This window comes from Pristis pectinata, chromosome 34 (genome assembly GCF_009764475.1).
Source record: "Pristis pectinata isolate sPriPec2 chromosome 34, sPriPec2.1.pri, whole genome shotgun sequence".
NCBI lineage: Eukaryota > Metazoa > Chordata > Chondrichthyes > Rhinopristiformes > Pristidae > Pristis > Pristis pectinata.
The window spans coordinates 13,773,288-13,917,466 of NC_067438.1; the positions used below are offsets into that span (position 1 = coordinate 13,773,288).

General features: G+C 44.6%; 3 protein-coding genes and 3 non-coding genes across 7 annotated transcripts in view; 2 read left to right on the plus strand and 4 right to left on the minus strand.

The window, feature by feature from the left end:
• The window catches only part of LOC127586163 (U1 spliceosomal RNA), a 164-nt gene extending 8 nt beyond the window's left edge, over window positions 1-156 (minus strand). Inside the window, exon 1 of the small nuclear RNA XR_007958663.1 lies at window positions 1-156. This exon is cut by the window's left edge and continues 8 nt beyond it. This is a non-coding gene — a small nuclear RNA (U1 spliceosomal RNA).
• Window positions 157-4,440: 4,284 nt separating this feature from the next.
• On the minus strand, window positions 4,441-4,604 carry LOC127586164 (U1 spliceosomal RNA). Its single transcript, XR_007958664.1, has one exon. It is a non-coding gene; the product is annotated as a U1 spliceosomal RNA (small nuclear RNA).
• Window positions 4,605-13,945: 9,341 nt separating this feature from the next.
• Window positions 13,946-41,186, minus strand: LOC127586093 (E3 ubiquitin-protein ligase TRIM39-like). The gene is made up of 6 exons (XM_052043903.1): window positions 40,307-41,186; window positions 37,559-37,654; window positions 28,118-28,348; window positions 25,254-25,276; window positions 21,823-21,941; window positions 13,946-19,656 (listed from the first exon to the last, which is right to left on the minus strand). The coding sequence occupies exons 1-6, from the start codon at window positions 40,718-40,720 to the stop codon at window positions 19,133-19,135; spliced, it is 1,407 nt and encodes a 468-aa protein (XP_051899863.1). The 5' UTR covers window positions 40,721-41,186; the 3' UTR covers window positions 13,946-19,132.
• An 11,299-nt stretch (window positions 41,187-52,485) lies between these two features.
• LOC127585941 (zinc-binding protein A33-like) lies at window positions 52,486-82,562 on the minus strand. 2 transcript variants are annotated; one of them, XM_052043697.1, is made up of 7 exons: window positions 82,445-82,562; window positions 76,648-77,101; window positions 73,246-73,341; window positions 69,407-69,640; window positions 62,223-62,245; window positions 59,202-59,317; window positions 52,486-53,980 (listed from the first exon to the last, which is right to left on the minus strand). In XM_052043697.1, the coding sequence occupies exons 2-7, from the start codon at window positions 77,059-77,061 to the stop codon at window positions 53,436-53,438; spliced, it is 1,428 nt and encodes a 475-aa protein (XP_051899657.1). In that variant the 5' UTR covers window positions 77,062-77,101; window positions 82,445-82,562; the 3' UTR covers window positions 52,486-53,435. The 2 variants fall into 2 exon arrangements, with proteins under 2 accessions (XP_051899657.1, XP_051899656.1); XM_052043696.1 differs by lacking the exon at window positions 82,445-82,562 and adding an exon at window positions 82,060-82,204.
• On the plus strand, window positions 67,732-67,813 carry trnal-aag (transfer RNA leucine (anticodon AAG)). Its single transcript has one exon. It is a non-coding gene; the product is annotated as a tRNA-Leu (tRNA).
• On the plus strand, window positions 82,223-97,188 carry LOC127585942 (E3 ubiquitin-protein ligase TRIM39-like). Its single transcript, XM_052043698.1, has 7 exons — window positions 82,223-82,352; window positions 82,487-83,019; window positions 84,918-85,013; window positions 90,038-90,271; window positions 90,365-90,387; window positions 90,465-90,583; window positions 95,302-97,188. Exons 2-7 carry the CDS (start codon window positions 82,618-82,620, stop codon window positions 95,850-95,852), a joined length of 1,425 nt encoding a protein of 474 aa, XP_051899658.1. The 5' UTR covers window positions 82,223-82,352; window positions 82,487-82,617; the 3' UTR covers window positions 95,853-97,188.
• Window positions 97,189-144,179: the final 46,991 nt, after the last annotated feature.

Consider the following 144,179-nt stretch of genomic DNA (forward strand, 5'->3'; position numbering starts at 1 on the left):
AGCGCGAACGCAGTCCCCCACTACCACAAATTATGCAGTCGAGTATCCCGCATTTGGGGACATCGCAGGCGTCAGCACACCCGAAGTGCAATGGGATAGCCTCGTCCTGGAACCTCGGCCCTCCTGATCACCGACGGTTCCCTGCCAGGTAAGTATGCTTTATCTGCCCCCCGCTCACCCAGCCAACCACATGCATCACTCCTTAACATCAACACGAGCCGCATTGTTAAACCGTACATTGTTTCTACTTACTTACCAATGGTTCTATGGAAACACATAGCTCCATGCTTTGCCTTTTCTCTCTTACTAAACGTGTTACTTTTCATCTTTGCATGCTTTCTTTTCGCCCTCCTTATCTGCATATCTTCCTAAAATGGAAGCAGCTTCGCTGGCCGCCGACCTGCAATGCCGAAGCTCCCCGCTAGGTGTCACACCGCCCCAGGGTTTCATTCACAGATCGCGAGCGTGGGGCTGGGACACGGTCCGGGGCTCCCGTCTGCTCTGAGCCTCTGCAGTCCCGCCTTGTCCTGTTCGACCGGGACTCACAGACCAGCCTCAGCCAGCGCTCTCTTGAGCTCAGCTCACACAGGGCCAGGGCTCTGCAGGCCATCATCCAAGCAAGGACTTGGAGTGTGTGAGAGCTCTGATGTTGGATCAGTGTGATGAGCTTTCATTGAGGAAACGTGCTGTTGTGTAACTCGGAAACCATGCACAATTACACCCAGAATTAAAGTAAAAACCCCGATATGATTCCATTCAATCTAAAACTGCGGCATTAAATCTGAATAAAGACCGTGGCATGACTTGGCCGTGCCAGAGGGGAAAACCATATGAAAAGACATGAGGGTAAACAGGTAATGACCAACAGGATCCAATGGATCAACACATGGTTGCCAAGTCGTACACATCCCTTTTGGATCGGGAGTGTGTGACTAGTGGCCTGCTGCTGGGATGACTGATGGGCTCCTGGTTCTTCACAGTCTGAATCAATGTTTGGGAATGAGGGGATCAAGTGCACTATCTCCAAGTTTGGTGATGATCTGAAGCTCACAGTCCACGTACGCACAGAGGACATGCTGATTACTCAGACGAGAGCACAGTCGTTTGCATTGGTGGGAACGGTAATGAGGTAAGCTCACTCATCTGCCAAAATTTTTCCTTCGGGATGCTGATGGAGATGGGGATCACAATGATTTCGCTAAGTTCCAGTCGGAACCGAAAACCTGTCAAGTACAGATGGTTTGGGGATTTAGAGCATATTGTTTCATTACTAACGGTGAAAATTTTACATAATAAATGACTGCTCCTTACCCATCTTCAAACGTGGATGAGATAACTTCGGAATATCCATGAGTGCAAACGTGATCCGAAGCAGGGCAGACACAGTGCATAGAACAACCGTTAGTGCAGTGACAACACCCGGAGCAACGATCCAACATGTTACTCCTGGACTCCAAGGTGACAGAAATAGTTTCTACCTACCCCATCGGTTACCGTAAGTGACCTTGGAAACTTCCATCAATCACCCCCTTCAGCTTCTCATTTTAGAGCAGCAACCTTGGTTTATGTAATGTCTCCTGGTGTGTTAACCCATGAAATTAGGGAATGTTTTGGCAATCTATGTTGCAGTCATTACAACATATTCTTCCCGTGATGTGGGCCCACAACTGTGGTCTAACCAGGGCTTTGTAAGTCTCTGACATAACTTCTACCCCCTTGTAACCCACTCCTCTGGATTTAAAGGTGGAATTCCATTAACCTTCCCGTTGTTGTTGGTCACTGCCTGTGACCTTGCAGTCATGTAGATGGACCCCTAGGTCAGAGTCCACTACTTCACTGTCCAGGGAGCATTCTGTTTCATTCTTAGGACAAACGTCTCACGGGTAAGTCAACTGAAATCCATTTGTCCCACATTTTACCAACAAGAGCTTATCAATATCTCTTTATAATTTAATATCACCATCCACACTCGTTGAAGTGTCACTTATCTGTGCATGAATTTTTTTTCCCCTCTCAATCGGTGCGGTGAACAGTTGCAGTCACCACACACGTCCCTGTGGGGCACCGAGTCACATTCTGCTCGTTATTCCCACACAACACCCCTGTCACTGGACCAGTCTCCAGTAACTCAGTAACTTGCCTTCACTTCCCTGATCTTCAGCTTTAATTAGCAGCATCCCATGGTGGAACTTCTCAAAAGCCTTCAGTGAATTGTGATGAACGACACCCTTCAGCATTCCCCTGTGCAGTCCTTAAGTTACCTCTTCAAATACTTCAATCAAATTCATCAGTTATTTCTCACCTTTACAGATCCACATCGGCTTCCTCAGAGCAAGTAAAACATTTCAGGGTACTCAGACAATTGGACCTAATTTCTCAACAAAACGGGATTAGTCCGCGTGGTGCCCACTGGTCAGTGTGGACTGGGTGGGCCGAATGGCCTGTTTTCCTGCTGGGCGACTACATGAATATTTTGCACAGCGCTCTATCATTCCCTGAGATCCCCCTCTCTCCTCTTCCTGAAACAGCAGAATAAAACTTGCAAATTTCCCAATGAGCTGAATGGTTCTTGAATTGAGAGAAGTTTGGAAAAATAGAATTAGGACATCTTCAGAGTCCTCATCCAATTCCTTTACAACCCTGGGATGTAAACCATCGGGTCCGGGGGTGGGGGTGGGGGGTGGGTGCTGGTTTGCTGAGCTATTGTGCCATTATTTTCTTTATTGCTGTGATTTTTGGGATGTCTTGAATGCTGCTCTTTTCCTGTGGGTTTGCACGGGATGCCTTAGGATATATGTCAAAGAAACGGGAATTCATGTCAATCAGGTTCAGAGGGCTGCAGGCCAAACACGAGCAGATGGGACTAGCTCACTGGGCAACACAGCCGGGATGGATATTGGGCCCAACGGATTGTTTCCCTACTGTAAGACAATATAATTCACATTCAGTAAAGCAGATTTTCCAAAGGAGCCCTTCTGATCTGTGACCTATAAGTTACTGTTTTCCAGCTGTATTTGGCAGTACTATAACCAACCTCATCTCCATAGTGTGTCTTCTACCACATCTTAACCAAATACTCTCTGAAGTGCAAGTAACCCGGTCCTACCCAGCTTCTAACCAAATATTAGAGAGAGCCAAGGTGTTAAATTCTTTTAGTTGAACTTGCAATTCCTCATGAGGTGTGTGTTAGTGTTCAGAGATAGACAGCCGACTCTGCTGTGACATAGGCTTTAGCATCACATTCCTTTCTTCATCATCACTTCTGTTGTATTTTAATGAACAATTTGTGGCTAGTTACGCTATTTGTTTCTGAATCCAAAGTAACTGCATTTTTGCATCGTCACTATTGTCTCTCATCATTTCTTCCCGCCCGCTGGCTTTCTATTTCTTTGTCATTCCCAACTCAATACCGCCCTCTCGTGGAAAACACACACACACGCCCGCGTGCATCTCAGTTTTAAATCGGTGTTACTGCCCCACTTATCGTCTCCACCAACACTCAAGTCCAATCTGTTCAGGAGACGCCCATCCTGATAGTGAAGTCCTTTGCAATCCCAATACTGGTGCCAGGGTCAGTCCCAAGAAATGGAAAACTTCTTTCCCACATCAGCCCTTTCGCCACGTGTCTGCCCTGTTCACCCGTTTGTTGCTCCGGCAATTCGCGAGTCGCCCGGGTAATAACTCTGAAACTCAGGCCTTGTGCGATAATTGAACACCAACTCTGGTCACAATATGGGCCGGAGCAACAACATTTCAACTCCTTCCAAATTCCTTTTCGTTTTAATTAGGACGTTCCGTTACCAGAAAGCAAACATGCCCAACCACTTGCGCAAAGAATACGATCTACTCCCTGAATTAGAGAATCCCCTAGTAGCCGCTATATTTCCAACATGTTGCCCCTCTTCGGACAGTCCTGCCTCCCGATTCCGAGCGCAGGGTGTGTTTGTCCCACTGCAATCCTTCCTCTCCTCGTCACAAGCAGCAAGCTGGTGCTAGAGGTTGGGGACGGAACGAGGCAAGTACCTCAGCTTTAGATTTCTACCGTGCCCTCACGCCTGTTACAAATTCACTTTTCACACATTCGTAGAGTTAAACAGCAGGTAAACTGGCTCTTTGGCTCAATTGCTCCAGGCCAACGGTAATCTCATTTGCCTGCTTTTGACTGGTATCCCTCTCAACCTCCCCTATCCAAGTACCATGTTTCCATTAACAGCTATAATATCAGAATTCTGACAGCCTAAAAAAAACAACTCGAAAAGCTTTTTCTTGAAGACGTGATTAAAGCTGTCAGCACATCTTGCCGTCGTGAAACAATGACACGTCGTGTTATAGCGAGGACACGAGTGAACAAATTAGACATAGTGCATGTAGTTAAGATATTACAGTACCGAACACGGAGCACTGCAAACGCTCAATTAGTTCTGTCCTTATATTAATGACCAGGGGAGAGCGCGAACGCAGTCCCCCACTACCACAAATTATGCAGTCGAGTATCCCGCATTTGGGGACATCGCAGGCGTCAGCACACCCGAAGTGCAATGGGATAGCCTCGTCCTGGAACCTCGGCCCTCCTGATCACCGACGGTTCCCTGCCAGGTAAGTATGCTTTACCTGCCTCCCGCTCACCCAGCCAACCACATGCATCACTCCTTAATATCAACACGAGCCGCATTGTCAAACCGTACATTGTTTGTACTTACCCACAAAAGAGTCTAGACAAACATATAGCTTCATACTTTGCCTTTTCTCTCCTTTTAAACTGGTGTTACTTTTCATCTTTTCATGCTTTCTTTTCGCCCTCCTTATCTACATATCTTCCTAAAATGGAAGCAGCTTCGCTGGCCGCCGACCTGCAATGCCGAAGCTCCCCGCTAGGTGTCACACCGCCCCAGGGTTTCATTCACACATCTGCAGTGTCCTCATCCAATTCCTTTACAACCCTGGGATGTAGACCATCGGGTCGGGGTGGTGGGGGGGGGGCGCGGGTTTGCTGAGCTTTTGTGCCATTATTTTCTTTATTGCTGTGATGTTACTTACACAAGATTTTTGGGATGTCTGGAATGCTGTTCTTTTCCTGTGGATTTGCACGGGATGCCTTAGGATATGTGTCAAAGAAACGGGAATTCATGTCAATCAGTCCGTCCTGTTTCTTTCAGAATCGGGGGAGTTACGGCAGAGGAGAGGAGGGATCTCTGTTCCCAGAGATGTGGGGAGGATGACAGAGACAAACTGTTATTGATTTTTGTTCACTGACCAATTCCTGCTAAACTTTGTTAATTATATTACCACAGTAATCTCTGTTCCTACTATTGTCGTTATTTTTGTGTTGATTTTGATATTGCCCACAAGTTATATTTGTGGGTTCCCTGTTGTAGCTCTTACAATTTGTTTGATCAGCTTTTGCCTTATTTTGCATCTCTCAGTCGCCGGGATCTGCAGTAGCTTTCACTTTCACTTCTAGTCATCCCTTGGCAACCAAGATACTTGTCCCGTAGAGGGGTAGTTTCACACAGAATTCCTTTCTGAACTCCTGCTCTGCCTGTTGGTTTAACAGGTTAATTAGTTTTCTCATCGGAGCTCTGTAGCCGTTCGACTTTTCTCCCTTCCAAACACTACTGTGAATTGTGACCTCTGTTACATAAATGGTCTTCTATCATTTCACTATTAACTAAATCGGTCTCATTACCTGTTACCTAATCCAGTGCAAACCCAGAAATCCAGTGAAGTTTCTCTCAGGATTCTCCGCTGGGCATGTCTGTGCAGGACGAGAATGGAAGCAGGAATTTACACCAGTTCCCCAACACTTATAGTGTGGGATCTGCCTGCAGATTCTGTGCCAGATCAAAGGAGGTGCAGGGAGAGCTTCCTCACTGAATGCAGGCGAAAGGGTGTAAAGTATTAATCATGTTAGATCAGACTGGGATAGGTCGGGGCAAAGCAGGGCAGGGTGAGAGTTGTCTTGAGGATCACCAAGGATCTGACTAGTTTTCCTCTCCAAGCTCTCATTGCAAAGATTGCCACAGAAGTGTATTTTACCCAGGGCACCCAGTCATCCACTTTGCCCTGCAGAGGGCAGTAGGGAGGCCCGCAGACTGCTGGTTGCAAATTCTACCCCATTCTTGTAAATAACTATTCTGAACACTCTCTGGATATTCATTACCTTTCACTCATGAGATACCACTCATGAGATTTATTCAAATCTGTGAAAATTATAATTCCCCCTTTAAAACCACCACACCTTTGCTACATAAGTGCGTAAGTTTCTGAATTTATACATTCTGCCATTTCACAGCTGATACCATGGGGCCTAAACACAGCTTCGAGAGTGATGAATCCTTCCACTCAATTCTACTCTCAAAGCCTCCATTGCCTGTTTACTTCTCATTATATTCTCCCCGTTCATGACTTGATTTCAACCTGAATTCCCATTAATCCCCAAGGCTGTTCTTCCAGCTCTACCATCTTTCCTGTCTTTCCCATGGACTGTATGGTCCGGCAAACTTACCTCCCCATCCTGACCCTCTTTCAGCCGTCCCACAGTGAACCAAAGGCTTGAATGTGTGTTTGTAATTCATTGAGATTGTTCCTTTCACTTTTATGTGTTTGCCTGAAGAACATTTGAGCCACACACTATAACCGGCCTTTCCACTCTTCTGTTTTACTCAGCTACTTCATCCATCTCTCCCCTAATTTAGTTATTTAACATGCCTCAATGTTTCCTTCAACTCTCATTACCAAATGATGAGTCAGCTGGCGAGGCAGGACACCTGGTACGGTAGTGTAGCGGTTAGCGTAACGCTTTACAGTGTAACTGATTCTCTGTTGTTGTGTGTCTACCATCCGTTAATTCAGGTGAGTTCTACCTGGTCACCTCTGGCCCGGATGTTGGCCACAGCTATCATGACCACCAAACTCCTCGGCCGGACACGGGGCAGCCAACAAGGAGAGTTTGCAAGCTACCTTAGAGGCCTGGCAGTATTGTTCCTACTGCACTTTGAAACAGCGGTCAGAATAGCCATGGAGAAGGATATAATCAATTCCATGTGAAAAAAAGATATTTAACTGAATGATGGAATATAAGGAGGCCATTCAGGCCATCGGGTCCACGCTGGTGCTGGACCAGAAGAAAGGACAATTTGTATGTGATAAGAACAGATATGGCCACGATAAATTGGGTTGGATCTTGAAGGGCCAAACAGTAATTGAACAATAGAAGCCTTTTACAATGTACGTCCCACAGTCAATGGTCAGGTTCCGACTCATCACCATGTCTGCTTTTTCATGTGTTCTGAATGCCCTTTGCCCTCTTTCTCTGACTCACCATTATCAATCGCCCCCTGATGGAGAGTCTCTGTACACATTCTGTTCATTTCTTCAGATTTTTAGCATCATAAGCAGATACATTATGCCCTTGGCCTCTTCTACCTATCGCCTCTCAGTTTATTACATCTTCTCCCCTTTCCCCCACCCGCTACCTTCCCCCTCTCACCTGGACTCACCTATCCCCTGATCTCATCTATCCCCTGCCTTCGTGTGCTTCCACCCCTCTCCCCCCACCTTTCTGGCTTCTGCCCTCTTCCTCTCCAGTCCTGACGAAGGGTCTCGGCCCAAAACTTCTTTTTTTAAACAAAATAAACTTTATTCATAGTAAAAGACAAACTATATACAACTACAAAACAGTGACACCTTTACATTCTTGTACAGATCATTTATTAGTGTTACCTTTTTATATAGAAAACAGCACTGATGCCACACACGTGGCTCCCTGGAAGCTACCTGGTCCCGTATTTACAATATTTAGGGGCTTTCTCTCCCGTCCCCGCCCCTCCCTCTTCAGTGGCAGAAGAACCCTGAACTGTAGTCCTTCCCCACCGAGCCTTTGCGTTGGCTGCACCCAGCTTCAGTGTGTCCCTCAGCACGTACTCCTGCAGCCTGGAATGTGCCAGCCGGCAGCATTCCCCTACGGACATCTCGCAGTGCTGGAAGACCAACAAGTTTCGGGCAGACCAAAGAGCATGTTTCACCAAGTTTTATTTTACAAAATAAACTTTATTCATAATAAAAGACAAACTGTATATAATTTCAAAACAGTGCAAACCTTTACATTCTTGTACAAATCATTCATTAATGTTACCTTTTTATATAGAAAACAGCACCGATGCCACACGTGTGGCTCCCTGGAAGCTACCCGGTCTCGTATTTACAATATTTGATGAACTTCCAGCAGCAGTTGATGTCCGTCCTGAGCTGCCTGACCTGCTGAGTTCCTCCAGGCACGGTAGCATAGGAGTTAGCGTAATGCTTTACAGTGACAGCGACCCGGGTTCAATTCCGGCCGCTGTCTGTAAGGAGTTTGTACATTCTCCCTGTGTCTGTGTGGGTTTCCTCCGGGTGCTCTGGTTTCCCACCACATTCGAAAGACGTACGGGTTAGGAAGTTGTGGGCATGCTATGTTGGCATCGGAAGCGTGGTGACACTTGCAGGCTGCCCCCAGAACACTCTACACAAAAGATGCATTTCACTGTGTGTTTCGACATACATGTGACTAATAAAGATATCTTATCTCTACTGCTCCAGATTCCAGCATCTGCTGAATTTCTTGTGTCTACATCATGGAAGCAACTCGTTCGACCCACCTTGTCCACGCCGACTATCATCTACCGATTTACTTTAATCCTACATTAATCCCATTTGGTATTCTCACCACATTCTCATGAGCTCCCCCCAGTTTCTGCCACTCACCTAGACAAGACTCAGCTATATAATTCACCCTGGCCAATTATCTTAACGACTCACCAGTCTTTGGGATGTGGGACGAAACCAGAGCACCCAGTGGAAACCCAAATGGTCACAGGGAGAATGTGCAAACTCCACCGGAGATCGGATTGAACCTGAGTCTCTGCAGTTATGAGGCAGCATCTCTGTTGGCTGCTCCACAGTGCCGCTTCATTGCTATTTCCTGTCAAGTACGTTATTGGATGTCATAAAGGGGTAAGGGATGAATGAGTGTTGCACTTAAAGGACAAAAAGTGAACAGGCACCTAAATGTGAAAGTAACAATTTCAGTGAACTATTTGCCTCAAAACATACAACAGCTCAGAATATGAAGCATTTACTCAGTCATAAAACAATAAGGATGACACACAAAATGAATTAGGTGGGGGTTTGGATTCAGTGATTTTTAACCAACATATGGGTTGTTTTTAATTGCAAGGATTACTCAATTTCTGTGGTTTTATTTCAGCCCGGTGAACAGATTCGAGTAATGTGAAGCAAGTTGGACGGGTAAATGGCAGGGTACTGAGAGGGGCTTAGCGTGCTTGTCCGAGATTTCCAGAAGAGGTAGATTAGATGCGAAACAGGCACAAGGGCATTTCTCTTTTATTATTGAGGAACATAACGAGGCTGTAGGAAGGAGAGAAGACCTGCCAGTGGAAGAACAGAGGGATCTTGGGGTCCTCGTCCATCGATCCCTCAAGGTTGCCACACACGTCGATAGGGTTGTTAAGAAGGCTTATGGAGGGTTGGCCTTCATTAGTCAGTGTATTGAGTTCAAGAGCCGCGAGGTGATATTGCAGCTCGACAGAACTCTGGTCAGTCCACACTTGGGGTATTGCGTTCACTTCTGGTCGCCTTGTTATAGAAAGGATGTGGAAGCTTTAGAGAGGGTGCAGAGGAGATTTACCACGATGTTGCCTGGATTGGAGAGCATGTACTTTGAGAGTTTGAGCAAGCTGGGGCTTTTCTCTTTGGAGAGAAGGAGGATGAGAGCTAACTTGTACAAGATGATAAGAGGCATAGATCGAGTGGACAGTCAGAGACTTTTTCCCAGGGCGACAATGGCTAACACAAGGCGACATCATTTTAAGGTAATTGGAGGAAGGTATAAGGGGGATGTCAAGAGTATTTTTTTATATACAGAGAGTGGCAGGTGCGTGAAATGCACTGCCGGCAGAGATTGTGGGGGCAGATACATTAGGGACATTTAAGAGACTCTTACACAGACACATGAATGATAGAAAAATAGGGAGCTATATGGGATGGAAGGGTTAAATAGATCTTAGAGCAGGATAAAATGCCGGCACAACATTGTGGACAGAATCGCCTGTACTGTGCTGTAGTGTTCTGTGTTCTAACCTCGATATCTTGCATTTTCCTGGGGAAAATTTGATTGTATAGAGATTCTAGTTCAATTATTCCGTTCTGGGTGGAACAGGCGGTACAAAATGATGTGGTATCGTGCAGCAATACAGTGAACGGCGGTGTTGTATTCGGTCTCCAGCTCTAGGCCCAGTGCTGCTCAGTTTCGTGGGTTGAAAAATGAACAGAGCTAAGTACTTAAACGCCTTCTTCACCTACTGTCTGAACGTACTCTGGGTCATTCCGTAGATACACGTGTTGGCGCAGGAGCTGCTGTGTATGAGTAAGACCCCCACCTCGTTTGCAACTTGGATGGGGTTTCTAAGATCCCCATCAGTGGAGTTGACTGTGATTCGAGTGCAGGTGAAGGTTATTGTCCCCGTCGACCACAGCAGTATTTAAGTGCCGGACACGGTGAAGAGTAAGACGATGGACTTGCGTCGATTCTCCGTCTCGCTGTCCTTGCCATCCTGTCCCTTCAGGCACCGGCGGACCCTGCTGGCTGCTAGGATGTTCCTGACCGTCAGCTCATTCAGGACCAGGATTAGAGCGAAGTGACGTAAGGAGAGAGAAAAACTACACATCCAGGAGAAAGCCAACCACCAGTTTAGCAAGGGAATGGGAACATGAATGATAGGTCAGAGGTTGGTGCATTTAGTGTACAAGGAGATGCAGCGTTCAGAAAGCTATGAGGAAGGATAGGCTGTTGAAAGGGCAAAACTGCAGTTGGATGGGCTGTAGTGTGTCTACTTTAATGCGAGAAGTATCAGGAACAAGGGTTTGAACTTAGAGCATGGGTAAGTACATGGAACTACAACGTTTGGCCATTACAGAGCCTTGGCTGTCACAAGGGCAGGAAAGGCTGCTGAATATTCTGGGGTTTAGATGTTTCAAAAGGGACAGGGACGGAGGTAAAAGAGGTGGGGGAGTGGCTTTGCTAATCAGGGACAGTATCACAGCTGTAGAAAAGGAGGATGTCCTGGAGGGATCGTCCACTGAGTCAGTGTGGATGGAAGTCAGAAACCGGAAGGGAGCGATCCCTCTGTTGGGAGTATTATACAGACCCCCCCCAATAGCAGCAGAGACACTGAGGACCAGATCAGGAGGCAGATTTTGGACAGGTGCAAAAATAACATGGTTTTTGTCACGGGTGAGTTCAACTTTCCTAATGTTCATTGGCACCTCCTTAGTGTAAAGGGAATAGATGGGACAGAGTTCGGTGTGTCCAGAAAGGATTCCTGACAGAATGTGGACCGGCCGTCCAGAGGAGAGGCCATTCTGCTCCTGGTACTAGGCAATGAGCCAAATCATAGCCTTGGAGAGGGACAGGAGCAGACGATATGGGAAAGTATTTAATTGGGGGGGGGGTGGAATTATGATGGAATAATATTAGGCAGGAACTTGGGAATGTAAATTGGGAACAGATGTCCTTGGGGAAGTGCACAACGGAAATGTGATGGTTGTTCAGGGAGTACTTGCAGAGGTTTGTTCCATTGAGGCAGGGTAAAGATGGCAGAGTGAAGGAACCATGGTTGACAAGAGACAAAGAATATCTTGTCAAGAGGAAGAAATAAATCTACCTAACGTTCAGAAAGCAAGCAAGGATCAGACAGGGCTCTGGAGAGTTATAAGGTAGCCAGGAAGGAGCTTAAGAATCGACTTAGAAGAGCTAGAAGAGGGCATGAGAAGGCCTTGGCGAGTAGGATTGAAAACTCCAAGGCGTTCCACACATACGTAAAGAATAGGAGGATGGCTGGAATGAGGGTAGGACCAACTGGGGATAAAAGAGGAAACGTGCCTGGATTTGGAAGAGGTATGGGAGGTCCTTAATGAATAATTTGCTTCAGTATTCACCAGAGAGAGAGAGCTTGACATTTGTGAGGATGGCGTATGACAGGCTGATGCGCTAGGACATGTCAACATGAGGAAAGAGGATGTGCTGGAACTTTTGAAAAGCATTAGGATAGATAAGTCACCAGTGTTGGACGGGATATATGCAAGGTTATTACGCCGATGGGAAGAGATTGCTGCACCTTTGACAATGATCTTTGCATCCTCATTGGCCACAGGAGTAGCACCAGATGATTGGAGGGTGGCAAATGTTGTTCCTTTGTTCAAGAAAGAGAGTAGGGGGTAACCCTGGGAATTACAGGCCAGTGAGTCTTACTTCAGGGGTGGGCAAATTACTGGAGACAGGATTACAAATTTCTTATAGTCAGGATTTATGGGCATTTGGAGAAGCATATACTGATTAGGGACAGTCAGCACGGCTTTATGAAGGGCATCTAAGCCCCTTGCACTAAAGCAATCCCAGTCAGTATCAGGAAAGTTAATATCCTCCCTAACTATAATCCTATTGTTCTTACACCTTTCTGTAGTTTGCTTAGATATCTGTTCCTCTAACTCCCACTGACTACTTGGAGGCCTATCGTACAACCTCTGCACAACATTAAACACAGGAAACATTCAAATCATTGAAATCAGTGAAAAAAAAGACATAAGGAGTTCAAAAAACTACATCAAATATACATTTCTAACAATGGACATGACCACAAAGAGTTAACAGCTTTCTGCCCTCAGCATAACCATGACTAATATTAAACACAAACAGTCGATATTTCTTAGAAGTGTACTTTCACACAAGGAATGACCAGGCAAATACCGAGAAGCACTTCCATACAAATTGAATCAGAATACAACTTAATTTACAAAATTATGCACCTTCCAAGGAGAACTTTAAACTTTTGAAACAAGTGAGAAGTTTGGTCAGGCCACATTTGGGGTCTTGTGTGCTGTTCTGGCTGTCACACTAGAGGAAGGATGTGGAGCTTTTGGAGTTCGTGCAGAAGATGTGCACCAGAGTGTTGCTTGGATTGGTGTGTATTAGATGCTGGCAGAGGTTGGAAAACTTGGATGTTTTCTCTGGAGTGATGGAACCTGAGGGGCAACCTGATAGAAGTGTTTGAAATTAATAGAGGCAGAAATGGGAGATAGTCAGTCTTTTCTCCCCAGGGTGGAAATGTCAAATACTAGGGGGCCAGCTTTTATGTAAGTTTAAAGGCAAGTTTAATAGAGATTTGAGTGGCAAACGCCATCTGTAAATTCACCGATGACACCACTGTTGTCAGCAGAATCTGAGGTGGCGATGAGGCGGCGTACAGGAGTGAGGTAGGTTGGCTGGTTGAGTGGTGTTGCAACAACAACCTCGCACTCAATGTCAGCGAGACCAAGGAATTGATTGTGGACGTCAGGAAGGGGAAATCAGGAGAACACACACCAGTGTTCATTGAGGGGTCAGCGGTGGAAACGGTGAGCAGCTTCAAGTTCCTGGGCATCAACATCTCAGGGGATCTAACTAGGACCCAGCCCATTGATGCAATCAAGACGGCGGCACATGTGTGGCTCTACTTTATTAGGAGTTTGAGTAGATTTGGCATGTCACCAAAGGCTCTTGCAAATTTCTATTAATGTACAGTGGAGAGCATTCTGACTGGTTGCATCACTGCCTGGTATGGAGGCTCTAATGTGCGGGATCGAAAGAGGCTGCAGAGAGCTGTAGACTCAGCCAGCTCCATCACGGGCACAACCCTCCCCACTGCTGAGGACATCTTCAGCAGGCGGCACCTCAAAAATGTGGCATTCACCATCAAGGGTCCTCACCATCTGGGACATGCCCTCTTCACTTTACTACCATCGGGGAGGAGGTACAGGAGCCTGAAGGCCCACACCCAACAATTCAGGAACAGCTTCTTCCCCTCTGCCATTTGATTTCTGAACGGTCCATGAACCCAAGAACACCACCTCATTATTCCTCTTTTGCTCTATTTATTTATTTTTGTAACTTACAGTGATTTATGTCTTGCACTGTACTGCTGCCGCAAAACAAATTTCACAACATACATCAGTGATAATAAACCTGATTACAATTCAACTTTTTACACAGAGAATGAAACACGATGCCAGGGGAGGTGTTAAAAGAAATGCAGCATCAATGTTTAATAGGCATTTAGACAGACATACGAACAGCAGGGAACAGAGGGATACAGACCATGTGCAAGCAGATAGGACTAGTTCAGATTGGCATCCTGGTTGGCATAGACATGGTGGACTGAAGGGCCTGTTCCTGTGCCGTACTGTTCTATGTTCTACGGGTGCTGTAAGTTACTGATTGGCACATATCCCTGCTCTGATATGTGACATTATGTTACATTCTCTGATTCATTCATTCATTCAGCACTCCAATAAATAGTGCATCCACCTTGCACACTCCCATATTATCGAGTGTTCTCGTCAGCAGTCCACAGGTACTACACACTTAAATTACCAGGATCTTGTCACATCCATAATCATCAAGCATCCTTGGTAATGGGACATGTGCAATAGTCAATGTCATAGGTACTATACACTGTTAATCTTACACCACCCAGTGTCCTCAGTAGCAGGTTACATGTGCGCGCGCACACACACACACACACACACACACAGGTTGTTATGGATGCATTGTGAATCTGTGGTCTCTACATGGACTAAAATTAACCACAGGTGGTAAATGAAGCACATCACCTCTATGTCTGTTCAATTTTCAAACCATAAGGTGATTCTCAACTTGATTATGCCAACTACGCAAATTGGCTGTGGATCAAACACCACAGGACCCAATAGATACAAATATAACAATCCTTTATTTGATTCATGCATGCATGCAGAAGTAGCTCTGACTAGGCTCCCATATTTTAGATCTTTTATGTCACCAGGTTCCTATCCCATCCAGCTAGGCTCATTTCACCCTTACCTCCTGGTTTACACGACTATAGCATCACCAATATTACGTACTAACTGCGATATTTCAAGCAGCCAGCACTGAACTAATTAACCATTTGCATGGCCAAACGATCCATTTTGCTTAAATGGAAGGATCCAATACCCCTTACTACTCTTTAATGGTTCTCTCAAACTATATCATGTTTAAACTTGCAAAAAATTAGAAGTGGTACTGTTGATCCTTCGTTTAAATTTGAAGATATTTGGAGTCCATTTATTGAATACTTTCATATGATATAGATCCTTTTTCAATAACTTTTCCAGTTATTGGAATGGAGTTGACCACATAATATTGCTCTGTTTCTATTGAGAAATTTCAGTCCAGTTTTTTTTCTTTTTTTTCCAAATTTTCTTTTTAGTTTGGTTTGATATATTATTTACAATTTTTTCATTGATTTGGGGATTTTTTTCTATATACACAATAAATCTTTTTCTTTCCTTTTATATTATATTCATCTACTAAGAGATCGTGAGATCTAAAGATTTTTTAATATATTTTATTATTCTTTATGATTATCTATGCCATGACTGTTCTCTTGATCTCTTTGTATTACATGTACAAACATCGATGTTATATATTAATCTGTATTAATTTGGAAACTAATAAAAAGATTGAAAAAGAATTAACCATTTGCTGGATTTGTTACCTTTGATCATATATGCCAAAATTTCTTAAGTTAAATTTAATGTACATAATTAAAAGTGAAGCTTAATCAATTGGCTGTTTTACACACTCAAATCATCCTACGCAAACCTAATTAACAAAGAATAATAAGAGGAGCTGGTACATATGATTAGCATGCTCCTAATGGCTACTTCTGTACTTAACTATATCTGACAGTCCCTAACAGTTCTTAAGGCAGCAACCAGGTCTGGATGGCATTCTGAGGGAAGTCAAGGACTGAACATTACCTTCTAAACCTTCTCGAGAACTGGAGGAGTGAAGCAATAGACAGAGTCAGTGAAGGAAATGCAGTGGATGTGTTATTCATGGACTTCCAAAAGGCGCTTAATAAAGTGCCACATTATAAGCTTCTCATCAAGATTCACGGCCTTGAAATAAATGAGGCAACAGCAGCATGGATAGGAAATTGGCTTAGTAAAACAATACCAAAAGTAGTAATTAAAGGCTGTTTACAATTAAGTTCCCCAGGGATCCATACCAGAACCAATGCTTTCTTAATTTATTTAACGACTTGGAATTGGCTGTGCATAGTACAATTCACGCATTTGTAGATGATACAAAAGTTGGCAAAGTAATGAACTGTGAGGAGGATCACAACAGATCAAAAACTCAGCCAGACTGGTGGAGTGGGTTTATAAATGTAACTTAGCACTGAGAAATGTAATCAATTATATTTCTGTAGGAAGATTGGGAAGAGGCAATATCAACCAGGAATAATTCTAACAGGGGCACAGAAACAGAGAGATCTGAGGACACAGCACACAATTCACCTAAGATAGATTGGGAAAGTAACTTAAAAAAAAGCAGACAGAATCATGGATAAAGCAAAAGTACAAACAAAATCTTCAAATGCTGGAAATCTGAAATAAAACCAGAAAGTGCTGGAGACACTGAGCAGCTTTCTTTGGGTCTCACTTTTTCTTTCTGTCTCTCTTTTTCCTTCCATTTTTATTTGAACTGGCTATCTCTACTCATCATCTATCTGTGATCTTGTATCAATTGCTCTCCCTTCATTAGAATGGTTCACCTGCTGCTCACGTCCACAGCCAAACATTAGCAACACCTTACACAGGCAAAGAAGCAAAATCTGATCCTAACTGTTACTCTAACTGCGACATTAACTCATTTGGTCTCATCCTATTACTGCCATTCACTTTATTATACCCATTCCCCTCCACTTCTCTGCAATTAAAACTAACACGTGTTGTCTCTTTCCTAATTCTGACAGAGGATCTTGGACTTGAAACATTCACCGTGTTTCTTTAGTCACAAATCCTCCCTGACCTGCTGAGTGTTTCAAGCATTTTCTGTTTTTATGATCAAATCCTGGGCCTTTACTTATAGAGTATCAGAGTAAGGAAGTCACAATGAATTGTTATAAAATACTGATTAGGCTGTGACTGAAGTCTTGCATCCAGTTCTTGGCACCACATTACAGGAAAGATGTAAAGACTTCGGAGAAGAGTCAGAACAGATTTATCAAAGTGATTCCATTTGCAAGGAACTTTAGTTAAATGGACAGACAGATGAAGCTATGGCTGCTCCCTTTGGAACAGAAGAGGTTGCAAGGTGATTTGATAGAGGATTTCATGATTTGATGGTAAACACAGCAAATAAAGTTCAATTGTTCCCATTGGTGGCGAAGTCAGGAACCCGATGACACTGAATGAAGGCGATTGGCGAAGGAACCTAAAGTGACAAGGGGAGAAACTGGTCTACACAGCTAGCGGTTAGTGCCTGGAATTCACTGCCAGTGATAGTAGCGGTGGAAGATTTTATTGTAGCATTCAGGAGGGAACAGGAATAAGCACTGATAGGAGAATTTGCTGGGCTGTGGAGGGAGGGTGCACAGTACCTCTGGCTCTGAGATAAAGCTGTTATTGACCTGATTGCCTTCCTGTATTCTTTCAAGGGAGACCCACTACAGAAGCACAGGAGAGATACAGCGCTCAACTACAAGTTCAATAAATAGAACCAATCCAGTGACATAGCAGCATCTTCTTCAATCACAAGTCTAAGAAGCTGGTTGATTGTTTGTGTATCTCTTATCTTGGCAACAGGATGTTCCTGGGAGAATGCCTCCTTTCTAGGTGAATGTAGTCCTTTGGTGGCAGCACTCCATTCATGGAGAATGAGGACCACGACTCTCTATCGGAAAATGTATTGAATTCAAGTAACCTTTACGTTCTCTTTGTTCTCTATTCTCCCACACTGCTCACCTCAATGGCCTGTTGCTGTATAACAGAATTATTGTCTGTTAATGTGTATCCTGTAATTAGCACCTGATTTTGACTTTAAAGCAAAAAGAATGTTTTAATATACAAGCCATAATTATGAAAAAGGACAACAATATCAAAATCATCCAAGTTGAAGAAAAATTGAAAAACAGGCTCGCAACGCAACTTTTTAACGGGCTTAAAAGCCTTTAGATTTCGTGACCCTTTGTTTCTCAGTAACAGTCATGAGATAGATTAATACGACCACTTTTATTTTGGCTGGTGGATATGAAGAATCAATTTCTCACTGGAAATATTCAAAGATTTTATGGTCAAATCATATTTAAAAAGTAACAATTCATGTAAGCAATTATCAATTAAATTTAAGCTAACTGGAACAGAGTGAGAATGCTCACTTTTAAATGCAATCAACTGAAAGTGTGCGCTTTTTTGCAAAATTGAAAGTAATGAATTCAAAGAATATTATGCAAGTTATTGATAAATTTTCTCACAGTTTGTGTATGGTGTATGCAACATTCCTATTTCAGTTTCATTACAGTTTTTTAATGTTATTTGCAGAAAACGCACAGATATTTTGATTGACAAGTGAAATAGTTTCTAGGCAAAATTCTTACTTAATTTTGTGCTGTAAGCACCTAATTGGATAAAAGCAGTAAACATTAAAAAGAAATTAGTTCTCAGATTTATTTTCTTATTTTAAAATTTAAAGACTTATTTTGATATTAATGTGTTAAACTGTGAGGAGGATTATAACATGTTGCAATGCCACATAGATAGGTTGGCAGAATAGACACAGAAGTTACAAGGGAAATATGAAGTGTGAAGAGACACAACTGGACAGAAAAGACAGAATGTGGTCTCAATTGCAGAGTGTTTAGGAACAGAGAGCTGAATATCAGACTCTCTGACTAGCCTGTAAAGTCTTCTTAGAATTAACAGCATTCCAGGATTTAATGCACAATTAAGTACAGAAAAATAGAAGCAAATGAAGATGTACGAGTTACTCTATATTAATTTTTGAAAAGCTAGGTTGTAAGGCTAATTTAAAAGTAGAAAACGTGATACAGGGGGTTAGGGCAGGAATTTCAAAAGGTTAGGGTCTTGGCATCTAAAAATGTAATTAAACATTGCTTACAATAGCTCACAGTGAGAGACAATGTGGGAGTCTGAAAGCTACAAAACATTGCTTATCGCTGAAGCAGTTTTAAGTGACTACCCATTAAATCTGACTGTTATTAGCTAAATAAACCTATATGTTTAAGTGGAATATTTGCAATGGATCACCATCACAACCTGTTAAAAAGAAAGGGTAGAGTTTCTCAGTGAATTTGTCCTTGAAAGTGTACAGATGTGACATGTCATCAGCGTTGTACAGTGATAACTGGCCTGCTTCATAGTCCAGGTAAACTCCCAGCCTCTGGGGTTTGACTTTCACAGAGAGAGCAGTACGAGGTGAACTCATGGTGGTGTACTCCTCCCCCAGACGCCACAAGACCCAGACACCAGCTTTAGGCTCTGGTGCGAATTCCTTTTGTCTTGGCACCGACTGTTTCACCACTCCCACGCTCCACATGCCGTTCTTCCCTACCTCCACTTCCCAGTAGTGCGTCCCTGCATTGAAGCTCTCCACAGCCAAGACGGCATGCCACTGCATGAATCGCTCCATTTTATCAGGGACCTTCTGCTTAACTCCAAGACTCACAGCTGTCAGATTATTGGACAGGACGAGTCTCGGATGCGCAGTATTCGGATTCAGCGTCATACTAAACGGGACTAAATGGAGAAAAAAATGTCAGAGTACTCATCAAGAGAACTGATGCACATTGACAGTCAAACATTTTGACATATTCAGTGGTTGTTCAGTGTAAATGGGTCAAACAGACTCTGTCTCAGACAATGCATGCACAGTAAATGCAAGTGTTTTAAAAAACTGCAGATGCTGGAAATCTGAAATAGAAACAGAAAATGCTGGAAGAACACATTGACCTCCTTTTCAGACCTGACCTGGAATGATAACTGTTTTCTCTCTCCACAGATGCTGCCTGACCTGCTGAGTGTTTCCGGCATTTTCGTTTTTAATGCATGCCTCCCAGTGCACAGTGGGATTTTATAAGATATTAGCACCGATTCCCTTCTGTAATTCAATAATACTGGAATCATCACAAACACTTCCATTTTGTTCTCTTTCTGGCCACCTTTCCCTGGCTGGTCTCGAAAGCACTTCCCAGTGCTTGGACGGGATGGCAGTTGGGGCAGTGGTATGCTCGTCCTGCAGGGTGTGGGAGATCAGGGAAACTTCCAGTGTCGCTGAGGACTACACCTGTGGAAAGTGTGTCCAGGTGTAGCTCCTCACTGGCCGCGTCAAGGAAATGGAGCTGGACGCACTTAAAATCATTCGGGATGCTGAGAGCATCAAAGATGAGAGTTTTAGTGAGGCGGTCTACACCTGAGGTGCAGACTGCAGGTAGTTGGGTGACCATCAGGAAAGATGGGGGGGGTGGGGTAGGCAGATGTGCAGGAATCCCCTGTGGCCATTCCCCTCAAAAACAAGTATACTGTTTTGGATACTGTTGGGGTAGGGGGAGAATCAGAATCAGGTTTATTATCACTAACGCATATTGTGAAATTTGTTGTTTTGCAGCAGCAGTACAGTGCAAGACATAAAAATTACTGCAAGTTACAAAAATAAGTAAATAGTGTGAGGGAGGAATAATGAGGGAGTGTTCATGGGTTCATGGACCGTTCAGAAATCTGATGGCGGAGGGGTAGAAGCTGTTCCTGAATCATTGAGTGTGGGTCTTCAGGCTCCTGTACCTCCTCCCCGATGGTAGTAACAAGAAGAGGGCATGTCCCAGATGGTGAGGTCCTTAGTAATGGATGCTGCCTTCTTGAGGCACCGCCTCTTGAAGATTTCCTCGATGGCAGGGAGGTTTGTGCCTGCTCAGGAGAAAGCAGCAGCCAGTTCTGTGGCACAAGGACTACTGGTTCTGAGGCTTAGCGGGGAAGAGTGAAGGCAGACAGGGCTATAGTGAAAAGAGACTCGATAGTCAGGGGGCAGACTGGAGATTCTGTGGGACTCCCAGTTGGTGTGTTGCCTTACTGGTGCCAGGGCTAAGGATGTCTCGGAGTGGTTGCAGAATATTCCCAAGGGGGAGGGTGAGCAGCCAGGAGTCGTTGTCCGCAATGACACAAATGTCATATGTAGAGAAAGGGATGAGGTCCTGTGGAGTGAATATAGGGTGTTAGGAAAGAGGTTAAAAAGCAGGACCTCGAGGAAGCAACCTCTGGATTACTCCCAGTGTCACGAGGATGTTGCCTCAATTAGAGTATGTGCTAAAGAGAGAGGTTGGACAGACTTGGATTGTTTTCTCTGTAGAGTTGGAGGCTGAGAGATAACGATCCAAGCATGTAAAGTTATAAGAGGCATAGACAGAGTAGACAGCGAGTCTTTCTCCCCAGGATGGAAATGTCAAATATTAAAGGACGTAGCTTTAAGGTGAGAGGGGGAAAAGTTTTACATAGCAATTTGTCTTACACTCACAGTGAGTGGTGGGTGCCTGGAGTGTGCCGCCAGAGGAGATGGTGGAAGCAAATATGATAGCAACACTTTAGGGGCATTTAGACAGACACATGAACAGGTAGGGAATGGAGGGATATAGACCACATGCAAGCAGATGGGATTAGTTTGGATTGGCATCATGGTTGGCACAGACATTATGGGCCGAAGGGCCTGTGCCTGTACTGTTCTTTGTTTTGTGTTCTATGTCTAACTTGTTAACCCAGGCCCCAGGATTACCAGTCCCATTACATATCTGCTGTACCACTACTGAACCTATGGCATGGCCTGTCCCAATTCTGCCCACTTTTTGATAATTCCACCAAAACCTCTTCCATATTTCAACACCATAATCCCTTATCAATACTGGAAGCTACTTTTACCTGGATGAATCATCTTCAGCATCCGTTTCCACATGCTGTACTGAAAAGGGCCACTAAAATCACCTTGGCTGAGATCAATGGAAACTCTCTTGGGTTTGTTGAACTGCAAATTTGCACACCTGCATTTGAAATAAAGAAAAAAAAATCACTGAGATGCAAAAAGGTGGAATGTTGAACCTCAAAAAGACTACTCAGGGCTCCAGTAAAATGGCACTAGATCTCCATTTTCTTCCCTCGAAAGCATTGTATGTATGTTTACAGACTCTGCAGAGAACTCTCAGACATTGCAGCAGCATGAATTAAGGGAGAAATGTTCACATTGGGAAAGTGTTAAGGAAAATGCACATAAAATAACACCTCTCATTGCCAGTGTTTCCCAAAGTGTTCCATTAAGGTAATTTTGCAGTGAGGTAAAACTGCAGTAGATGATTTGGAAATGTGAATAATAAAAAGAGAAAATGCTGTAAATACATGGCAGGCCAGATGTCAAGGGTTTATTGCAATGGACTGTTATTAGATAGGTAGTGTAGCGGTTAGCATAACGCTATTACAGCGCCAGCGACCCGGGTTCAATTCCGGCCACTGTCCCTGACTCACGAAAATCTGATTTAACTCAAACTCTGCCATACATTTTTAAAGCACGTTTTAATCTGGTAATAGCAATAATTAAATGTTTCATGGTATTCATTAATGACTGAATACAGTATATATTCCATTTATTTTAATTATGGGTAGCATTTAGGTGATTATGCTACCAGTGCCTGCGTGGGTTTCCTCCGGGTGCTCCGGTTTCCTCTCACATTCCAAAGATGTACGGGTTAGGAAGTTGTGGGCATGCTGTGTTGGTGCCGGAAGCATGGCGACACTCGCGAGCTGCCCCCAGAATACTCTACGCAAAAGATGCATTTCACTGTGTGCTTCAATGTACATGTGACTAGTAAAGATACCTTATCTTATTTTAACTGTTGAGCATTTTAAACATTTCCTGTTCATATTCAGATTTCCAGCAACCTCAGTATTTTACTGCCATATTTAAATGCATGTCTGACAAACAACTCTGTGATACAGGGCGGCACAGTGGCACTTCAGGCGATGCATCTGTCTCACAGCGCCACTGTAGATGGTGCGCCTGTCTCACAGCGCCACTGTAGATGGTGCGCCTGTCTCACAGCGCCACTGTAGATGGTGCGCCTGTCTCACAGCGCCACTGTAGATGGTGCGTCTGTCTCACAGCGCCACTGTAGATGGTGCGTCTGTCTCACAGCACCAGCAATCTGGGTTCAAACTGACCCTGGTGCCATCTGTCTAGAGTTTGCATGTTTTGCATGTGTTTCTTCCAGGCTCTTTGGTTTCCTCCCACATTCCAAAGATGTACTGATTGGATGGGCCAACTGGCCACTGTAAATTGTCCCCAGTGTGGGTGGGTGTTTGGAGAATTAGGGGAGGGTTAATGGTCATCTGTGAGAGAATAGGTCACGGGGAATTAGGAGAGGCAATGGGATTGATGTGAATGTACTGAGAGCTGGCATAGACTAGATGGGCTGAATGATCACAGTAGTCACAAGGAATTATGCAAAATATGAGTAATATGAAAGACCAAATACGTTGTTGATTGGGGGATAGATATTGGCCACAGGATATCAGGGAAGAATTTCCATTTGGCATTTAAAATATTCTGTATAGTCTACCCTAGAAGGCAAAGGTAGAGCTGAATCAAAAAGGCAGCACAGCCGACAGTGTAGCTCCCCTTCATGAGTGTGTCTCATCTCTTTTACACTCGACATTGATTTTATTATCCACTGCTGATGGCTTAACAGCCCAACTACCTTCCCCTGGGTAAATGGATATTCCTACCCGAAGTAAGGCATGCTATAGTAAGGAAGTGGGGCATTGGAGAAGGTTCAGAAAAGACTTATGAAAATGTTTCTTGGGATACACTGATTAGAGAGGTTGGGACTACAGGGGCTCCCCGCCATGTGAGGGGAAAGCTTTTTTTTAAAAAGATCCAGAGAGTGGTAGATGCCTGGAATGGGTTAGTAGTGGAAGAAGGCAGCTTGGTGGAGTTTGAGAGGCTTTTAGATAGATACATGAATATGAAGGGAATGGAGGGACATGGATAATACATAGGAAGAGGACATTTAGGATAAATTGGCATCAAGATCGGCACAACATTGTGGGCTAAATGGCCTGTCAGTGCTGTACTATTCTGTGTTCTATGATTACCAGTGACCTGACTCACGAAAATCTGATTTAACTCAAACTCTGCCATACATTTTTAAAGCACTTTTTAATCCGGTAATAGCAATAATTAAATGTTTCATGGTATTCATTAATGACTGAATACAGTATGTATTCCATTAATTTTATTTATGGGTAGCATTTGGGTGATTATGCTATGAAATGACAGAATTACAGGAAGTGTATGTAAAGCTGTAGAAAATCGATACTTCTGACTTTCGGAGAATTTGGCTCACGGACAATTCTCAGGAATGGAACGACACGCCAGAGGAACTCAACGGGTCGAGCAGCATCTGTGGGAGGAACGGAACTGTCAACGTTTCATGTCAGCAGAGTTTCGACCTGAAACGTTCAAAATTCCTTTCCTCCCACGGATGCTGCTCGACCCGCTGAGTTCCTCCAGCAGATTATTTGCTGCTCCAGATTCCAGCATCTGAAGTCTCTTGTCTCTGAATGGAGTCCTTCTGTAATGCGGGCACTGGTCGTATTTTCTTTGAAGGCGGCTGCAGCGGGGAGATTCAATGGAAGTATGTGAAATGATGAGGGGTTAATTGCAAATGGCTGTTCATATTGACGGAGGGGTTGAAGACTAGAGGTCATAGGCATAAACTTAAGTGCAAGAAAGACATGAAAAACTTTTTAAACTTCTTTTGCAGATGGCACGTTGTTGGAATCTAGAACTGACGTGATGCAAGGAGCTTCTATTTTGGCCTTCAAAATGGCATTGGATAAACATATGCTGGAAGAAAATTTGCAAAGCTACTGTGAAACAGCCAGTAGGTGGAACTAGTGAGTTGCTTTGGTAGCGAGACAGCACAGGCATGATGAGCCAAATGGCCTCCTTCTGTGCTGTAACCATTCTATGGAATATTGAACACAAAAACAGAACATGCTGGAACCAATCAGCAGGTCAAGCAGCATCCAAAGAGAGAGATAAGCAGAGAATTTTCCCTAATCTGTTCAGTTCTGACGAAGGATCATTGACCTGAACTGTTGACCCTGTTTCCCTCTCTTAGGTTGCTGCTTGATCTACTGAATTCTTCAAGCAGTTCCTGGTTTTGTTTTGGATCTCCAGCACCTGCAGCATTTTGCTATAATGAGCCAAGTATTCATTCACTTTGTACATCCTGCCAAATACAACAATGTAAATGACCATTAATTGTCACTGGAAAATGGTCAAACAAAGCACATACCTGCCAAGAACAGATTTAAGATCCTGAAAGAGAAAAGAAAACAAAATGTCTTACAAAGATCTGTCAAATACTTAAACAGTGAGAAAACTGCTTCACCAATTTAACTGCTCTAAAACTGAGGTTTAACTTTCAGCTGGGACACCGAATTTAGACACAGAATATGCTTCAATGCTGAACTCGTTATAAGAAATTGAACAGTAGCTTTCTCATCTGAGCCCTGTCAACACACAGCACAGATGCGTGCCATCTCTGGAATTCTCACTCCAGTGAGTGGTGGAAGCTGGATCATTAGAAGTGTTTAAGGTGGAGGTGAATAAATAATTGATAGATTGAAGAATAGAGGGGGAATGGAGAAATGGCACAGAAGAGGAGTTGATGTCAGCATAGATCAGCCACGATCATATTGAAGGGTCTGATGACCTATTCCTGCTCCTATTTTCTTGTGTGTTCAATAAACTCATTGTTTTAATACATAATTCCTCCTTTATATTATCCAACACATTTTACTTAACTGGACCAACCTACCCTCTCTTCTGGTTTATCGGATATAACAATTAGGCCTCTTCATGGTGGCTTTTGACAGAGTAAATGTGAACACACGAATTTCAGTGGCAGGTGGATTAGTGACGGAGTGTCATTAGATTTAAGGTCATGGAAAGAAGTTTGAAAATGAAAATTAATCTACAGATGCTGGAAACGTATAAAAAATAAAAACAGAAAACGATGGAAGCACTCAGCAAGTCAGGCAGCATCTGTGGGGAGAGAAACGGTTAATGTTTCATCAGAAATAGGAAAGAGAGAAAACAAGCTGGTTCTACATGGCAGAGGAGGTGGGGAAGGGATGAGTGGAAAAAAAGGAACATCTCTGACGGGGTGAGACCAGGAGACATAATTAAATAGCAGCTTGGATCAGATTATGCTTCTTTGTATGTGTCATGAGTTACTAATGGCAAAGCTGTGGGACATGTGCAACTGGCCATATTATACAAAAATAAAGAAAAACTGAGCCAACATGATAGAAAGAAGCGACCAGTTCTGATGCAGAAAGAAAAAAAGAGAGTTTCCTGAAGTTGGAGAATTCGATATTGAATCCGGAAGGCTACAATGTTCCCAGATGGAAGATGAGGTGCTGTTCCTCAAACAAGCATTGGGCCTTGTAATAGGGCAGAAGGCCACAGACAGAAAGATCAGAGTGGGAATGGGATGGAGGATTAATCCGCTCCTGCAGATTGAACACAGGGGGCTCGGCAAAGCGATCACTCAATCTGCATTTGGTTTCTCCAGTGTCGAGGAGACCAACCGAATGCAGTACACTAGATTGGAAGAAGTGCAAGTGAATCACTGCTTCACCTGGAAAGAGTGTGTTTCTGAATGGAGGGAAGGGAAGAAGGGAAAAGGCTGGAGTTGTAACCTCTGCAGTTGCAAGGGGGAAGTGCAGTATGACAGGAGGTGGTAGGTGGAGACTGAAGAGTTTTTATAAAAAGTATCATAGGGAAGAAATGGAATTTTAAAAAGTATCATAGGGAAGAAATGGAATTTTAATGCAGCATGTTGTTTTAATCTAGGACATACTGCTTGAAAGGAGTGGTGGGATCCAATTCAATGCAAACTTTCAAAGCAGCATTAGATATGTACCTGAGAGAATTGTACAATCAGAGAAGGGAGCAAGTGGATAGAACTTAGTAAAGAACACAGAAGAGTGTAGCACAGGAACAGGCCCTTCAGCCCACAATGTCTATGCCGAACACAATGCCAAATTAAACTGGAGGTATCTAGGTGGGAATAGAATTGGAATAAATGGTCTCTATCTATACTGTAAGATTCCAACTTTGATCAACCAGCCCGCATGGTGGGAACTGGATAACTTCAGCTTGGTCACCAGCTTTCTATACACCTGACTTTAATCCTTTTTAGTGTTTAAGGCTGAAGGAAAATTGGACAAGCTCATGTCAGGCAGCATCTGTGGAGAGAAACACAGTTAATGTTTCAGGTTAATAACGTTAGCTCTGTTCCTTTCTTCACTAATGCTGCCTGACCTGCTAAGTATTTCCAGCATTTTTTGTTCCAATTTCTGATTTCCAGAACCTGCAGTATTTTTTTGCTTCTCAAAGAAAAATGGACGGTGTGCACGGCGTAAACAGAAAAGCAAAATGGGCTAAAATTGGAGCTCAGACATCCATGAGGAAATGATTCTGCAGTACAATAAAACTCCAATTATTCATGATCCCACTATTTTGAAATCCTGATGCTTCAGCAGCTGGTTCACTGGGCACTGATTCCCACATTCCTTTAAACATATCAGAACCCCAGTTCAAATGCTCCCATTAAACATAGTGAGGCCCAGGTTCCTATGCTCCCTTTAAAAACACTGGGACCCAGGTTACTGGGCTCCCTTTAAAAAAGACTGGGACCCAGGTTCCTGGGCTCCCTTTAAAAACACTAGGACTCAGGTTCCTGGGCTCCCTTTAAAAACACTGGGACCCAGGTTCCTGGGCTCCCTTTAAGCACTATAGGGCCCAGCTCCTATGGTCCCTTTCTCTCAATGGGACCCAGATCCTCACTCTCCCTTTAAACTCACCAGGGCCCCAGTTCCCACATTCCATTGAAACTCACCTGGTTCTGTTTCCAGTGTCCCATTTAAACTTACCTTGTTCACTGGAAAATTGACTATTCTATTCTGTAACATTTATAAACAGTGAATTAAAAAAAGTGTGTTGGAGTATTAGTAGGAACAACGTCCAATAGTCTGGAAAATCTGCTTGTCTGGCTTGATAAAAGTTCTGAATGGGCTGGGTTAATGGAGTTTTACTGCACATAGGATTTCTGAACATAATTTGTAAATAGCACCTAACAGTAGGAAATACCTGCAGAAATTCTGCGTCTTCTAGATTCATTTTTCCTTGCACGTCCGTGAGTACTTGTTTGAAAGAAGTGTGCTGGTCAGAGATCTTCTTCAGGTTTTCCTCCTTTTGTTGCAATATGGTGTTTTCCTTTTGCTCCAGTTTTGTCTTTAGGTTCTTTTCCTCCTGATGCAGAAACTGGTGCAGTTGCTCAAACTTGGATGCAATGTTCTTCTGCAGCTTTGCCGATTGTTTCTGACGGAATAAACAACAGACTCATTTATATGCAAGGGTTGAAATCCAGAGGGCAGGACAGTGTCTGATGCAATGAGTGCCCATAGTGGACTGCAGGAAAATGGAGATGCACAAGAGACCAGAAATAGAATAGTATACAGATGTACATGGAGCTTGAAGAGATTTCTAATGCCAGGTGGCATTAGAACACAAAGGGGTTTGGACTCAAGTGTGTCGAAATTCATCTGGGTCTGAAATACTTCATGAATTAGATGCCTGTTATTTACAGCATTATAGTTCCATTCCAGTCAATGGAATTCAAACACAGTTTGCATCATAATCCCTCAAATTCAAATAAGCAATGTATTGCCATGACCTCCTTTCAAATCTGGGAAAATTTATCGGAAGTTGCAAAGGGGAACAAAGGGAAAGTCTGTGATAGTGTAGCCAAGACAAGGTGGATGGCACAGATTGGTGTCAACTGGGATTATGGGGGAGTGGGGGCTGGTGGAAAGGTGATGAAGGGAAAGCCAGTAAATGGCACCCTAGTGGTCTGGAGGAGGTGTAAAAAGCAGGAGAACAGCGGAGAAAGAACAAATACCTACTGGATGAGTGGATGGACAATGTTATACTTTTGTTCTAAACAAAGAAGGGGGATAAACCCAACCATTGTAAGCCAGTTAGAGGTAAAAGTCCCAAACATAATTAATTGACACTTGAAAACTAGGAAAACCACCAATGTTTTACTGAATGCAAATTTGCTTAACCCATCCAGGGAGAGGAATCCATTTGCCTTGCCTAGGACTGTCTAGACCCGCAGTAATGCACTGCACTGCTAACTGCCATCTGAAGTGGTAGAGCAAGCCAGTCACTTCATTGCTGATTAAGGATGGGTACGAAGTGGCCACCAACCTGATTTCACAGCCTCATGAAGCAATGGAGAGGATGAGTGATTCAAGTGCTGTGAGACAGGTGAATGCTGGTTATTAAAGGAGATGTTGGTGTCCTCACAATGCAGATCCCGTACAGCAGTTGGAGTAAACGTGCTAGAACTGCACAAGACATTGATAATTTCACAGCTGGAGTACTGTACAAGGTTTCAGTCCCTTGTTTAAGGAAGGATATAGTAGATGTGAAGGCAGTGCAGAAGAGGTGAACTGGATTGATTCCACATTTGAAGGAAGATTATTCAGGAAAATTAAGCAGATTCAGCCCATAGAATTTTGAAGAATGAAAGGAGATTTAAGCAAATAAGATTCAGAGGGGAGTTGCTGACAGGATATTTCCTCTCGTGGGGATCATCTAGAACAGGGGGTATAGATTCAATCGAAGGGGGTCACCAAATGAAGAAGGGAATGAGGATGATTTTTTTCCCTCAAAGGGTTGTGAACCTTTGGAATTCTGTCGTCTGGAGAACAGTAGATTCTCCTCTTGTATGATGGGGATGAACTCTGGATCTCACAATCTAGTCTTTGCGGCCCTCGCACTTTATTTTCTACCTGCACTGCACTTTCTCTGTAAGTGCAGCACTGTATTCTGCATTCTGCTATTGCTTTTCCCTTTGTACTATCTCAATGTGCTGATGGGATGAAATGATCTGTATGGATGGCTCGCAAAACAAGGTTTTTCACGGTAGCTCAGTACATGTGACAATAATAAACCAATTAGATTCTGTGCCATTAAATACATTCAAGGCTGGGATAGATGGATTTATGTATTATAGGGGAGCCAAAAATTATAGTCAGCAGCTCTGGTTCCCTCCCACATCCCCATGATGTCTGGGTTGCTAGGTTGATTGGCCCCTGTAATCTTTCCTCAGAGATAGATAAGTGGTAGAATATAGGGGAGCTGATGAGAATATAGGAAGAGTAAAATGGGATAAGGGTAAGTGGATAGTTGACAGTGGGTGTGCAATCAGTGGACCGAGGGGTCTGTTTCTATGCTGCATCTCTCCATGACTCTAGTTACAACTCTATTCTACAACAAATAATTTCAAAGCTGGGAGATAACATGAAACTTGGCCATGCAGTAAAGAGTGAAAAAATTCCATTCGTTATCAGCTCATGAACAGATTTTGATATTGGGCCAACAAATAGCAAAAAGATTTAATGCCAAGAGGGTTAATTAGGAAGGAAAATTAGGTGAGAACATATAAAGTAAATAGTACAATGTTACAGGAAGCACAGGAATAGAAGGGGATAGGAGATTATGCAGGTAAATATTTGAAAGTAACCTGAGAAGTTGACGTGACTGCAACCAAGCTGTACTGGAGCCTATTTGCAAGTTGTGCTGATTCTCTACAGCGAGTTTGTAAGGCTGAATTTTTACAAATTATTATTGTATACAGGAGTATCCTGGATAATTTTAGGGACCACAGTTTAGGAAGAATGTCCAAGTCTTTGTAGGGAGCAGGGGAGATTAATGACAGTGAAATCAGGGATACAAGATTAAATTTCATGGTGTAGCAATGGGCTGCACACTGAGCTAGGAATAACGACACGTAGTCGGTGGGTTGAACTCAAGACTGGTTTATTCGAATCTTGCCGCGCTGGCTTTTAAGCAGTTAGTTCCCGCGCTCAACGTGCAGCGATGATGTCAGAGGTGCGTCAACCAAACCTCTTCCCGTGCGCGGGCTTTCTCCCCTCGCTGTTGAAGAAGGCCCAGCGCCATTTTGTGGCTGGCCTATCTGCCGACGCGCGCACTGACTTCAGAGCCGGTTTGCTTGCGTCAAAGGTGGTTCGCCACATAAACCCCCCCCCCCCAGAACCGGCAATAGACCCCACAAAGTCCACAGCCTGGATCAGTCGCTGTTTAGGTGGTCTGCCTCTGCGCCGTGGAGCCTGAACCTCGACCGGCTGCACCAAGTCCACGTGGGCCGGTTTGAGCTGGTCCACCATGAAAACCTCCTCTTTCCCCCCTATGTCTAGAAAGTACATGGACCTGTTGTTCCTGAGTACCTTGAATGGCCCCTCGTACGGCCGCTGTAGCGGTGTCCGGTATGTGCCTCTTCGTACAAATACAAACTTACAGTCCTGCAGGTCTTTGGGTATGCAGGTGGGGATCTCTCCGTGCCGTAAAGTCGGTACAGGGGCCAGGGTGCCGAGCCTCTCACGTAGTCTGTCCAGGACTGCCACGGGTTCTTCCTTTTGCCCCCTTGGGGCTGGTATGAGCTCTCCTGGGATGACCAGGGGTGCGCCGTACACCAGCTCAGCTGACGAGGTGTGCAGGTCCTCTTTGGGTGCTGTGCGGATTCCGAGCAGGACCCGGGGAGCTCGTCCACCCAGTTAGGCACTTTCAGGCGGGCCATGAGAACCGATTTCAAGTGACGGTGGAAACGTTCCACTAATCCATTTGACTGTTGATGGTAGGCAGTAGTGTGGTGTAACCGTGCTCCCAACAGGTTGGCCGCGGCCAACCACAGGCTGGAGGTGAACTGGGCGCCTCTGTCGGAGGTAATGTGGGCCAGTACCCCAAAGCGTGCTACCCAGGTTGCAATCAGCGCTCAGGCGCAGGAATTGGTGGAGGTGTCAGTGAGCGGGGCTGCCTCTGGCCATCTCGTGAACCGGTCTACCATAGTTAGGAGGTACCGCACTCCCCTCGACACTGGCAGGGGCCCCACGATATCCACATGAACATGGTCGAACCTCCTGAGGGTGGGTTCGAACTGCTGCAGCGGGGCTTTGGTGTGCCGCTGTATCTTGACTGCTTGACACTGCACTCACGTTTTGGCCCATTCACTGACCTGTCTGCGAAGGCTGTGCCACACGAACCTGCTGGAGACCATCTGGACAGTTGTCCTGATGGATGGGTGCGCCAAACCGTGTATGGAGTTGAAAGCTTGCCACCGCCAGACTACCAGGACGATGGGGCAGGGTTGGCCAGTAGCCACATCACACAGGAGGGTCCTCCCACCTGGGCCTACTAGGAAGTCCTGCAGCTGCAAAACCGAGACTGCGGCCCTGTAGCTGGGCAACTCGTCGTCTGCCTGCTGCGCCTCCGCTAGTGCTGTATAGTCCACCCCCTGGGACAGGGCCTGGATCGCTGGTCTGTAGATTGCGTCCACCACGATGTTGTCCTTTCCAGAGACATGCTAGATGTCTGTCGTGTACTTGGAGACGTAGGACAGATGTCACTGCTGGCGGGTCGACCAGGGATCTGACACCTTCGTGAACGCGAAGGTCAACGGTTTGTGATCCATGAACGTGGTGAACAGCCTGCCCTCTAAGAAATACCTGAAATGTCAGTTGGCCAGATATTGTGCTAACAGCTCCGGGTCGAAAACACTGTACTTGAGTTCGGGATGCCGCAGGTGCCTGCTGAAGAATGCCAGGGTTTGCCAGTGCCCCTCGATGAGTTGCTCCAGCACCCCACCGGCTGCCGTGTTGGATGCGTCCACTGTGAGGGCAGTTGGAACATCCGTTCTGGGGTGCACCAGCATCGCGGCATCTGCCAAGGCTTCCTTGGCTTTGACAAAAGTGGCCATAGCCTCTTCGTCCCAAGTAATGTCCTTGCCTTTTCCCAACATCAGGGTGAACAAAGGGCACATGACACGGTCTGCTGAGGGGAGGAAACGGCGGTAGAAGTTGACCATACCCACGAACTCCTGCGAGCCTTTGACTGTGTTGGGCCGGGCAAAGTGGCAGATCGCTTCTACCTTGGTAGGCAGTGGTGTCGCCCCATCTTTGGTAAACCTGTGGCCCAGGAAGTTGATGGTGTCGGGTCCGAACTGGCATTTGGCCGGGTTGATCGTAAGGCCAAAATCACTCAGCGGGAGTAGAGCTGGCGGAGGTGAGACAGATGCTCCTGACGATTTCTGCTGGCTATGAGGATGTCGTCCAAATAGATGAACGCGAAGTCCAGTTCGCATCCCACCGCATCCATTAGCCACTGGACATTCGGGGGAACTCGAACGGGCTGAATGGGGTAATGAGTGCTGTCTTGGGGATGTCTTCAGGGTGTACAGGGATTTGATGGTATCCCCGGACGAGGTCCACCTTGGAAAAGATGCTTGCCCCATGCAGCTTTGCTGCAGAGTCGTGTATGTGCTGCACAGGGTAGCGGTCTGGGGTTGTAGCCTCGTTCAGTCGACAGTAGCCGCCGTGTGGTCTCCAGCCCCCAGCTGCTTTGGGCACCATGTGTAAGGGGGAAGCCCATGGGCTGTCTGACCTCTGTGCAATCCCCAATTCCTCCATCCCCTTGAACTCCTCCTTTGCCAGGCGGAGCTTGTCCGGGGAAGCCGTCATGGGCGGGCTTGGAGGGGTGGTCCCTTGGTCGGAATGTAGTGCGTGTCTAGGTATGGCTGCCGTGAACTGCGATGCCAGAACCGATGAGGTCTGCCAGGATTCTGGTGAATCCGTTGCCCGACGGCGTGACGGAGTCCAGGTGTGGAGCTGGCAACTTGGCTTAGCCCAAAGAGAACGTCTGGAAAGTCTTGACATGGACCAGCCTTCTCCCGTGCAAGCTGACCAGTAGGCCGTGTGCTCGCAAGAAGTCCGCCCCCAGGAGTGGTTGGGCCATGGCAGCCAGTGTGAAGTCCCACGTGAATCGGCTGGCACCGAACTGCAGCTGCACTGTGCGGGTGCCGTAGGTGCGTATTGTGCTGCCGTTTGTGGCCCTCAGGGTGGGTCCCAGCTCCCTGTTGTGGGCGTGGTACCCCGTCGGAGGTAAGATGCTGATTTCCGCTCCGGTGTCGACCAAGAAGCAGCATGCCGACTGTTTGTCCCAGACGTACAAGAGGCTGTCCTGGTGGCCAGCCACCATAGCCATTAGCGGCAGCTGGCCTTGGCGTTTCCCAAGAACTCACAGGGCGGGCGACACTAGCGGGCTTCTGCACCCCACCGCTGGTGGTAGAAACACCACTGTACAGTGGCCTCCTCACTCCTGCCTCCGGGTTGTGTGCGCACCGTTGCCGGGCCTGGTCTGTCCTGGCGTTGGGTACGTGGCTTGGTAATCTGGCTGACGGACGCCCCGCTTTCCTTTTTGGCCTTCCACAGCACATCTGCCCAGGCCGCTACCTTCCGGGGGTCACTGAAATCTGCGTCGGCCAGTAGCAGATGTATGTCCTCGGGCAGTCGCTCTAGGAATGCCTGCTCGAACATGAGGCAGGGCTTGTGTCCGTCAGCCAGGGCCAGCATCTCGTTCATTAATGCTGACGGCGGCCGGTCCCCCAAACCATCCAGGTGCAGCAAGCAGGCACCACGCTCCCGTCGTGAGAGGCCGAAGGTCCGTATGAGCAGTGCTTTGAATGTTGCGTACTTGCCTTCCTCCGGGGGCGACTGTATGAAATCCTCAACCTGGGCGGCTGTCTCCTGGTCAAGGGAGCTCACCATGTAATAGTAACGTGTGGAATCAGAAGATATCTGCAGAATCTGGAACTGGGCGTCTGCTTGGTCAAACCACAGGCGTGGTCACAGCGTTCAGAAGGGTGGCAGTTTCAGCGAAACTGCGTGAACGGACGAAGAGTCGATCATCTTCGGTCCAAATCCCATTTGGACCTTCGGAGTCACCAATGTAGCGATGGGCTGTGCACTGAGCTAGGAATAATGACATGTAGCCGGTGGGTTGAACTCCTGACTGGTTTATTCGAATCTTGCCGCGCTGGCTTTTAAGCAGTTGTTCCTGTGCTCGACGCGCGGCGATGACATCAGAGGTGCACCAACCGAACCTCTTCCCGGACTCGGGCTTTCTCCCCTCGTTGTTCAAGAAGGTGGCCCAGCGCCATTTAGTGGCTGGCCTGTCTGCCAACGCGCACACCGACTTCAGAGCCGGTTCGCTTGGTGGAAGGTGGGTCGCTACAATGGCATTATTAGTGAACCAAACAGTTCTCTTTACAGTAGAGGAGGTTTGTGTGAAATTTGATAAAGGTTTTGAAAATGTTTAAAGGTTTTTGGTTGCACACGAGGGCAGGTTAACGTTATTCGGCAAAGCAGCCAGAAAGAGCAATGAATGAAAATTAGCAGTGAGTTCTTATATTCCAGAATGTTTTCCCAAAATCGAGGTGCAAAATGATCCAACAATAAAAGGTACAGGATTAATATTTGAAAAGGAACATTTGCGTAGCCTAAATTGAAAGGAGGCAGCATCGTGGTGCTGCCTCACAGCTGCAGTAACTGGCTCCAAACACAGGGGCTGCCTGTGTTTGCATATTCTCCCTGTGATTGTATGGGTTTCTGCTGGGTGCTCAGGTTTCTTCCCACATTCCAATGATATGCTGGAACGTTAATTACTTCTTGTTGTAGGTAGGTGGCAAAGGAATCAAAGGGGGAGCTTATGAAAATCCCCCCCCCCCAAATAAAAAATCTGACATGTAAATCTGAAATAAAAACAGAAAATGCTGGAAACACTCAGCAGGTCAGGCAGCATCTGCGGAGAGAGAAACATTGAGTGTTTCAGGTCAAAGACTTTTTGTAAGAACAGCGAAAGGGAGGAGACAAGTGGGTGGCACAGTAGCATTGGTGTCTCATAGCTCTGGAGACCCAGGTTCAATCCTGACATTCTCCCTGCGATCGAGTGGGATTCCCCCAGTGCTCCAGTTTCCTCCCACAATCCCAAAGATGAGCAGGTTGCTAGGTAACTTGCCCCTAGGGTGTAGGTGACTTGTAGGTGCACTGTAACTTGCACCTAGGGTGTGAGTGAGTGGTCAGATATGGGGAGAGTTGTTGGGAATGTGCAGAGAATAGAGGGAGAGTAGTATAAATGGGTGTTTGATGGATAGCATGGGAATAGTGGGCCCAAGGGCCTGTTTCTGTGATGACTGACTCCAGGATTCTGTTAGGGTAATTTGCAGAGATGTTGGGAAGGATGGATAGGAGAAATGGAATATTCCTGATAGGTCGAGGCCAGAGTTGTTGTAGGGATCAGACATTGATGAAGTAACCTGACTGGTGATTTGATGGTGAGACTTAGAGAGATAACATGAACAAGGACACTCAACATCTATGCGATGAGGGGAAATAAAAAGAAAGGAATGTAAAAATTGAAAAGCAAAACTGTACAGAGTAATAAGAAAGTCAGACTGTGCTAATGAAGAGAGACAAACAGAACCACTATTACAGATGGAAGCCTTGGGCAGCCAGATCTGGCTGGTCTTGATATAAACAGAATGACCGAGTTACCTGAAGCTGTTGAACTTGATACTAAGCCCAGAAGGCTGCAACATGCCTAGATAGAAGCTGTTGCTCAAGCTTGCATTGGACCTCAATACAGCAGTGCAGAAGACCACAAATCGTCGGGTCAAAGAGGAGGTGGCTGGAGTATTAACGGGTCAAGTGACAGGAAGCTCTGCGTTGGCCTTGTGGACTGAGTGTGGGTGCTTCTCAGTGTGGCCATTCAACTGTGGTTGTGTCTCCAATGTAGTGGAGCCCACATTGTGAACACCGAATACAGTGCATGAGATTGGAAGAAATGCAAGCGGGTGGCTGCTTCAATTGGAAAAACCACTTGGGTCCGTGGATGCTGGGAAGGGAAGAAAAGAGATGTTCTGTATCTCATGCAGAGAGCTGTCATGAACAAAGACTCGCCACCTGTGGGATGAGGGCAGCTAGACTGTTGATGTTCATGTTAGAGAGAATAAGTTGTTGAGCTACGGGGAAATGGAAGTGAGGGAGTGGGACCAATGAGATTGCCCTGTTGGCAGGTGACAGGCTTAGTGGCCTCCTTCTGGGTCATAATAGGTAAGTGAAGAGGAAACAGAATTGAAGAATAAGCTCTTACAAAAAGCCAGCAATGGCACAATGAGCCAAATGGTCACCTCTGATGCATCAATCCATGATTGAGCTCTTACGCAGTTTACATAATGACTGTCCATTGTCACTGTGGGCATGTGAATGGAGGACATAAATAGGTTACACAAGAGATTCTGCAGATACTGCAATCTGGAGCAACACACACACACACACACACACACACACACACACACACACACACACAAACACACACACACAAAGTGTTGGAGGAATTCAGCTGTTCAGGCAACATATATGGAGGGAAATAAACAGTCAACGTTTCGGGTCGAGACCATCAGGACTGCAATAGGTTACAATGGATTAAATGTAAAATGGGCTGGAAGGCAAGTCAAGCTGACAAAGAAAAATAAATATTTACCCGGTTCTAGACTGAGTCAATAATCTCTCATGCATGACACTGGAAAACACAGCACCAGTTTCACATTAAATATTTGGCTTCCCATTTTAGTTTCATCTTGGTGTGGGACTTTTAAACGGCTTTTCTTACCTTCAGTTCCTTTATATCTGCTTCTTCTTTATCCTGACTTTTACAAATCTCTTGCAATTGTTCATTGAGGGACTCTATTTCTTTTCGCAGAACTCCCTGGAACAAGAGATATTTGGAAAAAAAGTCACCAAGGGCTTCTGAGAGACTGAATATTTTAATAGTCTGTTTTCCATGATCCCAAAGGTCATTCCCAATCATACTGTGGTGCAGACAGTAGAACTGCTGCCTCGTAGCTCTTGTGACCCAGTTTCAATCCTGACTTTTGGATTTGTCTGCGGGGAGTTCTTGTGAGGGGATGGTATTTCCCCAAGTTTCCTTCCGCATCCCAAATAGTGTTCTGGTTGGTGGGTTAACTGGACGTTGCAAATTGCCCCTTGTATATAGGCAAGTGGTTGAATCTGGGGGGAGTTGATGAGAATGTGGGGAGAGCAGATTATGAGGAAAATGAATGGGGAACGGGATTGCCCTCTGAGCTGGGATAGACTCAGTAGGCTGAAAAAGCCTCTTCCTATGTTGTAAGGGAATATGGAATTCCCATTGTTAATTAGAACAACATGATCAGAAAATTGGTGAAGAGAAAGGATCGGGACGATCTAAGAACATGTGCAGTTGCAAACATGGCTCCTTGAGTCCAGTCTGCCATTCAGTGAGATCTGGACCATTCTGCTCTTGGTTTCAGCACCACTTTCCCTTCTTGATTCCCATAATCTTTGCCTCTTGATAAAACAAAAGTCTCTCTTCAACATATTCAATAGACTTTCCTCCATTACTCTCTGTAGTCGAGAATTCCAAAGATTCATAATCCTCAGAGAGGAAGCTCCTACTTCTCTCCATCTGGAATGGACAATGGCTCATCTAGAAGCAATGTCCCCTGGTTATAGATTCCTCCACCAGGAGAACCATCTTTTCAACATTTGCCTTGCAAATCCCTCTCATAACCTTATGCATTTCAATAAGGTCACCTTTAATTCTTCTGAGCACCAAGAATTACAGGTCCAGCCAAGTCAACTATTACTCATAGGGCAAACACTTTCTTGCAGTAATCAAACAAATATTATCTGAACTGCCTTCAACTGCAAGTATATTTCCTCCTTACAAGTGACCACAAATACTGTCAACAGTACTCCAGGTGTGGTCTTATTACAGCTGATGGGCTTGTGAGAAATAATAAGTTGCAGGCTGACAGGGAAATAAGGAGAGAGGGAATGAGACTGAGCTGGGAATCTGTGTAGACCCAATGGATTGAATGGAATCTTTTTGTGTCAAAGTAGTAAGACTTCCCTACCAAACCATTGCAATAAACACTAATATTCCATTTGCCTTCTCAGCTACTTGTTTGCAAATTTATGTACTTTATGTACAAGGACACCTGGATCCCCCTGTATAACAGTCTCGCTCCTTCTGAACAATATTATGGTTTTCTATTTATCTGACCAAAGTAAGTGCTCTCATTTTACCCTCCATCATTCTACATCAGTCAACATTTTGTTCACTTTCTGAATCTATTTGTTACCTGTCAGAGAAACAGCTAACATTCCAATGAAGAGTACCAGACCTGAAGCATTAACTGTTTCTATTACTATAGATTTCTATACAAATTTCTACAGATGCAAAGTGGAGAGCATTCTGACTGGTTGCATCACTGCCTGAAATGGAGCCTCCAATGCATAGAATCACAGGCATTGTAAACTTAGTCAGCTCCATCACGGGCACAGCCCTCCCCAACATCGAGGACATCTCCAAGAGGTGGGGCTTCAAGAAGGCAGCATCCATCACTAAGGACCCTCACCATCTGGGATATGCCCTGTTCTCGTTACTACCATCAGGGAGGAGGTACAGGAGCCTGAAGACCCACACTCAATGATTCAGGAACAGCTTCTTCTCCACCGCCATCAGATTTCTGAATGGTCCATGAACACTACCTCATTATTCCTTTTCTTTTTGCACTATTTATTTATATATAGTAATTTTATGTCTTGTACTGTACTGCTCCACAAAACAACAAATGTCATGTCATATAACTCAGTGATAATAAATCTGATTCTGAAAGTTTTTCACTGTACCTCGGTACATGTTTCAATAATCCACCAATATACCAGTCACTCCACAGGACCCAGCTTTTGCTCGGGACAATTTTCCTTTCGCAGCTTCAAATCAAGTCGAGCTTATTGTCAGATGCACAGTATAGTGAGGTACAGCTACAACTTGCAGCAACATCACAGGCAAGCAAGTTCTTCCTTGTACCTGTACCTCACCTTACGTGTGAATATGACAATAAACTCGACTTGCCTTATGTCTAACAATGTAGAAAAATTGCTCCTCAGGAAGTGTTGCAGCGTTAAATGCACCGGATCAATACAGACTTTACCTTCAGTTGGACACATCTATGAAGCCTTTGGACAGTCTATAGAACCTGCCCCACAAGTCCAGCGACTCAAATTCAAACCTGACCTCTGCTGGTTTGAAACAAACCTGACCTCTGCTGGTTTGAAACAAACCTGACCTCTGCTGGTTTGAAACAAACCTGACCTCTGCTGGATTTTATGTACGTGGGATTTGCACTGCCACCTACCCCATCCTACGCTACCCTACCCTCCCACGGGGAAAGTTGACGGGAGTGTGGGGAGAATAAAATGGGATCAGTACAAGAGTAATATAAAGGGGTCGGTGGGGACTTGGTGGGCCAGTGGTCCCGTTTCCGTGGGGTCTGACTCCGAGAGAAGTTTGACCGTGAGCGCGGCGCCCTACCCTGTAGAGTTCAGCGGCTTCCCCAACGGGACTGGTAGAGTGACCCTGGTGATCTCGGGACGTCGCGCACACCACGCAGATCGGTCTCTGATCATCGCTGCAGAACACCTTTAGCCTTTCGTCGTGCTCCTTGCAGCGGAGCTCCGGCTGCAACGATGCCTCATCCAGCCTCAGCTTCATAACATTCTCCACAATGTTGGACACGAAGCAATTCGGTCTGAGTGTCTTCTGGGGCAGCTGAGTCCGGCACTGCGGGCAAGTGCTCGTCCCTCTCTCGGACCCCCAGTGCCGTAAGATGCAGGCCCGGCAGAAGTTGTGACCGCAGTCTATTGTCACCGGCTCGACGAAGAACTCCAGACATATGGGACACATCGCTTCATCTTTCATCGACTTGAGCACATCTAAACTCGCCATTTTGACGGCCGTCTCCGGGCTCTGGTTTCACTTTCGTTGCATTGGGAAGTCACCTGATTCCGTATGCGATTCTTTGCGTGTCTGAAAAAAGTCACCGCCCTCAGAGAGAAAAATAAACTCATCTAAGTCTCAAATGGGCAATCGCTTATTTTTAAACAGTGATTCCTAGTCACTCCTTGTTCCTAAGGGGAGACTGTGGGTTGAGGGGTAGGGGGAGACAGAAGTCCCGGTGGATGAGGGGGAAGACAGAGGTCCTGTGCGTTGAGGGGGTGGGGGAGACAAGAGGTCCCGGGGGTTGAGGTGGAGGGGAGGCATTGTACACGCCGAGCGATGATGACGGCAGAGCCAGAAGTTTTCACTCCCACAGGATGAATCGCCTCCTCCTGGAAGACGTTCGTGCACTAGGACCCAGCAGCCCACCGTCAGTGCACTGGGCGTCGCCACTCACATATCAGGAAGCGGGCGGACAAATATGTTTGTCTTGGTTCGGGAGGCACGGCCGGCACTGTAGGCTTCCGGCAGTGCACGTCCTGAGACCGGTGGGCGACCTGGGGCAGACGTCGACGAGAGTGAGAGTGCGACATAGATACGGGGGGGAGGAGACATTGGGTGGCGGGGTATCAGGGGAGGGAGGGGGATCAAGGAGGTGTTGAGGGGAAGATTACCTGTGTTCCCTTACTTGTGTGTATGTGCGAGCCTACATTGGTAATTGGTTTATTATTGTCTCATGTACCGAGATGCAGTGAAAATCTTTTGTGTGCCATCCCGACAGATCATTTCCGCACAGGTACAACGAAATTAGTAAACTGGTTTATTATTGTCACGTGTACCGAGGTACAGTGAAGAACTTTGTCTTACATGCCATCCACACAGATCATTTCTTCACATCAGTACATTGAGGCAGTTCCGAGGAAAAGCAATAGCAGAATGCAGTACAAAAGGAAAACAGTGTTTATACCTATGGGTAAGTGCAAGGTCACGTATACAGTGGCGTGCAAAAGTTTGGGCAGCTCTGGTCACAATTTCTGTTGCTGTGAATAGCTAAGTGGGTAAAAGATTACCTGATTTCCAAAAGGCATAAAGTTAAAGATGACACATTGCTTTAATATCTTATGCAAGATTACTTTTTTATTTCCATCTTTTACAGTTTCAAAATAACAAAAAAGGAAAAGGGCCTGAAGCAAAAGTTTGGGCCCCCTGCATGGTCAGTACTTAGTAACACCCCCTTTGGCGAGTATCACAGCTTGTAAACACTTTCTGTAGCTAGCTGAGAGTCTAGGGCTTCTGGTTCTGTGCGATTCTTGGGATATCTTGCATGCACTGCTCTTTTGAGGTCTATCCATAGATTTTTGATGATGTTTAGATTGGGGGACTGTGAGGCCCATGGCAAAACCTTCAGCTTGTGTCTCTTGAGGTAGTCCATTGTGGATTTTGAGGTGTGCTTAGGATCGTTATCCTGTTGTAGAAGCCATCCTCTGTTCATCTTCAGCTTTTTTACAGACGGTGTGATGTTTGCTTCCAGAATTTGCTGGTATTTAATTGAATTCATTCTTCCCTCTACCTGTAAAGTGTTCCCTGTACCACTGGCTGCAACACAAGCCCAAAGCGTGATCGATTCACCCCCGTGCTTAACAGTTGGAGAAATGTTCTTTACATGAAATTCTGCACCCTTTTTTCTCCAAACTTTCCTGGTTTGTCACCACAAAATTCAGTGTCAGAAGTTTGCAAAGGAACATCTAAACAAGCCTGATGCATTTTGGAAACAAGTCCTGTGGACTGATTAAGTTAAAATAGAACTTCTTGGCCTCAGTGAGCAAAGGTATGTTTGGAGAAAAAAGGGTGCAGAATTTCATGAAAAGAACACCTCTCCAACTGTTAAGCACGGGGGTGAATCGATCATGCTTTGGGCTTGTGTTGCAGCCAGTGGCATGGGGAACACTTCACTGTTAGAGGGAAGAATTAATTCAATTAAATACCAGCAAATTCTGGAAGCAAACATCACACCTTCTGTAAAAAAGCTGAAGATGAAAAGAGGATGGCTTCTACAACAGGATAACGACATTAAACGCACCTCAAAATCCACAATGGACTACCTCAAGAGGCACAAGCTGAAGGTTTTGCCATGGCCCTCACAGTCCCCCAACCTAAACATCATTGAAAATCTGTGGATAGACCTCAAGAGCAGTGCATGCAAGACGGCCCAAGAATCTCACAGAACTAGAAGCCTTTTGCAAGGAAGAATGGGTGAAAATCCCCCAAACAAGAACTGAAAGACTCTTAGCTGGCTACAGAAAGCATTTACAAGCTGTGATACTCGCCAATGGGGGTGTTACTAAGTACTGACCATGCAGGGAGCCCAAACTTTTGCTTCGGGCCCTTTTCCTTGTTTGTTATTTTGAAACTGTAAAAGATGGAAATAAAAAAAGTAATCTTGCATAAAATATTAAAGCAATGTGTCATCTTTAACTTTATGCCTTCTTGAAATCAGGTCATCTTTTACTTGCTTAACTATTCACAGTTACAGAAATTCTGACCGGGGTGCCCAAACTCTTGCATGCCACTGTATATGTGTGCATTCACTGTGTGTGTGTGTGTGTGTGTGTGTGTGTGTGAGAGAGAGAGAGAGGGACCATGTATGCACACGTGCGCGTGTGTGTGTTTGCAGAGCCCACGTACATCTGTGTACTTATTTTCCACAGTAGAGCCTGGTCTCCAGTATTCTTGTGCTTCCTGGCCAATTAAGTAAGACCCTGCTTTGTCCAGACCATGTGGTAGCTGGTGAGCAGCGGGCAGCCAACATTAACGGAATCCATCCATCGGAGACAACTTCAACCCAGAAGGTAATGTTGTCCCCAGCCTCACCAACCCCGCGAACCCCCCCCAACCAACTGTAAGGTGCTCTTGTCACAGAGACTGACACTGCCCTGTGGTCTCTGCACAACAACTAGAACTCCCACTCCACCTCCCCTCTTTTGTCCACCTATCACTCCTCTGCTTTTCCCTCCTATCTATTTTCCTATCTTCAGTCCTGAAGAAGGGTCCTGACCTGAAACGTTGACTGCCTGTTCTTCTCCACGGATGCTGCCTGGCCTGCTGAGTTCCTCCAGCATCATCGTGTTTTTCAAATAGAACTCTTAGTGTTTCCCTTGGCCTCACCCCCTATCCTTCCACTACCTTCTGATCTGTCTTCCTCTACCTTTTGTTATTATTCATTTCTCGTTAACTGGGCATCTCTGGCAAGACCAGCACTTATCGTTCAACCCTGGTTGCCTTTGGGAAGATGTGAGGCCTAATGCAGGCCTTTATAATTTCAAAGACATTTCCGTATATTTAAATTTTATAACGCAGGACATATCACAACTCCTGCCTCATTACCTCACCAATTTACATCAACTTAAGCAAGCCATCCAAGATTTTTCTTTTTACCCAGTATCCAGCCCCTCAGAGTGCAATGGCAAAAGGCCCTTAAACCACACGTTTCCCCACAGAATCTCTGCAGTGGCTGCACTGAGCTTTGTTCAGTATATCCATCAGCATGTACCCCTGGACCTTAGAGTGCGCCGGTCTGTCACATTTGATCTTCGTGCATCTGAATGGCTTGCTGGTCTATTTCAGAGGGCGGTTGAAAGTCAGGTGTGAATCTGGGGTCACAAAAAAGTAGGGACAGATTTCTACCCCTGTAGGACAATTGATGAACTAAGTGGGTCTTTATAACAATCTAGTAGTTTCATGTCGCCATCACTGAAAAATGATATTTTAAACCTCAGATTATTTAATTAACTGAATTGTTATATTCCACCACTGTTGTTGTCAAGGGCAGGCACAGTAGTGTAGTGGTTAGCATAACGCTATTACAGCACCAGCGACCCAGGTTCAATTCCGGCCACCGTCTGTAAGGAGTTTGTATGTTCTCCCTGTGTCTGCGTGGGTTTCCTCCGGGTGTTCCGGTTTCCTCCCACATTCCAAAGATGTAAGGGTTAGGAAGCTGTGGGCATGCTATGTTGCTGCCGGAAGCCTGGCGATACTTGCGGGCTGCCCCCCAGGATACTCTACACAAAAAGATACATTTCACTGTGTTTCGATGTACATGTGACCAATAAAGATATCTTAGGGATTATTCTAGAGTTATGAAATTATAGGGCTATTCTCTTTGTAGCGACACAGGATAAGAGGAGACTTGATAGAGGTTTTTTTTACAAAATAAACTTTATTCATAATAAAAGACAAACTATATACAATTACAAAACAGTGCAAACCTTTACATTCTTGTACAAATCATTCATTAGTGTTACCTTTTTATATAGAAAACAGCACCGATGCCACACGTGGCTCCCTGGAAGCTACCTGGTCCCGTATTTACAATATTTAGGGGCTTTCTCCCTGACCCCTCCCCTCCCTCTCCAGTGGCAGAAGAACCCTAAACTGTAGTCCTTCCCCACTGAGCCTTTGCGTTGGCTGCTCCCAGCTTCAGTGCATCCCTAAGCACATACTCCTGCAGCCTGGAATGTGTCAGCCGGCATCATTCCCCTACAGACATCTCGCAGTGCTGGAAGACCAACAAGTTTCGGGCAGACCAAAGGGCGTCTTTCACCGAGTTGATGACCTTCCAGCAGCAGTTGATGTCCGTCTCTGTGTGTGTCCCCGGGAACAGCCCGTAGATCAGAGAATCCTCTGTTACACTGCTGCCGGGCATGAACCGTGACAAGGACCCTTGCATCTTTCACCACACCCTCCTTGCAAACCTACAGCCCGCAAAGAGGTGGGCGACCATCTCATCCCCAGCGCAGTCCTCCTGGGGGAAACGCGCACTGAGAGTGAGGTTCCAACCATACAGGAAGGATCTGACTGGGAGGGCCCCTCTCACCGCCAGCGAGGCGAGGTCTTGGTGCTTGTTGGTGAGTTCTGGCGATAAGACATTCTGCCAGATGGTCTGGACAGTCTGCTCAGGGAACCATCCCACAGTATCCATTGAGTCCTTCTCCTGCACTGCCTGATGGACTTGTGGTCAAAGGTATTGGTCTGGAAGAACTTTTCCATGAAGGACAGGTAGCGTGGCAGCGTCCAGCTGACTGGGACGCCGTGTGGCCATGGGGCCAAGCCTATCCTGATAGAGATGTATAAGATTATGAGGGGCATCGATAGTGTGGACAGCCATCACCTTCTCCCCAGGGCAGCAATGGCCAATACCAGAGGACGTCAGTTTAAGGTCAGAAGAGGAAAGTTTCGGGAAGATGTCAGAGATAGGTTTTTTACACAGAGAGTGGTGGGTGCCTGGAACACACTGCCAGGGTTGGTGGTAGAAGCTGATACAATGGGGAAATTTAAGACTCTTAGATTGGCACATGGAAGTAAGAAAAATGGAGGGTTATGGGCCGTGTAGGAGGGAAGGGTTAGAGTGATCAGGGATTAGGTCAGCACAACATTGTGGGCAGAAGGGCCCGCACTGTGTTGTACTGTTCTATGTTTTATAGATGGCAGACTTTAATTAAAATGAGAACGAGTCTTCAGGAAATATCACAACTTAACTTCAACTGATACTTTAAGGCTATTGAAACCAATCATTCTGTGTGGGACATACTGATTCTGTTGCATTGAAACTATGCAGAGGAAGACAATAGATGAATGTTTATGTTAATTGGTGGTCATTGAAAACTTCAGAATGAGATCAGGGAAGCTATTGTGGTCATCTACTGTATTAGCACATTGTTAAAGGTGTATCCCTGCCACTTAATGCAGATAAGATAAGATATCTTTTATTAGTCACATGTACATAGAAACACGCAGTGAAATACAACTCTTGCATAAATTGTTCTGGGGGCAGCCCGCAAGTGTCGCCACACTTCTGGCGCCAACATAACACGCCCACAACTTCCTAACCTGTACGTCTTTGGAATGTGGGAGGAAACCCACGCAGACATATGGAGAACGTACAAACTCCTTACAGACAGCAGCCGGAATTGAACCCGGGTCGCTGGCACTGGTAATAGCATTATGCTAACCGCTACACTACCGTGCCTGCACAGTTCAGGACAGGTCTGTTCTGTCACTTACTATTCTGGCTGGTTGTATATTCAGGGAGCCGTCCCTCAACATTGTAACAAAAGAGGAACCATATATTTTGAGTGCCTGCGTATTTTCTTAAAAGTTTACACTACTCAATATAACGACCACGGATGTTAACGTTTTTTGCACTGATTCTTCCTTTGTATATTTTTTATGAATAAAGTCTATTTTTGAAATAAAGAATATTTTGGGTGTTTGGAGTTTGTGCTCAGAAGCTCTCGGACCAGCCAGCAGTATTGAAAGGCGTTCTGCTAGTTGGGAAGTGTTAACCATTGTAAATATGTAATTTTGCAAAGTTACCTGTCTATATTCAAACTGTTAACATTAAGTAGGTGATTATAACTATTGAAATTGCAGTTAATCATTTATTGTTCTCTTTGTGTTCAAGAAGTATAAAATATTGTGTCAGGAGAGGAGAACTAGATTCTCTCTGGAAGATCTGCTGTGTTGAACAAGGACTTTTATATCTCCCAGTTACAGCTTCTGTGTGGCTCAGTTTGATCAGTCACAACAGTTGTAATGGGATTTGATCTCACATCTCACAACTGTTAGTTCTGCTTCTGGATTAAAATGTAACCACTGTACCTGGAGATGCCTCTGAATATCATCTTATCCATGAGATCTTGTCCCATTTTGATTAATCTGTTGACTAACCAAATTTCTTCTTGAGTCACAAGAGACTGCAGACGTTGGAATTTGGAGCAACACACAAAACGCTGGAGGAACTCAGTGGGTCAGGCAGCATCTGGGGAGTGAAATGGACGGTCAATTTTGGGTCAAGACCCTTCATCTGGAGTGAAAGATGAAAGAAAAGCTTCTGATGTTATTCCCACTCTCCGCACCCCCATCTGCCTATCACCCTCCCTTCACCCGGATCTACCTATCACCTGCCATTTCTTTCTCCACCCCTTCCCTCCATCTCTTCGTACTGGCTTTCCGTGCAGATGATGGGTCTCAACCCAAAATGTCAACTGTCCATTTCCCTTCATAGATGCTTTCTGACCTGCTGAGTTCCTCCAACATTTTCTGTGTTTCTTCTTGAGTCTTGTTTGTTGGTAGTGGGGTACTTGCTCATAAGTTATTGTCTCTTCACCTTTATCAATTCACCTGTTATACACATCTCCCCTCAAAAATCATCAACTGTGTCCAGTTCCCATATCCTCGCAACTAAGTCCATGTGTTGTAAATTAAAAATAAAAACAGAAAATGCTGGAACTTCACAGCAAGTGAGGCAGCAGCTGTGAAGAGGGAAAAAGAGTTCATGTTTCAGGTCGATGATCTTTCATGATCTAGGTAAAGTTAGAAATCAAAAAAAGAGTGCAGAAAATATTTACAAGGATGTTGCCAGGACTACAGGGCCTGAGTCATAGGGAGAGGTTGGCCAGGCTTTATTCCTTGGAATGTAGGAGAATGAGGGCCGACCTTATAGAAATGTTTAAAATTATGAGAGGCATAGATAAGGTGGACGGTAACAGTCTTTTCCCCAGGGTAGGGGAGTCCATAACTAGGCGGCATGGGTTTATGGTGAGTGGGGAAAGATTTAAAAGGGACCTGAGGGGCAACTTTTTCACACAGAAGGTGATGAGTATATGGAACGAGCTGCCAGAGGAAGTGGGTGAGGCAGGTACAACAGGATCATTGAAGAAGCACTTGGATAAGTACATGGAGGGGTGGGGCTTGGAGGGATATGGGCCGAACGCAGTAAATTGGGATTAGCTGGGTGGACAACATGATCGGCATGGACTGGTTGGGCCGAAGGGCCTGTATCGGTGCCTGATTGCTCTATGACCCGATCACTCTTAGAGCAATAAGGCACACATACAGATGTTTTAACTTGCAGAGGGATGGAGATCAAAAGGGACTGAATGGCACAAATGAAGCAGGTTGAGAGAGGGTGGTCTCGGCCTGTTAACCTTGGCGGATCTGCCCAGAGGAGATATAAACAGGTAATGGATAATAAGAGAGGAGAGAAAGAAAGAGCAAAGTTTGTGGTAAGGTTTCGACCTCCTCAATTTCCTGCCCATTTAGCTGTGGAGTTGTACAGTACAGAAATGAACTTTTTTGCCCATTTATGCTAATTCCATCTGCCTGTATTAGGACCGTATCCTACTATGCCTCGTCTATTTAAATATATGTCTAAATACCTCTAAAATGTGGTGATTGCATCTGGTTCCACCGCCTCCTCTGGTAGTGCATTCCAAATATGAGCCACTCTCTGTGTAACAACAGTTACCCCTCCAATCCCCTTTAAACCCTTCCTCTCAAGTTACTGTGATATCCTATAGCACTGTCCTTCCCTGTATCTTTGCTCATACGCTGATCCTTCAGTGACTCGCCACTGCCATCTATTGGGTGATACTGCACTTGCTTCAGTTCCATTCTTAACCCTCCAATGACAGGTAGAAAACACATGCATTGGCATTGCTTCAGTTGCCCTCAGGAATTCTACCATATATGCTGTTCCTCGCTGACTTTATCCAAATTAATGGCTTTAGTTTGACACATACACTATGACTTCCATTTCAGCCTCAGCTCCTCCTCTCTTGACCCATCTGATGTTCCGAAATAATCAGGTCATTTGTTCAACATCCAGCATTGGATGAGCAGAAATTCATTCCAACTGAATATTGGAAAGACTCCAACCCCGTGATTAGTCCCAATACCACCCACTATTCCATCACTCAGCCTCTCCCTGAAATTGGGCCAAACTCTTTGTGGCCTTGGCATCATATTTGATGTTCTGTTGGTTTTCATGCTTCATATTTACCAGTACTTATGGCCACCGATTTCCATTGTACATCCACACCCAATGCTGCCCCTTCCTCGCCGTATCTGATGATGAAACCCTCTGAGACCGACAGGTCCCTGTAATGTGTTGTAGAACAGAGGGGCCTAGGGGTACAAGTATATAGTTCCAGGGAATTGGCAACACAAGTAGACAGGGTGGTGAAGAAGGCTAATGGCACCAAGTGCCTTCATCGGACAGCGCATTGAGTACAGGAGTTGGGACGTCATGTTACAGCTGTTGAAGACATTGGTGAAACCACACCTGGAATATTGCATGCAGTCCCGGTCGTCACCCTATTGCAAGGATGTGATTAATTTAGAGACGGTGCAGAAAAGATTCACAGAGATGTTGCCAAGACTGGAGTGCTTAAGTTATAGGGAGAGACTGGATAGGCTGAAACTCTTTTCTCTGGGGCGTAGGAGGCTGAGGGGTGACCTTAGAATCACAGTCTTTTTCCCAGGGGAAAGATTTCACGCAGATCTGAGGGGGCAAGTTTTTCACTCAGAGGGTGTGGGTACATGGAACAGGCTACCAGAGGGAATGGTAGAGGCAGGTACAATTATGTCATTTAAAAGACATTTGGACAAGTCCATGGATAGGAAAGGTTGAAAGGAATATGGGCCAAATGCAGGCAAGTGGGGCTGGCTCAGGAAAACACCTTTTTCGGCATGGATGAGTTGGGCCAAGGAGCCTGTTCCTCTGCTGTCTAACACAATAACTCTATTCCAATGTGCTCCTGGTCAGTGTGGCATGTTTGAAGCGACTTCAAATGCTCAGCAATCAGGCGGTGTCACATATATTTTCTGGAACTCATGAAGGGTTGACGAAGAATAGGACCTGAAGCTGTTGTACTCTGATGCGTTTGACCCATTGTTGGTCTCCAAATACAAATGGGTGTCAATGTTCAGTATGGACTGGTTGGGCCCAAGGACCTGTTCCCATGCCGTCTCTCTCTATGATTCCATTACAGTCAGAACTGCGGATATGTACCTCACCTTCTATACATACCTATATACCTCACGCTGCCTTGGTGAAGCAGCCAGCATAATCAAAGACCCCACCACCCGGGCCATTCTCTCTTCTCTCCTCTCCCATCAGGCAGAAGATACAGGAGCCTGAGGGCACATACCACCAGGCTCAAGGACAGCTTCTATCCCACTGTGATAAGACTATTCAACGGGTTCCCTTATATGATGAAATGGACTCTTGACCTCACAATCTACCTTGTTATAACCTTGCACCTTATTGTCTACCTGCACTGCACTTCCCTGTAGCTGTGACACTTTACTCTGTATTCTGTTATTGTTTTTACCCTGTACTACCTCAATGTACTGTGCAATGAATTGATCTGTACAAACGGTATGCAAGACAAGTTTTTCACTGTACCTCAGTACAAGTGACAATTATAAACCAATACCAATACTTCAGTGCAAGGCCTGAAGCCATGCTACACCACAGCATTTGAATTTGGTAACATTTAGTTCTTACTGTAGAGGCTGCAGCTACATGACAGCATCTGACAGTAGTGGATGGGGTGTCCATTAAGTGGGCTTCTATGTCTTGTATGATATCACGCTTCCCGAGTGTTGTTGAAGCTGAACACATGCGGGCAAGTGGAGAGTATTGCAAGCCTACAAATGTCCTCGCAATCTTACTGTCTTTCTTTGATTTTGGTGGATATTAATCAGTCTGGAGAATGCAGACAAGGTAAAGCTGGGAATAATAGATCTGTACTGGACAGGGTAGCACAAAAGTGTGACAAGACAAACTGAGGAAAAGAAGTGGTATCAGAGGATGATTAGAGTTACAGAAAATCATTGAAAATACTTGTGACCTCAGGAAATACAGGGGCTAAAGGAAGGGAGTTTCCAGGACTCCCTGGCCGGCTGGAGGGCATAGCTTAAGGTGAGAGGGGGAACGTTTAAAGAAGATTTGGAAGGCATTTTTTTATATACACAGAGAGTGTTGGGTGCCTGGAACACACTGCCAGCGGAGGTAGTGGAAGCAGATATGATAGCAATGTTAAAGAGGCTTTTAGACAGGCACATGAACAGGCAGGGCATTGAGGGGATATAAATCACGTGTGGACAGCTGTGTAGTTTAAATTAGCATCATGGTTGGCACAGACATTGTGGGCCGAAGGGCTTGTTCCTGTGCTGTATTGTTCTCTGGGGAGAACTGATAGAAGGTTACAAAATTATGAGAGGCATAGATAGGGTAGACAGTCAGAATCTTGTTCCAAGGGTAGAAATGTCAAGTACCAGACGATATGCATTAAAAATGAGATGGGATAGATTTAAAGGAAATGTGCAGGGCAAGATTTTGTAGACAGGTAGTGATACGTGCCTGGAACAGGATGCCAGGGGCAGTGTTGAAAGCAGATATGAAATTGGGATTTAAGAGGCTGTTAGATAGGCACACAGACATGCAGTGATTGAAAGAACATGGGCACGCACGGTAGTGTAGCGGTTAGCGTAACACTATTACAGCACCAGCAACCCGGGTTCAATTCCGGCCACCGTCTGTAAGGAGTTTGTACGTTCTCCCCGTGTCTGCGTGGGTTACCTCCGGTTTCCTCCCACATTCCAAAGACGTACGGGGTTAGGAGATCGTGGGCGTGCTATGTTGGCACCGGAAGCGTGGTGACACTTGCGGGCTGCCCCCAGAACACTTCTACACAAAAGATGCATTTCACTGTGTGTTTCGATGTACATGCGACTAATAAAGATATCTTATCACGTGCAGACAGAAATGATTTAACTTGCCATCATGTTCAGCACAGATATTGTGGGCTGAACTCCTGTTGCCGTGCTGTACTGTCTACGGTCTATGAAAGGCTGAGCAGCAGGAGATAGGAGGTTTCAGAATGGCAGCCATAATGGGGAAATGGATGGATGCAGAGGGACACATTACATGATATTTGGCAGGAAAACTTTATTTAACTTTACAAGAACCATTCTCCACACATACTCCCCCACCCCCCAAACGGCATAGTACAAACAATTCTGCTCACAGCAACTTCAGATTGGATTGTGGATCCAGTAACTTTCCCTTACACAGTTGTTAAAAGCTGCCTCAGTTTGCCTCACAGAAGGCCTTTTAAGGTGATTAACAATACTCTTAAAACAACAAAAGTGCTTCACAGCTCAAAGCAAAGCTTTGCCACAGCAGCAATTGCAATAAGAGCTGCAATAAATGGGACCCACGCCTGTCTCCATCATGTCTTCAACCAGTGCAGGGATGAGTCACACCATCATTCAATGGCAAGGCGTCTTGCACCTTTTCATACTGGTGAATTCTGCAGCTGCTCGGTGAATTCCAATACGATTGAGGCTCACCAGTTCGACATAACGCATCGTGGACACCGTTTAGGAGGTTCTTTGCCTTGGAGAAGCTCTTGCCAGCAGCGACACTGAAGCGAGGTGCCTAGGATGGGCCTCGGGATTCAATCTCATGTTGCACCCGAAGCCCCAATTGTTCTATAGTGTGGCAGTGACTGTGCCCCCCATCACCCCCAAAGCTCACAAAATTCACAGGCTACCCCTCCAACAACCAGCATCAGATGCCCCAACTCTACAAATCTCCCTGCAATCCTATCAGGAGGGGAGCAACAACAGCTGACGTGATACAAACTGCTAGAGGGACTTAGCCGGTCAAGCAGCGTCTGTGAAGGCAAAGAAACGATCTAAGCACCTGTTGGACAACGGTCTTCAGCTCATTGTCACCAGCATTTTTAATGCTTAATGCCAAGGGTCAGAAGTCAAGGGGAAAAATCTCGGGTTTCGTTTATCCGTCTTAGAATTCCATTGGGAGGAGTTGCTCCTTAAGAACAGCCCCACGGACACCTTTCCAGGCACGTCAATGTCAGTGCGGCATGTGGTTACGCAGCCTGAGTGGCTCACAGCTGCCTTCCTTCTTGTTGTGGGGGTTGAAGAGCGGGAAGAGTTTCTGTGTGAACTTGTCCCGCAAGGTGTAGAGGTGGCACAGGCTGTTGGCATCATAGAAGGAGAGCTGCCCCTCCTCATAGCTCAGGTAGACGCGGATGGCGCGGGGCTTGTGGCGGAGAGGGAGGCTCCGGGCTCCTGGCCCGCCGAGGTTGACCAGCGTACCGTCGGTCAGCTCCAGCACCCAGTAGCCTCCCTGCGCCGTGAGCGGCCCGGTGATCAGCCGGTCGGCCGACTCGCTGACCACCCCGAGGACACAGGCGCGGTTGTCTCCGAGCTCCACGTCCCAGTAGTGACGCCCCGACTGGAAGCTGCTGCCGGCCAGGACGCACAGCCAGTAGTTGAAGCGCTGGGGGCCCAGCGCGCAGTCCCGCCGCTTCTCGCCGTCTATCACGCTGCAGAGGTCCTCAGACAGGACAAGGCGGGGGTGGGCTGTCCTGGCGTCCAGCTTCAGGACCTCACGGGCTGAAAGGCACAGGAGCTTGGTCAGTGGACTTCGTCCGCTGCTGCGGAGCGCACAGAGGTTACACCCGCCCCCACCTCGTTACCAGAGACCCTCACTCGCCGACGACGCAGAAAGTGCGTCGCTCTGGGGCTTCACGCCATTACTCGAGACCCTCATTGTCCCACCACTGCAGAGCTCACCAAATGTAACGCCGGAACAGCCCCTCCCACTCCATACCCGAGACCCTCGCTGTCCACCACTGCAAGATTACTTTGTGTAACTAACAGGATGCTGGAGGAACTCAGCGGGTCAGGCAGCACCTGTGGGGGGAAATGGACAGTCAATGTTTCGGGTCGAGAAACTTCATCTGGAGGATTGAGGGGTGACAGCCAGTACAAAAAGATGAAGGGGGGGGTGAAGCAAGTGCTGGCAAGCGACAGGTGGATCCAAGTGGTGGGGGTGACAGGCCGATGGGGGAGGGGTGGAAATAATGACTGGGAAGTGATAGGCGAAGTAAACAGAGGGCTGCAGATGATGGGGTCTGATAGGAGAGGAAGGTGGAGCACGGAACCAAATAAGGGAGGTGGGGGGTGCAGATGGGAACAGTGGGGGGAGGGGACCCAGTGGGAGGAGTGTGTGTGTCATTGGCAGATGGAGTCGGTGGGGGAGAATAGGGGGGAACTGGGTAGATCAGGAGACAGAAAAGGGAGAGAGGGGGATTAGTTTACCTGAAATCGGACAATTCAATGTTCATACCGTTGGTTTGTGGACTACCCAGGCGGAATATGAGGAGCTGTTCCTCTAATTTGCATTTAGCCTCATCCTGGCAATGGGGAGGCGGAGGACAGACAGGTAGGTGTGGGAATGGGGAGGGGAATTAAAATGGCTGGCAACCGGGTGCTCCATGTCGGAGGCTGATTCCATTACCCGAGACCCTCACTGTCCATCACTGCAGAGCACCAAGTGTGTGTAACACTAAGATACCTCTCCACTATCAGAAATCTTCATTGCCATTGCTACAGAACATTGAGCATGTGTAACACAGAGACTCCTCGCTGACTATAGAAGCTCACAATTCATTAGTGAAGAGCTCAGACTGGGACACACCCTCAGAATGCGGTAGCGTCATTGCAACGCAAGAGACCATTCAATCCACCGATTTGTTGCCAGTTCTTTTCTGGGTAATCATAGAGTCAGAGAGCAGTACAGCACAAATACAGGCCCTTCGGCCCAACTAGTCCATGCCAACCACGCTTTCCATCTAGTTAGTCCCAATTTCCTGCGTTCAGCCCATATCCCCCTTAGCACCTCCCCTCCAGATATCTATCCAAGTGCTTCTTAAATGATACTATTGTACCTGCCTCAACCACTTCCTCTGGCAGCTCATTAGATATACTCACCACCCTCTGCAAGAAAAAGTTGCCCTGCAGGTCCCTTTTAAATCTTTCCCCTCTCACCCTAAAGCTATGCCCCCTAGTTTTGGACTCTCCTACTCTGGGGAGAAGACTGTTTCAACTTATCTATGCCCCTCATGATTTTAAAAACTATATAAGGTCACCCCTCATTCTCCTACATTCCAAAGAATTATGACCTAGCTTGGCCAACCTCTCCCTATAACTCAGGTCCTCTAGTCCTGGCAACATCCTCGTAAATCTTTTCTGTACTCTTTCCAGTTTAACCACGTCTTTCCTATAACAGGATGACCAAAACTGTGCACAGTACCCCAAGTGCGGCCTCCCCAATGACTTATACAACTGCAACATAATGTCCCAACTCCTATACTCAATGCCCTGACTGATGAAGCCCAGCGTGATAAATACCTTTTTCAGCACCCTGTCTTATGATGCCACTTTCAATGAACTCTGCACTTGTACCCCTGGGTACTTCTGTTCCATTACACTCCCTAGTGCCCTACCATTCATAGTACAAGTCCTATGCTGGTTTGACTTTCCAAAATGCATCACCACACACTTATCTGTATTGAAATCCATTTGTCACTCCTCAGCCCACTTCCCTCACTGATCAAGAGCCCGGTAATCTACGATAACTTTCTTCATGATCAACAACACCTCCTAATTTCACGTTATCTGCAAACTTACTGATCAAGCCTTGTGGATTCACATCCAAATCATTTATATAAATAAAGAATAACAAGGGTCCCAACATCGATCCCTGCGGCACACCACTAGTCACTGGTCTCCATTCTGAGAAACAACCTTCAACCACCACCCTCTGATTCCTACCTCCAAGCCAATTTTGAATCCTCCGAACCAGCTCTGCCTGGATTCCATGGGACAACCTTCCACACCAGCCTGCCAGAAAAGACCTTGTGGAAGGCCTTGCTAAAGTCCAAACAGACAACATCCACTGCCCTACCCTCATCTGCCCTTTGTTACCTTTTCAAAGGACTCTGTTTGATTTGTCAAACTCAACTTCCCATGCACAAAGCCATGCTGACTTCTCCTAACCAGACTCTGTCTATCCAAATGCTGGTAGATCCTGTCCCTCAGAATTCCATCCAGTAACTTCCCCACTACTGACGTCAGGCTGACCAGCCTGTAGTTCCCTGGCTTGTCCTTGCTACCCTTCTTCAGTCAGTCCCATTCCTCAACTGTTACATCCAATTTCTATCTGAAATTATTGACAGTCTCCACTCTGTTAGGTCATTACCACTCACTGCTTACAAAGTTCCTCATCAGATGTGCTCTGCATTTTGGGACATCAAATCCTGGCAGGATGTTAGAGTAAATGGGAGAGACCTTAAGACCTTGGGGTGCAAGTCCCTAGTTCTCTTAAAATGGCAGCACAGATGGATTGGCTAGTTCAGAAGCCATTTGGCATGCTTGCCTTCCCATAGTCTGAGGTATTATTAGAGTTGGGACGTCACCATGCTGCTTTGCAAGACATTGGTTCAACCGTATTTGGAGTATTGTGTGCAGTTCTGGTTTCCACTTGCAGAAGAGATTCACCAGGATGTTGCTTGGAATGGAGGGCTGTAGTTACAAGGAGAGATCAGATAGGCTGGGTTTGTTCTCACTGGAATGTAGAAGGCTGAGGGCTGACCTGATAGAGGTTTATATGATTATGCAATGCACAAATAGGACAGGTAGTCAGTGTCTTGTTCTTGGGATTGGGGAGTCTAAAACTAGAGGGCACAAGTTTAAGATGCGAGGGGAGAAATTTAAAGGAGATCTGAGGGGCAGGTTTTTCCACATAGAGTGCAGTGATTATATGGAATGAGCTGCCAGAGGTACTGGTATTGGTTTATTATTGTCACTTGTACCGAGGTACAGTGAAAAGCTTGTCTTACAAACTAATCGTACAGGTCAACTTATTACACAGTGCAGTTACACTGAGTTAGTACAGAGTGCATTGATGTAGTACAGGTAAAACAATGACAGTACAGAGTAAAGTGTCACAGCTACAGAAAAAGTGCAGTGCAATAAGGTGCAAGCAACAACAAGGTAGATCGTGAGGTCATAGTCCATCTCAATATATAAGGGAACCGTTCAATAGTCTTATCACAGTGGGGTAGAAGCTGTCCTTAAGTCTGGTGGTATGTGCCCTCAGGCTCCTGTATCTTCTACTCTATGGAAGAGGAGAGAAGAGAGAATGACCCAGATGGGTGGGGTCTTTGATTATGCTGGCTGCTTCACCAAGACAACAAGAGGTAAAGACAGAGTCCAAGGAGGGAAGGTTGGTGTCCGTGATGCGCTGGGCTGTGTCCACAACTCTCTTGCGGTCCTGGGCAGAGCAGTTGCTGTACCAAGCTGTGATACATCCAGATAGGATGCTTTCTATGGTGCATCGGTAAAAGTTGGTGAGAGTCAAAGGGGACAAACCAAATTTCTTTAGCCTCCTGAGGAAGTAGAGGCGCTGGTGAGCTTTCTTGGCCGTAAAGGCAGATATAATTAGAATGTTTAAAAGGCATTTGGACAGGGATAAGAAAGGAGAGGCATGTTGGCCTAATGCAGGCAGACAGGCATTGCAGTTGGCATGGATAAGTTGGGCTGCGGGGCCTGTTTCTGTGCTGTACAGCTCTCTGACAGTGTCTCTTACCCAAATTCTACCCATCATCTGGTCCCTATACAATCAGATATTGGGAACGGCTTTTCTTTGCCCATTTATCTGATCCTGCCATAACCTTATTCACCTCTTTCAAATCTCCTCTCCATTTCTTGTTCCAAGGAGAACAGCCCAACTTCTCCAATTGAGCATTGCAGCCAAAATCCCTCATCCCTCAAACTATTCCAGTAAACCTGCTCCATCTCCTCTCAATGACATCGGTGTGCTTCCTACGGCACGGTGGCCAGAACTGAACACAATGCTCTGTGACCTACCCGCTATTACACAGTGTAGTAACCCAGAGGCCTAGGTAAACAAATCAGAGCTACAAGTTCAAACTGCAAATGATTCATCAGCAGAGGAGGGAGGTGGTGATCAGGAGGAGGTCTCTTTCCTCATGTTTGACCTGGTGTCATGAGAGTTCACAGGGTGTGAAATCATTGTGGAAGAGTTCCCTCCAACTCATCTTTCATCTGGACACAGTGCAGCCCTTCATTCTCAACATTGAATTCAATTTCAGATAACCAGCCTTTCCAGTTTATGTCATAACTGTTGTTCCATTCCTCTCTCCATAGATGCTGCCTGACCCGGAACATATTTCCAGCATTCTGTTGTATTTCATAATCTTTGCAGGTGCAAACTTTTACACCTCACAGTTGCAGCAGTATTTTCTCTATCATTTGTCTTCTCTCTACACCTCCCACAGACAGATCAGCTGCGATTAACAAGCATTCACCTCCTTCCCATAGCTGCCACCAACAGCCTGTGTCTCCATCCTATCCAGACTCTCCCACTGTTCACCCAGTCTAACCCTCAGCCTGAATTTCACATTCAATTTCCAACTTTTCCCTGTCTTTGATCTGAAACATTAACCCTGTCTCTTTTTCTCTCCAGATGCTGCCTGACCTGCTGAGTATTTCCAGGATCTTGTGTTTTCATTTCACCATGTGGGACAAAGCAGCCCATCTCTGCCACCATGTACACGCACTCCCTCCCTCCGCCAACAGCTCACAGTGGTCAAGTCTCTGGAGTGGGATTTGGAACGCAAAACCTCCCAAGAAGGATGTGTGCTTCCACTGAGTCATGGCTCATTACAAACCCCCACGTAATGGATAAACTAACAGTTTGCCCACACTAACCCCCACCACCCCACCCCCATGAAGAAGGATCACTTACCTGGTACAAGTGCTTTAAGTTCATCCCAGATTTTAACGTAGCGGAAAGGTGTGATAATGGAATCAGTGTGAAGGTCAGTGGGAATGTCCACTGGCGCGATGTGTTTCTGCTTGCACCTGGAACACAGGATGGGAAGCTTGTTGACAGGAAGGGAGCTTTGCAGAAACAAAAATCACCCAAACTTCGCCGCACCTCTCTTGAATCTGAGCCCTGAAACAAGCAGCCTGCTGACACTGTGGCTGCTTCCTCCAAGCAACTTCAGACAGCGGGAGCTAGAGAGGAGAGTACTCAGCCAAGAGCACCGGCCAACCCCAGAACTGTGCTCAGTTAAAGTAAAATAAGAAAGGATGAATGCCTTTGAAATGCACTCTGCAGTCAACAGTTTATTTTTATTGTTGGAGGGCAGTCATTTCCCAGTACCCCAGGAACTGTAGCAGCCAAATTGTTCACAGTAAGGTCCCATTAAATGTGACAATGACCAGATTTTGGATAGTGGTTAAGATATAAATGTTGGTGAAAATGTTGCTGTGGGATCTTACACAGGGACCACCTTGGTTTAACATGTCACCTGGTGGAGCATCAGCCTGGATTTGTGCTCAAGTTGCTGGGAGCTCAGACTTAAACCAATGAATTTTAAATGAAGCAGGGCTCTACCAAGTGAGCCACAGATTACATGTGTTCCACAGCCATGGTTTCTGGGAAGCAATCGGGAACTGGAAGCCCTGACCAGTCAGTCCTCTGGTCCCCATCTAATCCAACTGGCCCCATCTCCAGTTTCCCCCCCACCCCCCCAACCCTCCGTCTGCCTACCACCCACACACTCCTCCCACTGGATCCCCTCCCCACCTCTCGCCCTTTATTCCATGCTGCACCATCCTCTCCTATCGGATTTGATCATCGTCAGCCCTTTTTCACTTCCACCTATCACCTCCCAGCTTCTGACATCGTCCCTGCCCTCATATCTACCAATCACCCCCTCACCTGGATCCACCTATAGAACACAGAAGAGTACAGCACAAGAACAGGCACTTTGGCTTACAGTGTTGTGCTGAATTAATTAAACTAGTAGTTAAATACCTAACTAAACAAATCCCTTCTGCCTACACAATGTCCATATCTCTCCATTCTCTGCATATTCATGTACCTCAGAGCCTCTTAAATACCCCTATCTTAATTGCCTCCACCACCACACTAGGCAGTGCATTCCAGCCACCCAACACTCTCTGTGTAAAAAACTTACCCCCTCTCACCTTAAATGCACATCCTCTGTTATTAGACATTACAGCTCTGGGAATAAGATACCAGCCATCTATTGTATGCTTCTCATAATCCTCTATCAGGTCTCCCCTCAGCCTCTGTCACTCCAAATAAGACAACCGTTTGTCCAACGTGGAGCATTGGCTGGTTGGCAGGAAGCAAAGAGTGGGAATAAAAAGATCTTGTTCTGGTTGGCTACCAGTTACTAGTGGTGTTCCGCAGGGGTCGGTGTTGGGGCCGCTTCTTTTTACCTTGTACATTAACGATGTGGATGATGGAGTAAATGGTTTTGTGGCTAAGTTTGCGGATGACACCAAGATAGGTGGAGGAGTAGGGAGTATTGAGGAGACAGGAAGGTTGCAGAGAGACCTAGATAGTTTAGGAGAATGGGCAAGGAAATGGCAGATGAGATTCAATGTTGAGAAATGTGCAGTTGTACACTTTGGAAACAGAAATAAACGGGCAGATTATTATCTAGAAAGAGAGAAAATTCAAAGTACAGAAGTACAAAGGGACTTGGGGGTACTCGTGCAGGATACCTTAAAGGTTAACCACCAGGTCGGATCGGTGGTAAAGAAAGCGAATGCTATGTCGGCATTCATTTCGACAGGTATAGTGTATAAAAGTAAGGAAGTGTTGATGAGGCTCTACGGGGCACTAGTGAGGCCTCATTTGGAATACTGTGCACAGTTTTGGGCCCCATATCTTAGGAAGGATGTGCTGATGTTGGAGAGGGTTCAGAGGAGACTTACGAGGCTGATTCCCGGAATGAAAGGGCTTACGTATGATGAGCGTTTGTCGGCTCTTGGACTGCACTCACTGGAGTACAGAAGAATGAGAGGGGACCTCATAGAGACATTTAAAATGTTGAAAGGACTGGACAGAGTAGATGTGGCTAGGCTGTTTCCCTTGGTGGGTGAGTCCAGGGCCAGAGGGCACAATCTTAGAATTAGAGGGTACAGTTTTAAAACAGAGATGAGGAGAAATTTCTTTAGCCAGAGGGTGGTTAATTTGTGGAATTCCTTGCCAGGTACAGCAGTGGAGGCCAGATCATTGGAGGCGTTTAAGGAAGAGATAGATAGATATCTAAATAGTCGGGGTATCAAGGGAAATGGGGATAAGGCCGGAAATTGGGATTAGAATAGTTTTTTTTTCCTCCCCCCCCATTTCTCATTTCTTTTTCTTTTTTCCCTTTTCCTTGGAGCAGACTCGATGGGCCGAATGGCCTACTTCTGCTCCCTTGTCTTGTGATCTTGTGAACCTCACCTTATAGCACCTGCTCTCTAATCTAGGCAGTATCCTGTAAAACTCTTCTGCACCCTCTCCAAAGCCTCCACATCCTTCCCATACTGGGGCGACCAGAATTAAATGCAATATTCCAGATGCGGCCTAACTAGAATTTTAGAAAGCTATCACCTGCCAGCTCTTGCTCCACCCCTTCCCTCCACCTTTTTATACTGACCATCTTTCCTTTTTCCAGTCTAGGTGAAATGTCGACTGTCCATTCCTCTCCATAGATGCTGCCTGACCCACTGATTTCCTCCAGTGCTTTTCGTGTGTTGCACCAGTCAGTCCTCTTCCTGGTCCACAAGTGTCCTGGCTGCTAATAACTGGGGTTGTTACCTGGGATGAGACCAACTCTCTCAGGGCAGATCGTGGAGTGAACGTGGGAACACACAGGTCCTTCAGGGCTGTGAACTCCCCCCACACAACCACTAATGTGAACTAACGGGCCACGTGCTGAAAATCACTAAAGCCACGTACCTGTCCAACAGCTGCTTGATGTCCTAAAAAGTTAAAAACAAAGTTTTATTCCTCACAAAATGATCATTTAACTCACAAATAAAATAAATTGAGCATTTATCACATGAACAAGAAACTTGTGGTGGGATCCCCATGGAACAGGATTAAAGAACTTAAAGGGAGATGGTTTGTTCAACTGAGTGACAGGAAGGGGAGTGAATAATGAACAGTCATGGGCTCGGGTCCAGAGCAGAAGTCAAAATGTTCCTCAGAATGAACAGGGAATTCAGCTAAGAGAAGATAGAACATACAACTAGATCACAGAACAGTACAGCACATGAACAGGCCCTTCGGCCCTTGATGTCTGTGCCAAACATGGTGCTGAATTAAACTAAATCTCTTCTGCCTGTACATGATCCCTATCCCTCCATTCCTAACAGCCTCCTAAACGCCCCTATCGTACTTGCATCCACCACTACCCCTGGCAGCCTGTTCCAGGCACCCACCACTCTCTCTGTACAATAAACTTACCCTGCACATCTCCTTCAAACTTTCCCCCTCTCAGCTTCAATGCATGTCCTCCAGTATTTGATATTTCTACCCTGGGAAAAAGATCCTGACCGTCGACCTATCTGTGCCTCTCATAATGTTACGAACTTCTATCAGGTCTCCCCTCAGCCTCCAACACTCCAGAGAAAACAACCCAAATTTGTCCAACCTCTCCTTGTAAGCCTCATCTGCAGTCTTTCCAATGCCTCCACAACCTTCCCACAATGGGGCGACCCGAACTGCACACAACACTCTAAGTGCGGCCTAACCAAAGTTTTATAAAGCTGCAACGTAGCTTCCTTACTCTTATACTCAATGCCCCGACCAATGAAGGCAAGCATGCCATATGCCTTCATTACCACCCTATCTACTGTGTGGCCACTTTCAGTGAGGTATGGATTTGAACTACAACATCCCTCTGTGCATCAACCACTCCTGTGATTGGAAGACAAACATCCCAACTGTAAGTAGGATTTGCCGCTCTGTCCAAATTCATTGGGGATTTAAAAAATGGATCAATGGCTGTTGCATTCATTACCCAAGTCTTGCAAGTTAACTCTTAGAATATTCAATTAGCCAAGAGCCAATCCAGGGGATCGATCTTTCTTTCAGGTGATGTCGGTGTCACTGGCAAGGGCAGCGTCTACCACCCCTCCCTCACAGCCTTTTAACTCAGCCATTCCTCAAGCTATTTCAGAGGGATTTAAAAGGCAACCCCATTACTATGGGCTGGAATCATGTATAGGGCAGACTCTGCAAGGAAGGTAGATTCCTTCCCAGTCCAGAAAGGTGGGTGTTAATCACAATACATGGGAACATAGGAACAGGAGTAACCCATTTCGGCTTTGGAACCTGCTCCACCATGCAATATCATTATGGTGGACTGTCCATATTCAGTCCATGGTTCAAGTGTTCGCCCCACATCCCTTGATCCTTCTATAAGAAAAACATCCAACTCCATCACACAAATATTTAACGACTTGGCTTCAACTGATTTCTGTGGTAGAGGATTCCACAGGTTCAAAAGTTACTGGGAGAAGATCCTTCTCCTCATCTCAGTTTTAAATAGACAACCCTTATCCTTAGACTGTGACCCTGGTCCTGGGCTCCCTGCCTTCCTGAACATCCTTCCTGGATCTAATCTGTCCAATCCTATTCGAATTGTGTTGGCTTATATGATATTCACTCTTTCTCCTAAACCCAAGTGAATTTAAGCCTAACTGACCCAATCTCTCTTCATATATCCATCCTGCCATCTCAGGGATCAATGAAACTATGCTAAACTCCCTCCAGAGCAAGAACATATCTCCTCAGATGTGGAGATCAAAACTAGGTATAATATTCAAGTTGCAGTCTCTCCAAGGCTCTGTACAATTGCAGCAACACAATCCTGCTCCTACACTTGAATCCTCTTGCTACGAACACAAGAAAATAGGAGCAGGAGTAGGCCACTCACCCCCTCAAGCCTGCCCCACCATTCAACTAGATCATGGCTGATCTATGCTGGCCTCAACTTCACTTCTGTGCCAGTTCCTCATCACCCTCAGTGCCTTGATTTTTGAAATATTTACCTGTGCCCACCTTAAATACATCTAATGATCTGGCTTCCACCATGCTCAGGGGCAGAGGAGTCCAGAGATTCACCACCTCCAGCGAAGAAATTTCTCTGCACATCAGTTTTAAAGGACTGAACTCTTATTTCGGAGCTATGTCCCCTTGTTCAAGACTCTCCATCGATGAAAATCTACACTGTCAAACCTCCTGAGTATATTATATGTTTGGATTAGGTTACCCCTTATTCTTTTAAACTTTAAGGAACACAAAATCAAACTTCCTAGTTTCTCTTGATAGAACCACCTTCTCATCCCAAGAATTAGCCCAGTGAATCTCCTTTGCACTGCCTCCGATGTCAATCTATCTTTCATAAGGTAAGGGGACCAAAACTGTGCACAGTATTCCAGGGTTGGCCTCCCAACACCCTGTACAACTCTAACAAAACCCCCCTATTCTTACATTCCAACACCCCTCACAATGAAGGCCCACATGCCATTTGCCTTTTCGGCTACTCGTTGGGCCTGCTGATAACTTTTTGTGATTTAAGCACTAGAACACCCAAGATATCTCGAGCTTCACTTATTTGCAATCTGTCTCCATTTAGGTAATAATCCACCTTTTAATTCCTCTTGCCAAAGTGCATGACCTCACATCCCCACATTAAACTCCATTATGCCAGCGTAGCATTATCTGCCTGAATCGCCTGGTGCATCTGCATGCTGACCTTCAGTGACCACCCAACTCACACCTCATCCCTAACAATTTCCTTTCTTTAGGTTCGGGACCCTAGTCTTAGAACCTCGCTCAACACTTAGTGAAGAAATTCAGTCACCATTTATGGCTTTTTATTCTGTTAGCACCTCCCAAGTCAATGACCTTGACCATCACGAGGGTCAAGGAGAGCAGGTACATTGGAATGCCACCACCTGCAGGTTCCCCTCTTGAGTAACACACCACCCGAGTTGGAAATATATCACCGATCGTTCATTGTTGCTTGGTCTAAATCATGGAACTTCTTCCACAAATGGACTGTGGGAGCCTTCACCAGAGGGACTGCAGCAGTTCAAAAAAGGTGACACCCACCACTTTCTGAAGGGGCAATAAATGCTGGCCTTGCCGATTCTCAATCTTTAAAACACAGGTGCATAAATAAATAAAAATAATTTAGTTATCAGAGTTCAAATTCCCAAGCTATTGTGGGATTTGAACTCACACCTCAGGACTACTGGATCTGACCAACAGCGAAGCTCTCCAGTATATACGCAGGGACTTCGTAAAGGCGAGCTGCAAGGAAATGAAAGGAGCCCACAGATAGGAACTCTTGGTTCATAGTGTCCCAGTTTGTGGGAGCCCATCCAAAGCTCGCGGAGTCACGTGAGAAGTAGAGAGCACCCCATTTGGATGGACAGTATGTGTGCATGAGTGCGTGTGCGTATGTGGGTGTGTGTACGCTTTGGATCAGTATGGCTGATGTTGGGAGTCCTACAGGACCTTGGAGCCACCATTCAATGCATTGGAATGAAGTCCACAGCCCTATGTAGCATTGAAGGGATCAATAAACAAACTCATTCAGATCAATGTGTGTGTGCAGGGGTCCCCGAGGGAGGAGGGAAGGGGAGACTGGGGGGGGGGGGGGGGGGGGGGGGGAAGCAGTCAGCGATACGAGTCAACAGATGGACTAATATAGTCTTCCTTCTGAAAACTGAAACCTTATGTATGTGTTATTTGTGCCCGAGACCGATTTAGGAAAAAGCCTTCCCAGTTAAGAGCATCAGCGAATCATGGTCGAGGAATGCCTTGAGCTCCCAGAGCAAAGTCCAAGAGCTTTTGCTGTTTGCAGTGAACCCAGAGGCACACATCGGTAACACAGTTAATGAACCAATATCCCGCAGCCCGTTGTACTACCCCTCGTTATTCATTGGAATACTTTACCCCAGAGTTCTGTGGAGGCAGAGTCCTTAGATCTACCAACGCAGAGATTGATTTATAGATATCTAAACCACAAGGGATTCATGGGGTGCGAGGAGAATATGGGAAAGGACAGCGGGGGCCAAAATTGGACCAGCCATCATCTTATTGAATGGAAGAACAGGCTTCCTCCATCCACTGAAAGTACCGACAGACCAGGAGAGAAATTGAAGAGTTAGTCTTCAACTGTACACACATACCAACACATGCTTATAAAGTGCTTTCCCTAGATATACCATTCCTGTTTGGTTCACACACAGCAATATATGTTTTTATAGAGCCATTCATGCACATGCTGCCCCTTACGGCACTCACAAAAGAAAAATCGGGGGTTAGTATTTACATGCTGTACTATAATAAAAGATCTTGCAGTCGCAATCAGAACAGTTTTCCAAGGGGTAGTTATGAACCTTACCTGGACCGATGGAGTGAAATCTGCTTTTCCCTGCAGCTTACTGCAGCATTCAGAGTGTTCACCATCAGTTACATTTGATGTTATTTTAGGAAAAGTTGCTGCCATTTCCTGCCAGTGCAGCTTGCTATCTACTACAAAGAGATGGAGGATGATTGATTGAGACACAGCCAGGACAGTGGTGTGGCTGGTAGAGCCGCTGCCTCACAGTCCCAGCAGCGGCAGTTCGATCCTGCCTTTGGGTGCTGTCTGTGCAGAGTTTGCACGTTCTCCTTGTGACCTAGTGGGTTTCCCCTGGGTGCTCCAGTCTCTTCCCACATCCCAAAGGCATGCGGGTTGGTAGGGTAATTGGCCGCTGTAAATTGCACCTCGTGCATAGTGGGTGATAGAATTTGGGGGGAGTTGGTGGGAAACTGGGGAGAGTAAAATGGGATTAAGGTAGAATTAGTGCTGGTGGGTGCTTATTGGTTGGCACGGACTCAGTGGGTTAAAGGGCCTGTTTCCCTACTGTATGGATCACACATGGGTAAAGGTGAAAATTGTGGACCACACAGCTGTGGGGTCATAGGAAGATAAGCACAGAAACTGGCCCTTCAGCCCACAAAGTCTGTGCTAACCATCAACCATCCATTTATACTAATCTTGTTTTATTTTTCTTCCCCCTGCATTCTCAACAACTCTACCCTGATTCTTCCGCTCACAAGCACACTAGGGGGCAATTTCTAGCAGCCAATTAACCTACCAACCTGCATGTCTTTGGGATGTAGGAGGAAAGAGGAGCACCCGGGGGAAACGCACACAATTACGGGGAGAAATGTGCAAACTCCACACAGACAGGACCAGAGGTCAGGATGGAACCCTGGTCTCTGGAGCTATGAGCGAGTGGCTCTGCCAGCTGTGCCACTGTGCTGCCCAGTGATATCACCTTGGGGCCGACATCAGGTCCTTCTCGTAAAGCATTCCCAACAGCAGAAATGGAATGAGTTGGGCAGGCTAGGACTTTATTCCTTGGAATGTAGGAGACTTGGAGGGTGACCTTACAGAGGTGGTAGTGTGGCCAAGTGGTCAAAGGCGCTGGATTAAGGCTCCAGTCTCCACAGAGGCATGGGTTCAAATCACACCACTACCATTATGTAGGTATGCACCATACCTACTGCACCCAATATTTATGGGCAGGCATGGTAGTGTAGCGGTTAGCGTAATGCTCTACAGCGCCAGCGACCCGGGTTCAATTCCAGCCAGTGTCTGTAAGGAGTTTGTATGTTCTCCCCGTGTCTGCGTGGGTTTCCTCTGGGTGCTCCGGTTTCCTCCCACATTCCAAAGACGTACGGGTTATGAAGTTGTGGGCATGCTATGTAGGCGCCGGAAGCGTGGCAACACTTGCAGGCTGCCCCAGAACACTCTACGCATAAAGATGCATTTCACTGTGTGTTTTGATGTACATGTGACTAATAAAGATATCACATCTTATTTTAAAAATCATGAGATAGGGTGAATGCACACACTGTTTTTCCCAGGGAAGGGGAACTAAAAACTAGAGGGCATAGGTTTAAGGTCACAAGTGAAAAATTTAAAAGGGACTGGGGGGGGGGGGGGGGGTAACTACTTCACGCAGAGGGTGCAGTGTATATAGAACGAGCTGCCACAGGAAGTGGTTGAGGCAGGTACAATAACAACATTTAAACAACATTTGGGTAAGCACATGGATAGAAGGGGTTTGGAGGGATATGCGCCAAACAGGGGAAAATGGGACTAGCTTGGTGGGCACCGTGGTCGGCATGGACAAGCTGGGCTGAAGGGCCTGTTTCTGTTTTGTTTTACTCTATGAATCCCTGGAATTAATCTAATATCAGGCAGGAACACCACTGGATTCCTCCATCACTCCTTAGTCCACCAGTCACCTCGCGGTCCTGTCTCCCCCCTCTCCTCTTTATACGGACCATCTCCCCTCTCAGTCCTGATGCAGGGATTTGGCCCAAAACATCAACAGTTTCTTTACCCCCAACAGATGCTGTTCCCCTGCTGAGTTCCTCCAGCAGTTTGTTTGTTGCTCCAGATTCTAGACTCTGCAGTCTCTTGTGTCTTCAACACCACTGGACGGGTGTGGGGATGGGAGTGTGGGATGTCTGCTCATTATTGCTTTCAGGGATCTCAGTGACTTCACACTTGAGCGTGTCATGGGGACTGTAAAGATCCCTGGGCAGCAGCAGGAGAACTGGTCAGATCCCTGGGACAAAAGGACGCAGCCGGCCAGGACTTCCCTTCAGCAGACAGGCCCCAAGTCTCGGCGAGAAACACTCTCATCTTAGTCCAGATGCTGTGGTTCCAGCCTCACTGTAGGGATTAGCACAGAGCTTGTGGGCAGAGACAAGGACCACATCTGCAGTGCTGCACTGTCGGAGATGTCAGCCTTTGGAATGAGACATCTCTCTGAGGCAGACGTGCAAAACCCCAAGGCAAGACTGTGTCACAGTCAATGTTCATCAACTGGCCCTTATGCTGCTGTGAACAAATTGGTTGCTGTGTTCCCGATATACCCAGTTTAATAAAATGAACTTCTTTCTGAAAATGTGCACCAGGGGATATCTCAAGACCAAGAAAAGCAACATTTTGGTGCAAGCTCTTTTATCAACCAGCAGAAATCGGCTCAGAGACATACTAAACAAAGAACTACAGAGATGAAGCCCACCGCATGCCGGGTGGGCTGCCTGCTACCTCTTACCTGAAGCAGCTCCTGGGGCTCCCCAAAGCTCAACTGCACCTGAATATCCTGGATGGTTTGCTCGATCTCGGAGGCTCCCTGGCAGACCTTCGCCAGGTCCTCTTGCAAGGGCTGAATGGTCTTGCACACCTCATCGTCGATTTTCGCCTCCAGTTCCCGCTTCTTCGCATCCAGGAACTGGTAGATGCCGGCCAGATCGGCTTCAACCTGTTCCTTTAGCAACTGGCCCTTCTCCTGCAAAGAAATAGCAACCTCAATACACTTCACTGTGACCAAGCTTCAGCGCCATTCTCACCAAGCTATAGAAGACTACAGACAGGCACGGTAGTGTAGCGGTTAGCGTAACGCTTTACAGCACCAGTGACCTGGGTTCAATTCCGGCCACTGCCTGTAAGGAGGTTGTACGTTCTCCCCATGTCTGTGTGGATTTCCTCTGGGTGCTCCGGTTTCCTCCCACATTCCAAAGACGTATGGGTTAGGAAGTTGTGGGCATGCTATGTTGGTGCCGGAAGCATGGCGACGCTTGCGGGCTGCCTCCAGAACACTACGCAAAAGATGCATTTCACTGTGTGTACATGTGACTAATAAAGATATCTTATCTTATCTAAATGGGGGTAAATGGGACTAGTATACACAAGTATAATGGTCAGCATGGACTTGATGGGCCAAAGGGCCTGCTTCTGCACTGTATGGCTCTGTGACTAAGACCTCCCCCTTCCCCCTCACTGAAATAACAGAAGACATAAATGCAGGAGTCGCCCATTCAGTCCCTTGTCACTGCTCCGCCTCTCAACAGTATCCTGGCTGATCAATCCCCATGACACTTCCCTGCGCTGATGCATTTTCCTCAAATCCATCAATACCTAAAAACCTATCCACCTCTTTTTCTTGAAAATATGACTGAGCTTCCCCAACGCTCTTGGGTACCAAATTCCAAAGATTCACAGTGCTCAGGCTGAAGAAATTTCACCATGCATTCCCTCACCCGCACCTCCTCTATTTCCTGCACTTCTACTCTTACCCTGCCTCTCCCCAGGCAGAACAAGTTCCCTTGGTCCTTCCCTTCACACAACCAGCCTCCTGTTTCTGACACCTCTCTCCCCTTTCTTGATCCCTCTGTCTCCATCTCAGGTGACAGACTATCAATGGACATTAACTGCAGACCCACTGACTCTCACAACTACCTGGACTACACTCCTCCCACCCTGTCTGTCGTATAGACGCAATTCTGTTCGTTCAGTTTCTCTGTCTCTGCCGCATCTGTTCTCGAGTTGAGGCCTTCCACTCCAGGACATCTGAGATGTCCACCTTTTTCAGGAAAACAGGGCGTCCCTCTGGCCCAACCATGTGGACGCCATGGCCAAGAAAGTTCACCAGCACCTCTACTTCCTCAGGAGGCTAAAGAAATTTGGCACGTCCCCTTTAACACTTACCAACTTTCATCGATGCACCACAGAAAGCATCCTATCTGGCTTAACTATGGCTTGTTATGGCAACTGCTCTGCCCAGGACTGCAAGAAATTGCAGAGAGTTGTGGACACAGCCCAGCAAATCACGGAAACCAGCCTCCCCTCCATGGACTCTGTCTATAGCTCTCGCTGCCTTAGTGAAGCAGCCAGCATAATCAAAGACCCCACCCACCCGAGTCATTCTCTCTTCTCTCCTCTCCCATCAGGCAGAAGACACAGGAGCTTGAGGGCATGTACCACCAGGCTGAAGGACAGCTTCTATCCCACAGTGATAAGACTATTGAATGGTTTCCCTGTACGATGAGATGGACTCTGACCTCACAATCTACCTTGTTATGACCTTGCACCTTATTGTCTACCTGCACTGCACTTCCCTGTAGCTGTGACACTTTACTCTGTCCTCTGTTATTGTTTTTACCCTGTACTACCTCAATGCACTGTGTAATGAATTAATCTGTAGAAACGGTATGCAAGACAAGTTTGTCACTGTACCTTGGCACAAGTGACACTACCAATACCCTCACCCGTATCTTCTCTATTTCCCACACTTATCCCATCTCTCTCCAGACAGAAAAGGGATAGAGTTCCCTTGGACCTTGTCTTTCAGCCCACCAGCCTACTTTTCGGGTAGCCTGCTCCCCTGTGACCATTTTCTCTCTCCTCCTGATCTACCCAGTTCCTCCTGTCCCCACCCATCATCTTGTGTCTCTCCCCTCCTCTAACCATCTGTCCAGTGCCCACTCCTCCCACTGGTTCCCCTTCCTCCCCCCCCCCCCCCACTGTCCCCACCTGCCCAGCCCACCTCCCTTATTTGGTTCCATGCTCCACCTTCCTTTCCTATCAGTCAACATCACTTGCAGCCCTTTAATGCCTCCATCCTCCATCCATCTATCACCCCTCAGCCTCCTATTGGTATTGGTTTATTATTGTCACTTGTACCGAGGTACAGTGAAAAGCTTGTCTTGCAAACCGATCGTACAGGTCAATTCATTACACAGTGCAGTTACATTGAGTTAGTACAGAGTGCATTGATGTAGTACAGGTAAAAACAGTAACAGTACAGAGTAAAGTGTCCTTCACTGTTTCCACTCTTTCCTCCTCCATCTGCTTATCAGCCTTCCTCACCTATCGCTTGCCAGCTCTAGCCCCAGCCTTTCCCCTCACCTCTTCATACTGGCTATGGCCCCTCTTATCTTTTAATCCAGATGAAAGGGCTCGACTCCAAACTTTGACTGTCCATTTCCCTCCACAGACGGCATGGCCCAGATGGTGGGGATCTTTACTGATGGATGTTGCCTTCTTGAGGCAGCCCTTCCTGCAGATACCACCGGATGTGGGGAGGGATGTGCCTGTGATATATCAGGCCAAGCTTTTTACTCTCTGCAGCTTCTTACATTCCTGAACATTCAAATTGCTGAACCAGACCATGATGCAACCAGTTAAGATACTTTCAACAGTGCATCTGTAGAAGTTTGTCAGTGTTAAGTGACATACCAAACCTTCTCAGCCTCCAAAAAAAGTAAGACGCTGGCTCGTCTTCCTTGTGATTGCATCTTTGTGCTGGGCCCAGGACAGCTCATCCAATATTTTAACGCCCAGGAATTTAAAGCTGCTGACTCCCTCCACTGCCAATCCCCCAATGTAGACTGGTAAATGTTCCAGGTCATGCCATCTTCTTGCAGCTGCCATCAGACAGGAGGTACAGAAGTCTGAAGACTCACACCAACAAGTTCAAGAACAGCTACTTCCCTACAACCATTCGGTTCTTGAACCAACTGGAACAACCCTAATCACTGCAGTATAGCAACACTATGACCACTTTGATCACTTTGCACTAAAGTGCACTTCTTTGTTCTAATTGTGTTCTTTCTTGTAAAAATTGTGTATAATTTATGCTTAATTTATTTTTTTTCTTGTGAATGCTGCTTATCTGATGCTATGTGCCTGTGACGCTGCTGCTAGTGAATTTTTCCTTGCGACTGTGGATACTTGCACTGTACATATGACAATAAACTTGACTTTGACTTTTAGATGCTGCCTGGCTCACCAACATCCTCCAGCAGTTTGTTTTTTGCTCCAGATTCCAGCATCTGCAGTCTCTTGTGTCTCCATATTTCTCCATGTGTCTGACCTGACTGGCCAACTCTTAATTTTGAGACTGTGACCCCTGGTTCGAGACATCTAAGGCAGGGGAAACATGAAACATCAATCCCATCAAACCCAGTGAGAATTTTGTACATTTCACTAAGATCAGCTCTCGTTTCTCTAAATTCAGGGGTGTATAGGACACTCAGAAAGTAATGCACAAACCTTCTATACCCAGGGAGCCAAGGGATACAACACCACGTGGTATAAGGGACTGATTCTCACCTTGATTTTGCAAATCTTTGCTTCTTGTTGACTTTGACTTTGACCTGCTTGCTCCCTCTGGACCTGGAGGAAATCTTTGGATTTTTCCAATATTTCCTGGAGAAATGATGTACTGTTTCAGTTCAGGCACTGACAGATTACTGAGCAGAAGAAGCAAGTCAGTACAATGTAACATCAACACTGAAATCATCACAAATACATAGCAGGCAAGAGCATGTCAATGAGTCAGAAAGTCAATTAAAGTTTTTAGGTTATAATCTTCAGACACAGTTGGACACAATTTCACCAGATAAACTGTAAGCACAGGATGTGGGCAATCGAGTTCTTCTCATTCTTTCTTTTGGAGGTAACTCGCACTGCTCTTCAACCCCAGATGTCCAAGAACACAAGAAAATAGTAGTAGGCCACTCTGCCCCTCAAGTCTGTTCCACCATTCAATATGATCATGGTTGATTCATGGCCTCAACATCGATGCCAGTTCCCCCTACCCATTAATTGCTCAATGTTTGAAACATTTATCCATCTTCACTTTCAATATATCTAACAATCTGGCTTCCACTACTCTATGGGGCAGAGAATTCAAGAGGTTCATCACTCTCTGAGAAGAAATTTCTATGCACCTCAGTTTTAAATGACTGGCCACTTTATTTTGTAGCTGTGACTCCTTGTTCACCCTGCCCCTCACACCCACCCTGCATATCCATACCCTTTTTCCTGTATTTCCTCCCTGCTTAGTACAGCCACATTGTTCCCGTTATCTCCATCTTTCCCTGGAATGTCCACCCCTGCCACATATCCAAATCCTGCTCACACCCGATCTGTATCCTTGACCATTTGCCCCCAACAACCAATAACTCTCACAACATCTGTCCTCTATATCCCTGCTTTGGTTATCAACCCAACTCCAACTGGTGGAGTTGTGGGTAGTGAAGAAGGTTGTCAAAGGATACTGACTGCCCTAGCCCTAGGCTATCAGGGTGATGCTTATCCGAACATCCTTGGCTGTCCTGATTCTCACTGATATGAGATGACAGTCTTGCAACAAAAGCAAAGTAAACTTGCGAAGGTAAGTCCTCAGCATAGTCCAGCTCCTGAAAAGGAGCGGCCCACGTCCTCTTCAGGTAGGGTGCTCAGATGCTAGATCCCACCCCGGATACCGACTGGATCCAACCTGAGCCATACAGGGAGACCCAGGGAACACATTGGGACTGCCCTGATCTTCTTGGCCAAGTCCAGATCTTGGTTTATACACAGTATTTTACTGGAGGGTACACTCATATCACAATAACGTGGCATGTAGTAACTCTGAGGAGGGGTCTGCCATTGCACAATAGTTGGGTACAGTACTGGTGGGGTCAGGTGTGTCACTGTATAACACTGGGGCACAATACCAGTGGTGGCAGGTATGTCACTGTATAACACTGGGGCACAGTACTGGTGAGAACGGGTCTGTCACTGTATAACACTGTGGTATAGTACTGGTGGAGACAGATTTGTCACTGTATAACACGGGGGTACAGTACTGGTGGATACAGGTCTGTTTCTGTGTAATACACTGGGCTACAACACTGGTGGGGATGTGTCTGTGTAATACACTGGGGTACAGTACTGGTGGGGACTGATCTGTCTCTGTATAACACTGGGGTACAGTACAGGTGGGGATGAATCTGTCTCTGTATAACACTGTGGTACAGTACTGGCGGGGACAGATCTGTCTCTGTATAATACTGGGGTATAGTACTGGTGTGGACAGATTCTTCATTGCAGAACATGGCGACAGAGTACTGCTGGGGATGGGTGTGTAACTGTAGAGCACTCTGTCACTGTACTGGTGGAGATGAATCCATTACTATAGAACATCTTCCTGCCCCTGTAGAGCCCTTCTCTACTTCTGTCTATCATGCTCCCTTTGCCCTTGCAGATCTCTCCCCTTCCTGCTGCTCCGTAACATCTGTGTCTTCTGTATATATGTCTCTTTCACTCCACCTTAGTGCCCCCAGAACTATATATACCCTCTTTCCTTCCAATTCCTGAATAGGATTAATTAGGATTGGAGAATTCGGAGCAAGATTAGGCCACCCAGCCCCTCCATCCAACCATTCACGATAATGGTTGATCTACCTCAGCTCCATTTTCCTGCACTCCGCCCAATATCCTTCAATCCCCTTAATATTCATAAATCTATTGAACTCTTTGAATGAACTCATTAACTCAGCCTCTTCACTGAAAAATTGTCTCTTGCTTTCTGTTCAAAAAGACCTAACACTTTCAGCCAGAGGAAACAATCTCCCCACATCCCTCCATCAAGCCCTGTTTGTAATTTTGTAACTTTCAATGAGAACTGAACAATACAGGCCTTGTCTGCTCGATCTTTTCTCTGGTGGCAACCCTGTCAATCCTGGAATCAGTCAGTGAATCTCTCCTGCACTCCCTCTGCGGCAATATATCCCTTCTCAGATCAGGAGACTAAAACTGCATTGAGTACTGTGGTCGTGTTCTCACCAATGCCCGACAACAACTGCAGTAAGGCATCTTTATTCTTGTACTCTCCCATTGAAGTTATTGTGCCCAGATATCATTAAGTTGGAAAGAATGCTGAGAAGATTTATGAGAATCTTGCCAGGACTTGAGGGCCAGAGTTACAGGAAGAGGTTGGACAGGCTAGGTCTTTATTCCTTGGAGGGTGGGAGACTGAGTGGTGACATAATAGATGTATAAAAAAATCATGAGGGGCATAGGTAGAGTGAATTCACACAGTCTTTTTCCCAGGGAAAGGGGATAAAAAACAGAGGGCATAGGTTTAAGGAGAGAGGGGAAAGATTTAAAAGGGACCCGAGGGGAAACTTCTTCACCCAGAGGGTGGTGTGTATATGGAATGAGCTGCAAGAGAATATAGTTGAAGCAGGGACAATAATGACATTTAAGAAACATTTGGATAAGTACATGAATAGGAAGGATTTAGAGGGATAGGGGCTAAACATGGGCAAATGGGACTGGCTTAGGTGGAGACCTTGGTCGGCATGGACACGTTGGACTGAAGGGCCTGCTTCCGTGCTGCATTATTCTATGACTGTAGAAGCCCAAATACATTTGCCCTCCTAACTACTGCCAGCTCCTGTAACCCATGATCGCCTTGGTCCCTTCCAACATCAATATTTATCACTGTTTAAAAACTATCTGCTTTTCTACTTCGGATAATGTTACATTTATCCCATCTGACACATCTTTGCTCAATCACAGCTGGAAGATGGGCTATAAAGGTGGAACGTTATCCTCTCAAAGCTTCTTCAGATCCTGCTCAAAACCTCACCTCTTCCGACCACTTGCTTATTCCAATGCCTCCAGTTTACTTCCTTCCTATCCACCGGCCCCCACTCCTTGCAATAAACACAACCCACTTACTTTGTACATGACCGAAGCCTCCTCGATGGGGATGATGCTGTGGCCTCGGTGCTCACTAGAGCACGAGCAAACCACGCAGATGACACACTGGCACTCCAGGCAGAAGAGCTTGTGCCTCTCCTCATGGCGCTGGCAGTAGAAGGCAGGCTGACCCTGGCGGGGCTCCAGCTTCAGCTCCCTCACGCCCTCCACGATGTTGGCCAGCATGCGGTTGGGTTTCAGCCTCCTCTCCTTGAACACCTCCCTGCACTCCGGGCAGGAGTAGAAGGCTTCGCCCCGCTCCCAGCTCCGCGAGATGCACAGCCGGCAGAAGTTGTGATCGCACTCCAGGGCGACCGGCTCTTGGAAGAAGTCCAAGCAGATGGAGCAGGTCACCTCGCTGAAGAGTCTACCGAGGGGCGGAACAGCAGCCATTCTCCAAGGACTGGTCTTCTCTGCTATCAGCCTCAAAAATCTGCATATATAAAGTATATAAACATCCTCGTTTAATGTCCTTTTGCATTGTTTCATTTGTGAGGAGGTGAGACGTGATGAGGTGAGGTTCTACACTCACGACTGCATGGCCAGATTGTGCTCTAACTCGGTCTACAAGTTTGCAGATGACACCATCGTAGGGGGCCGAATTTCAAATAACGATGAGTTGGAGTACAGGAAGGAGGGAGAGAGCCCAGTGGCATGGTGTCATGACAACAACCTTTCCCTCAATGTCAGCAAAACTAAAGAGCTGGTCATCGACCACAGGAAATGGGCAGTGCACACACTCCTGTTTAAATCAATGGCACTGAGCTCAAGAGGGTTGAGAGCTTCGAGTTCCTCGGATTGAACATCACCAAAGCCTATCCTGGTCCAACCATGAAGATGCTATGACTAAGAAAGCGCATCAGTGCCTCTACTTCCTCAGGAGGCTAAAGAAATTTGGCCCCTTTGACCCTCACCAATTTTTATAGATGCACCATAGAAAGCATCCTATCTGGATGCAGCATGGCTTGGTATGCCAACTGCTCTGCCTAAGACTGCAAGAAACTGCAGAGAGTTGTGGACACAGCTCAGCACATCACGGAAACCAGCCTCCCCTCCATGGACTCTGTCTACACTTCTCGCCGCCTTGGTAAAGCAGCCAGCATAATCAAAAACCCCACCCACATTGGACCTTCTCTCTTTTGCACCCTCCCATCAGCCAGAAGATACAAAAGCCTGAAAGCATGGACCACCAGGCTCAAGGACAGCTTCCATCCCATTGTCATAAAACTACTGAATGGTCCCCTAGTACAATAAGATGGACTCCTGACCTCACAACCTACCTCAATCTACCGGTCCAAAAACTGGGAAGGAGGGAAAGAAAATTGGTTTTAATTTGTAGAGAAGGAGGGGAGGGACGGATATTACAGAGGGAATATCTTTGATAGTGTGACAGCAAATGGGTTAACATAGTGTGTAACACGTAACCCAGCCATCCATACATAACACTGGTCTTTGCAGGATCTTTCTGCGTACAAACTGCTGTTGTCTGTCTTACTTTACAATAACTTTAAAGAGTCTCACAGGTATTTTTTGAAAACTGCAATACAAATGCAATTTTTTCTTTTAGAATTCCTACTTTCTTAGAAGTTTAAGGCGATTTGGCATGTCATCAGACACTCTGACAAACTTCCACAGATGTGCAGTGGAAAGCATTCTGACTGGTTACATCACAGCCTGGTGTGGAAACTGCAATGCACTGGAATGCAAGAGGCTACAGGGAGCGGTGGGACTCAGCCAGTTCCATCACGGGTACAGCTCTCCCCACCATCGAGGACACGTCTCAGGAAGGCGGCATCCATTATTAAGGAACCCCACCATCTGTGCCATGCCTTCTTCCCATTGCTGCTACTGGGCAGGAGGTGCAGAAGCCTGAAGACTCACACCACAGGGTTCAACAACAACCTCTTCCCTACCACCATCAGGTTCTTGAACCGACCTGGAAAATCCCAATTCTACCTCAAAATATATTTCCTTCAACTTACACTTATGTCATTATGTTTATTTATCCTGTTGCGCAAATTATGTTTAATTTATTATTAATTTACATTTGTCAAGTTTGTAATGTACTGTGCTGATGCTGCAAAACAGCTAATTTTCACGGCATTTATACTCTGGGTATGGTATGCCCATGACAATAAACTTGATGCTGGAATCTGGAGCAGAAACAAAATGCTGGAGGGACTCCGCAGGTCAGGCAGCATCTGTGGAGGGAAATGGATAGTCGATGTTTTGGGTCAATCCCTTCACCTGGTCTTTAGAAAGGGCAACTGGGCCCACTTCTTCTTTGCTGGAGCAATGTAATCCATTATCCTGTCCTCTGCTTTCAATGGAATTCCAATTCCCACAAACTTCAAGCCTCAAACTTCCCCTGTGGTGCAATACTCTCTGTTCCAACAACCTTCAAGTCAATTAATTTCCACTCCATTTTCCTACCAACAATTTTTAATTGTTATGCAAATTCTGCACATGAAAGAAATCAGAAATACAGAAAATGCTGGAAATATTCAGCAGATCAGGCAGCATATTCAACAGTACAGTTCAGGAACAGGTCCTTCAGCCCACAATGTTGGTGCTGAGCATGATGCCAAATTGAACTAGTGCCCATCCATGTCCCTCCATTCCCTGTGTAGCCATGAGCCTTGAATGCCATTTTTGGTATCTGCTTCCACCACCACCTCTGGCAGTGTGTTCCGGGCACCCACCACTCGCTGTGCAGTTATAAGACTATTGAACGTTTCCCTGGTACAATAAGATGGACTCTTGACCTCACAATCTACCTCACTCTGACCTTGCAACTTATTGTCTACCTGCATTCCACGTTTGCTGTAGCTGTGACACGTTATTCTGCATTCTGTATTGTTTTACCTCGTACTGCAGACACGGTAGTGTAGCGGTTAGCGTAACGCTATTACAGCACCAGCAACCAGGGTTCAATTCCGGCCACTGTCTGTCAGGAGCGTGTACGTTCTCCGCATGTCTGCATGGGTTTCCTCCCACATTCCGGAGACGTAGGAAGTTGTGGGCATGCTATGTTGGTGCCGGAAGTGTGGCGATACTTGCGGGCTGCCCCCAGAACACTCTACGCAAAAGATGTATTTCACTATGTGTTTCGATGTACGTGTGACGAATAGAGATCTTATCTTACTGCCGCAATGCACTGTGTAATGAATTGATCTGTATGAATGGTAAGTGAGACAAGTTTTTCACCGTACCTTGGTACAGGTGACAATAATAAACCAATTCCAATTTGCCCTGCACATTCCCTTTAAAATTTTCCCGTCCTCACCTTATCACTACATTCTTTGGTATTTGACATTTCTACCCTGTGAAACATATTCTGGCTGCCTACCCTATCTATGCCTCTCATAATTTTACAAACTTCTATCAGGGCTCTCCTCAGCCACTGATGCTGCAGAGAAAACAACCCAACTTTGTCCCACCTCTCCTTATATCTAATGCCCTCTACTCCAGGCAGCACCCTGGTAAACTTCTGCTGAACTCTCTCCAAAGCCTCCACATCCTTCCCTTAATGGGGTGACCAGAACTGCACGCAAGACTCAAAGTGCGGCCTAACCAAAGACTCAAAGTGCGGCCTAACCAAAGTTTTGGACAACTGCAACATGACTTCCTGACTCTTACACTCTATGCCTCTGACGATGAAGGCAAGTGTGCCGTACACTTTCTTTACCAGTTTATCTACTTGTGTATGTTGGTAATGAAAACCAGGATTAATGTTACAGATCAGTGACCTTTCATCAGAATGGGAAAACCCAGAAATCAAATATTATTTTTACTTGCTGATCAAGGCGGTGGTGTGGGGGGGGGGGGGGGTGGTCAACAATGTCTGTGATTGAAGTAATTGCCTAATCTTTTAATTATCTGTCCCACTCTGACGACTCACGTTTTTCCAACAATGCTCAATATAAACTTGAGGAACTGCACCTCATCCTTCAACTTGGCATATTTCACTCCTCAGGACTTAATAGGTTAATTTTTTTAAAAAATTTTAAATTTACAGCATGGTAACAGGCCCTTCCAGCCGAATGAGTCCACGCCGCCCATTTTAAACCCATATTAACCTACTCATACATCTTTAGAATGTGGGAGGAAACCGGAGCACCCGGAGGAAACCCACACAGACACAGGATAACGTACGTTAAATTCAGGAAGTTCAGATAACCAGCCTTTCCAGTTCATATTGGAGCTGATCACTTCAGGTCATCTACCTGAGACATTACTCCCTCCACAGATGTTGCCTCGCCAGCTGAAGTTTTCCGGCATTTCCTGTTTTTATTCTATTTTCAATTTTAAATTGATGTGTCGTCAATGACAGAAGATGTGTAAGAGGCTAAGCAAACTTTAAAAAACTGCGAGAATTTCTGTCACGTTTTCTGTCTTCATTATTAGTTTCGCACTCAAGATACTTAACATATTAGTTAACATTACGTAAAACTACATTCGCCTTATTGCAGCAAAAGAAACCTGGGGATCCTGGAAATCAAAAACAGTGATAGCAAATGCTGGAAACACTCAGCAGGTCAAGCAGCATTCGTGGAGAAATATGTAAAGGGGACGTTTCAAAGATCAAGAATCCTTCGACTGAACGGCGAGGCTGGCTTAAGGGGTCTGTTGGTTTCCTCGTAGTTGTGTTCCACAGAAGTGGAAAAGTGAGAACCAGGCATGTTTCAGGTGGCAGAGAGAGAGGGAAGGCGGAGAGAATGCAGAGAAAGCTTGTGATAGGGTACAGGCCAACGTTGTCAGGTAACAATTAATTTAAAAACTGGCATTTGGATACATAAGAGAAACATGCAATAGACTGAAACAGAACAGGAGCCATATGTATAGAGAGAAGACGTGCTTAGACTATGGTCTGTTCCATTATCAAACACACTGAATTCTCATGAAGGGCACTGAATCGTTTAATATGTCTTTGCCTCTGTCCAGACGTGCTGTCCTTGGCATTTATATTTTTGTTTACAGTGGAATTCAGTATCAGTGAGAGTCAGGGAATTTCAAAACACAGGCTTGATTTCCTGTTGTGGTTGCTTCCCGGGCCTCTAAACACTCCTTTGCCGCCTGCGACTCTGAGTTACTATTTAAAGCGCCATTTTTCGCAAGGTCATTTAAAAAAAGTTACTCAGGCCTTCGATTTATTTCGACCTAACCCCCAGAGTAATTTTGCATGTAGCTTGACTGCAAAAACACGACTTTTATGCATGAGTAAAACTTCCGGGGCACAGCAAAACATTGCAAATAAATTACTGTTTCTTCCCGTAAGTTGCAAACTGCTCGGGCATGCATTTACTTCAGTACAACTGGTTCCTTCTCATAACTTGCAAGTTCCAGCTTTGGACCCCGCTCTCACCCGACAAGTGTTGGCTGGCGCATTACCTGACTGGGAATAGTGAGCCGATTTGCAGCTGTTTCAAAATCACTCCTGACGTTGCCTTTACTTATAACACACTCTCCCTGGCCGCCACAGTTTCCCGTCCCTCCCGCTCCGTGGAAGGAGACGGATTTGCTCCCGGACCTGAATACTGCACCACCAATCGCGGCCGCATAAGCGGCGCTGCTGGGCCAGTTCCGCCACCCGAGGCGCCGCAGCCCCGGTTCCAACACAAGGTGTGATCCTGGATCCGCGACTGAGCCTAATCGTTTCAGCAAAGTAGGGGAGTCTTATGCAGGTATTACCAGCAATGTGCAGCCAAAGAGGAGATTTTGAGAAGCATCCAATTCTTCTCCGGACCTATTTGCAGGGAATACTATTAACCCTTACTTTTTTTCTTTCTGTAACTTCGGTCTGAACTTTGGTTCACAGGTAGTTGGATTCACTCGGGGAATGAAAGTAATTTATGATTCTGAGACGTGTGATGTCTTGGAAGGGCGGGACGTTTTGGGGAAAACAGAACCGAAAGTCACGAAACAGGGTCCGAAGAACAGACCGGTGCCATGGCAGAGCTGGAGGGTTTAATCGAAGAGTTGACGTGTCCCATCTGTCTGGAGATCTTCGTCGACCCGGTATCTCTGCAATGTGGCCATCACTTCTGCGGACCCTGCATCTCTCAGGCTTTGGAGCAGACCACCGGACGGAATGCCTGTCCCCAGTGTCGGCAGGTCTTCACGGAGATCAACGCCAGGCCTGCTCGGAGGCTCAGCATCATTGTGGAGCAGGCTAGGCTGCTGAATGAGAAACTGACGCGGCAGAGGTGGGAGCCTTGCTGTCAGGAACACGGGGAGAAGCTGAAGCTCTTCTGTTTTAGGGAGCTGGAGGTCATTTGTGTGGACTGCTGGAACGCCCGGCATCAAAGTCACGAAGTCATCCCTGTGAAGAAGGCAGCCCTGTTGTACAAGGTAATGGATTATTGCACATTGATACAGGCACCCGAGGGTCGGCAAAGGGAGGCGTATTGTTATAGGTTTACTGTTCTCACATGTGGCAAGATACAGTAAAAAGCCTTTGTTTTGCCTGCCATCCAGTCAGATCATGCCACACATAATTATATCAAGGGAGTAATCAGAATGCAGAATATAGTGTGCTGCAATGCCTGGTGGTCCTTGCTTTCAAGCGTTTGTATATTCTGCCCGAGGGGAGAAGAGAGAATGACCAGGGTGGGCGGGGTCCTTGATTAAGTTGGCTGTTTTCCCCAGGCAGTGGGAAGTGACAGCAAAATATGAAAAATATAAAGTGGACTTTTAAGCATTTGCTCATTGGAGGACTAGTAGTGGGAACAAAAATGACAAACAAGTGTGGATGAATGTTATCGACATTTATAGTTCCCAAAAAAAAGCTTTTCATCCTTGCACACTGATCATGAACCAAAACACTGAAATGGACTGGATGGTCGGCACCAAAGACTACTAACAAATGTACCAGTATGATCACCTTGCAAATCGTGGGCATGGCAGAGTGACCCTCTTAAATTTGATTTCACCGTCCTATCTTAGAGTGTATCTGCTATTCAATGGGCATTGGATCAGTAAAATTCATCAAAACTGTTCTTTAGAGAGCAGCTTACAACTTCAGGTTTGTGATCAATGACACTACAACCAGAGGTCCTTCCAGCCATATTTTTAATGAATAAGAACATATTGGAGTCAATGGAGGGGAGGCTGGGCTGGGCTGTGTTCATAACTCTGCAATGTCTTGCAGTCTTGGGTTGCCTTATCAAGCTGTGATGCATCTGGATGGGATGCTTTCTATGGTGCATCTATATAATCGGGTAGTGGATGCATTTGGGGAAAGGCGAGGGAAGAAATGAGGCACTGCCATTGGGAAGAAAATCATCAAGGGGCATGGGGTCAAGAGATCACTAAGGGAATGGGAAGAGAAATAGTGTTGATGGGCGGAGCTCAAGGGTGGTGAATCTCTGTAAGTCTCTATCCTCGACGTTTGTAAAGCGAGATCATTAGGGGTATTTAAAGAGGGAGATGCATTTTTCGACTGGGGAATTGAGGGTGATAGGGAACTGGCACAGGAGAGGAGATGAGGACTGGGGCAGATCAGCCATGATCATAATGAATGGTGGGGCAGAGTTGAGGGGCCATGGGGACTGCTCCTGCTTTATTCTCTTGTGCTCTCTTGAAAGGGGTAGATGTCGGAATGGGATAGGGGAGGGGAGAAGATAGGGAGGTGGTGTGACTGATCTACTTTGGGTCCCAATCTAACACCTGAAGTAAAAAATGCTGATCCTCAAGGTCAGATCCTTCCATGGTTGCCTCCCTCCCCATTGTGCCTGCCTCCACCCATACACCTTCCTGTATCTGTGCACTCCTCCGTTTCTGGCCTCCTGCGTATCTTCAGTTTCCTTCGCAACTCCTAACCCTTCAGCTGCCTGGTCCCTAAGCCCTTGGAACTGTATGTCTCAACCTCTCTGTATCTCTGTCATTGTTTATGAACCTCCTTACACACCCCTGCTTTGACCCAGTGTTTGGTCACCTGCTCGAATGCCACCTTATTTGGTTTGGTGCTGGATTTTGTCTGATTGTGGCCCTGTAAAGTGCTTTGGAAAGTTTTAACCACTTTAATGAAGACATATGATGGCTGTGTGGACTTTACCAATATATTGCTATTTACATGAGGTATCCTTGAGCCCCAGTTTCTAGCCATGTATGTACTAAAATATGCCTAAGGGAATATCAAAGTGGTTTACACAGTTGACAACTTGATGACACCGGTTTGATTCAATAATTTCACTCCAGTTTTACTGAGCTCTCATTCATTCAAACAACTAAAATACATAATATTTCAGAAAGAACTCAAGGAAGCTTTGGTCTTGTTGGAAGGAAAACTGCAAGTGGTTACTGAAAAGAAAATGAAAGAAGAAGCGAAAATAGGAACAGTGAGGGTAAGACTGCATTGCACTGATCAAAAATTTATTGAATATTTATTGGAAATAAGACTGATATTAATTTGCCATTCTAGTTGTCCTTGGAGGTGAACTGTTCCAACCCAGCTATCTACTTGCAGTTCAAACAATCATTTTAAGGGTAAATAAATGATGGGTGGTGTTTCCTGCCTTTCCAGTATATGTTCCTGTTGGGTAAAGTCCCCTAAATGGTGCACAATCATCCAAAATGAAGTGCCTTTGAAGTTTAGCTGTTTTAGCACAGGAGTTGCAGTGGCCAGTGTGTGCATTTACTGATCCCAAAGTAGTAATGACCAGATAATCACTTTTGCACTGTTGGTTGAGGAATAAATATTGACCAGGTTCCCACGGAGGATTTCTTCTTCACAAACACCAGGTGATATATGACATCCAACTGAGGATCCGGGTGAGATCTCTGCGAAGCCTCTGATTTAAATGTCAGTCTTGAATTGGTGCTGGTTTCAAATCATAGAGTCAAACAACACAGAAACAGGCCTTTTACCCCACTATGTTTTTTTGCCAACCATCAGAGGACCTAGTTTGTGGAGTCATTAAAAAAAAATCAGAGAAATACAGCACAGAAGCAGGGCCTCCAATGTTTCTGTTCTCATTGCGTTCATTCTTGTAGGAATTGTGTGTAATTTTGTTTATTTTTTTTTCTTGTGAATGCTGCTTATCTGATGCCAAGTGCCTGTGATGCTGCTGCAGGTAAGTTGTTCATTGCACCTGTGCACACATGTACTTGTGCAAATGACAATAAACTCGACTTGACTTGACCATTCATGCCAACCATCAAGTATCCATTTACACAAATCCTGTTTTATTCTCCCCACATTCCCCTAAACTCCCACCAGATTTTCCCACTCACCTACACATCATGGGCAATGTACAATGGCCTATTCACCTACCGACCCTCATGTTTTTGGGGGGGAAACCCACATGGTCACAGGGAGAACATGCAAACTCCGCACAGGCAGCATCTGAGGTCAGAATTGAACTGGGGTCTCTGACGCTGTGAGACAGGGCTCTACCGGCTGTGCTACTGTCCACTTGAGTGGAACTCAGCTTCCTGATTTTCATATGAGAAAGTTTAATCACCAACCCAAGGCACAGAATGAAATGTTGTCAGCCCAGTCTAAGACCTCTTTGGGGATGATGATCAGGGGTTGGGAAACAGCAATGAAGTGCACCCACACACACCCACTGCTGGTACCTTCAACCCCACGTGCATTCTGAGATCAGGTCGGTGCCTGGGTAATCTCTCTGAGAAAACTCACCTTGTGGACAGGTTACATTGTAAAGTAGTGGCATGGCAAAAAGCAATTGTGGTTCTCATTTTCAAGTCATTCTCGTATTTCACTTATGCTATTAGGAGGAGGCCATTTGGCCCGTCTACTCTATGCCAGCTCTCAACACTTCTCCAACAGTACCTCGTGGCTGCGCTAGGCTTCTTGTATTCTGCACGGTTCTGTTCTGCGTACAACGAAAATACAGAAGGAGAAAGATGGAATAATGTTCAAGGATGATATCCGAACTGAGTAGTTGTAGTTGTCAGCAAGAACAAACAGGCGGAGGTAACTTCTCATGAAAAAGGCTGGGGAATGACCATGAGATTTAGTTATAGAGTCACACCACACAGAAATTTGCCCTATGGCCCATGCAGTCCTTGCCAACCATCAACCACCCATTCACACTAATCCTACATTAAACCCACTTTTATTCTCCCCACGTTCCCAATTAGCACTCACCCACACACTAGGGGCAACTTAGAGCAGCCGATTAACCCATCAACCTGCATGTCTTTAGGATGTAGGAGGAAACCGCATCATCTGGGAGAAACCCACATGGTCACAGGGAGATAATGCAAACTGTGCACAAACAGCACCTGAGGTCAGGATTGAACCTGGGTCTCTGGTGCTGTGAGGCAGCAGCTGGACGAGCTGTTCCACTGTGCCTCCCAAGTCACAATTGAATGTCTGACCTACTGTCTGGTCTCGTTGCTCAGTGTGCGCTCTGTGTTATCTCTGCTCTCACTGGGCACTTAGTTAGATGTGGTTTCATTGGAGGTCACGTCACAGGGAAGCCCGTTTATAAAGTGTTGCTCTGGAGTAATCGTATTCAAATTTCTGACATGATCCACTTTCTCCGTCAAGGTGAATCAACTGCAGGGTGCATTTTGTGTTGCAGTGAGATGCTGTTGGATCGATTAGTCCTCCCAAAGTACTTGTCAGGATTACATTCCATCTGCCACTCCCCGCCCATCTTCCCAACTGATCAATGTCATCCAATAGCCTATGACTAACCCCCTCACTATCAACAGTACCACCGATTTTTTTTTGTGTGTGTCATTTGCAAACTCGTATGCCTTGCATTCATTTCCAAATCTGTTTCCTAAAGTATGTAACAAAACTTATGACTCACTCCCTCCAATTTTGGATCCAATTTTCCCTGGATCCAATGCAATTTAGCCTTTTTGGACTAGTCTCCCATGTGAAATCTGGCCTTACTGAAGTTTTAACGAACGTTGATGAACGGTGGGACCGTTCAAGTCCATAGTTCCCTGAATGTGACAACACAGGTAGATAGGGTGATGATGAAGGCATATAGTACACTTGCCTTCATTGGTTGGGAAATAAAATATAAAAACTGGGATGTTATGTTGCAACTTTCCAAGTGCAGTCTAGCTAGTGTCTTGTAGTATTGTGTGTCGTTCTGGTTGCCACACCGCAGGAAGCATGTGGTTGTGCTGGAGAGAGTGCAGAGGAGATTCACCAGGATTTGCCTGGATTGGAGAACTTTAGTTATTGGGAGAAATTGGATAGGCTGGGTTTGTAGTCCCTGGAGCAAAAGAGGCTGAGGGATGACCTGATAGAGGTATACAAAATGATAATAAGCATAGATAGGGCAGATATTCATCTATTTCTCATGGAAGAGGTATCAAAATCAAGAGGAAAGGGATTTAAGGTGAGAAGAAGGTGTTTTAAAGTTGATTTGAGGTTTAATTTTTTTTCTTTACAGGGTTGTTGATATTTGGAATATGCTGCCGGAGGAGATTACATTGACTGTGTTTCTTTCCCACAGATGCCGCTTGACCTGCTGAGCGCTTTGAGCATTTTGTACTTCTGTTTCAGATTTCTAATATCTGCAGATTTTTGCTCCAAATTCCACATTGAACTGTTATAATTTAGAGAGGTGTATTGGTTTGGCCTGTGGAAAAGATGCCATTCCTATGATGATATTTCACTGCATTAAAAAAGAAAACGTACAATTATAGAATGGTTACTGTGAGGAAGTAGGCCATTCGGCCTGCTTACTCTGTGCCCACTCTATGTAACAACAATCCAGTTAGTCCCAATGTCCCAACCTCTCCCCACTTCTTTCTTTTCGTCTCTCCTGTGGTATATAGACCCACGGAGAGCTAGAACAGGCCCTTCAGTCCACCAAGTCCGTGGACATTATCATTAACTCCTTTCAGGTTCTGTCATTCGTCTACAATTTCAGGTGGCCAATTAACCTACCGACCTGCATGTCTTTGGGATGTGGGAGGAAACTGGAGCACCTGGAGGAAACGGGGAGAATATGCAAACTCCACACAGACAGCACCGGAGGTTGGGATTGAACCCAGATCTCTGGTTGCTGTGAGATGCGGCTGTATTAGCTGCACCCTTTGTGAGTTATTTTAAATATGTGTCTTGTAATAGTAGCTCCTCTACTAATAGGAGCAGATGGTTTTGTATGAACGTGCCTATCTACGCTTCTATTTTGAGTGAGCACGGACACAGAGGCTGGAATATAATGTGGACAAATATGGAATCGTCCACATTACTGAATAATTTTTTAAATAGTAATCATTGAACAGAGGGATCTGTGAGTCCTTGTGCATGAATCGACAGTATGTAGGCATAACATGAAATTAGGAAGATGAATGGTACATTGACCTTTACTACAAGAGCTTTTCAGTACAAGAGTAAAAGCATAATGGAATTCTGTTGGATTCCATTGAGAATGCACCTGGGGTATTTTGTACAAATTTGGTTTGCACCCCCAGCCCCCTCAGCTAAGGAAGGATATACTTGTAAAGGGAGAATACAATAAAGGTTCACCAGATTGCGATCAGGGGATTTGTCTTATGAACAGAATTTTAGCAGACTGGGCCTATACCCTCCAGAGTCTGGCAGCACGGTAGCGTAGCGGTTAGCGTGACGCTATTACAGCACCAGCGATTGGGGTTCAATTCCCGTCGCTGTCTGTGAGGAGCTTTTACATTCTCCCCGTGTCTGTGTAGGTTTCCTCCAGGTGCTTCAGTTTTCTCTCACATTCCAAACATGTACGGGTAGATTAACATGGGTGGTTGGGCCAGAAGAACCTGTTACCATGCTGCATAAATAAAGTAAATGAAGGTTACATTAATGTGAGGCAATCTCATTGAAATATTTAGAACTCTTAGCAGATTAAAAGGGTAGATGCAGAGTGATGTTCCCTTTGGCTCAGGTGTCTAGAACAAAGGGGCGGGTCATGGTCTCAAAATATGGGTTTGGGCATTCTGGTCCATGAAGAAAATTCTTTACCAGTAAGGTAGTGACAATTTGAAACTCTGTAGCCAATGAGCTGTCAATTATTTTCCAGAAGAAGATTAATAGACTTTTAGACATTATTGGAATCAAGAGATACAGGGCTGGTGCCTGAGGTAAGAGGTCATAGATGGTGGTGCAGGCTTGAGGAGGGTACAATGGCCTACTACCATTGTGAAGTGATCGCTGAGAGCATCTGTACTGGTGAAAATGTTTTGCCTTATCTATAGGCGTGTACAAAACGGCCACGCTTCGTATAATCAGAGAGAGAGGGTATGTGGACCACACTGGTAAGGCGAACAGGTCTCTTCCTCTCCCCTTGATCAGTTGAATTAAAATGTTTCTGTTTGACGGATTGTATGAATGATTCTCTTGTTCCACAACAGCAGGACAAATATTCATCAGGACTGTTTCCTTTCAATATTCCTACAGGCTGAAGTGGGGCAGCTGTCGGAAGCAATCGGGAGAGAATTTGCAAAGATGCATAAATTCCTGAACGAGCGAGAGGAGGCTATGAGATGTCGGCTGAGAGAAAAAGAGGAGAATGTCCTGATGAGACTGGACGAGGTGCTGGCAGTAATTAACAATGATATGTCGACTCTTGAGGAAAGAATTTTGGAGATAAAATCGCGACTAGACATAAGTGAAGCAGCCGAGGTTCTCAAGGTAACAGCAATAGATGAAAAGAAAAAGTGGCCTGGAATTGGGAATTGCACTTGTTTTGATGTTAACGCTTGTTTCTCTTTTTCTTTCTCTTAGGATGCAGAAGACTTCCTGACAACGTACGTCCTGTTTCATTGTGTTGAACTTGCCGTGTTGTTTTGATCTTGCTGCTTACCTACACTGTCCATGTTCCTAGATGTGATGTCCAGTGCCAAGAGGTGGAGGAGTTCGCCACTGAGTTGACCAGCAAAGTCTTTAGTGAGCCTATCCAGTTTTTCAACGTATGGAGGGATATGAGGAGAATAATTGAACCAAGTAAGAATGCAAAAGTGGCCGTGTGTGTGTGTGTGTGTGTGTGTGTGTGGGCGTGCACACGTGCATGTGTGTGTGCAGTTGCTCCCCTGTACTCAGTGGCTGGGTGGGCCAATAGGTTCTAAGGGTAGTGAGTTGAATTGATTCCAATACGAATGACAATCAGGTACTTCTTTAATGGCTAGTCAATCTGCAAAACCGGCCAATGCCCCATCTAGTATTATTAACATAGAACAGTACAGCATAATACAGGCCCTTCGGCCCACAATGTTGTGCCAACCTTTAAACCTCGCCTAAGACTATCTTAGCACTTCCTCCCACATATCCCTCTATCCTAAATTCCTCCATATGCTTATCTAGTAATCTCTTGAATTTGACCAATGTACCTGCCTCCACCACCACCCCAGGCAGTGCATTCCATGCCCCAACCACTCTCTGGGTAAAAAACCTTCCTCTGATATCTCCCTTGAACTTTCCACCCATTACTTTAAAGCCGTGCCCTCTTGTATTGAGCATTGGTGCCCTGGGAAAGAGGCACTGGCTGTCCACTCTATCTATTCCTCTTAATATTTTGTACAACTCTATCATGTCTCTTCTCATCCTCCTTCTCTCCAAAGAGTAAAGCCCTAGCTCCCTTGGTCTCTCCTCATAATGCATACTCTCTGAACCAGGCAGCGTCCTGGTAAATCTCCTCTGCACCCTTTCCAACGCTTCCACATCCTTCCTATAATGAGGTGACCAGAACTGGACACAGTACTCTAAGTGTGGTCTAACCAGAGTTTTATAGAGCTGCATCATTACCTCGAGGCTCTTAAACTCAATCCCTCGACTAATGAAAGCTAACATCCCATAAGCTTTCTTAACTACCCTATCCACCTGTGAGGCAAATTTCAGGATCTGTGGATATGGACCCCCAGATCCCTCTGCTCCTCCACATTACCCAGAACCCTGCCATTTGCTTTGTACTCTGCCTTGGAGTTTGTCCTTCCTAAGTGTACCACCTCACACTTCTCTGGATTGAACTCCATCTGCCACTTCTCAGCCCAGCTCTGCATCCTATCAATGTCCGTCTGAAATCTTCGACAATCCTCTACACTATCCACAACACCACCAACCTTTGTGTCATCTGCAAACTTGCCAACTCACCCTTCTACCCCCCTCATCCAAGTCATTAATAAAAATCATGAAAAGCAGAGGTCCCAAAGCAGATCCCTGTGGGACACCACTAGTCACAGCCCTCCAATCTGAATGCACTCCCTCCCCCACAACCCTCTGCTTTCTACATTAAAATCTCTTCCAGTCCACTTGCCCCAACCACTCTCTGGGTAAAAAACCTTGTTGTAATCTGCTGAGGTTTACCAGTGCTCCCCAAAGTATTTCAGAAACTTTAAACTGAGTTCATTCTCATGGATGTAAAAGACCTTGGGTATATTGTCTTAAAAAGGGTAGAATCGTTCTCCCTCCTCTCCACCCAATATTTATCACTCTAGCAACAAAACTAAAGTGGGTAACGCGGTCAGTTGCACATCACTGGTTTGTGGAACTTATTGTGAAAAGTGGATACATTTTTGGCATTCCTTCCTCAAGTCCAGGCTAGGCAAGTTGGCCACAGGCCCAATCACTCCCCTTGGGTGGTGGCCACTGGTGGGGGCTGAGGCAGAGCATGCCTATTGGTGGGTTGAGACTGGGCAGGATGGAGGATGTCAACTGGGAGGCTGGAAGCAATGTTATTGGGTCAACCGTGGCACGGTGGGGGGCAGGGGGTCAGGGTGATCTGGGAGAGTGTCGTAAATGGTTAGTGGAAGAGATCAGGGATGAGGAACTCTAGTATAATGATTGGGTGGGGGACGTGATTGAAGGTGGCAGAGCTATAGCTGGAGTGTGGAGCGGTGGGGTGGAGACTGTTGATCAGGTACTCGGGGTGAATGGAGAGATTTGGGGCTGTTGTGGGGGCTGTGGGTTGGTGGTTCAGTGCTAGTTGGTGGGGTGCCTGATTGTTTAGGTAAGTTTCTCTCTCCAAGAATGTAGTGACCAGAACTCCCTCAGTACTTCAGCTGTGGCCCAACCAAAGTTTTATAAAGTTGAAATATCACCTTCATTCCCTTGTATTCCATGTCCCCATTAATGAAGGCCAGTAACCCATATGCATTCTTCACCACCCTTGTATCTGTGCTGCCACCTTGGGGATCTATGGACATGTACACAGAGGTCCCTCTGATCCTCAGTACTATGCAGGGTTCTGACATTCAAGGTGTATGTTCAATAATGTTTTACATCACACTTATTAGGGTTAAATTCCATCTGCCATTGCTCCGCCCAACTTGCCAGCTGATCAATATTGTTCTGAAACCTGAGACTATCCTCCACTATCAACAAAACCACCAATTTTCATGTTATTTTGCCTGGAAATGGATTATTACATTTCTAGCCATTACTGTTTTCCCTTTCAGCAGTAACATTATTTGTTTATGTATTAAAGTAAAAAAGCTATACTGTTATGTCAGCTTTCCCTGATTGCATGATGTCTCAAGGTACTTTACAGCACTAATAGTCACTGTTCATTGGTAGGTTTCTGACTTGAAGTGAGGGCACAACCAATGGAGTCGCAGCTGACACCAGGAGGTTTTATATTTCGATGAATGTGAATTATTACATGTTCATACGAATTTGCCACTTAGCCCCCTGTGTACAGTGTTAGCTTGAATATCACTTGAGTATGGCAGAGTGAATTTGTTTGCCGAATTTTGCACTCTCCTTTTACATGCATGTAGTTTATCAGTGGTTAGTTTATTACCGTTATGAGCTTGCACATATTTCTCCATACCCCACAGGTGAATGTGTAAACTAATATTCCACTAATGTCACTTCAGGAGCACGTAGTCATAGAAAATACAAGCTGGAGAAGACCTGTCGACCGTTCGAACCTGCTTTGCCAATCAGTACAATCATAGCTGATTTCTCTGCTCTGTCCCCATACCACTTCATTCCTCGTCTAGAAATGTATGAACCTCCTTCTTAAACCTATTCAGTGACTTTGCATCCACCAGCTTTTGCGTGGTGGGTTCCACAGGTTTACCTGCCCTTGAGAGTAGAATTTTCGTTCCTCATCTCAGTCCTAGATGTCTTGCCCCATATCCTGATTCTGTGATTCCCTCATTTGAGCCTGTGACACCCCCCTCCCCCACCACCACTGCAAGCCAGGGGAAGCATCTTGCCTGCATCCTATTTGGGAAGCCCATCAGAATTTTGTATGTTTCAATGAAATCCCCTCTCCCTCTTCTCAACCCTGGTGAATACAGGTTTAGTTCACCTAATCTCTCCTCATATGACAGTATTACCATTCCTGGGATCAGTCTGGTGAACGTTTTACTTTACTCCTTTTATGATTAGTAAACCCTTTTTGCATATAATACTCCAGGTGTAGTCTCACTCAGGCCCTCTGTAATGGAGCAATGCAGCCTTGCTCCTGTTCTCAAAACCTCTTGCATTGAAGGCCAATACAATGTTTGCTGCCTTAACTGCATGCTGCACCTGCATGCTTGCTTCCAATGACAACTAGTTCAATCAGTGTTTCCCAATCTATCGCCACTTATCACCACTTCTCATCTTGTACTGGAGTGAGGTTCTTAGATATATGGAAGGCAAGGTGTGCTGACTAATAGGGACTGAGGGAGTGGTGAGGATTCAAAGATGAGACACCCTGCCACCTTGTGTCTCAAAACCAAAGGGGATATTGTCACATTTATCCATGTTATATGCCATCAGCCAGGTATTTGCCCATTTATTTAACTTGTCAAAATTGCATTGAAGCCTCTTTGCATCCTCTTCACAACTTACAATCCCAATCCATTCCATGTCAATGGCAAAATTAGAAATATTTGCATTTGGTTCCCTTATCCAAATCATTGATATATATTGCGAACATCTGGGGCCACAAGCAGTGATCCCTGCAGTACCCTACTGGTCATTGGCTGTGACCTGAGAAAGCCCCACTTATTTCCACTCTGTTTCCTGTCCATCTACCAATTCTCAATCTATGCCAGTGTATCACCCCATGTGCTTTAATTTTACACGCTAAGCTCTTACTTGAGACTTCATCAAAGGCTTTCTGAAAATTCAAATACACTGCACCCACTGGTTCTCCCTATCTATTTCAGCAGCTCCATCCTCAAAAATCTCCAGTAGGTTTTCAATATAATTTGCATTTCATTAGACCTATGCTGACTTTTTTCTAATCTCATTGATATTTTCTATATGCCTGTTACCACATCCGTTATAATGGGCTCTAGCATTTCTCTACTACTGATGTTAGGCCAACTGTTCTGTAGTTCCCTGTGTTTACTCCCCCTTTTTAAATAATAGGGTTACATTTGCCACCCTCTAACTCTGCAGAAACTGCTCCAAACCTACAAGATCTTGGAAGACAACAACCAATACATTCACTCTTCTCATGGTTGCCGCTTTAGTCGTCAGACCATCCACCCTAGAAGTGTCAGAATAAATTTTGTGGGCTCAGGAAGGAGGACCTCACCTTGTACTGGAGTGAGATTTTTAGATATATGAAAGGTGAGACGTGTTGGGTGAAGATTCAAATGCCCTGCACTGGCATTCAGCAGAGAGCTGACGAAAGAGGCAATAATCTGTCACATTCTCTGTGCATTTCTTGTTTCAGTCCCTTTTTTTTAAATGGTTAATTCTTCTCTTATCATGTTTTGTTTTAGACCGAGCATATCTCAGCCTGGACCCAGAGACAGCAAATGGGCAACTCTTTGTGTCCCAAGATCTGCTCAGTGTGAAGCTTGATGATGAAAAACTGGATGAGGAGCAAGATCTTTTTGATCCACCTGCGCGTTTCAAACGATCCTTGTGTGTTTTGAGTTCACAAGGTTTCACGTCAGGCAGACACTATTGGGAGGTGGGTCTCGGAAACAAGACAGATTGGGTTATAGGCATATGTAAGGAGTCTGTGAACAGAGAGATAGCTTTCCTCGCTGTACCTTCACGTGGATATTGGGTCATGAGTTTGTTTAATGATAATTATTACAGGGCAGTAAGCATTACATCCACTCCCATTCCCATTGAAAGGAAGCTCTGTAAGCTAGGGATTTATCTGGACTTTGAAGGGGGGAAGGTGTCATTTTACAATGCAGATGACATGTCTCACCTCTACACTTTCAGCGACAAATTTACCGAGAAACTTTATCCCATATTTTGTCCATGTGATAATTTAACCGGCAAAAACTATGAGCCACTTACACTGCTTACTGTTTAACCATTTATCATTGGGAGGGGTGGAGAAGTTTGGATTTGACCAGGAATTCAAATCAGATGGAATCTCATCGGTTGTCTGCTTTATGTTCTGTCCAGTGCTCAGTCTCATTGACTTTAAAGCAGATGACTCCTAGCTGTGTTATATGTTGGAAGGGACTAACAACTTTGCACTAATTACTATTGTACTAATGCAGGTAAATCATGGGCTCATATTTAACTGATCTGTGACATGCCTGCTGTAGGGTGCTGAGGGCCACTTTACAGGGATGGGTTCCACTGGTTTAACTAATATTTTCCTAAATACTGGGGGAGGATCTGCAAAGTTTTAAAATTGGTAGCAGAATTGAATAGAAATAAGAACATAAGGAACAGGAGCAGGAGGAGGCCATCTGGCCCATCAAGCCTGCTCCGCCATTCAATAAGATCATGACTGATCTGGCCGTGGACTCGGATCCACCTACCTGCCTTTTCCCCATAACCCTTAATTCTCCTACTATGCAAAACTCTATCCAACTGTGACTTAAATATATTTAATGAGGTAGCTTCCACTGCTCTCCTGGGTAGGGAATTCCACAGATTCACTACTCTCTGGGAAAAACAGTTGCTCTTTGTCTCTGTCCTAAATCTATTTCCCCAAATCATGAGGCTATGTCCCCTAGTTCTAGTCTCACCTAGCAGTGGAAACAACTGTCCTGCCTCTATCTTACATGTCCCTTTCACAACGTTATATGTTTCTATAAGATCCCCTCTCATTCTTCTGAAATGAAATGGACATAACTACTTTAAATATACAGGGCTTTATTTTATTTGTCATGCCTGTTTCAGGAACATGCTTCGTCATCAGTGAGGCCCTGCTGTAACAGAGGGATGATGTGTGTCATAGAGTCACACAACGTGGAAGCAGGCCCTTCGGCCCACTGTCTGTACTGGTCTGAATTTGCACACAACAGCTCCAACAAAGAGCATTAAGATAACGCCCAGTTTCCCCCCACTCGTGTTCAATGGCTACGGGATGTTATGTCATATCTAAATTTAGAGAAGATCCGTTGTTCTATTTCTGGATCTAATCTGAACTTTCAAATATTATGGGGACCTTTGTTGAACTACTTTCAAAACCATTGATTTGGCACTTAAAGTACAGATACTAGCTAATACTATTATGTCTTTAGGGCTTTTTTTTTCTCTTTTTTTCTTAACAAACTGCTTCGGTTTTGGTAGTGGGTTTAGAATTTTTTAATAATAAAACTATTCCAATTTATTAATATTATTTCTGTTTATCAATATGAGGTATTGTGATTTCAAGGGTGATTCAATACAATGTATTTTGTAGCATTTTGTCTTTTGTTTCAAGCACTTTGTGTTTTCTATTTGGAATTAATAAAAATATTGAAAAAGAAAGAAAGATAACGCCCAGTTAATTAATGTTGTGTAGGGTCAGTATTGGTCATAATAACAGGAATGCACCCCTTCTCTTTAAAATGGAGTCATTTGAATTTTCACAGCTGCCTCGGGGACAGACATGTCGTTAGTTTAATGTCTGCTCTGAAAGTTGAAGTTATTTTCTCTGGTGGGGGAAACTGGCAACAATGGCACATACAATTATTGGAGCATAAACAGGAAACACATCACCACACAAAAGATGGTGCAAATCTGGAGATCTCTCCCATAGAAGAAGGGGGCGGGGGAGACTGGGAGACCTGGATAGTGATATAAGATTCAACAGTAAGGGAAGTAGTGAGAAAACGGAATCCTGATGTCATATGGGTAGAGCTATGGAACATCAGGGGCAGAAAATGTATATAGATCCCAAACCTGTAGTGGTGATTAAACAGAAAATTATAGAGACACAATAAGGTACATTTGTAATTATGGATGACTTTAATCTGCATGGAGTTTGGGCAATTCAAATTGGGAATAAAATTGCAGAGGAGGAATCTGTGGAGTACTTTAGTATTATGTGGACCAATATGTTGAGAAGTCAACTGGAGAACAGGCCATCAGGCACTAGATATTGTATCATGGGAAATGATTAATGAACATAAGCTTGTTCTGTGATGTCTCTTGGGAAGATTGGCAATGACATGATGGAATTTTTCATGAAAATGGGGACTGAAAGAGATGACTTTTTTGGCTAGGGTCCTGAATTTACATGAAGGAAACTTTGAAGGTGATGAGCGTGTGTTGGCTTGGATAGATTGGGAAATGAATGTAACAGTGTCGACAGTGGATAGGCAATAGCTGCATTTGAAGAGCACATGAATTGTTCATAAATTGGATGGAATGTTCGTTCCAGTCTGGTACAAAAATGGGAAAGGTTTCTCAACTGTGGCATACATAATAAATTAGGGATAGTATTGGGTCCAAAGGGGGAGAAATATAAAATAGGCCAAAAAATAACCTAAGCATTGGGATGTATTTAGAATTTGCAAGGGGGGATGAAATAATTGATTAAGGAGAGGAAATCGAGTATGGAAGGTGGCTTAGGGAGGAACTAGAAATTGACTCTAGAAGTGGTGAAGAGAAAAAGATCAGTGAAGACAAATGTAAGTCCCTTACAATCAAATTTGGGGAATTTTAAAAAGGGGAGCAAAGAAATGTCAGACCAATCAAATAATATTTTGGTTCAGTCTTGACAGAGGAAGACACATTTTGGGGAACACAAGACCTATTAAGAAGAAGGAATTGAATGCATTCAGTATTGGTAGGGAAAATGGTATGAGAGAATTTGTTGGGATTGAAGGCTGAAAAATCCCCAGGGCCTGATAATTTACATCCAAGGATTTAAGGAAGTGGACCTCAAAATAACAAATATATTGCTATTTTCAAAGTTCTATAGACACAGCTTCACTGATATACCTCACTACATTAAAGAAAGGATTGAGTGAAAACTGTGGAATTATTGATCATTAGCCAGACATTAGGAGCTTGGAAAACACTAGTCAAATATGTAATAACAGAGCACTTGGGAAACAGTGACAGGATTGAACAAAGTCAAGATGAGCTTGGGAGGGAAATCATACTTGATACATCTACTGTAACTTTTTAGGATGTAACTAACAGAATAGATGAAAGAGAACCAGTGGATGTGTTGTATTTAGACCTTCAGAATTCTTTTGATATGGCCACACATAAGATATCAGTGTGCAAAATTAAAATACATGGGATTGGGTGTAGCGTGCAGAAATTGTCGGCAGACAGGAAGCAGAGAATAGGAATTAATGGCCTTTTTTTGAATGTGAGACTGTTCCTGATCGGGCATCACAAGGATCAGTGCTGGGATGCCAACGATATATATTCATGATTTAGAATGCAGAACTAAATGTAATGTTTCCAAGTCTGCATATGTGTTAAAGCTGGGTGGGTGTGTCAACTGTTCAGAGATGTTGCATAGTGCTTTGGTTGAGAGAGTGGGCACGTACCTGGCAGATGCAGTATCGGAGGCAAGGGGGTAAAGCCGAAATGCAGGATGTACATGAGATGTAGTCAAGTATGCTAGAGGAGAAGCCGTGGGCCAGAAAGGAGATATCCAGACGCAACTTCCAGGCGCCATCCTAGTCCCTTGTTTCCATTATATTTGCTCCAACGATGAGACACTTGCACAGAGGTTCCTCTGAGATATCTTCCTTCTTCCTGAACATAGGAGGACGCAAATGGCTGAGAGGCTGGAGGACATTATAAGAGAAAAGCTACAGGGGAATCAATAAATAGATTTCAAATTTTGAAACTGATGCATGATGAGGGCAGGAGCCAGTCAATGTCAAAGACGACGAAGGTGATGGATGAGTGGCATCTGGTGTGCATTAGATTACATAGGCTGTATATTCTTTGGCTGTCCATCTGAGCACCTCTGTTCCACAAAAGATCAGTTAAGCTCAAATTGAACTCGTGCTATTACTGATTTCCCAATGTCAAATGCAAATAGCTAATGCAAGCCAATTCTTTTCCGGTGCTGTAGTCTAGACAGTAAAAGGGCATATTCCAAATGAGTAGGTTGTAAAGGTATAAATGCTCAATTTTATATAGACTTGTTGACAGTAAATAGTTATTGAGGTGGAAGAACTACAGGATTTATGATTTTAAAACTTCTTCAAAGCAGGCACAGAGCTGAATGCAGATTTAATGTCAAATAGTGCATTGAAGAGCTCTGATTTGGAGGACAATGGATTTAACAGTTGAAAGGCAGGTTTAGATGAGGTAGCCTAATTAGAGGCCTTTACACTGTGCTGCTGCTGCAAAACAACAAATTTCACATCATCTAAATCAGTGATCATAATGCTGATTCCGTTAAATCTGATTCCGAGGTAGCTGTAATTTGAACAATATGGACACAATGGGCTGAAGCTGCTCCTGCTTCATAAATTCTCCATTCTTTTGTGATCCTAAATTGATGAAATATTCTGGCTCTCGAAGAGGTTGGGGAAGCTAATGCAAGCCAATTCTTTTCCAGTGCTGTAGTCTAGATAGTAAAAGGGCACATTCCAAATGAGTGGGTTGTTAAGGTATAAATGCTCAATTTCTTATAGACTTGTTGACAGTAAATAGTTATTGAGGTGGAAGAACTACAGGATTGATGATCTTAAAACTTTTTCAAAGCAGGCACACAGCTGAATGCAGATTTAGTGGAGAGATAAGAGACCGAAGGTGCTGGAATCCACTTCAAGTGCCCACCGTCCCTCTGCCTGCAAAGAATCCTGTTGCAGGGTCTTGACCTGAAATAGTGACTATCCCTTTGGCTCCACAAATGCTGCCTGACACATTGAGTTCCTTCAGAAGTTTGTTTCTTGCAAGTTTGGTAGTATGCTTGAAAGTAAGACCTTTATGTGTGGGATATCAGAAGAGATAAATGTTTCAGTATTTTCAGGAGCCAGTATTGAAAACAATAGAGGGTAGTAAATGTTTTAAAATACAGTAATTAAAATAGACAATAACTAGAGCACCTTACCTAATGACCGGACAACCACTTGAATTGCCAATGTATAGAAGGCTACGGGCCAAGTGTTAGCAAATGGGTATACTGTAGATGGGGACTTGATGGTTTGCAAATATACGGTGGGCTGAGGGGTCTGTTTCTGTACTAAATGCCTCTGTAAATCTAAATTAGTCATCAATCAATAACTGATACTCTTTTTACTGGTGTTTAAAAGGCGATGATTAGCCATGGAAAGACCGACTACACTATTGCTTTGATGAAGTCTGTATAGTATGCCCTGAAAGTCCAGTGACTCATTCAGAGACCTCAGCTCAGCTGTCTATTGAATTTGTATCCTTGTAAGTTTTTAAAGCAAACTCATAAACATGTAGCAGTATCTCAATAAAGTTTATGAACTGAATTTGTCTACTCCCTGGTTCATTTGCTTTGAAGTGAAGGAACATGAGTATCCCAGCAATGGGTGACTCTGTATCAGCCAGGAATTTAAACCTTGAGCACAAGAACTCGGGATGCTTTTAGTAATGGAATAGTAGGGACCAGTTAGAATAACATACAGTTCATTGATACAATTTGAGTACAATTTGAGTATTGTTTCACAGCCTTCACCTTAAGGTGACTTTGAGCAAAACATCGACTTTATGCATGAATAACTCATGAGAGAAGCAGTCTTCAGGAGTCATAAACAGTATCCAACTGCTCACAGCACAAGTAAAGCCAGCTGTGTTTTACTTTGGGGTAACTCTGGTATTATCTGTTTCTGATGTCATTATATTGTGTGGAGGAATAAGTATAGACGAGCAGCTCTATGCTAAATGGGTACATCTACCGTTCCACAACACTTCACACAAGCAAGCTAGAAAGGCTGCTCTCCCATCATTTCCTACGTGTAAATAATCAAAGATCATTCACAGTTGTTATTAATCCACTTGCATATTGAAAGTGGACAAATAAACTTTGGTTTCCACTGCAGAGTTGCAAGATACATTCAGTTTTTGCAATCAATTGCCACTTCCTTTTGACAGTTAATGGAGCAAGTTCAAGAAAACAACCATTATCTCCAATGTCTTCTTGTGGCAGATTATAGAACATAGAACATTGCGGCACTGTGCAAGCCCATCAGTCCACGATGTTGTGCCAACATTTTATCCTGCACTTAGATTTATCTAACCCTTCCCTCCCACGTAGCCCTCCATTTTTTCTATCATTCATGTGCCTATCGAAGAGTCTCTTAAATGTCTCTAATGTATCTGCCTCCACCACCTCTGCCGACAGTGCATTCCTTGCCCCCAGCATACTCTATGTAAAAAAAAACTTGCGTCTGACAACCTCCCGATACCTTCCTCCAGTCACCTTAAATTTATGCCCCCTCGTCTTAGCCATTTTTGCCCAGGGAAAAAGTCTCTAACTGTGCCCTCGATCTTTGCCTTTTGTCATCTCATACACCTCTATCAAGTCACCACTCATCCTCCTTCACTCCAAAGAGAAAAGCCCTAGAGTGCCCAACCTATCCTCATAAGACATGGTCTCCAATCCAGGCAGCATCCTGGTAAATCTCCTCTGCACCTTCTCTAAGGCTTCCACATCCTACCCATAATGAGGCGACCAGAACTGAACACAATACTCCAAGTGTGGTCTAACCAGATCTTTCCAGAGCTGTAACGCTACCTCGTGATTTTTGAACGCAATACCCGGCTAGTGAAGGTCAACACACCATATGCCTTCTTAACAACCCTATCGACCTGCTTAGCAACGTTGAGGGATCTATGGATGTGGACCCCAAAATCCGTCTCTTCTTGCACACTGCCAACAGTCCTGCCATGAGACTTTATTCTGCCTTCAAATTCGATCTTCCAAAGCGTATCACTTCACAGTTTTCTGGGTTGAACTCCATCTGCCACTTCTCAGCCCAGCTCTGCATCCTATCAATGTCCTGTTGTAACCTACAGCATCTGTTTACACTATCTACAACACCACCAACCTTCGTGTCATCTGCAAACTAACTAAACCACCCTTCCACATCCTCATACAAGTCATCTATAAAAAAATCACAAAGAGCAGGGGTCCGAGAACAGATCCCCGAGGAACACCACTGGTCACCGACCTTCAGACAGTATACTCTCCATCTACAAACGCCAACGCCCTCTTCTATGAGCGAACCAGTTCTGAATCCACACAGCCAAGTTTCTCTGCATCCCATCCCTCCTGACTTTCTGAATGAGCCTTCCATGAGGAGCCTTATCAAACGCCTTATTAAAATCCAGGTACACAACATCCACAGCTCTAGCTTCATCAATGTGCTTTGTCACATCCACAAAGAATTCAATCAGGCTCGTGAGGCACGACCTGCCCCTCACAAAGCCATGCTGACTGTCCCTAATCAGCGTATGCTTCTCCAAATGCCCATAAATCTCCTCTCTAAGAATCTTCTCCAGTAATTTGCCCACCACACAAGTAAGACTCACTGGCCTGTAATTTCCAGGCTTACTCTCTCTTGAAGAAACATTTGCCACCCTCCAATCATCTGGCACTACTCCTGCGGCAGTGAGGACGCAAAGATGATCGTCAAAAGCGCAGCAACTTTTTCTCTTGCTTCCCGTAATACCCTTGGATATATCCCGTCCAGCCCTGGTGACTTATCTGTCCTAATGTCTTTCAAAAGTTCCAGCTCATCTTCATTCATCACATCAACATGCCCTAACGTATCAGCCTGTCTTACGCCATCCTCAGAAATGTCAAGGACCCTCTCGCTGGTGCATACTGAAACAAAGTATTCATTAAGGATCTCCTCTACCTCTTCCACATCCAGGCACATGTTTTCTCTTTGTATTCCTGATCGGTCCTACCCTCACTCTGGTCATCCTCCCATTCTTCACATACGTGTAGAACGTCAAGGGGTTTTCCTTAATCCTACTCGTCAACGCCTTCTCATGCCGCCTCAAGCCCTCCTGTCTATTTTTAAGCTACCTCCTCGCTACCTTGTAACTCTCCAGAGCCGTGTCTGATCCTTGCTTTCTAAACCTTAGATAAGGCTCTTTCTTCTTCTTTATTCTACTTCTCTTGTCAACCATGGTTCCTTCACTCTATCATCCTTACCCTGTCTGTTTGTTCCTTTCCTCAATGCTGCCCTTTACTCGATTTTCTCTTCGGCTTCTCTCTGCTAAATTACTTTGCTTGCAAATATTCACTTTTTATTGTTTATAATGGGTGCTATGATGTGTTGAACCCGGGGAAGTGTTACCTGTGACTGGACTTGAATTCAGATTTAAAACTAAAGTCTGATCTTGGGATGGCTGTTGGCACTTCTCCTGTCATCCCTTTATTGGTTCCTCTCTCACTTTCTCCTCGGGTTTATCCCTTAATCTTCTTTTCATCATCCTTCCAGCAGCAATATCATTCCGATTTCTTTGCTTTAATGTCACTTGTTTAAGCCTTCAATCTGCTGATGACGACGTCAGTTGAAGATGGAAAGCATTATGCATGAAGCTAAAAGTCAGCATTCTCACAGCACATTACAGAGACAGCCTATCGAACCTGTTGGTTAAATTAGCAGACGAGCATTTGTGTGTTATTGGTCTTTAACTACGGAGAAGGCATTCTCTTCCATCACTGTGCACAGTCAGCTGTCTTGATGAACTTAAATCTCTAAGGTGGACTTGAATCCAGGGCCTTCTGACTCAGAGACTAAAATGCTGCCAACTGAGCGATAGATGGATCCTTCAGCAGTGACTGAGCAGGGCAAGATCCATTGAGACATCTGGACATATCTTTATTGGGAAGAATGCAAGCTTTTAGATCAGGCGTGTGTGATCGTGACCAACTCAGTCACGGCCGACAATGCGTAGTTCGGTTTGAAGGTGAATTATTGCAAGTAACGTGGGTCAGTTCAGATGAATTGTCAACTGCCGTCTCCACGCACACCTAGTAGCTATTTTGAGGATGGTTACGTACCTTCTTACGCTGATTTGCCTCCTGCTAACATTCCCTCTTCGGGTGAGCGGCGTTGCTGGTGGGATTCACAACTCCGTTGCTTCGCACCAAGAATACATGAACTGTATTTTTTTTAGATTTTCAGCAGTAAGAATGTCACCATCACATAGAATGTTACACCTAGGTGCAGAGTGGACAGGGAGAGAATGATCCATTGTCTCTGCATCACTAGGACATGTACTTAACAGCTGATTGTATCTGAGAAGTCTTGGTGAGTTACTGCAGGTTATTCTGCAGGTGGAGCACACTGCGGCCATGGTGTGCCGTCATTATTTAGAAAGAAAAATATTTGGTATTGTAGTTCAAAGAGGTGAAGAAGCATTACTGATGGGAGGGGTTGAGCCATTCGCTGAGCAGCCTCCAGCAGCTTAAAGTTTGATACTATGTGTTCTTCCAGTTGAGGGTCTGGTTAGTGATGTATCTCAGGATATTCTGCAAAACAAGAAGCAGTTAAGGTGGTGGAGATAAACTCTACATGGCGCAAAGGTCTCTGGCCATGTATTGGTTAAACATGCACAGTTTAGGACCCGAAGTGTTATTAGTGGAACTTTATTCTGCAAAATTAGTGGCTCAAAATCTAAATCTGGCCTTAAGTTTGTTTGCCAATTTCCACCTTGATCTCACTTTCACCTGGACAATCGTTGGCTTCTGTTTTCCCTTTGTTGATTTCAGTATCTCCATCTCCGGGGATATGTTAGCAACCTTTTATCTCTTACAAGCCAACATACTTATATTAACTACATTGACTCCCACATTGCTTCCTATACGGTTTGTGTTCCATTCTCCCGGTTTCTCCATTGCATCTGTTCTGATGGTGACACCTTCCACAGTAGTGATTCTGACATATCTTGAATTTTTTATTATAGTTCTTAGTGGTAGTTTCTCCACTGACAGGACTCCCAACACCATATATTCTTTCAAGGTGAAGTGTGATTCGCTTGCACTTCATCCAACTTCGAAGACTGTTGTTGGTGCTCATAACGTTGTTCCCTCCACTTTGAGGTAAACGCATGGGAATTAGGTGACACCTTTGCAGGACTCTTCCATGCTGATTGCAAGGCTGACCCCAAACTTCAGTTGCCCATCACTTTAATTCTCCATCTCATTCCCCCACTGATTTCTCTATTTTTGGTCTCCGAAACAGTTCCAACACACGCCAAAGGATTTGGAACATGATCGCCCGCAGATAATCAGAAATTGCAGTGACATCTTGTGTTTCCAGCATTTATTTGCTCTTCTCTTTTCTTTGGAAATGATTTTATTCTTCTCCTATATTTGCACCTTTTTCAGATGTACATTTGCCACTCTCTACCTACAGCCATCAATATCATCTGCGCTACGGAGTCATTATTCGTCAACATAGGTTCACAGATCATCCCATTTGTTCTCTTCGCCCCTCCATGTCCACCTTCATCGGCAACTTGTTTTTTTTTTCATATCTAACAGACAAATCTGCTGAAAGATCCACAACTCTCCCTCCACAGATATTTCCTGACCTGCTGAGAATGTCAAGCCTTTTTCCGTTTTTAATGCGCTGCATTCTGGATAATTTACCTGATTAGTAAATTTCTGGCCCAACACGGAAGTCCGCGTTGCCAGACTTGCTTCTTGGAGTGAGAAAAATTGAGTAAAAAAGTATCAGTGGGGAAATTTCCAGAAACAGTGAGCATTATGTCATAAGATTGAGAAAAAACTTTGGATATAGATATAGGCTACTCCAAGGTAGAAAAGAACAGAATCGCCTAATTTCCATGGGATGAGAATGGTCTGGAATCAAAGATTGGCCAGCAAAATTCTCAGTGCACAGTGCCTTTAAGGTGGAGATATTTCACCTACAATACATTCCCATGAGGCAGGAGAGTAGGGAAATAAATGTTTAACGGATGGCAAAGGTGATAGAGAGGAAAAGAGAGGGAAACAGTATACGCCAAGATGCCAAGGGAAAACTTTAAGCACAATTAGAGAGGCAGAGTTAGCCCACAATAAGTGACTAGCAGCAAACTTAAAATGTCATCCAAAATCTTCTGGAAGCAAGTGAACAGGAGAAGGTTTGTCAGAAGAGAGTTGGGACAGCAAAATGTCACAGCTTGCGGAGCCTCTGACTCGCATTTGCAGCAACTTGGGTTCAGTCTTAAATTCCAGTGCTGTTCTCGCGACATCCTCCCTGTGATTATGTGGATTTCCTCTGGGTGCTCCAGTTTCCTACCGGATCCCAAAGAGATGTGGTTTGATAGGATAATTGGTCACTATCTATTGCCCCCCTAGTGCATGTGAGTGGGAGAATCTGAGGGGGTAGGGTGGGGACAGGATTGTAATCTTGGGAAAATAAAAGTGGATTAGTGTAAGTGGATGCTTGATAGTTGGCATGGACTCAGCGGGCCCATGAGCCTGTTTCTATGCTCTGACTCAATAAGATGAGATACGTACATCGAAACACCCAGTAAAATGTATCTTTTGTGTGGAGTGTTCTGGGGGCCGCCCCCAAGTGTCGCCACACTTACGGCTCCAACATAGCATGCCCACAACTTCCTAACCCGTACGTCTTTGAAATGTGGGAGGAAACCGGAGCACCCAGTGGAAACACGCGTAGACACGGGCAGAACGTATAAACTCTTTACAAACACCGGCCCGAATTGAACCCGGGTCGCTGGCGCTGTAATCGTGTTACGCTAACCGCTACACTACCGTACCTGCTCTAAGGACAAGAAAGGAAAATTACTTGTGATGCTAAGATAGCGGGTACTTTACATCAATCTTCATGGAAGGAGAAGTTACTGCTCAGCAACGAAAGACATCCTTGAAGTTCTGCATAAGCTAAAAATTGGCAGCACTGTTGCACAGCTAGTAAAGCTGCTTCTTCACGGCTCCAGCAATTCTGATATAATGCTGACTCCTCATGTTTTCACGTTCTTCCCAAGACGACATGCGATTCCTTAAGGTGCTCTGGTTTCTTCCCACGTCCTAAAGATATGCCAATTGATAGGTTAATTCGCCACTGTGAATTGCCCCTGGTGTAGGGCGAGAGCCGATCAAAGGGAATTGACGGGAATGTGGTGAGAAGAGCGCAGGATGTTACTGGAAGTGGAGGGCTTGAGTTATAAGGAGAGGCTGGACAGGATAGGAGTGTTTTGCCTGGAGCATAGCTGAGGGGTGAGCTTACTGAGCTTTAAAAAATCATGAGGGGAGCGTAGATAGGGTGGATGGTCAGTCTTTTTCCCATGGTAGGGGAGGCTAAAACCTGAGGACGTAGGTTTAAGGTGAGAGGCGAAAGATTTAAAAAGGACCTGAGGAAATCCCTTTCACACAGAGGCTGGTGGTTATATAGAACGAGCTGCCAGAGGAAGCTGTAGAGGCGGTACAACGACAATATTTAAAAGACATTTAGACAGATGCATGTATAGAAAAATTTGAGAGGTGTATAGGCCAAACACAAGAAGAGAGGACTAGCTCGGATAGACACCTCGGTTGGCATGGAGAAGTTGGGCTGAACGGCCTATTCCCGTGCTGCATAAGGCCATGACTCCAACAAAAAGTAATTAAGGTGGGATCAGTTGAAATAGTTTCTTGGTAGTCATCCTGGATTCTCTCGATGCACAAATGTCATTGAAAACCACCATGTAGCTGCAGTAAATGGTTAGGCAGGCAAATGGTATGTTGTTTTTTATTAGGAGACAACTTGATTATGGGAGCAAAGATATCTTACTTCAGTCATAGAGGGCCTTAGTGACACCGTAGTTGTTGTCTCCTTACCTAAAAATGGATGTACTTGCCAGAGAAGAAATGCAGTGTACATTCGCTAGTCTGGTTCCAGGGATGGCGTGTTTGCTGTGTGAGGATATATAGTGTAGACCAGGTCTGCATTCTCTGGATTTTAGAAGTGTAAGACAATACCTCATTGTAATTTGCAAACTTCTTACGGGTGCTTAGTTTGCTGTGTGCAGGAAATATGTTTCCTGTGTCTGAGCAGCCACAGTCTTAGAATAATGGGTGGGCCATTTAGGACGGAGACGAGGAGAAATTTCTCCTATAGCTGTAGGATGCAACCAACAGAGGAAGAAAGTACTCGGAATTCTCTGCCCTGGAGGCTCGGTCATCGTTTAGTCAAAAGAGAAATTCAAAGATTTATTTAAGATAAGAAATTAAGAGCAATAGGGATAGTATTGAAAAATGGCACCCAGGTAGATTAACTATGAATTTTTGATGAATACTTAACTGGTGCCAATGTTCAATGGCTGCTCCTGTTCCTAATTCTTATATTTTAACCAGTCATAGGTATCTCCCTCATCACGCGCCTCTGCCTCTCCCATTATAGCGCTTCTAATCACACCATTACTGCATTTCACCTGACCCTGCAGAAAACAGACCTTGGATATTGGGGCTCACCTGACAGATTAGATTCGAAATAACTCTTCGGTTTACCAAAAGAACGCTACAGGGAGTGATGAAGAGAGGCAGACACAGAGGGCAAGGATTAGAAGTGTGGCTTATTACCTTCAGCGATGCGGGTGAAACTGAACGAAGGACGACAGATAAACGTAAGTCTCATGTGTAACGGTTCCGGGTCAGGCGCAGAAGCGAGCCCGGACTTGCAATATTGTTTATTTAAGTCACTAGTGGTAATTATTGTTCGTGGAGCTGACTCAGTACATTCAGTTAGAAAGAACTGGTGTTTGTTAGATGGAGTGTGTGGAACTCTCCCAGTGGAGAACGAAGGTCTATAAATCAGGCTGCACAGCGAATCGCTTCAGTGCGGCACCTGGACCGGAGCGAAAAAGAAATATTGCTCCTATCCCTATAAGATGCAACGAACAGCGGCGGTGGACGCCACCGTGATTTGCTTTCAGATTCTTGCAATTGTCGGTATCCCTGGTGAGTTATCTTGCAACGATCTCCGCCGCTTAGCTCCCGATTGTCCGCAGAGGACTCCCCTTTCCCTGTGTAACCGTAAGTACAGATGTTCTGCTCGAGGAGAGTTGTTGGAAGATTTGGAGACGCAAGAGACTGCAGATGCTGGAATTTAGAGCAACAACTAATCTGCTGGAGGAGCGCAGCGGGTAGAGCAGCATCTGTTGGGGGGGGGGGGGGGAAGGAATTGTCGACGTTCCCAAGCTAAACTCCTCATTGGGAGGGTTGGAAGATTTCTGCCGCCATCTGGCACGGAACTATCCCTGATTGGGACAGAGAAAAGTAAATCAGTCAGCCGTCGCCCTGTTACAATATAAAGAATCATTGGACTGAAGGTTGTTGTGGGTATTGAAAGGAAAGAGAGCACACTCACTCTTAAACCTCCTCTCAATGGAACATTTAATGCAAAGGGTCTGTCGTCGGGGCGAAAGTCCAGTTCGGACGCTCCACGGGTTTAAAGGCGTCATGAATATCCAGCAGATGGAAGGGTCTCGACCCGAAACGCCGACTGTACATTCCCCTGCACAAATGCTGCTCGACCCGCTGAGTTCCTCCAGCAATTTGTTTTTTTTTGCTCGTGACTCCCGTTTTGCTTCACACATCTTAACCAAGGTAACGTTTACTGCGGCAGTTACAAATGCCCCGGTTAGATTATTCCTTACGATTCCATTGCTTGCGTTATTGATGATGGGTTGTGTCTCTGGAAATTTCCTGTTTTTCTACCTTGTTGCAGCGAACGTGCTCTCGCTTGTGGTCTTCTCCCAGGGAATGTGCGGTCTCTCCAAAGGAGTCACTCGTTACATGGCAGCAATGGCAGTGGCAGACCTAATGGTCTGTGTCTTTAATGTTACTGTGGGAAACGTCCTCAACTATCATTTTCCGGATTCATTCCTGGCATACACCTATACGTGTCGTCTTACATCCTTTATACAAATATCCAGCGTGCAATTCTCCGTCTGGTCCACAGTGGCATTCACAATTGACCGCTTCCTAGCCATTTGTTGCCAGGAATTAAAATCAAAATATTGTACGGAAAGAAGCGCCGCCGTGATTCTAACGATTGTGTGCGTGTTTAGCTTTTTGATTCATATTCCAGTCTATTTTCGTTATGAATCCAATTATATCATTGGTGATCTACAATGGGGTTGCCGCATTGTAACGGAATACGTTTCTTCACAAGCATGGATGACTTACAAATGGTTTTCCAAACTTTTGCTACCATTGTTGCCACTGCCGCTGCTTTTGCTGTTAAACTCTCTCACCGTCAGGCACATTTTACTGGTGAGCAGAGCTCGCAGAGCCTTGAAGCGCCGCGGGAACCGTGAGGGCTGTGACCCCGAGATGAGGAACCGGAGGACGTCCATCATTTTGCTCTTCACTATCTCGGGAAGCTTTACTGCGTTGTGGACTCCAGTTACAATACTTGACGTATGTTTCGAAGTCACGCAAAATTTTGCGGTCAATGCTCCGAAGTCGCTGTATCTGGCAATTAGAATCGCGCTTCTGCTGATGTACTTGAGTTCCTGTACAAACACTTGTATTTATGCATTGGTCCAGAGAAGATTTCGGAAGGAAGCGAAGAAGCTGATAAAATATCCATTTATTGTCATTGTTGGGGTGTTCAAACAAATTAGGCAGCCAGGTTGAAACGGAATTCATGACCCGGTTCCTCAGTTCAATTAACTGGTTTTTAATTTCGTCCTTCGCCTTTCCTCAGAATCACCCGCAGGTTTGATAAGCCCCATGAGCCAAAGGAGCACTTGCTTCTAAATCTCATCCTGAAGCTCCTCACACTAGTCTCTATTTGCTGGCAAGTTGACTGCAATGGATAAGGTGTTACTCAGTTAAAGCCTCCCTCACAGCTCCAGTGACTGGGGTTCAATTCTAATCTCCGGTACAGTGGAGTTTGCACGTTCTCCCGGTGACTGTGTAGGTTTCCCCCGAATGCTCCGGTTTCCTCCCACATCCCAAAGAAGTGCGGGTTCGGGGGTTAATTGACCGCTGTAAATTGTCCCTAGTGTGTGTGAGGGGTAGGAGAATCAGAGGGAGTTAATATGAGTGTGAAGGAGAATACCTTGTGGGGGAATGGGATGGGTTTGAGAGCCGGCAGAGACTCGATGGCCCATCCTTTAATGTCAGAATTAATATCCGAAATTAACACACGGCGAAAGACTCGTGCAAGTTAGACTACCCTATCTGAACCCAAGAAAAATTTTCTTTCCGGACCGTGGATGCAAAATTACAACAGATTATTTACATAAAGAAAAGGCAAATCCCATAAAACCGATTTATTGGCAGAAAGCCGACGATTGGGTGGCTGGCCAGTGTAAAGCTCCAAACGATAGAAGGAAATGTTCATCAACAGATGAATCCGATTTTGCCCGAGTTCACCAAACGGCAATAAGACCAGTAGGTTCTGGAAATACTCGGCGGATCAGGCCACGCCTGTGGAAAGAGAAGCAGGGTTAACTTTTCAGGTCGAAGATGCTTCGCCAGAACTCGCAACAAGAGATACAGACGGAAATCCTGTCGGAGAGCAGAGCAGAACTTCTGCTAGTCAGTTATTCCCGGAAGAGAAGTGGCAGTGAATTCAACATTGTAATTTTTTAAAAAAATAACTGCAAATGCTGGAAATCTAAAATAAGAACTGTTGTCATGAAACTACTTCGACCTGAACCGTTAACTCTGTTTCTCTTCTCACTGATGCGGCCTGACTGCTGAGCGTTTCCCGCATTGTCTGTTTTTTCAAGATTTTCAGCATCTACAGTTTATTTTGAGTTTCTCTTATCACACGGTGGTAATCAAATCTCAGGCTCCAGTGTTAAAAATATGCATGAATCAGGTGACAATTTAGCAAAGTCTCCGCACGAATAGCGGCATTGCTGATATTTACGATACATTAGGAGACCAATCAGCCCATCGTGTCCACTTTGGCTAAAAAAGAACAAAACAACGTTAATCCTATTTCCCCTCTCGTGGCTCCAGCCCAACACGTAACTGCTCATCTGCTCACCCATGTACATTCTAAATGAGATGATGGGTTCGGTCTTCATGTAGAGATTTTCGGCTCCCCATCATTTGCTGAATGAAAAATATCCCCTTAATTGTCATTTACCGATGACCCCTCGTTACCCACTAGAAGGCAGGCGCTGGATTTTCACTTTTTTCCAGTGAAAACGCATGATATTAGATAACTTTTAGCTTTCCTTTTCCAGTTAACAAGTGAAAAAAAGCAGAATTTTTTGAAAATTCCGCAGGTCGGTCAGCGTCTATGTAAAGAGAAACAGAATTAACGCTTCGGGTCAAAGATCCTTGATCAGAACTGATAGGAGGGAGAAATCCTGCCAGAGAGAGAGAGAGAGATGCAGAACTTCTTTAAGACGGATATTCCTGGGGGTAGAAATGGCAGTGAATGCAATATTCAACGAAAATAGAAAACAAAACCTGCAAATGATGTCGAGGATCTTGGAGCTGAAACATGAATTCTGTTTCCCTCTCCACAGATGCTGCCTGACCTGCTGAGAGTTCACAGCATGTTCTGTTTTCATTGCAGCTGAAAGGAAAATTAGCAATGCTGTAGATCCGGCAGCAAGTAGTGCGAGTTTTTAATATAAGTTCGACGAAGTCTTTTCACAACAGCTACTATTTCTCATTTCCTATTGAATTGAACAACAACATTTGATGCTTGTTATGCGCTTCTGTCCAATTTCTTTTTAGCGGCTTCAGGAACTAACAAGAACACAAACACAATCCTCCTCATGTATGCTACTGGTATACAATCTTCCAACTGAGCAGCTTTTGTTTTAACCCTAGTATTCCAATGCCATACTAATAAGTATACTGAATGTCTCTTTGTTACTATGGAAGTAACAAGGAACATGGGGAAGAAAAACTTTTCTTCTGAATTACACTGGGTAATTTTAATCTAAACAAAGAGACAAACCCAGCACGACCACACCCCCCCCCCCCCCCAACCACCCACTGATTTAGGAGAGTAAAATTGAACAACTACTCCAGCGTGTGATAATGGTGTCGTGATATAACTTAGGTGGACTTCACAAGTTTCCATCAGGCAACCTTGGAAAACCAGTCAGAAACGTAAATACTAGAACCGGTTGCTCAAGAGAACAGCTTTCAGTAGAGTTTGAAAACACGAGAGAGCAGTAAAGATAATGGGAAGGCGAAGGGGGAGCTCTAAAACTTAACGATTAGGCAGCGGAATGCACGGGTGCTATGACTGAAGTGGTCAAATTGCAAACAGCAACATTTAGAGAAGTTTTCAGGTTTAAGCGATAAATGCTAATAGACGAGGGCTTGGGGTTATTACAGAGATCGGAGTGGGTAAAGAAATGGAGGAGATGTTTAAAAAAACAAGCAAATTTCGAAATTGACGCATTGTGAGACAAGAAGCCAATGTATGCTGCCTTTCTGGAAGTGATGGGGGAACTCAAGATGTTGGTAAGGACGAGGCGAGTTAAAGTTAGCCTCACGTTATTTCCAGTTTTGCAATGTACATGAAATTGGCAATGACACTCTTCTAGCTCACGAAGAGGGCAAGGAAGTTAAAACATACCAACTCTTTCAGCTACAGTCCAGAATGTTAATGGATATGATACGGTACAAGGATATAAACCTGCAATTTTTATGTAGTTTATTTTATTTCATTGGCATTAAAGTGTTTTTACGATAATGTAACTGCAAGGTTTAGTATTTGAAAGCCTTCTGAATGCAGACACATAACTGTGTAAACGGGTAATGCACATAGTAGTATGACAAACTAATAAGCCCCTCGCATGAGCTATTGAAGATGAACTGGGTTTGGGCCCTATTGGGCCCTATCCATGCACCTTTTCATATGTGTTTTAAATGCTGTAATTGAAGCTGCCTCTACTATATCCTATGGCAGCTGTTTCCATTTACAGCATCTGTGTGAAAAACTTTCCCCGAGATCCCCTTTAAGTCTTTCTCATCTCGTGTTAAACCTTTCCCCTCTAGATTTAGACTCCCAGCCCTGCAAGAAAGCCTGTGACTATCTCCCCAATCTACGCCCCTCATAATTTTATATACGTCACCCCTATAAGGTCACACCTCAGTCTCCTTCACATCAGAGAAAACAGTCCCAACCTATCCAATCTCCTTTCAACGCAAGCCCTCCAATCCAAGCAACATTTCTGTGAAGTTTCCTGCACGTTGACGAGGCGACCAAGATATCAACCAGAACCTCTGCCTCCTCTGAAGGCTAAGGTAATTCAGCATGTCCGCAAGGACGCACGCCAATTTTTACAGATGCACCACTGAAAGCATATTATTCGGATGCATCAGAGCTTGGTATGGTAACTACTGTGCCCTACACCTCAACAAGTTGGAGAAAATTGTGAACGCTGCCCAGTCCATCATTCAAACCAGCCTCCTCTCCTCAGGAAAGCAGCCAACATAATCGAGGACCCCTCCTACTCCGGTCATTCCCTCTTCACCCCTTTTTCGTCTGGTGGAAAATACAAAAGCTTAAGAGCATTACCACCACGCTCAAGGACAGATTCAATCTCGCTTATCAGATTCTTGATTGGACCTCTTTTTCGCTAAGTGATGAACGCTACTCCCAATCTACACGTCGTGGCCCTTGCACTTTATTTGTCTACCTGCACTTCAATTTCTCTATGACTGTAACACTATATTCTGCATTCTGTCTTGTCGTTTCATTATCTCAGTATACCTCTATATGGAAAGATCTGTCTGGATAGAACGCAGACAAAAGGCTTTTCACTGTATCTCGGTACATGTGACAGTAATAAAACAATGTCAATTCCAATTTCCATTAGCCATTCTCTTGCCCGCTTTCCCAGTTGAGGTAGACTCTGCTGTAACCTTGGACAAGCTTATCCATTGTCCACAATACCACCAGTTTTGTTGTCATCCGGAAACTTATAAATCATGCTAGCTACGTCCTCATACAAAGCATTAATATATATGATAATCGACATGGGGATCCAGCACCGATCTCTGCGGCACGTTTGGATACAGGCCTCCAATCTGAAAAAAAAACAGCTGTCCCCTACCACCCTCTACCTCCTACCACAAAGCCAATTTTATATCCAATGACAAGAAAATCGATGCCATAAAACCAGCACCCTCTACCTGTATATCATTCCGTCTGTCCGTATTCCCGTCTGTTGTCAGCCTGTCTGTCCGTCCGTCAGTCTGTCTTTCTCTCGCCATCATTTGTCTGTGTCTGTCTGTCTGTCCAGATAAGGACATTGCGGGCATGGCCCGCATTTATTACCCATAACTATTTGCCCTCGAGAAGGCAGTGAACCAAATACGTGAACGTGCTGCCTTAGTTCTCTACCATTGGGCCCAGAGTATTTTCAGGAATTAGATACATTATCCTCCACCACAATAACGGTATAAAGTTCCTGACTTTTTTTGCACCTTATTTCGAACTATTTCAGGTTTACGTTTTTAGTGTTGTATATTTTAAATGCAGATCCAAAATATTTCTTAAACTTCTCTGCCAGGTCCTTATTCCCTGTCATTCCTCGTCTTAGTTTCTAAATGACACACATTTCTTTTAAATTATTTCTCCCTCCTTTTTCCTGTTTATAGAATGAATCTTCCAATATGTCATCATATTCACACTAATTGTCTGTGTTCTCCATCTTTATTGAGGAATTCGTTTTAGTAACTTAAGCCTTATAATATTCACAGCTTTTCATTGTTGAAATGAGACCTCTCCGGTGTTGCGAGAGAATTGCGAGTGTTTACATGTGGTCTGCTTGGAGTAAAGGAGTCAAAATTGAAAGGTCCTACCTGGTCTGATGAATGGAGTATGGGTTCTCATTGGGCAAGGGGGCAATGATATATAGAAATTTTATGGTATGTATCAACTGTATTAGGTCCACAGTAGAGTAAACCACTCTAATATCGTTCAAAGCAAAACGTTCCAATTGGAAACAAAACGAGAAGTATTTATGATATAAAATGCGACCCGGCTGCGTATGACCTTGGGGAGGATTTAATCACACAGTTAAGAATCGATAATGACGCTTTTGATAAAACAAATCTAGCGGAAAGCTGTGAGTCGAATCTGACCACGAAATTCTCAAGAGGGCTTCGCAATATAGAAGGTACTACTCTACTGTATTTATGTTTAAATAAAAAGAAGCAATTCTTTCGATATATTGCTCTGTTCGATGCCCTTAGCAGGGACTGGCAGAGGGTTAGATGTGTAAAATTTCTCAAGTCATCGCGTTACGCTCTCTGGAATATAAGTTATTGTCATAAATAGAAGAGCACAGTGAACTCAAGATGAAAACAATGCAAAGTCGAACCTGCACAATCCTGATCTCTGAGCTTTGACTGGAAACAAACAGTTTCAAATTAAAAGCTTGAAGTTTGTGATGCGCCTGAGGGAACTCGACAATTGGATTCAGCCATTCCGAATTGAGTGGGAATGTTCCACTATGGATATTCAGCTGATTTTTTTTGGTTTGTGTTAGCCACCGGCTGCATCACTGATCGAGAACCAGAGAACTTCGTCAGATTCAAGGAATCAACTTCCCCTCGAGACCATTGGTCAGGCGACGTGATGGATTTCTAGTGCAATTCCTTCCACGAGTTGGAAATGTACACATCCCTGTTATCCTTACAACAAGTGTCCTGCTGCACTTCTGACCCGTTCCCGCAGCCGTGACAGGTCGAGATCTGTTGAAATCTTCCGCTAGTTTATTTCATGGGTTTCACTGACTGTCGCCAGAGGGACGACTTTTCTCAATGTATGTTAAAGACACTTCTACTTTCAGAGAACAACTGAACCATCGAGTTTACAAATCCCGAAAGATGTAATTCGCTAAGGCGAAAGCGTTGTAATTTATTTCCGACACTGGAGACAGAGAGACAGAGACAGACAGAGATAGAGACAGACAGAGAGAGAGGGAGAGAGAGAGAGAAAGAGATAGAGAGAGACAGAGAGAAACCAGTAATTTTCCTTTCCAATTTCCCACCTGATCCCATCTCATCATCCCTCCCTCATCTGGTTTCACCTATCACTTATCACCTACCAGCCTCCGTCTCTGCCCTCTCCAGACCCCTCCTCCACCCGCCTCCAACAGTCTATTTTTCTCCTTATCTGTTTTCACCTTGCACCTGCTATCCTTGTCTCAACAGTAACCCACCACACCACGTCCCACCATCACTGACTCCACCTCCCATCATGCCCGCTCATCTGGTCTCATCTATCACCTACCACCACTCGCTCTCACATCTACACACCGGATATCTCCCCTCTCCACTCTCAGTCCTGATGCAGAGTCTCAACCCGAAACGTCGCCTATCCCTTTGCCTCACAGACGCTGCTCGACCCGCTGAGTTCTCTCAGCCGTTTGTTTTGTTCTTTATTTCCAGCTCACAGAATCTGCAATCTCTGTGCAAGAGTAATGTTCAAACGGGGTCACGGCTGAACAACCGGAAGCTTTCAGCGGCCAAGAATCACTAAAGTGCAATCGCAGTAATTCAAACGACAAATGCAAAGTTAGGATTTCACGAGGGCTAGAAGGTATAAGGGTGAAATAATTTAGCAGACGTTTCGTTCGATTACTTTACCTCGGGAAGGAAATATTAGACTTGGAGGAGGCACTAAAGAAATAAAGCAAGATAACGTTAGAACTCAAAGTATAATCATAAAGCAGGGCCGCTTTTAAAAGCTTTAAATCAGCGTAAATCCTGACCATTAGCTTCACAACACCCCCGCCCCACTATGCTACTTCTTACTTTTCCTAGCCTCTCTTTTACATTTCTTCTTTTTTCTAGCTTTTCTTTTTTGCCTTTCTCTCCTTAACTTTGACCCATCCCCCAGTGGATCTGCTCTCCCCTCCTCCCCCGCACATGCATCTCACTATCTCTTACCAGTACCTACCTATCATCACCTTGTGCCACTCCTCCTCCCCTCATTTGTCCACCTATCACTGCTCTGTTTTCCCCTCCTATATATTGGGCTTCCCCTTCTCCTATTTTCAGCAATCCGCATGACTGGAGATCGTATGCCACCTCTCTGCTGCTAGGCACATCGGCTATCAAGCGTCCACTAGGTCTCAGAGGATGAACCCAGAGGCCCCAGTCACAGAACACGGCTTTCGGTGCTCAAAGCCTATGAATTATTTTCTAAATGATAATCACAGACGCTTTCAAAGAATAAAAATTATTTTTAGTAAGATAAAACAGTTATTTCAAACTAAGAATACTTGAAAAGCTAACGATAGAAATTATATAAAACTATGAAAATTATGAGTTAGACAATAGGAAACCTTCCCTCAATGCAGAGGTATCTAATACATAAGTTTATCGTGAGGACCAAGATGTTTCGAAGGAATTTGAGTTTTATTTTTCATCCAGAGGATGGTTGGAATCCGGAACTCCTGAGGAGGTGGTGGAGGCAGAGACTCTCACAACGTTTAAGTATCCAGACGAGAATTTGAACCACCAACACAAAAAAAGCTACTGGCCAAATGCCAGTAAATGAGAGGAGTATAAATGGGTGCTTGATAGTCGACATGGATGTGCTGGGCCGGAAGGTCTGTTGATGTGCCGTGTAACTCAATTATTTTAAATGGTAAACGAGTTATTTGGCCTGTTCAGTCATGGTAGATAACCCAAGGAGTTTTGGTCACACAACGTATGCCAGCTATTCATGGCTTAGGGCTCAGGGCCAGTATACCAGCTGCATCCAACCCTTGGTTCACGACTTATGCCCTCCTACTTTGGATTTAGTGGAGACGGCCAGTTGAGATGCACCTGCCTCTGACTTCCGCATACTTTCCTATGTCTGTGTTGTGATGTGCAAGCACGGAAGTAAGAGATTATTCTGTCCGGTTTCTGACGGTTCTCCGTCGAACCTCCGACGAGTAGAAAACGCAGCAGGAACCATGGTGTTCCACATTACAATTTCTCCGCTAGCTTGGGATAGAAACGGCCACAGAAGCAACAAATGGCAGGATGATGCTTGATATGAAAGAAATGCAAGTTTGCACAACCTTTTCAACCCAGGTTAATGAACTTCGTTCAAATAGTTGGGTCAATGCTACGGGTGGGGTAAGGCTGACCTGCTGGATGCATAATGCTTCGGGCTTCGCGGCTCAGCAAGACTAAACTCAGACCCTGGGAGCAGCTGCAGAGAGTAAGGTCAGTTCACCAGGATCTGAAATCCCAAATCTACACTACAATGCCTTGGAGCAGAGTCTGAACACTGAACAGTAGAGCACAGTAGAAGGACATTCGGCCCATAATGTCTGCACCGACCATAATGCTGACATATGCCCGCACATGGTCGATATCCCTATATTTACTGCCTGTTCACATGTTGTCCGAATGCCTCTTAGACTTTGCTATATTTCTTCTTTTATCAGTTTCCTCGGCAGCACGTTCCAGGCAACCCCGCTATCTCTGTATCTCCTTTAAACCTACCTGTTCTCAACTAAAGACCATGCTCTCATATTTGACATATCCAGTCTGTGAAAAAGGCTCAATCTACTCCATCGATGCTTCTCATAATTAAATCTATTTCTATCCCCTGACTCTTCAGCGAAAACAATCCAAGTTTGTCCAACCTTCCCTTATAGCTAATACACTGAAACCCACGTAACATCTTGGTGAACACTTCTACATCGTCTGTAAAGCCTTCGCATTCTTCTTATAGAGACGAGAATGGCACACAAAGCTCCAATGTAGCATAAGTAATGTCTTGTACAACTGTGATATGTCTTCCCAACTTTTAGAATGCCGAACCGATGAAGGCAAACATGCACTCCTTACTGCCCTATCCAATGGTGTTGCCACTTTCAGGGAGCTACGGACTTGGACTCCAAGAGTCCTCTACTTCAGTACTCAGAATGGTCCTGCCATTTACTGTATGCTTACTTCTTGTATTTCAGATCCTCAAGTGCATCACTTCACACTGGTTCAGTTTAAACCCCAGTTGCCTTTTCTCCACCTAAATTTCTAATAGATCTATATCCCGCCAAGATAAACTAATCCCAACAAAGCATCTAGCCAGTGGTTCCATAAGAAAAATGCACTTGCATTTTGAGCAAAAATTAAATGTTAAATGACATGTTATCTGTTTAGCTCTCTGAATGAGGGATGTTACTTGTATATCTTTGTCTTTTGCAGCTAATTTGGTGGCAATTGTCGTCCTCTTCCGTGGAAATTGCTGTCTTTCCAAATGCATAACGCTTTACCTACTGGGGATGGCAGTAGCCGACTTAATGGTTCCAACGTTTCATGTGATTTTATATCAGATTATTACTGGTTATTTCCCAGGTTCTTTCTTTAATTACATTTCTGTTTTTATAGTGATTCTGACTCTGCTTTTCGTTTCCCTCGATTGCTCCGTGTGGCTAACTGTGGCTTTCACTTTCGATCGATTTGTTGCTATTTGTCAGCAGATGTTACAAGCGAAGTATTACACTGAAAGGAATGCGACCTTAGCGACAGCAGCGGTGATTTGCTCAAGCGTTGTTGAAAAATCCCATACTACTTTACATACGAACCCCGGGAAGTAATTGATAATGTTAAGTGGGTCTGTTATGTAAAACTGAGCTTCTACACATTACTTTTTTTGTGGGCGTAAACGATTTTGGCCCCATTTACACCGTATGCATTGATCTTGTTGCCGAAGTCCCTGACCATCAGGCATATGATACTGGCGAATCGAGTGAAGAGCCTACTACGAGGAGACAACGGTACCACGAAACACACTGACCCAGAGATGGAGAACCGGAGGAAATACATAGATTTGCTGCTCGCCATATCTGACAGTTTTATTATCTTGTAGATGGTTATCTTAACATGTTTCATGTGCGTGCAATTTACCGACATCCAGCTCTTGGAAGGAAATTACAATAACCCCTTCACCATTGTGGAGTTATAGGGGTATCTGCTGAAGCTTTCGAGTTCTTGCACAAACACCTTTACTTATACAGTGTCCCAGAGAAAATTCAGCGAGTAACTGGAAAATGTAGTCAAATGTCATGTGGTTTTTGTTACTAAAGCAACCAATTACATTAAGTAACTTCGCAAACTAAACACGAATACATTTAGCTTTTATACGAAATGAACAGAAATCATTGAAAAAGGATGGCAGAAGATAATGTCGGATCAATTTGTGGTGTCCCAAAATTGCACAGATTTACACAGGATGTATAGAACAGAAATAATCTAATAGGCCGGATTTTGCTCGATCCATGCAAGTTGATCGATATAAATCAATTAACACATTAATACTAAGTAAAATAAACAAACAGGAAGAGAAACCACTTACCTTTTCAATTCAGAGCAGCGACCTGGGGCCATATGACAATTTTCAGACACGTTGGCGTGAAGTTCAGTGGCCAGATGAAAGTCTGACTCCTCAGCTCAGCCAGGCGGAATTAATGATATATCCTGTGCGCTTCTGACTTGAGTGCTCAGGTGTGGAACGAAGGCATTCCCTGGAATACACAATCATGTTAGCCGGAACTTCCTCACGAACCACGAGCTGAAGTTCATATAATGCAGGCCGAAGTCTCGCCACCATATACATTGAAGATTTGTAATGAGATACTAGACTCTTCTTAAGTTTCACATGCATGTTTTTTGTTTTAAATTCAACCCTCTTTAAATATGTCCAACGTTATTTGAGGATTTTGCTCTTCACCTCCTGCTGCAATGGATGCCAGAGTTACCGTCCGACTGATGCCTGTCAGGGCATAATGCCAGAGCAGTCGATAGCAAAAACATTGGGTTCATTAAAGACATAGATGTATCTCTTGGAGATCAGCGGCGATAAAGGGTCTCCCGAAACGCCAACTGTTCCTTTCCCTTAGCAGATGATGCCTGACCCGCCGAGTTCCTCCAGCAGTTTGGTTTTTGTTTCCAGGTTTCAGCACTTACAGTCTCTTGTGTCGCCAGCGTAATTGCTGTGCTTTCACGTTTAGATTTTTCTTATAGTCACTCTGTGTAAATATGAATTCATTCTGCACTGTAATATAAAGAATAAATGGCTGATGCTCACTCTATAGCCAGGATTGGCTCGATTCTAATATCGTACTTTCCTGATTCCAAATATCACGATGTCCCACATGTTCACAGCTCAACAAATCAATCGCCATCTTTTACTCCACTAATTCTGCTGTCCTCCATAATTATCGTTGTTCAATATCAGCGACTGTATCTTCAACGTTCCACACCTAAAATTTTGAAATTCCCACCCTGAATTCCGTCAGGACATTCGCCACCCTTATAAGATAATTAAAACATAAAGTTTGATAAAACATTTCGTCGTTTCTCCCAATATACAGTCTTGTGCCGAGTTCGAGTTTACAACATTCCATAGAGATGGGTACGCATTAAACCTGCTTTTCTCTATTAGGTGCATTATGTAAATGGATGGACGAGGTTTTCAGGAACAGGGAAACCATACAGTGGTACAGAGGGAGGGGCTATGAAAGTGGAAGTAGTCGCGCTTGCGTATAGAACCGAATTAATAGTGAGGCTCATCGTTTGAGGCTCACCAGCTTATGTTTCAGAAGGTGCGAGGAGAGATTGGTGTTGGTACAGGAGCATTGAAAGCTGTCGGCTCACAGGAGAAGTATTCACATTTTTCAGCAAAATGTTGGAAGCTCTTTGTGTAACTGTTGAATTTTCTCCTCAGCCAGTTGTTCGTGGCAGTGTTCAGCAATGGGCCCAGCACTGTACTAAAGGACTCCTTTTTAAAAATTCACTCTGTGTCTTGCATCATTTTCCTGATGTCGTCACTCGCACTGACAATAATTGTTCCATATCCAAAGTGATTATATTCAGTCAGTGCCTTTATATATTATTAATGACACGTGCCACCTTTCCAACACTCTGCACCCGAGTAATTGCAGAAGATATTGAAAACATGAGACAGTAAAACTTATCCATCAGATCCCACTAAAACTTTCTCCTCACATTAAACCTCTGCCCTATTATACCATGGAAAAAAGATGTTGTACATCTACCCCATCTGATACTCTCATAATCTTATAAATTACTTTTGATATATTCAGCCTCATTCACTCCAGGGAAACAAGCCCATCCTATAAAATCTCTCACCATAAAAGTCCTCCAATCCAGGCAACATCCTGGTTTATCTCCCCTGCACTCTCTCCAGTGCAGTCACATTCTTCCTATATTGTGGAAGCCAGAACACAACAGAATACTCCAAGAACTGTCTAACCAGTGTTTCCTAAACTTGGAACATAACGTCCCAACTCCTGTATTCTGTGCTCCGACCTATGAAGGCAAGCATGCCATATGCCATCTATCGAACTGTGTTGCCACTTTCAAGGAACGATGGATTTGCATCCCAGTGTCTCTCTGTTCATCAACTTTCCTTACTGCTCAACCATTAACTGTATATGTTGTTCCCACTTTGATTTCACAAAATGCATCACTTTGTACCTGTCAGGATTAAATTTCATCTCTCAATGCCATACCCAGATTTCAAACTGATCGATATCTTGCCGAAATTGTCAGGTTCTGGCTTTCGAAGCATGTGTAATACTTCTGGCATAGTGTGAATTCATTGCTGAATCTTTGCTTTACAATTAATATTCAGAAATGCTTTCAGTCTGTCTTATCTGTCTGCCAAACTGACACTATCCTATTTAAATGGAGCACCATCGTCACGAAGAAAGACGCCTGCATTTTAAATGAGCTAGTGGGTGCTATCGCGATTGGCAAGGACTGATATATTTCTGGTTTGATCAATAATAAGATTATTGAACCGTCTCCTAGTATGATAATAGGGACTCTTGACCTCACCATCTACCTCGTTATGGACAGGCTCCTTATTGACTGCCTGCGCTGCACTTTCTCTGTCATCATAGTACTTTATTCTGCACTCTGTTATTGTTTTACCTTGTACTACCTCAAAGCATAGACATGATGAAATGATCTATATGGATGGCATGCAAAACACAATAGACAATAATAAACCAACGTGGTACATGTGACAATAATAAACCAACGTGCCAATTTACCAATGCTGCATGCACAACCGTCAATGACTAAATAAGCTACTCCATGAGGAAGACGGCGTATCGTTTTTTAAAATAATCGAGTATAGCTCCAATTCAGATTTATACGGTTTGTCAGTGTAAATATGAATTGCACGCAGTGTTCGTAATGCTGAAAAACAGTTACATTTGCAGTCGTGCTGCAATGTTCTTCAGGAAAAATAACCTATATATGGACCTAGACGTCCACCGTTTGGAAACAGGTTGAGGAAGTCCGATCGAATATTGTAAACACATTGTAGTAGATTTTGGAAAATCAATTTCAGATTTCTATTTCACATCTGAATTAATTGATTATATTTTGTGCAGACTTCAAAACAATTAAATCTCCCACCACAACGCAAAAGTGCACAAACGATGGAAGATACAAACGCTGTGGACGTAAACAAGACGAATGGGCAGGCAATCGATCACAAAGTCTTGTTTTTGTTCGCTCTTACATAAATCTATAAATACACTTCCCCACCATCAATATAGTAAGGGAGATGTGGAAATATTTTCTTTGGAGCGATTCCTATCCCTAATCAACAGCAGCAAATATGACTCGATTTAATCTGCTTGCTCCAATGTTTGTAACCAATGAAAATCATCACGTGGTGTTCACGTGTCACTTGAGATTTCTTTTAGGTATAAGTAAGGCATTAATTTGAGATTCAGTAAATTAACGGGCAAAACTGTTTCTTATCTCTTCAAATATGGAGCGACCAGCAATCTTACAGATCGAAAAAATTTACTATCCTATTCTTGGAATAGTTGGTGTACCTGGTAAGCCATTTAAAATAGCTGAAACCTTTTAGACGGCTTATCGTGCGACTTCTGCTGTTGCTGCCATGCTGTTTTCTATTGTGTTAATGCTTTGTTCTTGGTGACGTAAATGCCCACCTTCAAAATAAGAGCTCATACAGTATGTGTTCAAGTTGCTGTCGACCGTTAAGTTAGCAAAGTGAAAAGATTTTAAGTTGAGGGTATTAATGGAAATAGAAAATCTTACAGTTTCGTACGTGGAGAATTAATTTTAATGGGTTGTGTGCAGGCTGTTCGAGGACAGGGAATGTATGAGTCCGATTTTTGTTTCGTTACAAGAGTGGATTTTTCTCTACCCACGATACATTTATGACCTAGCGTGGCTACTGTTGATTCTCTCGATTTACTGAACATCACAGATTCGTCAATTCACCAGGAGAGCTGACTGCCGATCTTGTAAGCAGCAGCTAAACGGAACTTCTCTTTGGTTCACGCAACAGCACAGCAAGTTCAAAATCAAACTGCACGATCACCTCACGAATGAATATTATTCTTAACCATTACAAGTTTGGAGCAAGTGTGTCCTTATTTTTCATCCAGTCTGATTCTGGCTTCCAGTAAGCCTAATATGCAAGAAGCTCTTTAAATAAAAGATTTTAAACCAACACAAAAAAAAACACAATTTCATCCTAAGAACATTTTCATCTCTTGAAATGAGAACTCAGTTTGGTGCGACTTCAACCCCTTTTTCCAGCCACACAGTAGATCAAGAATAATAAGAACGTCCTTAGCCAAGATTACGTGCTTCTATCTTGGTGATTTAAAGGAAAGGACCGGGCAAGTATTTTGCCAGCTTATAATTGAAAGTTTAAATCTACTGTCTGAGGCTATTTGAAGACCAAGAGTCACTAACTTCCTGCGACTCAATTACAATAATGAGTTTTATTTACCAGAATTCACCCTGGAGAAAGACATCGTAGTTGGAGAATTCAGGGAGAGGACGGTAAAATTATGGAACAAATTATCATCGAAAAGGAACATATATTAAATGTATAAGCAGTCTTAAAGATTGATAAACCCTGAGAGCCTGATAAGATATACCCCAAGTTGGCATTGCGGGTAAGGGATGTGATTGCTGGAGATCTGACAGAAAATTTTAAATCTTCTCTGGAAACAGAAGAGGTGCCAGATGACTGGATTAGAACAAATGTGGTCCGTTAATCAGGAAGGCCAGCAGGAATAAGACGCTGGCGAGTTTAACATGAGGGAAGTTATTCGAAGATGATTCCATAGGTCAAAATTAATCTGCACTTGGGGGGGGGGGGGGGTGGTGGGGGAGGATTGATTAGGGATAGTCAGCATGACTTCCTAGTTTGGATATTCCGTGTGGCTTACTATTATGATTTTCGAAGAGCGACTGTATATATCCATTAATGTAGTACAGTTGATGAAGTGTACAAGAATTTCAAAAAGATTACAGCTTCCGGGAACCACAGCAATTCGGAAATTTGGACCCAAAATAAGCTTGGCAATTGACAGATGTAGAGTGTTGACAAAGTGTTGTCTTTGCGATTGGAAGCCTGTGACCAGTTGTGTACAACGGTGATTGGTGCTGATACATTAATGATTTGCATGTTAACGTAGGGCGTGAGATCAGTAAATTTGCTTATTCCACGAAGGTTGGTACTGTTTTTGATGATGGGCGGGAGGTGTGTGTTAAGTCTCAACTTTAAAACCTTTTTTTTCGATGTGAGAAAAATGGCAGAGAACTGGAAGAGGAAATTTCCATAACCCTAACCCTACCGGATACTGAAAGGCCGAGATAGAGTGGAAGTAGAGAGGATGTTTCCATTAGTAGGAGAGTCTAGGATCCGAGGTACATCCTGAGAGTAAAGGGGTGTCCCTTAAAAACTGAGATGAGAAGGAATTCCGTCAACCAAAGTGTGGTTAATACGTGGAATTCGTTGCCACGAAGGGTTGCGGAGGCCAACTCATTTTGTAGTTTTAAGGCAGAGATCAATAGCTTCTTGATTAGTAAGGGGGTTAAGGGTAACGCAGAGAAGACGGAAGATTGGGGTTAAAAAGCGCAGCCATGTTTGAATGTTGGAGCAGACTCAATGGGCCAAGTAGCCTAAATTTGCTCCAATATCTTATGATCTATTGATAGTACGGCCGCAGTGTATATCAATGACATGAAAAGGTCATGCTTAATCTGTCCAGTCACATGTGCTTGTCCGCGTTACCTCTTCCCATGATATTACCGCAGCCACACTTGTTTTGGAAGTTGTAAAAGGCTGCAAGTTCTGAAGGCGGAGGCCATTCATGCAGGCAGAGAAGTCCACACCGGCGAATAGTCCTCAGAAGATGAATCCTGAGGCAGAACAAAGCTGAGGAGTGAGAACAACTTTAAGGTATTCCTTAAAGGATATCAAGATATTTCAAAACAGTTCAAACAGGCATAAGTAAGTTTTAAAAGTCTTAGAATATTTAATTTGCTTAAACTATGCTTCACTATGGGAAAAGATCTTGTTGATTGTCGTGAGAACTTGCAGCAGGCTGAAAAGCTTGGGCATGTAGATATTAAGAAAGGGGATGTGCTGGAACTTTAGGAAAGCATCAAGTTTGATAAGTCACCGGAACCATATGAGATGTACCCCAGGCTGCTATGGAAGGCGAGGGAAGAGATTGCAATGCCTCTGGCGATGATCTTTGCATCATCAATGGGGACGGGAGAGGTTCAAGAGAATTGGAGGGTTGCGGATGTTGTTTCATTATTCAAGAAAGGGAGTACAGATAGCCCAGGATATTATAGACCAGTGAGTCTTACTTCAGTGGTTGATAAGTTGATGGAGAAGATCCAGAGAGACAGGATTTATGAACATTTGGAGAGGTATAACATGATTAGGAACAATCAGCATGGCTTTGTCAAGGGAAGGTCTTGCCTTACGAGCCTGATTGAATTTTTTGAGGATGTGACTAAATAAATCGATGAAGGGAGAGAAGTAGATGTAATGTATATGAATTTCAGCAAGGCATTTGAGAAGGTACCCCATGCAAGGCTTATTGAGAAAGTAAGGATGCATGGGATCCAAGGGGACATTGTTTTGTGGATCCAGAACTGGCTGGCCCACAGAAGGCAAAGAGTGGTTGTTGACGGGTTATATTCTGCATGGAGTTCGGTGACCAGTCGTGTACCTCAGGGGTCTGTTCTGGGCACTTTACTCTTTGTGAATTTTATTAACGACCTGGATGAGGAAGTGGAGGGATCGGTTAGTAAGGTTGCTGACGACACAAAGGTCGGAGGTGTTGTGGATAGTGTTGTGTGGAGAGGGGGGAGCTGTCAGAGGTTACAGCGGGACATAGATAGAATGCAAAGCTGGGCTGAGAAGTGTCAGATGCAGTTCAACCCAGATAAGTGTGAAATGGTTCATTCTGGTAATCAAATATGATGGCAGAATATAGTATCTATGGTAAGATTCTTGGCAGTGTGGAGGCTCAGAGGGATCTTGGGGTTCGAGTCCATAGGACGCTCAAAGCAGCTGCGCTGATTGACCTTGTGGTTAAGAAGGCATATGTTGTATTGTCCTTCATCAATCGTGTAATTGAATTTAGGAGCCTAGAAGTAATTTTGCAGCTGTATAGGTCCCTGGTCAGAGCCCACTTGGAGTACTGCGCTCAGTTCTGGTCGCCTCACTACAGGAAGGATGCGGAGGCCAGAGAAAGGGTGCAGAGGAGATTTACCAGGTTGTTTCCTGGATTGGGGAGCATGACTTATGAGAACAGGTCGAGTGAACACGGCCTTTTCTCCTTGGAGCGACGGAGGATGAGGGGTGACCTGATAGAGGTGTATAAGATGATAAGAGGCATTGATCGTGTGGATAGTCAGAGGCTTTTCCCATGGCTGAAATGTTTGCCACAAGAGGACACAGGTTTAAGGTGCTGGGGAGTAGGTATAGAGGAGATGTCAGGGGTAAGTTTTGTACTCAGAGAGTGGTGAATGTGTGGAATGGGCTGCCGGCAACGTGGTGGAGGCGGATACGATAGGGTCTTTAAAGGGACTTTTGGATAGGTACATGGAGCTTAGAAAAATAGAGGGCTATGTGTAAGCCTAGTAATTTCTAAGGTAGGGACATGTTCGGCACAACTTTGTGGGCTGAATGGCCTCAATGTGATGTAGGTTTTCTATGTTTCTAAACAGATTAAACATCTAGAAATTACCCTCGGTTCAGTGACTGGGCAGTGCACTAGTTGTTGGGAGGGGGTATGGGAGTGGAAGGGGGTATAAGATGCATCGGTATCTGATCTCCAGTTGTTTTGTGGCATTTGTGTTGTAATAAACAGGCCCATAATTCAGAGATGAAGGGATCAGTCCTCTGAGTTATCCGCGAGAGTACTTTCGGAACCTTCAGCGAATGTAAAGTGCTGTCGAAACACAAAATTGCGAATTATCCACCGGTTTGGGATGAAGCCTGAGTGGCAAGCAATAATCAGCAGGATGCAGCTTGCCTTTGCATAGTTGCCCCTGCCCCTGTCCCACCCCCACACCCACCCTGCTGCTTGGTCAGCGTCATTACTCACTTTTGGTGTTTACTCGGTGCACTCGAGCTCCAGAACACACTGCCACGCTGGTTCTTTGAAATACAATGCTCCACCAACGGCGGCAACCCCAAAGCAGTGCACGAGGCCTTTGGCAATTCATAGAGGAATACAGCACGGAAACAGTCCCTTTGGCCCAACTCATTCCTGCTGACCAAGATGGCCATTTAAACCAGTCCCATTTTCCCGCTTCTGTCGAAAGCCTTAGAAGTATGCGTTGAAGTCAATCCTCTAAAACCGTTCAAAAGGCTTTAAACGGGAAAAGAAATGAAAAGCTAAAAGTAATTAATTTATTTAAGAATACACTCAAGTGATATGCATTCATTCGTATCTTTAGGATGAGCTAAAACAACAACAACAAACCATTCATAATCTATTTACCAACACGACCCATCCAGTCCAGGTCAGCAAACCCTGTGCAAATGAATGGAGTGGCCCTAGGTAGCCCAGCCATGGTTCGTATCATGCTCAGTTCGGCAAGATAAAGCTCCACACCCGGATTGAGCCCTGAGTTTAGCAGCAGAGATGCATCTGATCTCCAACCTTCCTCTGCCTTCAACAGCACAAGGTGCAGGCGCACAAGCCTGAGTTCAGCTGATGCTCAAAAACTCATCTCTCCACGGGTTCCCTTCCGAAACTACCAGGTAAACATGGTCCAACAGATTGTACAATTATAAGACGTAAAGAAATGTGCACTTTTTAACGCCTCCGATCAACGAATATTATTAATCAAAACTTGTATTTTTGCAGCTAATCTGTTGGCAATCGTCATCCTGTCCCGTGGAAATTGCGGTCTCTCCAAATGCATCACTCGTTATTTGCTGGGAATGGCAGTAGCTGACTTAATGGTGCTTACATTTGATGTAATTTTATATGAAATTATTGACAGCTATTTCCCACATTCATTCTTCAATCACACTCCTGTTTGTAGAGTTATTCTGACTATGCTGTTTGTTTCAATTGATTGCTCCGTGTGGCAAACTGTGGCTTTCACTTTCGATCGATTTGTTGCCATTTGTCACCAAACATTACGAACAAAGTATTGTACTGAAAGGAATGCGACTGTAGCGATAGCGGTAGTGTTTTGCTTAAGCGCTGTAGAAAATATCCCATACTATTTTATATACGAACCCCGGGAAGTAATTAATAATATTGAGTGGTCCTGCTATGTAAAATCAGGCTTCTATGCATTACCTATTTGGGCAGCATTTCTATGGCTGGAAACGATCTTGACCCCATTTGCACCCTACGTGTTGATCTTGCTGCTAAATTCCCTGACTATCAGGCATATTATACTGGCGAATCGAGTGAGGAGTGGACTTCGAGGAAGCAACAGTGCCGCGAATCACACTGACCCAGAGATGGAGAATCGCAGAAAATCCATAATTTTGCTGCTTGCCATATCTGGCAGTTTTATTCTTCTGTGGATGGTTAATTTAATATGTTTCATCTGCGTGCAATTTACTGACACACAGTTTTTGGAAGCAAGTTACAACGACCCCTTCACCATTGCGGAGCTAACGGGCTATATGCTGAAGTTTTTGAGTTCTTGCACAAACACTTTTATTTATGCAGTGTCCCAGAGAAAATTCAGAGAGGAACTGAAGAATGTGATCAAATATCCCATGGCTCTTATTACAAAAGTAACCAGCTCCAAGAAATGACAGGCCAAAATGCATTCCCAAATAACGACATTAATTACTTTGAACGGAAGTGAACAGAAATCGGTCGAAGTGCAAGCACACAAGGGGATCTTCAAATCAACTCGGGAGTCTTCCAAAGCTGTGCTGAATTACAACGAATACAAGAAACAGTAAGAACTACTTAAATACATAACATCTGCTGAAGGAACTCAGCGGGCCGTGCACCATCTATGGAGGGTGTGGGGAGGGTTGGCGGGACTGGTGGGCGGGGAGGAATTATCGACGTTTCGTGTTGAAACCAAACGTCGAAAACTCCTCCCCTCACCACATAGATGCTGCGCGACCCATAGATGCTGCTCGACCCGTTGAGTTCCTCCATCAGATTGTTTGCTGTTCCAGATTCAAGCATTTTCAGTCTCTTGTGTCGCCAAACTACCTGTTCCAAGTAAATTATTCTTATTTACCCCATCCCGAAAATATAATTTACATCCGGGATTGAACTTCGTTTTCAGTTGCGTACTCAGCCAATATTGCAGTTTAATATTCTCTGCACTCGACCCAATTAGTGTGTTTCCACGCCGTGTATTCTGTCAATTCTGACTAGTTTGGAGAGCTCCAATTCCTGCACATCGCTGGTTGTAAAATTAAAGTTTATAAGCATGTCTTGCTATTCTTCACGAAAATATTTCAGTATCACATGTCAATTGAAAGGAAATGAAACAAGACTTTTAAAAAGTAATATTTAAGCAGCCTCTCTTGTCTCACCTGTGTGCGTATTTTTATTTCACACAAATTTCTGATAGAAACTGATATCAGTAAAGTTGAAACCCACAACCGAGCGCAATAGTACTGAGGATGTTAGCGATCAAGGGTTGATTCATTGTGAATCACTGAATCAGTGACAGTGGACAATATTTTCTAGTATGAGGCACTCTGCTGCGCTGCAAGAAAGCTTAAAACATTGTTTTCAATTCGTTCTTGTGGAAAACATATCTCTCCAATACATATTTTATCATGTATCATTTAAAAAAGAGTCTCAAAGATATTAATCTCAGGATTACTCCAAGTATCATTCATTAGTATTTATATGAAGAGGTTAGTAAAGAGGGCAGGCACGGTAGTGTAGCTGTTAGCGTGACGCTATTACAGCGCCAGCGACAAGGGTTCAATTCCGGCCGCTGTCTGTAAGGAGTTTGTAGTTCTCCCCGTGCCTGCGTGGGTTTCCTCCGGGTGCTCCAGTTTCCTCCCACATTCCAAAGACGTACGGGTTAGGAAGATGTGGGCGTGTTATGGCGACACCTGCGGGCTTCCCCCAGAACACTTTACACAAAAGATGCATTCCAGTGTGTGTTTCGATGTACATGTGACTAATAAAGAAATCTTATAAAATTGGACGAAATAATTGGACAAAATTGAAAAACATGGGCAAAGTAACTGCACAAATCGGTGTAAATTGATACGACATAGTTACGTTTACGAGACTGCTTCAGCGTGATCAGAGTGGGAATGGAACATCCGAGGTACTCTATATTCAGGAAACACGGACAAAAAAGGAAAAAGAGGTGAAGTGGGGAATACATTAGTGCAGGATATTAACTCCAAGAATCCTGATGTGAAAGCTGTATGGGTAAAGCTGAGGAATACCTGGGTTGGGTGTTCAGGAAATGTTAGTGGGCGCTGTATTTTAACTCCCAAGTGGTAGTGGCGATGTAGGGGATGGAAGTAAATAAGAAATTAGAGATGTTTGCGATAAGCGTACATATATAGTTATGGATGAGTTCTTGTAGATTGGAGTAACCAATATTGTAGAAGTGGAATTGCTGGAGTGCATTCGTGCTAACCTATTGGTCCAATATATTGAGAAAACAAGTACAGCGAGGGCCATCTTACACGGGGCACCGTGTAATGAAAAAGGATTAATTAGCAATCTTGTTGAGCTGGGTCCCTTGGAGAAAAGCGATAGAAATCACATTTAACATTGAGAGTGAGATATTGATTCTGACTCTGGGGTTTGAATCGAAATAAAAGAAATAAAGTTGTGAGGCATGAGTTGTCTATGTTACGTTGGCCATGTTACTTGAAGGGTTAACAGTGGAGAGACATTTGAAGAACGCCAGAATGAATTACAATCATTCATTGTTCCTCTCTTGCGCAAAGTAAAGCAGGAAATGTAGCTCAGCGATGAGTTTCAAAAGAAATTAGAGATGATATTAGATTCAAGGACGGGAAATATGAGGCCAGAATGAGAGGCAAACCTAATGTTCGGAAGCTGTTTATCATTCAGAAAAGGAGGAAAAGTGGTTGATTGAAACTATAAGAATAATCTTGCAGAGAATATTAAAAAAAGACTGAAAATTCTTCATTAGATATGTAAAGAACAATGTTAGTGAACAGATATGTAGATCAGAAACGAGGGAATTTACAATGTGGAGCAAAGGAATTGGAGAACAGTTAAAGACAAAGTCATAGCGTCATAGATTTAGAATAGAAAGACGCCCTTCCCCCATTGCGTCTATTCCGACAATCATGTCCACTTATACCAATCCCACGCCTGCATTAATTCCGTAAGCCCTCTCTGCCCTGCTTATTCAAGTACCTGTCCCGATGCCTCTGAAAAGTTGTTACTGTTCCTGCCTCCACCACCTCCTCCGGCAGCTCATTCCAGATACCTTTTGCGTGAAACACTTATACCCCAGATACCCTTTAAACCAATGCTCTCTAGTTTTAGCTACCCCTAACATGGTAAACGGACTCCGGCTATCTACACTCTATTTGCCTCTCATAATGTTATCAAGTCAACACCCTGCCTCCTTCGCTCCAGGGGAAATAGACCCAACCTATCCAATCTCTCCTGATAACTGAAGCCTCCAATCCAGGCGCCACCCTTGTGAATCTTTTCTGCACCCTCTCTAGCTTACTGGCATCTTCAATGCGGCCTTCACAATAACCAAAAATGCTTCGGAACACCGGGTAGAGAGAGTAACTAAATGAAATCAATGTATGAGTGGGGAAAATAGTGTTCGGGAAATTGAAGCGATTAAAGACCGATAAATCCCCGGGAATTTATAATCTGGCCCTTGGTGAGGTGTCCCCGAAGATAAGGGATGCATTGGTCGTTATTTTTCAGCATACTCTGGACACTGAAGCTGTTCAAACGGATTGGAAGGTACCTAATATAACACTAATATTTGAAAAAAAATACAGGCGTTAGAAAGAAAACTGCATAATGGAGGAGTTATCCTGACAACGATGGTGGAGAAATGCTGGAGTGTTAGAAAAGATGTAATAGCAGAGCAATTAGAGAAGTATGAATGGATCGGACAAACCTAACATGGTTTCGTGAAAGAGCGATCATGCTCAACAAATTTACAAGATTTGTTTTTGTGGATGCACCTGGCAGAAAACCAATGGATGTGGTTCACTAAGTTCCCATGTAAGGTAACGAAGCGCATGAGATTGGGATAGGTTGTTGATATAGATAAAGACTCTGTTGGCCGACAGGAGGCAAACAGTAGGAAGTAAGGGTTTAGAAGTTGGGTAGCATGGGGATTAATGTTGGAACTCCAGCTTTTCACGATATAACTGATTAAATTGGATGAGGGAATACAATGCAATGCGGATAACACTGGACGAAAGGTTTATTTGGAAAGTGTGAGGGCGTAGGCAGAAACATGTCACAGGCAGAATGACGTGGATAAATTTAAGGCCATACACTCGGTGCCAATAATAATAATAGGAAACAATGTTGCCTGAACGACGGTAAATTGGATAGGGGTGAGGTGTAAAGAGAGCTGGGTGTCCTGTGTACCAGTCGTTGACGGTGCACTTGCAGGTTCATCAGACGATTAAGAAGTCAAAAGACATTCTGGCCTTTATACAGGCAGCAAATTCGAATGTAGCAACATGGGTGTTTTGCTGCAATTGTCTATGGCCTTGGCGAGACTACCCTTGAAGATTGCGTGCAGTTCGTCTCCTCAGAGGAGGAAGGAAGTCCTTGTTATTGGGGAAGCAGCAAAGTTTCACCAGATTGATATCTGGAATAGCTGGGCTGACGTATGTCAAGAGATTGGGTTAATTAGACATATTCACTAAAGTTTGGAAGAATAAATGGAAATCTTATAGAAACATGCACAATTCTAACCGGACTGCACAGATTCGATACAAGAAGGATGTTTCTGGTGTCCGGGGAATCCAGGACCAGGGGATCAAAGTCTAAGAGTAATGGGAATGCCATTAAAGACTAAGATTAGGAGAAGTTTCTTCTCTGAGAGTGGTGGCCCTGTACCGTTCCCTACCCCCAGGAAGCATTTGACGCCGAATCATTATTCAGAAACATACGCTGTCCACCAATTTCCACAAGGAAGCCTCGGAATTCTATTATTATCGTGTTTCTGATACCCTGACCACGCTGATTCACAATCAAGTTTGGCGAAGTGACATATTGAACACTATCATCTCGTACTGACAGACGGCAAGAGCTTGATCCAGAATCGCTTCGGGTGCGCTGCGGATAATTATTTCTTCCTAGTAAAACTTGCGGAGACCAACTGCTGCTGCTCAGGAGCACACAGTCCTCTTCACAAAGATCCCATTTAACGCTTCTACTGGGATCAGATGATTTGTTCAGAGTTTGCACCCAGTTATGTCAGTTTATATCAAAAATGATGCAACAAAAAAGAATCCGAGATATAATAAGTGCAGTGGAACGTTCTTAAGCAGTTTAAAAATCCATGCAGAGAGATTATATCACTCGTAAGGTGTTGTTTCAGTATCTACATCTTGATCTGCTGCTGTTATTTATAAATTGTTCCTCAATCCGACTGATTGATTCCACTGATTATCAACCAATTCAGATTATAATTTCCATTGTGGATTAGAATTCAATTATTTTTTTCTTATTCACGAGCTGGGCTGCTCAATATAACTGGCCTATATCACTTTCTGTGTCGACTTGAGGTTTGTTTATTTTTTCTGAGATATTGAGCCACCTTAGAAAAAAATATATAGCGAAACAAGACAAAAACAGAAAACAGTCTAGATGGAGCTGGAACACAGTGGGGACAAATGTGTGCGTTTGCTTCATCAAGCACCAAATATGAATCTATAAATAAAAGTCGTTACGTTTATTAACATCGTCGCTATCACTGAAATAAAAATGATATGGAAAAACATTTTAAATGCAACACACCCTTGATAATTAGAAGAGAATGTGACTCGGTTTAATTAGTTTCTCCAAACGTCTGCAGCTAATGCCAATTATGTAGCCGTGTCATTTGAGGTTTCAATCAGATATAAATATGGCATTATTTTGAGAATACGCCATTCCTTTGGCCATACACACTTGTGCTTCACTCCAAATATGAGGCTGCCCGTAATATTACAGATAGAAAATATTTACTATCCTATTCTTGCATTGGTCGGTGTTCCTGGTAAGTCGCTTATAATGTATTTATTCTCTTTCTCGATAGTTCCTTATTCTTTAACTATATCTGCTGGCATTGCAATGTTTAATTTACAGAGATCAATTTCTATCATAAATAAATAACACAAATAGCCCAAGTTTTCTGTTACATTGTAACAACCTGAATTGAAGCACACTTTACTTTGCTATCAACATTCACTCATTTAATGGGTCTTGATCGGTATTTATAGATGGCCCTGTAGCTTTGAGTTGGGGAAAGTTCTTTTATATCGAATGAAAACGCCAAACCAACACCATAATACCTTTCCAAGTGTTGCTCAAAAAAGACAAAACAGTATTTAAGTTGAAAAAAAACACAGATAGACGCATAAGAGATGTTCTGCTCGCCCACGAAAATACGCACCAATATTAGACTCAAGATCAGTAACTTTCTGCCTTGGTAATGCAGCAGCGAAGCCTCAGTCATTGGTGAACTCTATGAAAATGCATGACATAACTTCTCTGACAGTCCACAACTACGTGCTAACAGTGTTACACTGCAAGCTGCAGAGTTTGATTGCAAATGTGTGAAATGTTCTAAACTCGAGTTAGCTGCGCTGGGAAAATTAAACAGGCGCAGCTAGAGTACACGCAGCTACTCCCGAACTGCCGTGATTCCAGATTCAAGTTTTAGGTTCTCTGTCAGAGATTGGATAGTCTTTCTATCTATGATACTCTGCACAGTGTTAAACAAGCGTAAGACCCAAACTGTGCTCCAAAGGTATGATTAAAATATGGGAAACCATTCCTGTATTACTTACAAAGGAAGTTGTTGCGCCTCTTTTAACATCTTCGTTAACTGCCACTGGATTTTATTTTCCACCAAAAGGATTAGAAAGGTATTCTGGTGGTTGTTTGTATTGTCCCGTCTGATGCTCAATTCGAATTACTTCAGTCCAACTGAGGAATAGGTCTTACACACAACATAGGGACATATAAAATTTCCTGTTCAGTAATGCTACCGAATCTTTTTCTACTCATCAGTGACCGGTGATTGTTAACGCCCTTGCGATACGCACAGCAATCTTCCTTGCGTGGAAGGAAAGATTTACCTCGGTAGAATTTCCATTCTCTTTTCCCGGTGTCCCACCACAATTCGTAACGAACTTCCGGTAATCGGGAGGAAATGATGTCAAGGACTGGAAGTTATCAAGTCCTTTCCCTCCTTATTCCCCCCATCCGTATCTCTCTCTCTATCTCTCTCTCTCTCTCTCTCTCTCTCAGACACACACGCACGCACGCACATACACACACGCACATACTCGCAACGGCATATGATACTTTCAGCGATTACGTACCAAAAGAATGAAAAGCAAGTTTAGAAGCTCATTACATGGTTGTGAGGTTAGTAGGTTGTTTAGCTCGACTACCACAGCAAATGATAGAAATACTCATTAGGTCAGGTTGTGCCTGTGGAAAGAAACCAAGGTAAAAGTTCATCTAACCAACTGTCATTTGATCATGCGATTACAATGGAGAAAATCATCATATTTTCTACTTTTTCAGCGAATTTGCTGGCAATCGTCATTCTTTGCCGTGGAACCTGCGGTCTCTCCAAATGCATCACCCGATACCTTGTTGGCATGGCAGTGGGTGACTTAATGGTCCTGATATTTGAAGTAATTCTGTATGAGATTGTAGATGGTTATTTTTCATATTCCTTCCTCAATTACACTCCCGTCTGCAGAGTTATTTTGACTCTGCTGTTTGTCTCCGTTGATTGTTCCGTCTGGCTAACTGTGGCTTTCACATTTGATAGGTTCATAACAATTTGTCACCAAGTATGGCAAACAAAATATTGCACTGAAAAAACCGCTGCTGTTGTAATAGGAGCGGTCTGTTTCCTAAGTATTTTAGAAAATGTTCCGTACTATTTTATTTATGAACCGCGAGAAGTGATTGACAATGTTGCGTGGTCCTGCTATGTAAAGTCAAGCTTCTACACTTTACCTGTGTGGGCAGCGTTTTTGTGGTTAGAGACCATCTTAACCCCTTTTGCACCATTTGTATTGATCCTGATGCTCAATTCACTAACTATCAGGCACATCTTACTGGCCAACAGAGTGAGGAGTGGACTCCGCGGTAAGAACAATAGCGAGAATCACACTGATCCCGAGATGGAGAACCGAAGGAAATCAATAATATTGTTGCTCGCCATATCTGGCAGTTTTATATTGTTATGGGCTGTAAATTTAATATGCTACATACAAGTGCAATTTACAGACACTCAGTTTTTACAAGCCACTTACAACGACCCCTTCACAATCGCGGAATTATCTGGCTATATGTTGAAGTGCATGAGCTCTTGCACAAACACATTTATTTATGCAGTTTCCCAGAGGAAATTCAGGGAGGAATTGCAAAACGTGATAAAATGGCCGCTGCTCCTTATTACTCATGTAATTAACTTAACGAAAATAAAATTATACTAATTTTATCCGCTGTGATCATGTTGCTTCACCGTGCAAATAGATTTCGTTTAGTACGCTGAAAATACTGCACGGTAAGAGGTCAAAGGGATTTATGTTGGCTTTAATACAACGATGAAAAATAGCGACACAAAAGCATCCTTTTGTCCCGCGTGCCTCTGGCTTCCAAAATACTGTTATGATGTTCAAAATCTACCCCCGCCACTAAATCTGTAATCCACGTCAAGGTTCTTTAATTGCATTTCCAAGTATTGTCTGCTTCCACAATATTTTTAGGCAGCGAATTGCAGGCTTTCATATTAGTTTCTGTTTGTACATTCACTTCATCTCTCCATTAACCATTCTATCAAGTAATCTTCTTTGGTTTTTGACCCCTTTGCCAAGGGAAATATATTATTCCTATTTCGTCTACCTCGGCTTCTCAGAACCATTTTCTATTTCAGTTGCTTCACCCGACCCAGTTTCCTCTGTTCCAAAGAAAATAATCACAGACTCTCCAATCTTTCCTCATAGCTAGAAGTTTCTCTTCTTGGAAACATCCTGATCAGACTCATTTTCATCCCCTTCAGTGCATCTTTCCATCTTTAAAACGGAATAGGACAGAGATACTCAGCAGGTCAGGCGGCATCAGTGGAGAGAGAAACAAAGTTATAACTTCAGTTTTGTGATCTGCCATCACTGATAACTCCGATCCACCTGATAAAATACATCGACCTGAAACGTTAATTATTTATTTCTCCCGACAAAGGTTGCTTGATCCGCTGAGTAAATTCAACATTTTGCTTTTCATCTCAGATTTCCAACGTCTTCGTGTTTTTGCTTTCAGATCACACATTTATTGTGATAAGATGACCGGAACTCTACGCCATGCTTAATCAGTGGCTTAACCAGGGTTCTATGCAGTCCTAATATAACCTTGCTGCTGCAGTATTTAACACGTTGGTGAATAAAATGAAGCATTTCACGTGGATTTTTAGCATAATTGACTTGTACGAATACTTTTGAGAATCTACCCACAAACACTCCATTGTCCCTCTATTTCGTATCTCTCTTAATGCCCTGCTCTTCCATTTATTTGAAATTCCCATGCCTACTTCTCAGGATTACATTCTGTTTGTCGTTTATGCGTCCAGATGTCAAAACCGTTAAACATTTTACTTCCCGCTTTCGACGACGTCATAACAATTTCTGTGTTATAAGAGAACTTCTTTATCATATCCTCTACATTGAAGCCTAAATCAGTCATATATAGCACAAAGAAACTGTTATGTCCCCTGTAACCGTGTAATTAGCAGCCTTCCATTCACAAGAAACGCCCATCAAAAATGATTTAAAATGCTGGAAAAAGCTCAGCAGGTTAGGCAACATCGGTCGTCACAGACCCCGGACGTTGGCAGTTGCTCTTTCCACAGATCCTGTCTGACCTTCTGAGTCTTTCCAAGATTTCTGATTTTATTTCAACTTTCCAGCATCGGCAGTCCCCCCTCCCGCCACCGCCCGTTTTCATCAGCACTTGCACTTTTCTTCCTGTCTCTTAACCAATATTGGCTCCAGTTCGTCACTGTCTCTTGAATCCTATGGGGTTTTGCTTATTCGATCCGCCCAAAAAGTGCTACATTATCAAACGCCATGCAGAATCCATGCAACCTCGACACTGCCTAATTAGCTTGACTGAATTATTTGAGGAGATAACGAGATGGCAGTAGTGTCGTTTTAACGAGGAGGTGGTGCGAGCTTGGTAAGAATAAATAGGTTGAGATTGGATTAGTATGAAATGGATGCTGATGTTTAGAGCGGTCACAGTCGGCGAAAGGATGTGCTTCTGTGATGTATCTCTCTATGAAAAATCAATGACTTCATATGAGTGGTTTACATTTTGAAATATCCATCAAAATACATGAATAGCTGATTGCCTCAAATGATTGAAATCAGTTAAGTTCCAAAGGTTGAACTATCCCGGGTAGAAGTTCAGATCCTCGAACTTCCTTTGGACATCTTCGAAACAGTGTACAATGCCAAAAACAGAGAGGCCAGAGTAGGGCTAGGACCAAGAGTTATGACAGGTGACCGGGAAATTTAGTGACTGGAGGTGCCCTTGAAAGCGGTCATCAATCTGAGTCTTGGTTTCTTGAGTGTCGAGGAAACCACACGATGAGCAATGTAATAAATTGAAAAGAAAAGTGCAAGTGAATTTTTGTCTCAACTGAAAGGGCTGTCTGCGTCTGGGGATGGCTGGAATGTAAGAGACGAAATGATAGGTGTTGCATTTTTTCTGGGTTAAATGGAAATGTTTGGGCGAAAGCGGAGTGGTTGGCAGAGATGGAACATTGAATCACGGACCCACAGAGAAGACACTTCCTTCGGGATTCTGTAAGGGGAGTGGAGGGGCAGATAATTTTGTCGATTGAATCCTATTGAATGTGGCAGGCTGGTGGGATTGAAGGCGAATCCAAAGGGAATCTGGTCCTTGTTCTGATCAACTGGGAGAGGGGAAGAGAGCAGAAGTGCAGGAAGTGAGGGAAACGTATTTCAGAGCCCGGTTAACTTTGGTGTGCGTTTGTGTGCGGGGTGGTGGGGGGGGAGGGGGTGAGGGAAGGTGGTTATATTTGAAAGGAAAGACAACTGAAACCCACAGGTGTGGAAAGTTACATTATCAGAACAGATACAACGGAAGTCGAGAAACTGAAAGGTTAAACTGGAGTCCTGACAGGAGTAAAGTGGGAGGAGATACAGTCGAGACAGCTGTAAGAGTCCGTGGATTATACATTAAACCTAAATCAATCTCCTGAAATGAAGATAGAGATGCAAAGAAGAGGAAGCCGTGGTCAGAAATGGAAAACGTTAAAGTGAGAACAGGGTGCAAATTGGCAGAAAAGATAATGGAATTTCTGGGTTCTATACGATTTGAGTAATATGGCCATCAATGTACTGCAAAAACAGTTAAGGCAGGGGAGCTGATTAGAATTGCTGCAACCCACAGGACTCAATAGTAAATTCAACAATACAGGTAGATATCTTTTATGGATATTTAACTTTAAATGTGTTTTATTGTTTCTGATTGCGGCTGTCTATAACTGCCGGTGTTAACGTAGAGGTTAATTGACAACTTTGGTTTGCACCCATTCACAGAGATTCCCGCCATTCTTTCCACGCCTCCCTTCTTCTTCAACTTAAATTTGTTTTCAAAGATCTCCAGTTCTGATAATAGGCCATTGATATTAAATATTGACTTTAACATTTCTCTTCACGGACGCTGCCTGACTTTCTGCGTGCTTTCAGAATTTCCCAAAAATAATGAAATCGTGACTTAATTAGACAGCAGCCAATTGAAATGTCAATAGTGCACTGAGCAAAGCTTACTGCTCAGTGTCGTTAACTATTTTATCCTTTAATTAATAACTTTGAATGAGTGGTTTCATGAAAGCAGTTCCCATGACTGCACCTAATGTAACCAAACATACTTTGATTTTCGCAAGTATTGTATGTTTTAAGTATCATCGGCGCATTTATATGCAAGGGATATAAAAGCGATGCAGAAAGTCTGCAATAAATCAGAATAAGCTGGTAACACTTTGCAAGTTAGGCAGAGTCTGCGGGGAAAGAAAACGGGGGCTAATATTTCAGGACGAGAGCCTTTCGAAATAGAAATGAAAGAGATACAACACATGTCAAGACGTATAAAAGAGGGACATGCAGGAATCAGCGGAAAGGAAGCTCAATGATTGGATAGATGATAACAAAGTAATGAGAAAGGGGCGAATACTGTTAAAAGTAGGAAACAAGAGGCGGTTACTCGAGAGTTACGCCAACGAACAGACAAAATGCCAAGGATCTGAATCGGTTTATCTCAGTGCTGAGTCTGGAAGGTGGTTAAATACCCGATCTAGCTTCTGGTGCAGTTCAGTCGAAAATGATGTGAGGCTGCGAAAGAAAGCTTGGTGTGGATCTAGGGTAGAAAACTGAAATGTGAAAAGACAAGGGACTGGATGGTCACAGTCATTCGTGACCATCCAGGTGGAGACGTTCTGCAAAGCGATCGCTCAGTTTACAGCTGGTGGCAGCAGTATAGAGATTATCCCATACCGCGCATCGAATAATGTGCTCTGATTAAATTTGGTGACACATTTGGATTTACTTTGATGTCTAACGTGTTTTACTGTCATACTTACGCTTAATCATACCTAATGAATATGACTTGGGTATGACTTGTCCACAGTTTACCTCCAATGCAAATAGTGCACGTAATGATTTCGTCCGTAGTTTACACAATTTTTTTTATTCTGCAATGATTGCGCATCTGCGCCAAGTATTTCATCTTTTGATGAGTATTTCATCTTTGTCTGAGTCCTGGCAAGGTTTACCTCGACCTTAAGGATTCAGGGCCTCGAAAATGCTACCTACACCAGCTGATTTTCTAATCCAAGTGAAGATGCGAATTGCAAGAACGTGCGATTTTGGTTTATCTGGTGAATTTCTTTGTGATTGACTTTGAAGGACAATGTTATCCAAGAAGGGGATGAAGTTCTACGAGTGGTCTGTGCACAAATTTACCGCTTCTTGTC

Coding starts and splice junctions, on each gene's coding strand:
- LOC127586093 (XM_052043903.1), bottom strand. CDS start 40,720: ATGGCGAGTTTAGATGTGCTCAAGTCGATGAAAGATGAAGCGATGTGT. Junction 37,655..40,306: donor AAGCCGCTGAACTCTACAGG/GTAGGGCGCCGC, acceptor CTCTTGTTCCAG/GGAGTTCTGCGAAAAGAAAT. Junction 25,277..28,117: donor AAGACGCAGAATTTCTGCAG/GTATTTCCTACT, acceptor TTTCTCTTTCAG/GATCTTAAATCTGTTCTTGG.
- LOC127585941 (XM_052043697.1), bottom strand. CDS start 77,061: ATGGCTGCTGTTCCGCCCCTCGGTAGACTCTTCAGCGAGGTGACCTGC. Junction 73,342..76,647: donor AGGCTTCGGTCATGTACAAA/GTAAGTGGGTTG, acceptor TCATTTCTCCAG/GAAATATTGGAAAAATCCAA. Junction 69,641..73,245: donor CAAAGATTTGCAAAATCAAG/GTGAGAATCAGT, acceptor ATTTCTTTGCAG/GAGAAGGGCCAGTTGCTAAA.
- LOC127585942 (XM_052043698.1), top strand. CDS start 82,618: ATGGCAGAGCTGGAGGGTTTAATCGAAGAGTTGACGTGTCCCATCTGT. Junction 85,014..90,037: donor CGAAAATAGGAACAGTGAGG/GTAAGACTGCAT, acceptor ATATTCCTACAG/GCTGAAGTGGGGCAGCTGTC. Junction 90,584..95,301: donor GAGGAGAATAATTGAACCAA/GTAAGAATGCAA, acceptor GTTTTGTTTTAG/ACCGAGCATATCTCAGCCTG.